General features: G+C 32.7%; 1 protein-coding gene and 1 long non-coding RNA gene across 7 annotated transcripts; one reads left to right on the forward strand and one right to left on the reverse strand.

The window, feature by feature from the left end:
* Positions 1-30407: 30407 nt before the first annotated feature.
* On the forward strand, positions 30408-106577 carry LOC129801212 (homeotic protein distal-less). 5 transcript variants are annotated; one of them, XM_055846038.1, is made up of 8 exons: positions 30416-31777; positions 36605-36780; positions 48987-49165; positions 95926-96067; positions 100178-100279; positions 100628-100808; positions 104281-104315; positions 105137-106577. In XM_055846038.1, the coding sequence occupies exons 1-7, from the start codon at positions 31680-31682 to the stop codon at positions 104309-104311; spliced, it is 909 nt and encodes a 302-aa protein (XP_055702013.1). In that variant the 5' UTR covers positions 30416-31679; the 3' UTR covers positions 104312-104315; positions 105137-106577. The 5 variants fall into 5 exon arrangements, with proteins under 5 accessions (XP_055702014.1, XP_055702013.1, XP_055702015.1 ...); XM_055846040.1 differs by having other exon boundaries at positions 95926-96055; XM_055846039.1 differs by lacking the exon at positions 104281-104315 and having other exon boundaries at positions 30408-31777.
* Positions 106578-134048: 27471 nt separating this feature from the next.
* On the reverse strand, positions 134049-136793 carry LOC129801213 (uncharacterized). Of its 2 annotated transcripts, none has more exons than XR_008751676.1 (2): positions 136500-136793; positions 134049-135459 (listed from the first exon to the last, which is right to left on the reverse strand). It is a non-coding gene; the product is annotated as an uncharacterized LOC129801213 (long non-coding RNA). The 2 variants fall into 2 exon arrangements; XR_008751675.1 differs by lacking the exon at positions 136500-136793 and adding an exon at positions 135860-136345.
* Between the last annotated feature and the right edge of the window lie 7386 nt (positions 136794-144179).

The raw sequence follows: 144179 nt of genomic DNA on the forward strand, positions 1-144179 counted from the left end.
CCCCGTGTGTTCCTAAGGTTATTATTATTACTATTAATCGTATCGGGATATAGGGTAGAGTAAGTACTTTTCGCCACCTTAAGGTTTGACACCCTTATAATCCTTACACTTTTTGTCGAAATAAAATGAAATTTTGTGTACAAGTGCTTTGAAGCATTGTCTATCTATTGAACTAGGAGACTTTCCGGGAACATTTGAGTATCTGGTTCAAAAAGTACATTTCCTGCAACAATGCATGTTTCAGTACTTTTCGCCACCTTGTAAACACTTTTTCGCCACTTTGTGAGCACTTTTTTGCTACTTGTTTTCAATTGAATTTTAAGAAACAGCAGCTTTCGAGAACTTTTCGAGCTTTTCGATATTAGACAATTATTGGAGTATTTCGAATGATTTTTTGCACATTTTTTATTTGCGACAAAAATTAATTGAAAATTACGCCTGTTTACTTGGAAAAATGAGTGGCGAAAAGTACTTACACAACCGAAAAAAGTAAGCCCTATTTCACCACATCCGTATTTCTTTATTTTTTGGAAAACATTATTAAAAAATGATATTAGAACAAAGCTTAGTTAATAACGGAATGACTTTCAGTGAAAAAATATCGAATACTGTACTAAAAAAACATAAAATTATGCAAAACAATTTCTCTGAGCGTTGACAGGTTTATTAAGAACTCTATATTTTTTTGGTCACTGATCACCTTGTCGACAATTTCTTTAATTAACTTGCAAATAATCTAGTCAGTGGAGCATCTGATATGGTTTTTTGATTCATTTGGCTAGAGGTCACGAAATAACACTCATTTCATAGTTCTACGAACTCATAATTTTCTTTAAATGTGATTTTAATTTAGGTGGCGAAAAAGGGCTTACTGGCGAAAAAGTACTGACTCTGCCCTATTTGTTACAAATCAGTCATGTTGCATGTGAAAATGTTTTTTTTTTCTAGAGACATTCAGATCTTTGCAGCGGGCGGGACGCAGGACTTAAACTCACAACTGTGAGTTAAACCGGGGATCTATCCGCCCAAAAGCCAATGGTCTTGCCTATTGCGCCAAGAGATCCCCTGAGAAGGCCTACTGAGAAGGTGACCTCGTGGAGAAAACACTCATTCTTCCAGCTTTTACAGTGGACCATCTGGTCCCTGGGTGGAGGAGAAGTCCGGCTTCTAAAGTTGACTCTGGGCCCACATAAGAGGAAGAAACAGAGCACCCTGGTGTTAAGGGATGTTCCCAGGAGGAAAAGGGGGATAATTTAAGAGAAGATAGTGTAGATAACAGAAAATGTTTTTTTTTTTAAATTGCATGGAAGTCGCTGACAGAAAAATGTAATGGTTACAACTGTAGAAACTTACGTTTCACTGACGCAAATATTACCTCGAAAAATTACGTATGATTTACAAAAAAAGCTTCGAAAAATTGATGTTATCTTTTTGGTCAGTCCCGATGTAATTTCAGGTAATAATTTCGTAATATTGAGGTAAGTTTAAACTTTAGTAAAATTTTGCTACTCGGGTAGGCTCTCTTCTGAGTTAGACTTTCTGAACGCGAATTATTTTTTTTTAGGTAGGATTGTACTTATTAATCCTTTATTCTTTTAAATAAAGAACTTTATGTGTTTTTTAAAAAGTCCCTTAAATATTCAATCGTAATATTTCTAATGAATTGAAAGGAATTTGAACATGGGACACAAGAACCACACCGCAGTGTCCTATCAGTTAACCCATATTACATGTCCATCGTTTAATAGCACAACAGTATTTGGGTTCTTTGGTATTGTTTTTCTTTATAATCTTCTGGATGGTTATGAATTTTTAAAATAAAGAAGCTTGAAATTGTAAAAAAAATCTTATTAATTTTCGCCATCAATTGGCCCAAGAGTGTGGTCCGATTTGCTTTCGGGAGCCCCTTTGGTGAGTCCATTGACCGTAAATAATGCTATTTTGGTGTATGTTCCAGGTGATTAGCGCCAAAAAATCACATGTAAAGCTAGCAACTGGATGAGAAATCACATTAAGGCTAAAAATGGTAAATGATAGTGAAAAAGAAATTATTGTATTTGTCTGGCGGTTTCTTTGATACTAATTTTTGATATTTCCTTCTGCCATATACTCACCCAAGAAGCATAATTAATTACATGAAATCCACCCAAATGTCGGCCACAAGAAAAAGAAGAGACCATTACATTGTGGGGAGGATTGGAGGTGAAATATATACATATGTGTATATATTTACAAAAAAAAAAAATGTGAAGCAGAGCCCAGCATCCATAAATCTGTGATTAATATTTGTGCTGAAGAGAAGAGATAAATCATTCAGTTGAGTGAATTTCCAAACCGCACAAATCTTCACTGGAAATTTGTTTAGATCATTTCCGGAGCATGAAAGTGTTAAGTGGTGCTTGATTTCTTGGAGCCGTTCCGCGACGGATCATCGTGGTGCCTGAAGGATTTCACGGATTTTTGGCAGATTTTCTCATACTAGTGACTTTTAGCACTTGGGGAGCAGCATATAACAAAGAGTGGCACGACGTGAAAATAACATACCTATGGGAGTTCGATGACAAATCAATGACTTGGAGAAAATGCAACGGTGATGACCGTCAAATTGTGTGAGAGTTGGCTCTTATCCAGCATGGGCAGGCGTCTGAATGGCACCTCAGCTCAACACTCTTGACCCAGCAGCTGATAGACAGACAAAGATTGGGACCACTTTGCTCCTGGAAAATGCTCAGCACTGACCATATTTTCCACGCCCGTTTTTTTGCTTAGTCACACAACTCATAATCGTGGTGTGGGAATTCACCAATCTTTTGTCCTCAAGCATCTTAACTTTTGCACTTTTCACCTCTGGCCATCGTGGATTAATTGCCTTCGCTTTCAACGGAATCAACCTTTGGGGTAAAGTGTTTGCACAAATAATAAATTTGAATTTTGAATCTGATCGTTAACAATCAAAACCGCTATTGGTATTAAACCTACAAAAGAATATCCAACACCATTAATTCTCTGCCAAGAGTGGACAAGTGTTACCATCTGCACCTTCCAGAATCACGATAAAGAGCCGCTCTTAGAACACAATTGAAAGTGAAACAAGTGTAGCCTCTCGAGGTGGTTTATCTCTTCCATGTCATTTCCAGGGGCAAGATGTATATAATTTGCGTCCACGGCCTCACCGTGAAGATCAGTGGCCAAAGAGCCCAATTGTGGTGAAGTCATCGGCGTCTCTCGATCTTGTCGATAGGAAAATCCCAATTTTCCCACTCTCAAATCTCTCGATCTGCCCTGGCTCTCAAATGGGCCCCTATGGCTACCCGGGAGTCTTTCCCTCGATTCAAGAAGACCTTTTCCTGTTGATAGCCTCTTTTTATTAATGGATGGTATATAAGGTGTGTATGCTTTTTTCTCCTTCTGCTCAGAGTGTCATTAGTAACAATGACTTAGTACTCTTGGGCTCATTTTTTGATGAGTGCTGCTGCTTCTGCCAAAGAGAAGAGTCTCTGAAGAAGGAAGATCCATCAAAAGGCGGAGTATACATGTGTTGGGGATAGTGAGAGAGCATTGAGGTACAACTAAAGGTGGAGTACAGTAAATATACATTTTTTTTCTACCACTATATTAATACATCACTGTCTTTTTCAGCTGAAACGTCCACTACTGATAGAGTTCCCATGGAATTTGTCTGTTCTTGTTGCCTTTTTATTTTTTATGATTTAGCAACTTACCCAATCTCTTGTACCTCGTGTAAAACATTCCAGCAACTCGGTCGAATTTATCCCATGAGTTGCCCTGGGCTGGGAGGGTCGAGGTGTAGGTGAAAAAAAAATAAGAATGGTTTTTGTTTGTTTTTGTGAACACTTTTCAAATTAGTTCCAGGTTTTTGGCTCCCGGATTTATATACTTGTAATAGTTTTCATTGTAATAAACTATAATAGCCATAATTTGATTACATTCATTTTATCTTATAATCCCCCAATATGTTCAACCAGGAGTTTATGCCTGGCCACCTTTTTGCCACTTTCAGGCTTTGAAAATAAGATTCTGGAAAAAGATGTTTTTTTGTGAAGAATATTGAGATATCATCCCAATTTAAATTTATTTATAGAACATTAAACTTATCAAGTAGCAGTCATATTGCAGCTAATTCCAGAATAATCAGTCTTTTGGGGATAAATAGACAAGATAAAGACCTTTCATAAAAATGTCAATTCCTTCCTATTGTTTTCTTTTTCGATTGTCTTAAATTTCAACTAAAATTAGTGAATTATTAAAACATACCTTCATATCCGTTAACCCTTTAAGGACGATTGGAACACCGGTGTCCCATAAAGAAAATCATTTTTCTGACTACCTAAAGTTATTTTTCTCTTATGTCTGTACATAATTGTAAAGTAGAAGGTTGAAGGAATCTAGAATATTTTTTGCAAGTCTCTAGCTATTTGCTATATAGTAAATATTTAAACTCAAAAATGACGAATTTTTAAATTCTCAAATTCATAATTGATTTTATTTATTTTTTATACTTCCAATTTTTTTAAGCAAAACCCTTTCGGCAATAAAAACTAGAATACTCATACATTATATTTTTCATTAAAGCGAAAAATATTATTCACTGGTATTGTCAGAAGAATTACCTAAATTTTTGGACTATTTTTGTCCCTATCGTTCATAGAAGCACAAAATACACCGAATCAGACTCTGTATGACTATCCAAGGTTAGATGTAAGACTTATCATTGATTACGTTTCTCAGTTTAATTTTTATTGTTGATTTTCAGTACGTAAAAAGTGTCTCGTCGTTAAAGGGTTAAAAAGATTTTGAATTATTTTTTTTTTGAAATTCGGAATCGGTCACAAGTTTAGAGAGGCTAAACGGTAGGAGCTATCGACTAACAGTGTGACAAAAATAGTCAGTATTTTGATAAAATGGTCAGTTCAAAGTTTGAAATGGTCGGTAATATAGCAAATTTGAGCAGTAAAATTTAATTTAATTAAGAAAAACTCATTTTGAGCAGTAAATAAAATAATGCAAATAAATCTAAAACAATATTAATAAAATATATTATATCTACAAAAATATAAGAGTCTAATTTATAGAATTATCATCGGACATGGCATTAAGAAGAGCAAATTAAAACAATCATTTTTCGTTTCGTAAAGCATGCATGACAATTGTACTGTTTTGGAAAGTTTTTAATAAAATATGTTTTTCAAACAAACTAGAGGTATTTCGCTTTATATTTATGGTTTTAAAAAATATGTATACGGAGTATTCACAGCTGGAACTTGCAGAAGAAAATTGATAATCGAAAACCGTTTTCGAAAATTTTTAATTACGTTAGGTGCCTCAGGTGATATCCTGCTCAAATTTCGGAGTGTTAACATTTTGATAGCTTCCAGTTTGTTATGAACTTCTGAATAAAGGAATTGAGCTCATAATATTCCAGCTTTAATCTAATTTCTTTTATAATTACTGAGAAAGTCTTTTAAAAGCTTCACAGTCTTACCATTCACAAAAGTAGAGTTGGAAAAACTCGAAGATCTATTTGCAAAATCAAAAAAGAGACATTCTTACTTCTTGATAATTCCGCAAGGTGACTGAAGTACATTGTGTTCCAATTTCGAAGTTCTCAACTGTCAAAATGTTCACTTCACTTTGACTGCTGACGTTGACTGCTTCTTGTCCTATTATTTTATTACTCATTAATAACTGAATGACTCTTTTACGAGCTTTTTAGTATGATGCTTCATAAAATTTTCCCCACCTTGTGCGAAAATTTAGTATGAAAATTCGTAATTGAATTTGACTGCTTCGAACGTCAACGACTTTTTGTACAAATAGAGTTCCATTTACCTTCTATCTAAGATATTAGGGTAAGAGCTCATAATTTTGGACAGTATCTTATTTTGGACACTTTGATTATAAAATTGGACTCTATAAATAAATTGGTTAAAATTATGGATTTTTATTCCAATATTTGATGAAAAATGAATTCTATCTAAATATTTGCTCTTTTTGGAAGATTTTAACACTAAATACGTTAAATTTTGAATATGATTTGAGTTGAAATTGCTTTGTTGAAAATTCAGTGTGAGCAATTGCTTACGAGAAATATGACAGAACTTTGTGTTTACTTCAGTCTTATTTAGCTGTGGTGAAGTACTAACAATGTTTCTTCGCTTTTTTTGAGTGATATTATTGAATATTCATTGAACATTGTATTGATTTACGTTAACAATAATTTGTACATTTGACCTGAAGTGATATTTGCCTTGCGAATTAGATTTTTCGTGTGAAAAATAGAAAATTTCCTAAGACATTCACCAGTGAGGTGCTACTCCTTATTTTGGACAGGTGTTTTTCTTTCGAAATTTTGTGAAGTTTTACCTTTTGTGATGACTAGGTTTTGTAATTGTCTGGAGAAACAAAGGAGCATCATCTCTACGAAAGACATGTAGTGAGAAAAGCCTTGAAAGGCTTCCGGAAAGGTCAAGGAATGCGCTAATCCGCACGTTCTTGGAGTACCGAAGTCAACTCACTTTAATTAATGATATGGAAAGTTTCCGGGCTTCTTGTGACATTCTACGGTTCCCTTACATGAACAGGAAGAGGACTTGGTAAGATTGGTTCTTGAAATGGAGAACAATGGGCATCCTGTTGAGGCGGATTAGCTGTCCAAAAATACAGCTAAGTTGTCTAAATTGACAACCAAGTTGTCCAAAATAAGAGTCAAATTCACCTCTACATATCAATTTATTTTTAAACGTATTAAGACTAATTTGAGTAAAAACAAAGAAATAAACCCTTGCCAAGTTTCTAAACAACCCTTCTGAAAAGTGAGTAATAAAAAAGTCAATTAGTATTAAAAATATCGCACTCCAAACTTGGAACATCGATGCTTATAAATAAATTGTCCAAAATTATGAGCCTTTACCCTATTGGAGAAACAAATTCTACCTGTGTTTGCACTCAGTTATGGTGTTTCATATATTTTCTTATCTTTGAACGAATTCTTTTTGAATATTCGATATTCAGTTTGAATTTTTCGAATATCAACTACATTTTGTGTGAATAAAAAGCGTATTTTTACTCTTTACTCAAAACACTTTTAGAGAATCATACTCTGACGGCTATGGGCTAATACGTTTTCGCTTTTCATTTCAGAAAGTAATAGATTAAGTCCTCTATGCACTGGCAATAATTTTTGACCAAAATTGTTTCCAATGTATAGAGGCACGGATTACTATATTCCTGGATAGTATGTAGAGATTTTCGTGTCTCATAGTAGTGCAAAAAAAACCAAATAAAAGTGCATCCAGATAAAAGATAAAAGATGCGATTTGATGCTGAAAAATGAAAATGTAGGATTTAAGTGACTTTCAGTCTCGAGAATATCAAGAAGTAAGGGTACGACGTCTTTATTTGTACTTTTATTCACTTTTTTTGCACTACTATGGGACACAAAAATGTCTACCTACTATCCAGGAATATAGTAATCCGTGATTGAGGCCATTTTGTAGTAAAAAACGTAAAATAGAATTTTCGGTAAACATACAAATACTGGTCTTATATTATTTCCTTCTTTTTCCAATGGGATTGGACTTATTAGGAAATTTCGTATCCTGCATATTTATTTCTTTTAGAGTAAGGTTTATTAAAAAGTTCTTAGGAATTTTCTTTTTTATTTGCCTATTTTGATTATTTCCTTAAGAAGTTGATTTTGAATTTGAGGTTATGCTTAACATAACCGAAAAAATCTATTTAAATTTTTAAAAGAGACAAATAGAAAGTGTTGATATTTAAACTGAAATTGTGTTTCTTAGTCTCATTTTAATCCAAAGGATTTCCAACTCAAACTCTATAGGATTTTAATTTATTAACAAAATTAGAGAATGACCCTTTTTATCCTTTATTGTTCAAAATTATTTGCTTTTGTCCAAAAGAATAATCATTATCTTACTCATCTTACTGTTCAGAAGTTCAGTGGTTCTTAATTTCCTTATTGCAGGAAATTGTTTTTCGTTGAGCTAACAAAGAACTCACTTTCCGAAATGCATTTCATATAACTTTATTATTCATCCCTCTCATCGTTAAGCAAACACCTGCAAAGCCCAATAAAGTTGCTAAAAAGTTGAAAACTGAGAATAATTTTTTTTAGTGTGAGAAAAATTCCCAGGCATGTTCAGGAAGTGCACAATAAATTAATGAATATTCTCACAGTTCTATGTTTGACCAAAAAGGACAACTGTAGAGATTGATTCCGGATGTTGCAGAAGCTGTTCCAAACAAATTATCTTCAACACTTTCGATTGCATGTATTAATTGATTCGGAAAATATTGCATATTACATTTTATTGTCATTGTATTGAATTGCGTCTAATTGTAGTCCATCACTTAAGATAGTTGCAGGCACATAAAATATTTTATGTATCACTTTTCTGCTAGGGGATCGGCTATGAGTGAGGTAGATTAATTATAACCACGTGTTAAATGACTCGAAATATGTATTATTAATAAATAAAAATTAAAACACCACCCATAAAAGCCAATCCATATGTTCTGAAAAATATTAAAAGGTGTTTTGTTATTTCTTTTATTGCTTTCTTTCAGTCTTTTTGTTTGGGCTGAGGTGGTCAGAGCGAAGAAAGATTATTAAAAGCAGAAAAGGCACAAAAGAAAAAAAAACGACAGAACTTTACGTTTCAACAATCCAACACCAGACATCATTGACGATGGGTAAGAGGGTCAAGTCTCATTTTAATGAAAAGAGAAAAAGGATTTTTCTTTTTCGGACTGTGTTGAAGTGGTTTAGAGAGGCTCGTCGACGAGATAGGCCAATGCTGCTCGAGGAGAAATAATAAAATAATCCCAAAAAAGGGTTTATCTTCTTTCTGTTCAACTTTCATCTTCTGACTGCGCCAAACTTCTTTGGTTTCTCTGGCCCAAGAGAAATCGCCCAGAATCAAATAAGTCATCACGCAAAATTTTTTTGGCGCCACATTTACAATACACAAATTTGCCCTGCTCGCCAAAGCTACAAGTCCTCCTCCCGCGACAGACCGGTGCTCTTTGGGACTAGAGCAGCAGAACTTTTCCAAATACACAATTCTTTGGCAGCCTTTTTTTTTTACTCTGAGCTTCTCTCAAAGTGAAAAATATCAAAAAGTTGCCGACGAGAGATGCCTCATAATTAGACGGTTTTATATGACCCTGAATTTGTGTTGTTGTGCTGTGTAAAACAATATAAATTTAATGTTAAAACAATCGGTGTACCCCAAAAGAAAGAGGCTGGAGAGACAAATGAACACGTCCAATTTATTTGGGAGTCTTCACAGGAAAAGCAAAGATTTGTGTGAGGGCGACTAAATGAGATACCTGAAGCACAGGCGAGCGATTTGTATTTGATTTAGAAGACAGGGACACTGCACTAAATACTGTGACCTTCAAGTAACCTTGCCGTGATTACGTGAGAAAAAACATTTTAGTAATAATTTTTGTAAGTTCCTATTAGAAAAGAGAAAACTAACTTATTTTTCTTTTTGAATTTAATAAACCTAAATTTAAATCAGGAAAATTTCATGAAATCAAAATCCATATAGGGTCGAAGAAACATTTGTTCGACAGGGAACACCTCTTGGAAATTTCCTCAAAATATTGAAATTTAATTAATGTAATTTAATAAAATGCAGGTAATATGACGTTTTTTCAAGTATACCTTTTGCTATAGGGCTGAGTGTTTAAATTTCGTATCTCAAATGATACAGAATTGGGTGTCAATAGGTTCTAACACGAGATCTTAAAGTGCCAATATCTTTTCCGTATGATAATCCCACTATATCCTGCTTAAAATTAAACTAAACTGGATTTGTTGTGATGTACGAAAGAGTACGAAAAAGTCGCATAGAGATAATGTAAAATGTTTGACATTCTTCTGATCTAAAAGTTTTTTCACACTAGGAGCAATTAAAAAGATTCTATATCAATATAAAAAAAATACATTTTTTTTTCCAAGATATGGGATGTTATTTCCAATTTTAAAACAATTAGAATGAAGCTCGCACTGTTGATTTTTTTGTTGCTAAAAAACACAATGAAGTGATCAGCATAGTATTGTCATTATTTTAACATATCTTCCCCTGCAGTGGAAAAATGCTACACGTAAACCCTAATTAAGACCACCTGTAAACGTTATCTTACACTATCTCCTATTGGTAACTTACGTTGGAGCCATAAGAATACTATTTATGTAAATTATTTTTATATTTCTCCAAGGAGTCTTCCTTAGCAGAAGTGTTTTCTATTTAAACTTGAGATTATAAATGAACTGATATGCAGGGAGTATGAATATGTAATAAAACATGAAGTGACAATTTTATCACAGAAGTTACTGCTGAGTATAAGCACAATAATTATAATTATTTTGTAATAAATGTGTTGCTCACATGAATTATAGCCTCAATGTAAAAATTTGTTACAGTAGAGTCTCTCAAATCTGAATCTCTCAAATTCGAACGACGTTTGGATTCAAAATGTCAATTGTGAGGTTATGTTAGAAAGTTCGTATCTTGATGAATGAAAATCATATTTATGTGCTTCTTCCTGAATGTTTACATACATTATGATCGTATGAAATGAAAAAGAAGTATGTTATCACTAAGACTTGCGAGAAAGTACGGGAATTTGATTCAAAGTACAATTTAATCTCACACAAATTTCGTTAGTTTTGAAAAAATCGTTCGAATTTGGGAGGTGAGAAATGTCAAAAATACCCCCCGAGCGTTCGAATTTAAGAGACTCTACTGTATATTCAGAGTCTATGTTCTATATTCTTTTTGTACGTTTTTTTGATCTCTAATAAGAATATAGGGTAAATTAAGCTAATTCAAAACCTGCTACAAATGGAAATTTTTCGCTACTCCAAATGGAAACGTCATTGTTTTCACGATAAATACAGTGCTAAATTATTATATTTATATATTTTCTATACCACAGTTTCATTATTTAGTTAATTTTGCTCCAAATAAAGCAAAAATTAAATCTTTAATTTAATTAAATTAAATTAATTAATTCTCAGAAAAATTAAAAGTGTACCTTTTCACCATCGAATTTTTCATCGATCGACCATGTTTTCCAATGAAAAACACAATAAGGTGACAGTTTATTTATTTTGTTTAAAATTTATGTCACATTTCTGGCCAATTTTGGATAAATTAAGTGCTAATCTTTATTGTAAACGGTACGTGAAGTTTTCAAATGAAATAATTACCTATTTCGTGAACAAAAAGAGTTTCTCTGAAGTGTCTGCAAATGCTTCAATAGGAAACCCCGGAAATATGATTTTTTTGGAGAGATTTTTTTTTAATTGTTTTAGATGGGAAAGGTGAAAAGACCGGGAATAAGAACCCTGCACTCTTTCCGTACAGAAGTAGATCTTGAAAAATTCGAAAATCTATTTGAAGTTCCAAAAAAGAGACTTTCTTACTTCTTAATACTTTCGCAAGGTGGCGGAAGTTACACCCTGTTCGAATTTCGAAGTGCTCAAGTGTCAAAATGTGTAGAAGAATTTAATCACTCCATAATTACTGAGTAACTCTTTTGCCAGCTTTTTAGTGTGATATTTGATAAATTTTCTCCAACTTGTTCGAAAATTTACTATGAAAATTCGAAATTGAATTTGAATTATTCGAACTTCAACGACTTTTTGTGCAAATAGAGTTCTATTTACCTTTCATCCAAGACACTATTGGAGAATCAAAATCTACTTGTGATCGGGCTCACTCAGAAGCAACTCAGCAAGGTTTTGGAAGCCTTTCTTCGCGGTTTCACTTACACTGTTTGTCTCCAATTAGAAACTTTCCTTGTCTCCATTTGGATTAATATGTTTCCAATAGAAGCATTTTACGCTCGCGTGTTTTTCTTGTATTTAAGAAGTTTTCAAATTATATATCTAAAGCATTTTCACTAAACAGTTACATTCTAGAAGAGTCAAGGAGTAAATTTATGTAATTCTCTTCAGAAAAAATATGAACTTAATGTATTGAATCTTCTGTCAAAGTTAAAGCGTCTGGAAATGGTTTTGAATTAGGACATTTACTCCATAATCTATTATTTTTTTTTAATAAAGTTTACTCATTGGGTAATATTTTACTTTCAGAATTTTACTGTAATGTTTACGTATACATAGATAGGGGTGGCAAAGCGTTGCAGCTTTCCGGAATTCTGGAACTCGTGATATAGATCTCTTAGTAAATTATTTTTTTGCAGTTTTTTGGTTCATATCACTTTACGGCGGATTTTAACTACGGATTGTGTTTGGTATCAGATTTTATTTTCTGGGACTTAACGTCTTTTTTTCCACTAAATCCATATTTTGGAGGAGTAACGAAATAAATAAAAATGAAAAAATTTGTTCACATATCCATAAATAAGTAATAAAAATCTAAAGAAAATGAACTTTAAAGTGTTTATCTGTGTACAAAGTTCGTATAACATGAGTAGTGTGTTAAGCCATAAAAGACCACAGTATATCAGGTGATATTCTACATACTATTCTTGAATTTATAATGAGGTGAGATTGCAAAGAAATGAATTATGAATTAGGAAGCATTTGGAGGTCAATTCTGAGAAAAGTGCTAATGAAAGGGAGCCACAAGCAGCAAGTTTTCCTTCTCTTTGGTGGAATCGTTTTTGAGAATAAAGGGGATATTTTTTGCAATCATGAGTGAACCACCTAAAGAACTGAGAAGGATGGAGAGAGGGGTGCCTGAGATGGGTCTTCCTCCCGATCGAGAATGATGTTACATCAGAATAGAGGAGTAGCTACTTCATGTTCTTTTGTGGTTGCTCCGCGGCCTAAGGCTGTCTACACACTATGAGCATTTTTTAAAAAAATTCTTTAAAAAATAACCCTAAAAAGGTTTTTAAAAACAATCGGCTCTACACTAGTGAAAATTTTTGTAAAAAAATGGATTTTTTACAGAAATTTGCCTAGTATGTAAGCAATTTTGTAAAAAAAACCGACCCATTCTTATTTTTTAAAATTTTTTTTAAAGAATTTTTTTAAAAAATGCTCATATGTGTAGACAGCTTAAGGCTAAAAGTGGGATCTTTTATTCAAATTTCTCCTGAAAACCTCATGATGCCCTCGGCTGATTGACTAGCAGACTCCTCTCTTGGCGGCTTGAAGGTCAATCGAGGCTCCGTAGCTCTCCTCCAAGGGGCCCTCCCGGCTCCTTCATACACAAATCTACATATCAGCCCTCCGCCCCACGGAATCACTCTTTTTTCCTCATTGGTACTCGTTTCTATACTTTGACCGGTGTTGAACAAGAGTTTCTTTCCGCCGATCGCGTGTTGTCTAGCTTTGGGCCTCAACCACCGACTTGTCTTTTTTGTTCTCTCCTCACTTCACCATTATCTTGTTTTATCGTCCACTATGGCCAAAATATACAAGGTAGACTCACTCACAAGAGCTGTAACATCGTAAAGTCAAGGGGATGCTCGCTAAGAAAATCAATTTTACATTAAGAAAGTCTAAAGTGAGTGAAATATCTTTTCCACCTCTTGTAAGGTAAAGTTCCCTCGAGTCGACCGGTTCCTCGACTCGACCGGTGGTCAATATTTTTATGTTTTAATGCTGTATTTCTATAAAATTGTCACTGATTCATTTATTTATGAAATAATTGACCTATTAATGTTAGATCATACACCAAATTATAAATAAATTGAATAAATAACTCTACCGGTCGAATAGAGGAACCGGTCGACTTGAGGGCACTTTACCTTAATTTCTCTTTTTTTTTTTTAGATCTTTCGGGTTAAAACTAATTTAAACCGATTCATTGATGATTTTAAATTGTACTTACAATTGTGTTGAAGTGGTACAATTGAATTTCGACAAATATTAATTTATTAAAAAACCTGATCTTTAATTCTTTATAACCATTTGAAAAAAGTTTATTTGAAATTCTAATAAGGGGTTCAAGATCTTTTTATATCGGTATCTAGACTCATTTATTAGATTTGAATCTTTACAGATACAGACTTGAAGTCAAAATTTTTAATTTAATTCAACTTATTCTACTCATTGCATTTGAAAGTCTCCTTAGAAACAAATTTTTATCGATACTGGTTTATTTCTGTTTATTTTGATTACTAAAACCAGTAGGGGAGAGTACTCTTCCTTCGAACGTTAATCCCTTCGAATAATATGAATTTTCTTTTACTTTTCCTAAAGGTGTCTACACATTGGGAGCAATTTTCGTCAAAAATTGCGTTTTTGACAGAAATTTGACGTTTCCCCCTAAAACGCTGCAGGAAATTTCCTTCAAAAAGCAATTTTTGACAAAAATTGCTTCCAATGTGTAGAGGCCATAAGAGACTTATACATAATTATCAAAAATTTATAATAAACTAACTAAGATTTAATAGAAATATGTAAGTTTCTTAGGAAAAATAAAAGAATATTCACATTATTCAAAGGCATGCACGTTCGAAGGGAGAGTACTTTCCCGTAGACCTTATTCACTAAGGCTGGATTAAAATAAGCATGGCTAATGTGAAGACTGAATTCAAGCTGCACGGATCGCTGTTACGAAAATACCAGGATTATCACGTGAACAACGGCCGAAGATGAAGCCCTGAATCGTGTGCATAAAAACTATGAGTAAGTCATTATCAATAAGTTCATTTTGCTTTAAGCCAAACATGGATACTACAGGATGTCATCCTAGGGCCGTACAAGAATCTTTCTTCTGGATTAAACAAGTTGAGACTGGAGTCTTCAAAAGCAACTCCGTCAACATCTACAAAGAAGTTGTTCGATGGAGAACTGCAACTCTTGAGGTGTAGATTCTTCTTTCTATCTGGATAAGTCAACCTTCATAACGTTCATAACCTTCATAACAGATAACAACATTATTTTCATCTGAAATCCGTTCAATGCTTTTGAATGCCTACAAAGTTCTGTCTAAGGGCCTAAACAAACTTGCGCTTGAGCCGAGACGAGGATAAGTGGAAAACTGATGGGAATGTAATCTAATCATTATTTTCATTATAATTACATTAAACCGTTTCTCGGATTAGGCCGTAGATGTGTCCAGAACATTAAGACTGTTTTGATCCCGACTTGAGCATTAAGAGTAAACTTCAAAGACGTTGTTGACATTGACTAAGGGAAAGTACCCATGCTTTGCACGGTCCTAAGCTTTAAAATGACTAAATTTTTCCTATGTTTTTCAATAAATATGACTTATCGTCTTTTAAAAACTAGGGGAAAGTGTCCTGTTTTTAGAATATATTGCGGAGTCATATTTATGCAGGAACATAGGAAAAATTTAGACAATTTAAAGCTTGGCACCGTGCAAAGTATGGGCACTTTCCCCTATATCTGAGAATCCGGAACTGACGTAGATCCCTTACTTATTCCAAGTCCAGCAATTTGCAGTAGCGATTGATTAAGTGAGAAAGTAGGGACCTTAGTTGTAAGAAGCTTTTCCTTTCTACTTTTCGATTTTTAAGATTTTTTTTATTAAATAAATACATCTGGATATACATCAACATTTAAATTTTTTTACCCACAGATTGTATGCAAGTAGCCCTCAGAGGTATTGAAGAACTTTTTTTTTGTGTGTCTCTCCTCTTTGTCTTCACTTCTTCTCGATATTCCCTCAACTCTGTTACTTCTTTCAAATGTCGATGGGCAAAGAGTGCTTGCATTTACGAAGGTGACCTGCCACATTGCCATCAATGTAACATTTTTCTTGTGTGTCTTCTTCAATTGCAATATCAAGTGGACAGTTGGAGGAAGAACCCGGTGGAAGAAAAAAATCAACGACAGACTGAAAGAGCCAAGTCACGAAGATATCCAAGTGCATCCCTCTCCTGAGATGCCAAAATCGATAAAAAGAAATCAGTGAGAATTTCACTGTGAGAAAATTTCATTTTACCCTCCACCAGCCCACCTTTAAGTCTTCCGCCACCATCCCCTGAACCAGGGCAGTTCTGGGTGTGCGATAATGAAGCAAGAAGAGATTCCAGGCCCCGAAAAAACAGCCGCCCCCTCCTTCTTTAAGGTTTACCCAGAAGAAAAACGACAACGCGCGTATTTCATCAGATCCCAGTGCGAAAAGGCGAAGAGTAATTAAAAGACGAGAGATTCTTATTAACTCCCATGTGAGTCCGCAGCCAAAAATGGAATATCATGAACTTGAATGTTGGTTGAGGTAAAAGAGGCTGATTTTGAAAACAAATAAGAAGATTTAAGCACTCATCTTCGCGCGGGCTGAACGTCAATATTTCTCCTTTTATTGCCCCATCTCGCGTGTTATTGCACTTGGCGGATGAGAACAGTACTGAAATCACTGCATTCAACCTCGAATAAGTCTAAAATAGAGTGATCTTCGCATCTGAGAATTATTCAAAAATAAATGCTAAGTCTCTCTAAAACGTTAATTTACAATTTAAAAATTTAAATTTTAATATTTAATACAAAAGTCATAATTTTCCATAAAATATCTCAAAAAGAATTCTCCGTAATATCTCTCGTGCAACTCTTGAGGAAAATTGTCCGCAGTGGAAAAAGGCACGAATATTCCTGGCATGAAATATGACTTCCGATGTCCGAATTTCCACGGTTATGTTGCCTGCCCCAAAGTCCAAAAGAGGAAAATGCCGGAGTCAGTCGGTTTGTTTAAGGTGGAAAAGCTCCCATATATCTCAGGGAGGTAAAGGAGCGGCTGAGGGTAGGAGTGAGTATTGTTGTTTGTGGTATCAGCAGAGGCAACATTCATATTCACTCTTTGCATGACTATCGTCCATCTAGAGAACTACTTTTATATGTGTGGCAATGTTTGAAATGTACAACACGTTCTCCAAGATACCATCGTCACCATCATTCGTGGCTCGATCCGTCACTTTTACAACCGTGTGGCCGTAATTACGTAACACCGGCGACTTATTGTAAAATTTTTGGCAAAGGAAAGGACCTCAGTCAAATGAATAAATACTACAGTCACGTGAAATATCAAATATTAGGAATTAGTTTTTGTCGTATCTGCTAATCGATTCTAAATAGTATCGATATCTAACCATGTATCTCACAGTCAACTTCCTCAAAAATATTAGGATGACAAGACATTAAATTTTTATTAAAAAAAAATTATTCAAGCACAATAGAAATTTTCCAATTTGAAATAGATCTGTTGGAAAGTTGTCATTCTGAGACAGTCTATATATAGTGTGAAATGGAACTGTCAAAATATACTTCGTAGCAGAAGATATTGTAATTTTTAGAATTAAGCAAAAAAAAATTGAAACAAATATATACATGCAAAGAATTACTTAATATAACAACACTACGATACAGTTTATAATTATTTAAAATACTGAACGCAATAAGAGGTTAAAATTTTATGTAAATGAGATTTTATTGAGCCATCTTTTGTATTAGATACAATTACAAGATGTTTACAGAGTAATGACCTCTACACACTAAAGAAATTTATGTCCATATTTAAGCAAATTACCTAAGCCTGTCTAGGAAAACCTCTTCAATATGAACATAAATTTCTCTAGTCTGTAGAGGCCATAAGTATTCCAAATCCTTGATTTGTTTCAATATCGATAATCATTAGCATTTTCAACCTCTTATTCCTATTCGGATCGTGGCGGGCCCATGACATCCAGGTTAACAGACCACGCTTGTCCATTCTTCGCTACTTCGGGAAGAGGTTCGCGGACAATCCAAAGGCGCTTGAAGTCAAGATCCTGAATTTGATTAGGCCATCTTGTCATAGGTCTACCCCGAAGCCCGAAGTCGACGCATCCTCACAATGGCTTGCATAGCTTTTCTGGGGAATCTTTTCTTTTTCAACATTAATTATAATTACATTATTAGGTAATTTGAGTTATAGTAATGAAAAATAAGGAAGATGTATTAAACAGGATAACATGTGCTTATTATTTTAAATAAGAAGAAAAAAGATGTATTTTTTGTGATTAAAACCGGATGTGTTAATTGATTTACTACTAAACGGTCGGAGGTTTCATATTTGATCCTACAAAAGAAGATTTTTTGCAATTTCATGGAGTTTCCTATATAGAGAAATCGCATGGTTTCTTGTAGGGTAGAGTCAGCCCTTTTGGCCATGTAAGCACCTTTGGCCACCTAAAGTAAAATCACATTGTAAGGCAATTATGAGTATTTAGAACAGGAAAATGGGTCTTATTTCGTGACCTCTAATCTAACGAATCAAAAAACCATATTTGATTTTGTATCGACTTGATTAATTCCAAGTTATTGAAAGAAATTCTCGACAAGGTAAACAATCACTAAAAAAACATGGGATTCTTATAAGAAACTTGTTAATGTTAAGAGAAATTGTTTTGCATTATTTCATATTTTTGATGAAAATATTTGATGTTATTCAATGAAAGTCCATTTCTTAATTAACTAAATTTTATTGTGATATCTTCCTTAACAAGATTTTCTAACAAATTGAATGAAAATCGGATGTGGCTAAAAGAGCTTACTTTTTTCGGCTGTGTAAGTACTTTGGCCATTCATTTTCCTGTACATTTTACACGTGGCGCACCTCGCGGATTTCAGTAAAAACAATCGTGATTTTTGACTGCATTTTACATCAAATAGAAAATGTGCAAAAAGTCGTTTAAAATACTCTAATAATCACATAAAATTGGTGTTAAATAAGAATAGGACTTGTACTGTGTATTTGTGAAAGTTTTCGAAAGCTATTTCTTCTGTTATTTTATTAAAATTCTATTGGAAACATGTGGACAAAAGTGCTTACACACAATGCCCAAAAGTGCTCACAAAGTGGCCAAAAGTACTGAAACATGCATTGTTGCATAAAATGCATTTTTCACTAAAATATCCAAAAAAATTGGGAATTCTCTTGAATTATTAGGAAGAAACGGCTTTAAGGTATCTTTGTACAAAATTTCATTTTATTTAAATAAAGAATTTAAAAATTACAAGCACATGAAACCTTAAAGTGTCCAAAAGTGGTGGAGTAAGTACTTTTAGACACTTTAACTATAATTTTCAAAAATGTATTTTCAATTATTTGGCGTGTCTTCTCGTGTGTTTTATCGCAAACTTCTCAGATTGAACAACTATAACACCCCTAATTTTTTATTAGGGGTGTAGAATTTTTATATTCGTTTGATTAAAGGATTAAGTGTTGAAAAACCATTGATAACTAGTTGATTTGATGATATGATTTGATAAGGTTATGTAATAAACATTTAAAACTATTTTTACAGGAAAATTTATTTTCAGATTTTATGTAAAAAGTGGGCAAGGGTCATAATTCCGATAGTCAAAATCTTGAAATCCAAAATCCCAAACGCCAAAATTCCGAATTCTTAATAGAGTCATATGTACTCCCATGATTGCACCTGCGTTTGCTGGAGCAAACGGAAAATGTTCTGTATTTTTGGAAATTATTCACGCATTATCCTCCATATAATTTGAATCCTTCCAGGATTTTGATCATTCGGGATTTTGTCTTTCGGGATTTTGACCCTTCGAGATTTTGGCGTTCGGGATTTTGGCTGCCACCGCTATTAAGGTCTGTAGGCGCTACCGAGCGTCCCCGTCAAGTAATACGTCTGAATAGGCTCTAGGGCGGGTTGGACCTATATTTAGTCCTAAGCTAGTCCTAACCTATCCAAAGAAATTTTTAGTGATGAACGTTGTTAACTTCGTAAACGAGGTCGATCCAAAATTTAATGAAGGCCTTATACCCACACATAAAATGTTTAGGAGTGAGGTTCTCAAAACATTTAATTTCATTCAATTTACAAAACTCTTGTTTTGTAAATGTGTTTTCAAAATTGCCTGAGAGGGTGAGAGAGATGACAAGGCCTAGGTTTAATTCACTTCTATTAAAATATTAAAAAGATGTTTACAAAATAAAAGTTATTGTGAGCTGGGCAATAGTTTCCGTAAAGTTTAGATCAACTCCGTATGTTATAGTGGTTCAGGAACACTTTTTCTTAAAGGAAGCAAGTATTCATCTGCGTGATCCTGCCACATACTTGGAAGGTATGTGAAAAGAACGGTAAATTTTTGGTACATAAATTTATATAGGCCGGATATTAGAATTTACTATCCATAGGATAGTAAATTCTATAGAACGTATATTCTACACTTTTTGACCGTCCGATCTATTATCGCATTTGCTGAGTGATTTGTTTTTGACTATCTGGCTATTAAAACGTTATATGGAGGATGGTAAATTTCACCATTCTAGTTTTCTCATTGTATGATGGTTTGCGATTATTTTGGGATTGAACGAAAATTATTCTGGCTTCTTCCAAGATTTAGTGCAAACCAAAACTGTGTTAAGTGGGTAAAAATATCAGTTGGATGATCACTATAAGATACTGAAACTAGAAATTCAGAGTTGTAACCTAAGATGAGACGTCATAAGGTAGTTCAATTTCAACTTAAAAGTGTCAGCATTTAAATATTTGTTAAATCATTGCGACTACCTGTAAAATAATGAAAACCTAAGGAAGTTGACGTATCAGTTTCAACTAAGTTATTGTGAAATTTGATACTTTTCAAATAAAGTATTCAATAAGATTTGCTACAATAAAATTAGAGGTCTTCAGCGAAGAATACAAATTAGATTTTAAAGTTTTCTATTAAAATTTTAAAGATTTTTTTTTAAATTTAATTTTAAAGAAATAAAAATGTTCCACTAATTGAGCAGTTGAGCTATGTGATATTGCCCTACTCTCCCCTATTGATTTTTTTTGGATTCTAGCAAAGACATAAACTGATCAGCGGTGAAACGTAAACACTAAAAAATATAGGCTGTAAATAAGTAATAATTCTTAATAATTTAAGTGAAAATAATAACATAGTAATTGTTAATAAATGACACACGCTGGGTTTTTTTTGTGGAAAAATGTGGGAAATTGCAAGACCTTAACTTAGGGATATCCTTTAAACCTGAGTAACAAGCTTTTCCTAGATTGGTGAGATATTTTAAAAATTCTTCACATGTTTGTAAAAAGGGAAAATCATTTATTAGCAAAAGTTGAAAATCAAATAACATATTATTGTCTTATTTTCTATTGTAAGTAATAAATTTGCCATTTTAATTGATAGCAATTGATGTAACAACTTGGTACGATTTTTTAATATAAAGCTGAGTAAATTTTACAAAATTAAAAAAATAAATCGTAGACAATTCACTTAACTCTGGCAAAATTATTGTAAAATTACAGTGAATAGTTCTTAAAAGGACAAAACCTTGTGAGTTTATTGTATTGTTTGAAGCAAAAAAAGAGGCCAATGTTTTGGAAAAAGATTTCTGATTTTCCTGTCAAGAGTTAGGAGAAGAGAAAGACAAGGGTGATCCAGGAACCTCCTGTGGGTCTTTCAAGATGAGGACTACCGTGACCATTGAGAGCCACACGGTGATTTTTAATTAGCAGAGAGATCTTGGCGGTCTGTTCTGTTCAATTTGATAGAAGTTTTGTCTTAACACTCCTGCGGTCTCTAGAGGGGCAAAGTGCCGCTTCTCCGCGGGGCGCCCAATAAATGTGAATGAGCCGGCTGAACTGATGATATGATACGCTTTCAACTCCATCCGGTGAAGAAGTCTCTCTGATTTATTAGATTCAATATTTCCATCTTTTTTGCCTCTTGGAATACATTTTTTTTTCAATTCTCCGCAATGGGACCTGCTAGTGGATTTCCGAGGTATTCCTATGGAGATTTCTTTTCCTCTCTCACTCTTTCATTCAAATATTTATTGAGATTTTTAGGAAGTTGTCAGCCACCAATATTCCCATAATTATTGTAATTACTATTTTGGCTCATTCACATTTTTACTATTCATCCACTTTTCTCATTCATTCACTAAAGATGATTTCTGTTGTGGTGTCTCGAAGATGAGTTTCTCACCAGTTAATCATATTTTTGTCAGTTTACATTTGAGTTAAAACATCGCAGTTGAATTTGAATATCTACCTTTGCTGACAGATACATCAATTATGCCACTGCACACTTACCACTTAAAGTGTCTTACGATACTCACGGTTACACTGTAATTTTTCTGAATGTAAATATTTCAAAAAAGAGGCTAACAATTGTTTATGAATAAGAAGATTATTTTTAAACTTATAAATCTCTAGCTATTCCAAATTTTGAGATAACATGTTTATACTCAAAATGCTTAAAATCCTTAAATTGTCCGGCAGATCGGATGATTGGCGCCAATAAATCGCTCTGATCGACTAATTGGCTGTCACAGTGAACCGTGAGTGGCACACCTATACACCCCTGCCTGATTCCGATTAAGATCTTTATATTAAAAAGCTCAACGTCATTGAGCTTTATAATTTAAAATCCTGAAAACTTCCATTTAGCTAAGCTTAGTATGAAAATGTTAAACTTTTTTAAGTTATCTCTAATTTAGAAGCTATTCGTGGAGATCTTTTAAAATTTTTGATATTGTAAATTTTGAGGTGAAAACGACGTAGGGTAAGGGCTCATAATTTGGTTCAGTCTGCTTATAAGCATCGATGTTCCAAGTTTGAAGTGCGATATTTTCAATACTTAATAGACTTTTTTTGTTACTCTCTTTTCAGAAGGGTTGTTTAGAAACTTGGCAAGCTATTTATCGTCTTATTTTTATTAAAATTAGTTTTAATACGTTTAAAAATTAATTGATAAGTAGAGGTGAATTTGACTCGAATTTTGGACAACTTGGTTATTAATTTGGACAACTTGGCTGTAAATATGGACAGCTAATCCGCCTCAACAGGATGCCCATTGTTCTTCATTTCATTAACCAATCTTACCAAGTCCTCTTCCTGTTCATATAAGGGAGACGTAGAATGTCACAAGAAGCCCGGAAACTTTCCATATCATTCATTAAAGTGAGTTGACTTCGATACTCCAAGTACGTGCGGATTCGCTCATTCCCTGACCTTTCCGGGAGCCTTTCAGGGCATTTCTCGCTACATCTCTTTCGTAGAGATGATACTCCTTTGTTTCTCCAGGCATTTTTCCAACCTAGTCATCACAAAAGCTAAAACTTCACGAAATTTCGTGAGAAAAACACTTGTCCAAAATAAGGAGTATCACCTCACTGGTAAATGTCTTAAAAAATTTCCCATTTTTTACATGAAAAATCTAATTCACAAGGCAAATCTCACTTCAGGTCAAATTTACAAATCACAACTAACATGAATCAACAAAATATTTAATGAATATTCAATAATATCACTCAAAAAAGCGAAGAAACATTGTTAGTACTTCACCACAGCTAAATAAGACTGAAGTAAACACGAAGTTCTGTCATATTTCACGTAAGCAATTGCTCACACTGAATTTTCAACAAAGCAATTTAACTCAAATCATATTCAAAATTTAACGTATTTAGTGTTAAAATCTTCCAAAAAGAACAAATATTTAGATATAATTCATTATTCATCAAATATTGGAATAAAAATCCATCATTTTAATCAATTTATTTTTACTGTCCAATTTTATCCTCAAAGTGTCCAAAATAAGAAACTGGTCAAAATTATGAGCCTTTCCCCTATAAGACGTATAAGACGATAAAAGTCTTTCATTAAAATACTGCGAATATGTATTAATTTTTGCAGAATTTTCTTCGATCAATAATAAAAAAAAATGCAATTCACAAAAAAAATCCTATAATTGACTTTATTGAGAGCTGATTAAGCGTATTAGCGCCTTATTCAATCCACTTGAGCACCTCAATATTTAATGACGTGTAAACACGGGGTCTCATGCAATCCGATGGAGGGCAATTTGTCCACCCGCGTGCCTTTTCTTGGCACAGCCGGCTCCCGGTTGAAAGGTTAGTGGCGGAGGCCAGTGATTGAATAAATACGTGGAATTTGACCAAAATTGAGATAATTCAGGACAATTACACCCAGAACATTGACCCAATCCGGGGATGATGAGGTTTTTGGGAAACAGTTAGTAATGCTCTCGGTGGAATTGAATGCCTCTATTGCGTTTTCAGTTCCGGATATTACCATCAATTTTCGTTAATGTTTTAAACCGCCGTGGCTTAATTATGAATTTTCATACTTAGGTACTCTCCATCAGGTGTCTATTTCCTCCAACAAACCGCCAAGAGATTCATTTCTGCTGGGATCCAAGAGGAAATTGAACCACATTGCTCCAGTAGGGTTATTAATAAAAGGCAACATTAAAATTTTTGGGAAAGTTTTATTAAAGGTCTAAACTAACAATTTTCATACTGTAATATTTACGGGAGAGTTCTTGGTAATTTTGAAATTGATGTAAGCTGTAAAAGTATAATAAAAATACTTTCGTGAATTAATGTAGCCCTAGAATCAATAAATTGTTTTTTTTTTGTTGAACAGTTTTATTTAAGAAAAAGTTAGTGTGACATTTTAAGTGCGATAATGATAGGAGATGGATCTAAATAAATATTTAAGTCTATAAGTTTAATTTTGTGATATTGATATGGGTATGGAAATTGGTCTGTCCACGTGTAATTTTAAGTTTTTTTCAATCAAATATTAAAATCGTCACAGATCGCGGGTCATGTTGATTGCTTTGAAGTTTTGATTAAGTGATTTAAAGTAGCTGGATACCTATTATCAAAGGAATGTTAGAAAATTTACACGTGTCTCTAGCAACATGAAAATTAAGACATCAAAGAATTTTTAAATATTGATTGCTCTGTGTTTAGATGGAAATATCAGATGAACATTAAATTAGTGTCATGTTCTGAATCATCGATTTCTACTTTAATCTACTTATCTTATATTTTGGTCAAAGTTTTAATTTTAATAAAATAATACTATAAAGAGTTGTAAAATAAAGAAATCGAATATGTTAAGAAATTGCAATTTATTTTAATTTAACACAAAATTAAATGGATCCTTAAGTTTTCTTTTCACATTTTCCTTAATATAAAATTGTTTTTTTTTTAAGTTACAAATGACTGATTTATAAATTCAGTAAATTTGTACTTATTTAGGATTATTTTCATGTAATCATGAATACAAGTATTTAATTATCCAAAATGTCTAGAATATGACAACTAGGGGAGAATGAGGCAGTTTCAAATACGTTGTATGACTCTTCAAAATTCAAAACAAAATCTATAACACTAACTACAATTATTAAACCTGGATATTATCCATAAAAGTTTGGCAAAAGTTCTTAATATAACAATTCAGCTTTTAACCCTAATATCCTAGACATACTTACGACTTAAGTCGAGAGAAGCCTTAACGTATTTATAATCGAAATAATAATAAGATTACATTCACTTCAGTTTCTGACAAATCTCTCTCACGGTTTAAGCCAAGAAACAGTTTGGTTAGTCGGAAACTGATGGAAATTTAGTCAAATCATTATTTTGATCATTTTGATTATAATTACGTAAAGCCGTCTCTCGTCTTAAGTTGTAAGTGTGTCTACGGCATAACTCACTATCTTTTATTTTTAATCTCTCTTGACATTCAGTAACTTACAAGGGGAGGAACCCAACTGTCTCCCGCGGATCGGGACGAAACTTGGCATGTAAGTAGGGTCCATATAGAAAGTTAACCAGCCACTGGCTTTTTACTGTGCGGCCATTAGAAGTAGTCATTGTGACCATTCATAGTCATGAATTTCTTATATATTATGAAAGATTCTTTTAACATTTGTTGCTATTTTTCTTTGACCTGAAAAAACGTTTTAATGATGTTAAAGCTTGGTTTGTGAGTTACTGATGAACGTCAGAACCCTTTCATGCGATACACCTTCATGGTAATGTCATAGGTCATCCGAGTAAACATTATACTTTTTCAAGGAAAATAATATTTTTAATATCAGCGAATTTTTCTTTCAGATTGTTTAAAAATAGGGAATGGGAGAAATTTCTTATTCTTCTGTTCCTTCTTTTCCTCTTTAAATTTTACTGCTGCCGGATTTCTTTTACTTTCTTTTTCTTTTCGTCTTCATTTTTTTTATTACAAAAATGTTTGTTTTTTATTCATATGTCTGCCATTTTTTATTCGATTTTGATGAGTAAGTAGTCGTTAGGAAGGTCCCAATGAGCTTTATAACATACCCAAAAATCATAAAAATCGGAAAATTACAACTGTTAAAATTTCAAGATCAAAACTTTCAAAGCGATTTTAGCGCTACTAGAGGAATTTTGACGATGTTTAAATATTCTACAAAATTATAGAGCGGATCGAGACGTTTCATTTTCATATAAATATTAATGTTTATGTTTGGTCAAGTAGTTTTGCAGTTATAGACAGAAAACCAAATGCAACTGGAAGATCATATCTTCTGTCCTAAATCACCTAAAGTAGCATATCGTGAAATTCTTTTCTTTCTAATAAAGTAGTATCCCGTTAATTAAATAAAAATATAACTGCAATAATCTTGCGTAATTTCCATTAATATTCAAGGAAGTCTAATATCTATATATTTGCATTGTTCGAATAAATAAAAGATAGAGTAGGAGAATACAATAGTTCATATTCAATTTTTTGCAAGATTGGAAGATCTTTCGCAGATCCCTAATGATATCATAGGGTCAGGTCAGGATGACAAATTTCTTGCTTTTCCATTTTGCCGAAGACCACTATCTTCTATCTCCAAGGGAAATGCAGTTTTCCAACAATTTCCAAACTCGATATCTCGCATGAAGGAATTTGTAACGCAAAATAGGTATCAAAATTGTCTTATATTTTTTTAAATAAATTGTGTTCTTCCTGAAATTGTGGAAAAATTTTAAATTACATGTTGATGATAATGATTACTTATGATAAAAAAAATCCAATATTTTTATATTGTATAGAAAATGTGTATTTTTGAAAATTTCAGACTAACTATTATTGTTTTTTTTTAAAATATTTTCCAAACATTTCAAAGTAGAATTTTAAAAAGTAAATTAAAACTCATATAGACAAAACTAACCACATAATTTTAATGTAATTCGCTGTTAATGTAGTCAAACGTTAATTCAGCCGAAGAAGTATTTTTTACCTTGAAAATTTGATAGTTGTAATTTTCCGATTTTTATGATTTTTGGGTATGTTATAAAGCTCATTGGGACCTTCTTAACGACTACTTACTCATCAAAATCGAATAAAAAATGGCAGACATATGAATAAAAAACAAACATTTTTGTAATAAAAAAAATTGAAGACGAAAAAGTATGCAATGTGGATCTTACCAGAAAGAAAAAGAAATCCGGCAGCAGTAAAATTTAAAGAGGAAAAGAAGGAACAGAAGAATAAGAAATTTCTCCCATTCGCTATTTTTAAACAATCTGAAAGAAAAATTCGCTGATATTAAAAATATTATTTTCCTTGAAAAAGTATAATGTTTACTCGGATGACCTATGACATTACCATGAAGGTGTATCGCATGAAAGGGTTCTGACGTTCATCAGTAACTCCCAAACCAAGCTTTAACATCATTAAAACGCATTTTCAGGTCAAAGAAAAATAGCAACAAATGTTAAAAGAATCTTTCATAATATATAAGAAATTCATGACTATGAATGGTCACAATGACTACTTCTAATGGCCGCACAGTAAAAAGCCAGTGGCTGGTTAACTTTCTATATGGACCCTACTTACATGCCAAGTTTCGTCCCGATCCGCGCGAGACAGTTGGGTTCCTCCCCTTGTTAGTAAAAAGTTGTTTTAGTTATTTTTGAAATTTAAAAACGCAGATTTATATTATTTGTGAACACCTTAAAATATAGTAAAAACCATATTTTTAAAATTAATAATAATAATTGTTAGGATTCACTTTTTGAAGTTATGGAGTTTCCAGTAGAATCGTTGAAATATTTTTTTCGAAGAAGAGTCTAACTTATTTTTTTCGAGCATAATTTGATTTAATTGTGCTAAGATTTTTAGTTTTTAGATTTGTTTTTTTATTCATACACACGAGCCCAATGTGCCCCATACCACTGAGAACCCACAACCCACCCTTACCCTGGCGCTGGTAATCAAGCTACGCCCGCCGCCGTCTTCACAGACTAAAATTTTAGATATTTTTTTTGAAAGAGCTAGAAATATTTTTTTCTTTCATTGTAAAAAATCATATAATAAATAAATAAATGACATAATAAATAAATTGAAGAAATAATAAAATGATTCTTAGTAGAAACATAGATCAAACGGTTTAGCTTATTTCCCGAAGGTCTTGAATTTTTAAACGAGAAATTGTAGTGATTTCTCAAAATTTGATCAACTGCCTTTTAAATAATCCTACACCGAGAAAAATTTGGATGGTATTTTCTACAAATCGTGTCTTTAAATTCTACTGCCTCAAAAGATAGTAGAAAATACCATCCTTCATAGAAACTTTCCTTTAGGATCTACCATCTTGACATTTTAAAATTTACTATCCTATGGAAAGTAAATTCTAATACCCGGATGGTAAAACCTAATATCCCCGGATATTAGATTTTACTGGCAGGATAGTAAATTTTACTAGCCGGATATTAGAATGAAAAATGTCGGAAAACAATAGGTTCTACAATTTTTGACAGTCCGATTTAATATCGCGTTTGCTGGGTGACTTTTTTACTATCCCGCCATTAGAATTTTGTATGGAAGATGGTAAATTTTAGCATCCTAGTTTTTCTCGGTGTACTCAGGAATTTTTATGGAATTTTGAATTTGAAGTTAAATGTATATACAGTAGAACCTCGCTATGGGGCATCGCTCTATAGTCCATAATTTATCGACCGTTGATTTCAAAACACTGATTTTAAGCTAGGTTATGATTTTTAGTACGCGACATGCAATGTTGTCATAATTATTTTAATATTTTTGGCAAACTTTATTGAGTAGTTGTGATAATTGTGATCCATAATGAAGAGAGCGAGGACAAGTACTACTATCGCAAAGAAAGTGGAAGTCGTCGAGCAATTTCAATACTAAAAGTCGTTGATAATTTTAAAAAATGACATGGACTATAGTGCGACCCAAGTGTCAAATCTGGAACCAAGTATGGCCTATAGCGAGGCTCTACTGTAACAGAATTCAAAAATTTCGGATTTGTGTCGACGGCTCCGTTTCGTATATTTTTAAGTCGTATAAAGATATTGTGACTGCGAAAATTTGCGAACTTCTGTTCAATATAAACTGCATTTGTTAATAGAAATATTTTTACTTCTTGAGATAAAATTGTAAAATAGACTGAAATTTAACATTTAAACAATTGCCTGATGATTGTCTTTAAATTTTTGATTAAATTCTTTAAATTCATTTGTCTTAAATTATAAATAATTTGTTTTTTATACATTCCTAATAAATATTGTGATTTTTATTATAGTTTATTTTTTAGTTAAATATCCAAAATTTAGTGTCCATGAAGTTATTAACGATAAATGGTTTTCCATTTTATAAAAACAAGTTGTATAATTATTTGTTCAGTTGTTCTATGTATTAATTTGTATTGACCCCCAGGTTTACTTGTAAAATTCCATTCAGAAATTTGGGACTTTTCCAACCCACGTGGTAAATAGGCAGATTTTAAAATTTAAACAGATTCTAATAAGAAAATCAAACTAATTAGTGTTTACACCTGTCTTAAAATAGTTTGTAAACAGTTTATGAAATCCTAGATTTTATATCATTCCGAAATTATTCTTAAATCATGACATTAATATTTTCGTTTTTTTTAAGTTTCACTAATTGCAAATTAGTCACAAAAAAATGAGTAAAAAACAACTATTGCATTTTGTAATCCTTTCTTTTTTAAGACAAGAACACTTTCTGGTGGAAAAACGTGCACTCATCAGATCAGAAAGTGGGAAAATATCACTGGAAAAGGTGAGAAACTGACACTGACTATTGCTTAATTCAACTAAAAATCGCAAGATTTGCAATGGCTGCGGTGTCTTGGTGTTACTTGTGACGGAAATCGTGGCGAATGGATTTTCCCGGATGACCTCGCTTGACACAACTCACGACTCTATCGTGTCTGCTTGATTTTCCACGAATGCATCAGGTATAGTTGATGCATCTGGAGAGTCATTCATGAACAGCCAAATAGGGTGGGATTTTCTTTCGGAGACGCCCATCTACACGCAGTGGCGTAGATGAAATTCCGGAAGATATTTTTATTGAAATTTATTCATTATAAAATTGAAGGGATTACTTCCGGAAATTTTCCGAAAAGTCTTACTTAGTGAAAATTTATTCCGGAAAATTTTTATTTTGTAAAATTATGTTTTTCATATATTTTCTGCGTTAAATCTCCGTCTTTGGATGAGAAACACACACGAGAATAGTAGCTTCCCGCCTTGTTGTTGGCTATCAACCAATGGGATTGAAGAATGGGTGGTACTCTAGCCCTGCTCAGTGCCACAACAATCCAGATGGAAAGGACTGTGGTGTGTGGACTGATCACCGTCACTAGTCTTTCACGCACTTTGTTCGTGGTTGGTCGCGCAACGTATTACTGGGTCTCAGTGATAATTTGGCGTTGTAGGTGCACAATTTAAACCTTATATGCTCCCTACACATATAATATTACACAGAGAGACTCCACAATTGTATAGAATTAAAATCTTAACTCGTTCAAATCGGTCCGATTATATGATTATGGGTGAAGATATGTAATTTGGACAGTTTTTGCGACAATTAGTGACAATTGTAGTGCGTTCACATAAGTCCTCTCTCATTTTTCGTGTGGTTCTTTTATCAATTTTTTCTCTTTCACTCTTTCGGACAAATTGATCCTTTGTGTACATTTTTTTTACCGGAACGGGCACTACCGAAATTTTTGAATTTCTCGCACCCTCTTTCGACATTCCGGAATAATTGTGTAACACACTTTCGCTGTTTTGTGCAACTCTATTGCTGCATTATCAGTGATTTTTTTTCGGAAAATTTTTTGAACCGAATCCGAAAATTCCGCCGGATCCGGTCGACGTACACGCGGTGTTCCAAAAGTGTTTGTGCATCATCATCCACACAACAACTCTTATTTTTTTGGATAAAGTGACAGGAGATTAAGTTTGAAGTGAGACATTTGGTTCCGGAGTACCTGTGATTCATCAACTCCCAACGAGTTTCAGTTATTTATGATCTGCAATTAATTAAAATTTAATGACTGCCGAGTGACACTGAATCAATTTGCTGATGTGATCATAAATAGGCACTCAAGTGGCCAAGAATTTGCAGCGGTGTTGCACAATTGGTTGCCGTCGGTGAGATACAGCACCGGTGCTCAAGTCAGCTTCAGTGAAGTGCTATTCTTTTGGGCTCAAAGCCTCCGAAAAAAAATGCCACGTGATTGAGAAATTAAAACAAGTGTCCGGGCAACGAGACAGATATCTAAAACCTGATAATTGAATACTAACGCTCCAGACAGTCCAAAGTGTGTTGCCCTGTTAAACATTCAACCCTCAAGTGATTTTGTGATTTGAAAGTGTCTAACCCCCTGGAGGGTTCAGCTATCAGGATTTCCAACTGCAGCAGAGGCCCCCGTGGTGCCAGGCCTAAGGCTGTAGGTGGTGGTTTCCAAAGTGGTTCGACGTTTTTGTGTAACGACGGCGTCCGCGTACTTGTGAAAAGTGGCCTCTATAGGCGCCAACACGCTCAATTTCACAGACCTGGGGAGCCCTTACGAGGGCCCCCCGAGCACCCCGCAGTCGGGTATGGACGCGCCGGATGCCCCGCACACCCCCAAGTACATAGATGGGGGTGCGGCGACGGCGCCAGGAAAGTCGGCATTTGTCGAACTACAACAACACGGGTTAGTGTCGGTTTTCAGTGATCACTATAATTAAGAGTATTTACGGTTACGACTGCGTAGTAGATTACGAGTCTGTACAAAACTTTAGGATTAGTCGTAAGACGGCTTAGTATAACCATAATCGAAAATGATAAACTAGTAGTTTTTTGCTAATTCTCTGGTTTGTGTAGGCCTTCCTAAGTATAGACTTTTTGGACCATAATTCAGTTTGTGATTTTATTATGTGAAGATTCTATTTGCATAGTTCACCCTCTAAGATCTTTTTAAAAAATACCAGCTACGCCTTATTACAAATTTTAGTTTAATTACAAGAGTCAATTCGTGATTTCATACAGAACAATTCAAAATCTAAAAATCACATTTTCTCGATGGAACTGGTATAAGATCATACTTGACTACGTTATTCGGAGCTGGAGTTAATAGAGACTTATTTCGGAAAACTGCATATCCGTACCGGTAATGTAAGATACAGGATACAATTACTGCAATTGTTTCTATATTTAGAGTAAACGAAAACCATTCTCGATTAAATGATTAGACAAGAAAGGGTTTTGATAAGGTCCAGTATAATAATTATACACAGTGAGATGAACCAAACGTATAATTAATTCAATTAGTTGGTGGCTTAACGCCAAGTGTGTGAATTCTATAGGAAAATTAAGTTTACATTCAGAAAACTCCGGCTTGTTGGTTTTTCAAAACAAGAATAGGTAGTATTTCCAGTGATTAATCTGTCAGCTTTCGAATATTTATCTTTTTAGTAAAAGTCATCTATTTGTCATGTGCTCTCAAAAAGTAAACATAAATTTGAAATAAATATGATTTAGGGAGTTTAAGGGAACTAAAGGACTATAAAGTTACCTACCAGGGCTAATATTCATTATTTATAATGTACAAATTATTTGATAATTATTTTTAACAAATCACTTCAAAAAATCCGGAATTGTTTTAGGCACTACAAATGAATCATGTTTTAATTAACTGTTAATTTAATTAATTGTTTCATTAACTGTTAAAAGCAATAATCGAGCCTTAAAATTTCTTCAAAATAATTTTGAAATAAATTAGCAATATTTAATGACCACATAAATTTACCTCACATTGATAATTTCTAAAGACGTGCGCATTGCTGCAAGTGTTTTTACTCACATATAAGTAATTTGCGCCAAAAATAATTTTTTTGAGGGAAATTTCCAGTATTACTAAAGGAGAAAATATCAAAATTCCGTCTAATGGTTTCTACACACCTAGAAGCAATTTTCGTCAAAAAGTGCCATTTTAAAAGATTTTAAAGAAATTGCTACTAATGTGTAGATGCCTTAATGGTTGAATATTTTTCCAGACAATATTTTGAAAAAAAAAAAAAAAAACAAACATACTGCTGAAAAATCAAAATTTAAAAATCAATATTTTCAGATCCGTTTTTAAAAGAGTTTTATTTTCTATGTCTAGCTCCATTATTGTACTAATCTATGTATAGAGACATGAATCAGAATTATTATTATTATACACTGATCAATTCTTATTTTTATTGCTTTTCTTTAAGAATTATTCAAAAGTATTTATCTAAATTTTACTAAAGGATTTTTGAGCAGTATAAGAAATAAATTTAGTTTTCGGTCAGTAGAAAATAAATTTTGTTACGTAGACAATTTAAAATCTTAAAATTAGAAAAATCATCATCTAAGTTTAATTAATGGAAATCTAAAATGAATTTTACTTTATTAACAAACATCTTAGTTTGTAATTGTACATCTTAGATGAATTTTAGTAACTGATCAAATTTCTTTTGTTTACTATTCATATTTTATTTTTAAATAAAGCAATTTACTTTTTTCTCAGTATCTTTGTATACATTCAATACCGTACTAGTGTAAAACATTCTGATCTCCTCATTCAATATTTTTGATCATTGCACCTATTTTACCATTTTTAAAACTATTAAATCACTTACGGCCTCTGCATACTGGGAGCCCTCATTGTAAAAAAGTGTTTCATTTAAAGAAAATTTACCCTATCATTGTAGGCTGACCAAATTAAAAAAAGAAGCATTTTTTGACGAAAATTGCTTCTAATATCTAGAGACCATTAGGGAGCAGTAGGGCATCTTTGAAATAGGGTTTTTTACTCATATTTTTGAATGAAACTGAGCGTTATCATTTTGTATTTTAGCTTCAAAATTGGTATGTGGAGCTAAATTATGCCACGGTAAAGTCCAGGTTCTATTAAAAAAAATAGAAGATAAAAGTCCTATTCAAAGGTACCTCAGGTACCACTACTTAACAAAAGATATACACAGGCTCGAGAGGTCTATTATTATTTTTTTATTTGCTTTTAAAGATCATCTCATTAACTTTATGAATAAATTTAATCTTAACTACTTTAGTTTATAATTATTGTTTTTCTATGAAAAGATTTTCAATAGACCAAGGGCTAGATGTTGCACTAGAAGTGAAGCTAGTGAAGTGTTCACTTGAATTTTACTTTGATAAATTATGATATCTTTCTCCAATCAAATAAAGAAAATATCCCATTTTCGGGCATACCTTCTAAAAGATATTTTTCGGATATAATATACAGTACGATTCCATTAGTGTCAAGCTTTAAAAATATAAAACACTATTGAAGAAATATGAACAATTCTAGGATAACTGTCTATTGGTGAAACTGCAAAACCAGAGACAGCTTTTAACGATTGAACTAGTAAAGACAACGACTAAAATCTTGGAAAATTATAGAAATAGTGGCATCAAATTCGTTGATAGTATTGGAGTCGTACTGTAATATAATATACCATTTTAAAATTTTCAATTTCCCATTTCAATAAATCAAAAATTTCAAAAAAATACATACATATTTTTATTGCAGTTATTTTTTTTGTAAAGTTTTCCGCATTTTATTTCAAAGATCATAAAAAGTTGATACTGTAAAATAATTTTATCTTTGAATATGTGTCAGGCTCTAGATTTTAAATTTAAAGGTTTTAAGCTTTACCTTGTATCTCAAAATCGGGCGGTATATTATCTAATGTTATAATATGTGACTATAGATGTCCACAGAGTATTGTTTAACACGATAAAATTTAATGATTAAATAAGCTTATTAAGTATGGAGTTCAATTTTAATTGTACGTTACTTTTCTTCGGAGGAGATCAAACTATAAGCCTTAGGGTGAAGTGGTACAAGTTGGACAATGCAATGGTACAATTTGGACAGGGCTTTTTGTCTTGATAAATTTAGTACGTCATTTTTATTTGTATATTTTTAATGCTTTAGTTTTATAATTTGGTTCCTCGTGTTTAAAAACAAATTTTGTACTGTATTTATCAAGAAACAAGCCATGTCCAACTTGTACGGGCGAATTGTCCAACTTGTAACACTATGTCCAACTTATATCACTTTACCCTATACCTTACATGCTTTTATATTCAGGAAGAGGAACATAGATAATACAATTAAATTTCATTAGTGCTAGGTCAACTTGAGTTTTAGTGCATTTAAATCTAGTTTTTTATCTCTATTATGATCACTACACATTTGGTAAATAAATTCTCGTTAAAATGTTCAATTTTGACGAAAATTTCTTAGAAAAAGAAACATATGTGCAGTAAAAAAAATGACTTTAGCAAAAAATAATTTGTTCAGCAAAAACAAATAAAATTTGATCAGTAATCAAAATTTTGTCTGTGTAAAAATACAAAATTTTACAAAGTTTCTTAAAGTTGTTCCTTAAAAATTTCATTGTTTTTAAGGCTTTAAATTGAGTACTGAATTTGACTTTCTACTGACCGAATTTATTTTTTTACTACTCGTTGATGCAGTATCTTTTATAAAGCCTTCATTTTAGAGATCCTGAGATTGTAATCTTAAACTGGAAAGTGATATCACCAAATATATCTTTTTATGATTATTATTTAGTAGCTCCAGAGTGTTTGCCTTTTGCTACCTACAAAATAAATACCTCTTACAAATATTTGTTTTACACTTCAGCTGTACTTGGTCTCTGGAGTGGACCGTAAAAGTGGCGAAAGAGTGTTTTCTTATATTGAAAGTATCAATTTTCCATCACAAATTTGTTGTAAAACAGCTCTTATCGGGGTAATACTTAATTTACGAGCGATTCTCACAATGCATGTCTCTTGTTCAATTCATATTTTCAATCGCTGAAATCTCATTTTTCTTTATCAGATGCCTCGTAGCCTTCGATCAAAAAAAGTTGGAAGCTGTTCAGTGATTTTGTGTTGAGATAAATTCGAGAGACAGTTGATGTTGTGAGAGAGAAAATCAACCTCATGTTACCATACAATTTGTCCATTGAAGGTTCCGAGGGTGATGCAACTGACTGCACGATTAAATGCGATATGATTGATTTAGAGAGTAAACAAAGTTGCGAATTTTCAATTGAGCCAACAAACTCTCTGTGACACGATAAAATTTATTGACATTCCACATTTGTGTTGGAAAATATTATTTGTGCCATGAAAGGGAAAAGTGCACCGCGATGGAATTGTAATTTCAAAAAAAAAAATGTTCGGCGTCCTGAAACGCACCGTATTGAAGCCACATTGCAAAAATAGTTTAGTAAAAAGTTTCAATTCTGACTTGGGCATTCTTTTTGGGCGAGACATGCATAACATGGGTGGTTTTTATTAGATGCACCATCGTTTGGTTGTTGTATGCAAATGACAGGACTTTTCATTGAACATGTTTTGCAGCATGAGTTATGTTGTTGGCCTCTGGGGAGGTATATGTTATATCTACACAATTCTCTCGGCCGACGGTTCCAACTCTTAAAGTTTACAAAACTGTTGTACTTCTCTTTTGCAGGTACGGTGCCATTCGGGGTGGTTACCAACACTTTGGAGCTCAGGGTGGTCAAGACTCCGGCTTCCCAAGTCCACGTAGTGCTTTAGGATATCCATTTCCGCCAATGCATCAAAATTCCTATTCTGGCTACCATCTCGGCAGTTATGCACCGCCCTGCGCCAGTCCACCCAAAGACGGTAAGAACTCATTAGCATGGTAGTTTGCAAGTGATGTGAATAAATCACTACGCCTCAGAGAATGGATGTAACTAAGAAATTAAAGCAAAAAAAGCTCACAAATGAGGAAAACATACATTCTTAGGTCTTTTTTGGACTGCAATTAATCACATTGCATGCATCACTTATCACTTGACACTATGACGCTCTCCATGGTCAAGAATTTTAGCAAATATCATCAGCATAATTTTGTACTAATTCACTCAAATTGGATTAGCCGGAAATTTGGTTTAACAACGAAAAGAAAATTCCCAAATATTTGCAGAATAAATTTATTATTAAGTAGATTTTCGTAATGCAGCATAAATTTGTACTGATGAGCAATATTTTGTATGAGGAAAGTTCTGGAAAATGGAGTAGGATAAAATGAGGTAATTTGGAACCATGTACAATTTGAGACATTTCAGATTTTCTCATTGTTCTAGATGAGCAAAGAGAAAACACAGACTGCGAAATAGAAGAAAAAAACGATTAAGAAGAAAAGGAAAAAGAAAAAGAAAATCTCAAATGTTCCAAATTGTAAATGGTTCCAAATTACTTAATTTTTCCCTATGCAATTTTTAGTGGAATAAACATACCTTTTCATGATGATTCTGTCTGTCAGATTAGATGGCCCATAAGAAAATGTTTTCTTTTTATCATACATCATAATGTTGCTTTTTTTATCTATGGGGTTGCAAAGCGTTCCATTCTTTGCGAAATACTCGTACTCGTGACTTCTACGCTATAGGGAAAATTGGGTCAGTAGTAAACACAGGGTAGTTGTAAACACAGATAGTTGTATTTACACTACTTGGATTTATGTCGACTATTTATACATGGAACAAGATCTCTATAGTATCTATAAATTCATAAAGGTTTTGTCCTTTAAAATTTATTATATGTAATTAAAAACACCGCATTGTTTATCACTATCTTATGTTTACTACTGTCTTAGAATCCCTACCTTCCTTACACAACCGATTGAAACCGATTCATAAAGCACTAAAAAGATTTCCAAAAATATTTTAGGAATAATTTAATTGATATTCGGACAAAAGTTCGAATCTTTAGGACCTTTTTAATCTTTAACATTGAAAAACCGCCATTCAAATGTATTTTCGCATATGGACGAAATATCCGTTTGAGTGGGCACAACCTCTAAAATATATCCAAAAAATGAAAAACAACGCAGTTTTATTCATAATCACTAGATCGGGTATTCATTAAGTACAGAATCATACAATTTGAATAAAAATGCTTTTAATATCACGATTTTCTAGGTTTAAAGGCGTCTACACATTGGGAGCTATTTTTGTCAAAAATTGCGTTTTTGACAGAAATTTGACGTTTCCCCCTACAACGCTGCAGGGAATTTCCTTCAAAAAAGCAATTTTTTACAAAAATTGCTCCCAATGTGTAGAGGCCATAAGAAACATATTTCAAATATATCTATGTCTCCTGAAAACTTTTTAAAATATTAATCTACATTCTGGTTTATGGAAGCGACGCTATGTTAAGATTATTCTGGTAAAACTCAGATTAATCCGAAAAAGTTTGAGCTAATTTATCTAGAAGAGCTAATTGTAATTAGCAAGAATTTGGCTTTTTTGTTCATCTTCCTTTTCCTCTAGCCTAGCAATATTACTATCAAGTGTAACATTGCAAATGATATAGATTAAGTTTTGACAAAATTTGACAATGATTTTTCTGTAATAAAATTCATATCTTAACAATTAAAAAAAATATACTAATGAATTAGATTGTTAAGTTATAAAGAAATATACAGCAATAATCGTATGGTAATTTTACATCTTGATCACACAAAGCAAATTAACCCTTTCAGGTTGAATATTTATGTTATAACTCCATAAGGAAATTATTTACTCTATTCTACTTTTAATAAATCTAACTTCTTATTTGGCCGTAAAAATATGTCATAAAATAATGAAAATAATAAGAAAAAATACTTAACCTGATCCTGATCCTGAGAGCTTTAACATCCTCAAAGTTGAACGACTTAATTAATTTTGGTACTCAATTAAAATATACCTACACTAACGGCCAAAACATTAAATACACCCTTCGTAAGCTTAAATACACGTGATTTGGACCGGAAAAACGCTGTAATATCCAGTTCTATTGATTGAAATAGTTTCATATATAAACCTAAGAACAGTTTTAAACAAGATTTGAGAAAATACATGAGCTACAAAGTTTATAATTTGAGGATCAGTCAAAAATTAGCTTTTTGGAAAAAAATGCAAAAGTAGCCCCACATTCTAAAACTGATCTAATTTTTTAATAATCATTTAATATAAGCTAAATACTATTAGTAAATATTATTAAGAGTCAGAAAAACTGAAAATAATACCGAGGGAATATTTTTGGTACAGATTGTGGTCGGTTTCCGGTGTGATGTGTTCTGAAAGGGGTTTCTTCTTTGAATATTGAAATTTTCAGCCCAAATTCTACTTTTTCATATATTTTTTTATTATTTTTCAAATTACTATTTATTATTGTTGCAATTTCATTTCTTTTACTTCATTATTTTATTTAAAAAACATGAATAAAATCATCAAATTTAGTTTTCCTCGAAGAATTTTCCTTTAGCTTTGATAAGCGCCTCACAAAATCGGGGCATCCTGTTGATCAATTTCTCCAAAATGTTAGAAGGAACTTTGCCGACATATCCTGAAGTGTTTCCACCAAGATTGGAACTGATGTCGGCGCCTAATCTTGAACCTTGTGGTCGAGAAAATCCAAGAGAATTGCAATGAGGCTACAATCGGGTGACTGGCGTGGCTAATGCATTCGGTTTATTAGGCGTGGGTTTTTTTTTCAATAGGATAACGATCACAAGCATTCCTCAAAGCTTTGTAGAGGTAACCTTCTTGAGAAAGAGAAACGCAGGGTCCTAAACTACATGCATTAGCCACCCCAATCACCCAATTGTAACCACATCGAAATTTTCTGGAATTTTCTAGACCAGATGGTTCGAGAGAAGGCGCCGACATCAGTTCCAATCTTGGTGAAAACACTTCAGGATATGTGGGCAAAGTTCCTTCTAACATTTTGGAGAAATTGATCAACATGATGCCCCGAATTTGTGAGGCGCTTATCAAAGTTAAAGGAGGATTCTTCGAGGAAAACTAAATTTGATGATTTTATTCATGTTTTTTAAATAAAATAATGAAGTAAAAGAAATGAAATTGCAACAATAATAAATAGTAATTTGAAAAATAATAAAAAAATATATGAAAAAGTAGAATTTGGGCTGAAAATTTCAATATTCAAAGAAGAAACCCCTTTCAGAACACATCACACCGGAAACCGACCACAATCTGTACCAAAAATATTCCCTCGGTATTATTTTCAGTTTTTCTGACTCTTAATAATATTTACTAATAGTATTTAGCTTATATTAAGTGATTATTAAAAGATTAGATCAGTTTTAGAATGTGGGGCTACTTTTGCATTTTTTCCAAAAAGCTAATTTTTGACTGATCCTCAAATTATAAACTTTGTAGCTCATGTATTTTCTCAAATCTTGTTTAAAACTGTTCTTAGGTTTATATATGAAACTATTTCAGTCAATAGAACTGGATATTACAGCGTTTTCCCGGTCCAAATCATGTGTATTTAAGCTTACGAAGGGTGTATTTAATGTTTTGGCCGTTAGTGTATATATAAAAATTAAAAATAATTTACCTTTAATTGCTACTAATATTCATTTGCAAGTATAGGGGTATGTGGGGCTATATTGGAAACGTTATTTTTCGCATGTTTCTAAAGAAAGCATGGCTTTAACGTAATGTAATTTACATATACAAAATAGTTGTGAATCTAAATGAAGATAATGCTAAGTTCAGAGTCTTACATAAATATGCGAAAAATAGCCTGTTCAGTGTTGCTTCACTTTCCCCAATTTTAAATTTTTGGTTCTTTTTTTTTTGATTGAAAAACGATTTTAGTCCACAAAAACAATTTGACATAGACTTAAATAACACAAACATGTTGTTTAATTAATAATTATATTAATGAATACTGTAATGAATATTATTGCAAGTGGTTATAAACTAATTTTTGTGGGCCAAGTTTAGCTGTTTATCACGAAATAAATCAAAATCTTATGAGGTATAAGTAACGGAATTAAAATAATGTTAAACTTTTTTAATAAATAATATAAGTACTGAGAAAATAATGTCTTTTATCGTCAGAAATATAAAACTTTTAATTTCCTGAAGAAAAACATTTAAATAGTCTATTTTGATAGTTTTAAAAAATATTTTATTTATAATTCTAAAGAAAATAAAGGTTTGACTACACCCATTGGTTCACATTCACATTGAAATAATTTGTAACGTTATACAAGAATATATTTTAACTAAAAAATTGTAATTTGTTATAAATGTAATTCTTTTTCTAAACTTCTGCTTTACACAATTTTTCTATACCAGTTTTTTACATCTTATATGAACATAATATTGCTAAAAATAAAAAATGCATTTACTAAAATTACTCTATTTTGTAAGATTACAGTGATAAACGTCTTAAAGCTTTGCGGAAGTACCAACTTTAATTTACTGTCTACGTAATCTTTTTTCAATACTAACCACGGAAAAGATTTTTTTTTTACTAATAGGAAGTGTTTCGCCCGTTTTTTTCTATTAAAAATTACTTTAAGGATTAATAAAGAAAAGGTAGCACATGGAAGAGTAACTTCTCACCAATAAAACTCTTTAATGACGAGTGGGACACCGGTGTCCTATTCGTCCTTAAATAGTTTCCTTTGAAATAGTTTCTTTCCCCTATTTTTGATATAATTTAACACCACAAACTAATTGTGTTGCTCTGTATCATATCGTGATATGACTCAAAGTTCTCTGCATAGGAACCACTTATTAATTTGAAATTAAGCTTTCAACGGAAATTTTAATAAGCAACTTATTTGTAAATAAATAAGCTTTCCGTGCATAGGTTTTCTGATTTATTAGCGAATTAATAATTTAGCTAATTTCTGTGCATAGTACCCTCAGTTCGATTTAGAGTTTGTAGAAAAAAGAGCCCTATTTTAAAGGCCCCCAATTCAAAACTACCCCATTTACCTCTATAGATATGTTTTGAAGTAATATCTATTTAAGCCAGGAGACTTCCCGAGAATTTTTGTACATCTCATTAAAAAATGTATTTTCCTTAATTATGCTAGTTGTAGTATTTTTCGCCATTTGTTAGTGAGTTTTAATTAAATATAAGATGTAATAACTCATTAGAATAAAGCATAATATACATGTTGTTACAATTATTCATAAATGCCTTTGTTTTAAGTGGCGAAAGTACTTACACGGAAAAAAGAGCTTTTTCTACTCTAAATGATTAACTCCTTAAATTTGACTCATTAAGCCACAAATTATAAAAAAAAAAGAAATTAGACGCTGTGTGAGATTACAAAAGTTCTAGTTAAACGAATATATAAACCTGTACCTAATTGTGTATATTTACTATAAAATGGGGTGGCAAAGAATCTGAGGCTTTGTGAGCAGCTCGAACTCTCCAAAAAATAGCTTTCTCTTATATAATACATTTGCAATTTTTTTATGCATATAAGTTTAATGTTGATTTATAAATAAATCATCATAAACCATCTTGAAGTTAAAAAATGTTGAAGAAAAATAGGCCTTTAAGGGTGGTTGACCTTTGATCTTGTAAAGCGTATGGCTCGTTCGACAATTGTTATCCCAGTCGACGGTCAAACCCACCAAACCTAATCTATGACATTGCTATGTCACACCCAACGATCCAACCTATCATTTCTAGGCGGGTGCTGAAGGTTGCTGAGGATTTTATTCGAGTCAATCCTCTCTGTCTTAATATACCAAAGTGATTTTGTTTATCGGTTTCATTTTAATTGTTGTTTTTTGGCCAGTGAAAAGCGTCTCGTGCTTAATGGGTTAAGACAACGCGTGAATGAGCGCCTAGATCGCCAGAGGTTTTATTTTAGAACCCTCTGCGTTCCTTCTAACGATCTGTTTCCATCTTCTACGATACCCCACCCAAACTTCTCTACGATACCCCACCCAAAGGGGTAACTGACAGACTAACACTAGGAATGCTCTTTAACCCTTTAAGGACAATTGGAACACCGGTGTCCCATATGGAAAATACCCAAGAAGCAATTTTTTCTTAATATAGTCTTGTAGGATTCCTTAAGTAAGACACTATAGAACCAAAAATCTTTTTATTTGCTTATAACGCTCTTGGTTCCATCACTGAGATTACTATAAGTACAGTGGCGCACTCTTAAGGATCTTAAGAGCTTCTATAGGAATTTCAAAAGAAAATTCTCACTTTAAGTCTTTTAAAAGTGCACTAAAAGACTTGTTTAATACTTGGTTCTATAAGACAGCTATTTTGCTTCTTGGGTAATTTTTCTTGACTACATAAAGTTATTTTTTCTTATGTTTATACGTAATTGCAAAGTAGAAGGTTGAAGGAATCTAGGATATTTTTTGCAATGCTCCACCTATTTGCTATATGATAAATATTTAAGCTCAAAAACGACGAATTTTTAAATTCCCACATTGAAAATTAATTTTAATTTTTTATACTTCCAGTTTTTTATAATATTTTTCGTTAGAGTGAAAATTATCAATCATTGGTATCGTCAGAAAAATTATTTAAATTTTTGGGCTATTTTGTCCCTATCGTTAATAGAGACAAAAAATACACCAAATCAGACTCTGTTTGCTTTTCGAAGGTTAGATGTCAGACGTTTTACAAGTTTTGTTTATCGGTTTCCTTTTTATTTCTGATTTTCGGTTAGCGAAAACTGTCTCGTCGTTAAAGGGTTAACCCTGTAAAGACGAATGGGACACCAGTGTCTCAAATATAAAAAGCTAATTTGAAGTCTAATTAGAGGACATAATAACTTTCTATAATATTTCTTTTTGTTTTTGGGACATCGATATCCCACTCGTCTTTAAAGGGTTAAGAGAATTCGGCCCCGCTCCGACAGACATCTGTGATGTCAATTCAAATACCAACGGTGGGGGGTTGGATGGAGGGTTAACCGTTGGAAACCCTTAGAAAAAAAAAGAGGGTACGATTAACTTTTTTTCCTCATAATTTTAACACTTTAGGTGTAAAAATATTTTTTAATGTTAAATGTTTAATGTTTTATCAACATTTTTTAATGTTAATTTTACACCTTTTTAAGGGTAAAATTAACATGAAAAAGGGTAATTTTAACCCCCAATACACCTAAAAAGGGTAATATTTACACCGATTTCAGATCAATACTGCAGGGTAAAATTAACATTTCCGGAATGTTATTTTAACTTTTTCGGATTTCTCTCAGTGAAGAAGCTGGTGCTAACATATTTGTGCAATTTTACAACAATAATCGTTATAAAAAGCAAACCAATGATTAACGTTGTAATCTTTTTTTCACTATGCTTTAAGTTTCGAACTTGAATTGTTAGACGGATAAACGCGTATTTCTTATAAAAAAAGTGTATAAAACTTTACCCTAATTCATCTTCTTGTTCAAAGTGTGATAACAATCTCGCGATATTTAATGGAGAAATTTGCTATATTATTTTCTACGGAAGACCTTGCCACATATTTATCACGGAAATATGCCCACAAGAGCAGAGGAAGAGCAAAAGCGCGAGACAGTGAACAGGAGAATTGGCTTTGCCAGGTCTGGTGGGCAATTTTTGCTAATAGAATAAGTAGTTTGATGGGCCTGCGATTGCTATCTCTGATAAACTGCGTGACTTATTGAACACTAAACTAACCTATAAAATACACTTTGGATTTTTTTTTCACCTAACCATACCATATGAAAATACAAATTTTCCGTGAATAATTTTTCTTATGCTGTTCAACACGCCAAAAATTCATAAAGCTTTGCAATGTGGAGCACCTTCTGTTTCTCTCCTAGTGTCTGAGCAGTAAATTGAGCGCAAAAGTATGATGGACAGGATTATTCAATATAGACATTTTGATTGAATCAAATTATATCGCGATATTAAAAGGAAAATTTGCATAAAGTTATTTGAAATCTGTTTAGCAGTAGCAAAACACCTTTCCCCAAATTAACACGAATCGAATCCAAACGAAACATATGTTGCACAAATAAATTGCGTGCAAGAGTCAATAACAAATTCAACTATTTTTACACTAATTTGATTTTAAGCTCTAAAATTTAATTTCAAACTACACCACAGACATTTTGCTATTTAATTCAATTTATTTTGAATGGGTGGGTGGCTATCATTTTACCCATTTTACCCCTTTTATGCTCCGTAGAACCCCTTTTCGTGGCCTCATGTGTATTCTTAAAGTCTATTATTTGATTTTGAGAAAGGCCCACAAATCACTCGCAACTGAGACTCTGTATTATTATTAAATTCCACTTACAAGTATTAGTACTATCAGTGGTACGATAATGATATCGTTTGCAATGCAAAGTGACGGGAGTAAAGTGACTGCTATTAATGAGTGTGCAGAAGAAGGAGTGATAAAAAGTGATGGAAGATTGACCACAATATTAGAGAGAAGATATATTGCTGAGAGTAAGAAAAGCAATAAAACACGCGACAAAAGTTAACAATTGACTAATTAATGCGATTAAATTACAATTCTTTTTGCTTGATTCACTTGCTGCATTCATTCATTCACTCAAAACGACCACCGATCACATTTAATTACTTAAACAGTTCATTCACGTAAGCATTTAGTTTTATATATTTTATTATATATTGTGGTTAATTTTATTGTACACCTTGTGCAATCTTTTTCTCTCCTCTATACTCTTCAATTTCAATTGATGTCTGTGAAGTTTCTTTAGCTTAGATCTGGGAAATTACTCAATTTTTCATAAGTTTTGATAAATACATTATTCATATGACGTGATGTTATTTCCGAATTAATAAAGAATAGACGGATTTCCTTTGAAGTGTAGAAAAGAATTAGAAAATCAGACAATAGGAACTTGGAAGCTTTTATTTATTTGTTGATATTTACTTAAATAGACGCTAAAGTAGAATGTCTACCTACACGGTACAAAAAATTAGGAAAAGTTTCCGTATTGGAAAATAGTAGCTGATATTTTATATTATTTCAATTTAATTCAGAACAAGGATTTGCCACTGTCAACTGGAAGAGATTAAAGACTTGTGATTTTTATATGTAAAAAAAACTTTGTGCAGAAAGGGTAATTAAAGTCCGGAAATGTATGAAGCAGTTAAACAAGCAACAGTGTCATCAGAAGTCAGATGAGAAGTGGTTTGGTGTGAGGAGCAGTTTACGGTTTTAAGATTGGAGAACCCTATTCAGTGGGGCATGCTGGGTAGATGAAATAGACAGATGGATCCTTGGCTTAATAGCTAATTCGTCAAGGAAAATAATTACAACAATTAGCAGGTTAATGGAAAATTACTACTAGCTTGACCGATATTATGGGAGGAATGGGCAGTTCGGTCCACTAATTATGAACTGGATTTTGAAAATGTATTAAAAAAAATGACAAACATATTTAAGAATTAAAAAATTATCCAATAAGTTACAGTTGACTTAAGGCCTCTACACATTAGAGAAATTTATGTCCATATTGAAGAGTTTTTCCTACACAAGTGTAGGGAGTTTCCTTCAATATGGACATAAACTTTTCTAGTGTCTAGAGGCCATTAGGGAGTTAAAAAAATTGAAACAATAATTCTGTAATTTAATTGATCTTACCGTAGGGAAAATGATTTAAATGATTTCACCTGAATGACAGCATGTGTCAAAGTTTCGGGGTAATTTTGTACAAAATTGGGGCAGTTTATAGATTAGATTTCAGTTCATTTCACGTATTTTAGATCAATAGATCTTTTTTTAAGGCTATACTTAAAGTAAGTCAGTAATACAAATTTGTTATATAAAACTTGAAGTACTAGAATGCAAACTAGAACTGAGATAGTTACAATAAAATTAATTAATTCTGATAATTTTATTATACCAATGGAAAGTCATTTATAGTGTTAAACTAATTTTAATAAAATTAATTAATTCTGATAATTTTATTATACCAATGGAAAGTCATTTATAGTGTTAAACTAATTTTGTATACATTAAAAGATCATTTTATTGCTTTAGAACTTGTCCTTTTTAGTATAACAGTATTTTTAAAATTATTTTTAATTCCGAGAAATTATTACTAAAATTAAATCTACAATTTATAACGATTCAAAAAAGACCAAAAAGAACATTTTTGTTTATTTATTATTTTAATTGAGTTTTTGGGTAATCTATTTTTTTTTTAAATTTCGATCTTTATAAATAAGAACAGCTAGGATAAAGTGTTGGACAATTCGCCGGTATAATTTGGATATGGCTTTTTTCTTGATAAATACAGTACAAAATTTGTTTTTAAGCACAAGAAGCCAAATTATGAAAATAAAGCATTAAAAATATACAAATAAAAATGAAGTACTAAATTTATCAAGAAAAAAAGCACTGTCCAACTTGTACCATTGTCCAACTTGTACCACTTTACCCTAGTATAAATTTTTTAATAAACATTTTTACTTGTTTTTATTGTAAATTTATTGGACATAGAAAATTTTTCTTTGAGTGTGAAACTGCACCCTTTACAAAAAAAATAAAGCAAAATTATCAGAACCATCTTGGAAATTTATGCAACATAAGATGGCTTATTAAAATTAGGAAACCTTTAACAAATTGTTACAACTATGGTATTTCTATTAATAAGTACTATTATTCAGAAAAGGGGAAATATAAGACATCCAAAAGGTTTTATTTTGGTGCAGATTTATATGATTGCTTTCTGATAAATCATTGTTTTTATATTTCTTTTCTTTCAAGAGCACCTGCTCAAAAGCATTAATTTTATTGATAAATTGAAATTAAATCAATTGGAGAACTTAAACGAGAAACTTGACGAAATTAATGACTTTTGTGTACATGAGACTTAGATATTGCTTTAAGTAACATAAAAGTTTTATTCCATTCCTTTTAAAGAGATAAGAGATAATTGAAGCTGTCCCTTAGTTAAACTGCCCTACTCTTCGGTATAGAATTATTCTCGTGGAGAGACCATTTTATTAGCTGAGATTCTTTATTTATTTATTTATATATTGAAATAAGCATGAGGATGAGGATGTTGATCATCTGCTCGATATAATAAACAGTGGAAAAAAATCTCATGAACTCCTGCAGACCTATATCCCTTATTTTTTTATAGGTATATGTTTGGCCTATGTACGGTACACAAGCAAATGAATTTTCTGGAGAATGTTGTGATATATAAAACAAAAAAATGAATTTAAAATAAATCATTTTCTTTTTAAAGAATAATGTCTCAGTCAGAAAACGGAAAAGACATCAAATTGGCGCAAAAATTGGTTTGGTGCCGCATTTTTTTGAATATTTTTTCCACGTGTAAAAAAGCAATGAAGGCGTAAAAAAGCAATGGCAATGTAGAAAAGTCCAGTCTGTTCGCTGTGATTAGGGAAACTTTACTTGAATCACTACAATGATACTTTAGCACAGGTTTTATTTCAACATCTTCCATGTATCTTGTATTGAAATTTATATTTTAAGATTTGTCTTTTTAAGATTTTCTTTTTTCCGAGCAATCTTTTCTAACGCTTTTATGAGATAATTTCATTGATAATTTTACATCTTGTTTTTTATTTAATATATTCATATGCTAAAGCTTAAAGTCTTTCGTAAGCAAATTCCAAGAAAACATTAATTGCAATGTATAGGTATACTTGTAGCTTGTATCTCCCGATTGGCATGTTTTCCCAACTTATTTCAATGGGTGAAAACAATCTTATTGAATTTGTAGAATAGACAAATAGTGGTTGATTGAATATTTGAAACAGAAAAAAAAGAGTGAATACTTTCCCCTGGGATTTTGCTATTATTTCCCTGTCAGACAAAATTGATAATTGACCACGGAGCATATGTGTTGAATTTGGCGGGGTTTCTGTTACTTAAAGGGGTTCACTAGGGCGATATTAGTCGCTATATAGAAAAATCAACCCTAATTGGAGTGTTTTATTGTAATTTGATCACTATTGAATGGTGATGTATGGAGTAATTGAAGAAGTGGAAGCGTGCGTCATATATACAATATTTAAGATCTCAATCTCTTTCTTGTCCTCTCATTGCAGATAAATGTGAAGATTCTGGATTACGGGTAAATGGAAAGGGGAAGAAGATGCGGAAGCCACGGACAATATACAGTTCACTGCAGTTGCAACAGTTGAATCGACGATTTCAGCGAACACAGTATTTAGCATTGCCCGAAAGAGCGGAATTGGCCGCAAGTTTGGGATTAACGCAGACACAGGTATTGTGGTCTTATAATATGTCTTTCTCAAAACCCCTCATGACAAATCACTATCGACATAATAGTGGCCCCAACTGGCAGATAAATTGAGGAAGTGGTTCTTTCCCAAGCAAAACATAACATGACATCTTGAAGTTTTCATTTTACTGCAACTTACCCCAGCCACATGCACCTTGTAAACCCTCAGACCGCGACTCTAATCAATACGGGAATTGTGAAGGGGTGGGGTGGGTTGGTAGGGGGCTCTGCATGATAGGCAGACAGAGAAAAGCCCCCTTTAAACTGTGTGTTTTATTAAAGAACCTGAGCGAAATATAGTGCCTACGAACCGGATAAATTGGTTGTGTATAAAGTTCTATCAGTCTCTAAAAGTGTTACAATTCAATTATTTATCGAGTTTGTTGTCGCGGGATTCGTTTCGAAAGTTTCCTTCCGAATGAGATACTGACTCAATAGAAAATTTATACACTTGTGGTTATCCACTTTTTCTCCTGGTTTATTACCTATTTTTCTAAGGGAGGATAATTAATGGAATGTGGTGTACATATTACTATAGGGCCCGCTGCCTTATTCAGATCGAAGTTATTTCGATGACATCTTGACGGTTTCATTTAAAATATAGTTTATTATAGTGAAGACAAATTAATCTTTGAAGTTTTTGTTTAATAATTAGCCTACAAGTATACGTAAAAACAAAGAATTCTCTACTAATGTCTTTAACCAATTTTATTTTAAAATTTTTATTGATTGGATACAATTATCCGAATAAAAAAGTGAGCACTGTACTTGAACTCCAGAATACTTCGATTTTGAGTTGTACTTCTATTATTATCATTATTATTATTATTAATCGTATCAAGATATTTCCTACAAAATCATATTTGTACTTCGTATTAAAAACCTGCTAAGTCCATTCTTGAACGATTAGGAGCGCCTTTACGTAACGGGAATGCTTCTTCCATGCCCTCAGAGGTTTTGGGCAAAGGCTGTGTACTTTATTACGTTTTATCGGTTTTATCACATGTGAGAATGTTTTCTTTTAGGTCTAGACATTCAGTTTCTTGCATCGGGCGGGAATCGAACTCACAACTGCGAAAGTGAAGTTATAAATCTTACTGCCCAAAAACTGACACTTCGAAAAACATAGAAAAAATATTACAGTAGAGTTCCTCAAATTTGAACATTTGGGGGGTGTAAATGACATTTCTTACTCCTCAAATTTCAACGATATTTTCAAAAACGTAACGGAATTCATGTGAAATGCACTTTCCCAAAATTAAGAAAGATGACTTTAGGGAATATGTCAATGTAATTATGTTGAGGAAGTTAATATAATACGACAATATTGAGGAAACAACAGAGAAAAGTAGTTCTAATTCAGACTCCACGCAAGACTTTCTTCACAGAACCTCAAATTTGACATTTTGAACTCAACCGTCGTTCAAATTTGAGGAGTTCAAAGAGTTCAAATTTGAGGAACTCCACTGTATTACTATTCGTTTCGACTGCATGTATCAAAATGTATCTGTTTTTGCTTTGTTGCGAGAAAAATCTAACCAACAAGGCTCATTTCATTATGATTCCGTTTATAATCACTGAGTATTTTAACAGCTTCCTACACTGAAGAATATTTCGTAAAATTGTTTGTAAATTTTTGTGAATTCCTTCTATAAGAACTTACTAAATAAATTAAATCGTATAACCCACTAAAAAGTTCGTAAAAGTTTGTATTTTTCACAAACTTCGTTCGAACATCATCACTTCATGAGCATTTTCTATTCTTTTACAAACATTTGGTCGTACATTTAGATGTGATTCTATCATTATCACACCTATTTTATTTGTCTAGCAAATATTTTATTGTGTGCTTACGAACATTCACGAACAAATGATTGTTGAGGTACAAAAAATGCTTGTCAAGTGATCATCATACGATCAAAGTTTGTGAAAAAAGTACAAACTTTTACAAACTTGTTTGTGGGTTATTTCGAATATTAACGACTATTTGTGCAAATAGAAATAAATCAATTTATAACCAAGACACTTTAGATCTGAATAGAAAGATTTTGGTTAACTTTGGAAAACCGAAGTTTCTTATTGCATAGAAAATCTCGCGATTTAGGTTTCAAAAATTTCCTAAAAACTATTACAAATATTTTGTATTTAAAATGTGTTTATATTTTGTATTTGATTTTTTCATGATTTCAGTTATTTTCTATTTGTAGTTTGGTTACTTAAATTTTAACTTCTTATAAAAATCTCTAATTTGTGTAAAAAAGTATTATCGCTAAGATAATAATTTAGACACGAGAAAGTTGATATTTTTCCTCTTGTCACATCTTTTAAATAAAGTATTAAGATAATAATAATCACAGGGCAATTTTCGCTCATTGCCCTTTTATTAAATTATTCATCAAACAGAATCAAACAAAGCATGAGGAAAATAAACATTGAGTAAAATCCCAATGTCGTTTTATGGCAGAAGTGTATGGCCGCTATTTAAATAAATAAATAAATAAGCAGTAGATGAATATATTATATAAAATTTATAAGTAAAATAAATAAATAAGTAAATGCGCTAAATACAAATGTAATTATTTTAGTTCAAGATTGATAAATTGTAGTTGAAATTTGTACACTACCTTTACTACTTTTGAAATACTAAAATCATGCAGTATTTCGGGAAACTCCAGTATTTCAAATACCCTTTTTTTTAAGGAACTTCTAATCCTAAATGATTCACGGTTTTACGATAAGTATTTTTGAACAAAAATTTCGGATCGAAATAGAATTAAAACAGTAATAAGGCGCTGTAGCTTTACGGAGTGGTTGAACTCATGAGATAAGCGGTCTTGAGACAGAAGCTTAGCCTAGCTCAGTTCCCAAAAGTATTAAAATCTTAAATAGCGAGAAATTTTAATACTTTTTGAAAATTTAATAGGTCATTTATCATTAATAATCCAATCCTAAGGTAGAGTTTTCCAAAAAACCGTGATTGATCAGAAATTAGAGCAGTTAAGCCATATGGCTAAGCCTTAGGTCTAAAGTCCGTAATAGACAAGATGAAACACTTATTGAATTCTCCACAAAAAATGGTCAATTATTGGGAAATTAATGTTTTAATACAAGTTGTTATTCATATTTTAGCAAGTTCAAAGCATTGGAAGTTTAGTAATAAATTTATGTGAGGCTACTCATTAAACAAGCCAGGGGCCCATCAAGCCTAATAAAAAGTGAAGCTATTTTTCACTTTTCCTTGTAAAAATTTTGCAGATATTGTAGCACGACTTAAACAAATTTGCTCCTAGTTCTTGTATTATTTCGGCGAACATTATAAAATATGTATTTTTAGGTAGCTTTTATTGCATAATTTCGAAATATATCAGACTGATAATACAATTCTTTTTAGGAAAAAACTTGCCAATAGTCTTCAGTGTCTCTATGCGAAAAAGTATGGAAAAATGAAATGTCGAGAGGCCCCTGAAACAAGCGAAGCTATTTAGACTATATGAAAAAAAATCAAATTTTCATTGATGTTATCGTGATTTTACTGCCTTCCTAAAATTAATTAACTAAAACATTAAGTTCAGTGAATAGGTATTTATTTTATATAGTTTTATGGTAATGGATTCCGACTCTAATGATCTTAGAGTTTTTTTTTTACTTAGTCGTACGATTATTTAAATGTACTTGAAAGCTTAGGCTGTGGTGTACCATTTTCTAAATTTTACCTACCTTGAAATTTCTCAAAACTATTTGTACTTTAAAAAATGCACCCCGGTAGGACAAAGTTTAAAAAAAAACTTTCCAGTCATTCCTTGACTAACTTCTTCTTAAATAATGAAAATGTCTTGGGTTGAGTTTATAAAATTGAAAAGATTGAAAGTCAAAATTAATACCGTGTGTCCCCTTTACTTGTGAAATTTCACAAAATACAATTTTGAGAAAAATGTTTTAGAATTAGAATAGGAGTAAGAGAGTGGAGAGAAAAAAGAGTCTCGAAGGGCTTCTATCTCATTCATTGGCGTCAAACATTGCGTGTCTGACCGTTGATATCTGTCCATCCATAGCATTGAATTCCACATTGTTAGTTTCATATTCATTTTTACATTTTTCAAACACAAAATTCACCATCAACTTCCACTCTGCACATGTTGGTGTTTCTTCAATATTTAATAACGGCTAGTCGCGCACTTTTTGCGCTACTCACTCTACTCATGCTATAAATATGACAAGCATGAGTTCGCCTTCTTGTACTCCAACAATGGACGTCTTTGCCTTCAGGAGCTGCGCCCTCTCGAGCTCCCCGAACACGATGTCGTGGACTTGGGAGCAGCAGATGAAGAAGGAGTTAATGTGATTAATTAACTTTTCAAGGCACTGGCTGGAGACCAAAAGTGTTAATGTAAATTGATATGAACTTGATCTCTTAATGAAATTTCTATTTCTATTCTCTTATTCGCTCATTCTACTATTTCTCTTCCAATTTTTCAATGGATATAAACTGAGAGCTGGCCTTCCATTAAAAATGTCCTTTCATTTGATACACTGTTAGAAAGTCAGTTGGATTCTCAACGCCCCTGGACGGCCATAACTCACGATGAAAAAGAAGACAAAATTATGAAAAACTTAGGGGAAACTGGGGATTCATCGAACATGGGGTAGCATCGAAAACTGATTTTTATTTCTAAACTATTTGGACTACACTAAGAAAAAAAGAGGCTTCGATTAACTTTTTTTCGTCATAACTTTAACACTTTTCGGGTATAAAAATATATCAACATTTTTTAATGTTAATTTCACACCTTTTGTGGGTAAAATCAACATGAAAAGAGGGTAACTTTAACCCATAATACACCTAAAAAGGGTAATATTTACACCGATTTCGGATCAATACTGCAGGGTAAAATTAACATTTCCGGAATGTTATTTTGACTTTTTAGAATTTCTCTCAGTGTATGAGGACCATTAGTGGACAAGCATCCCTATAGTATCTATGAATTCATACAGATCTCGTCCTCTGAAGTCTAATATCTAATTAAAAAATTACAAAGAATTAAATATCATAAATTAGAAAAATATATTAAATATTGAGCCTAATTTAAGAACATATTTTCTTGAATTAAAGCATTTATTTTCTTTTTAATTCATTTGTAAATTTTACTAATTTTTGAAATATTTTCCAAACATTTCTAGTTTTCATTATAAGGGGATCATCATCTTATCGTATCTTAGAGGGACTATCACCTTCTTGTAACTTGCCATAACCAAAATCATTAATTATTAAAAAACACATTATTTCTTATTAATTAAATATCATAACTTTTGCATGATATGACCATTGAAAACTTGAAAAATGTTCAAATTCATCAATTGCCTTTTAAATTACATAGCTTCAAAATACAACTGGTTGACATGATGTTGAATTATTTGCCCATTTTGAGTAACTTTTTCAGACAACAAACTTTTATCGCATAAAAAATGAATAACTTTTGGAAAACAATTTTTTTATATGAAATAAAATGAATTTTTTTTCGAAATACATAAATAAAATCTGCGGATTACAGGGAATTCATCTTCAAAAACAAAAAATTTAAAAAGTGTTTTTTCTATAATTTTTTCTATCTGGTTTCCCGAACATGCAGAGGCAACGAACTTTTGGCACGTACTGTACGTTTTATTCAATATTAGGTGAGATTCTTAACAATCTCACCTACTATAATCCTAACAAAATTTCATGTCGTCCGATTGACCTCAAACTTGGCCAAAATGTGTTTCAGCACTTCCTGATCACGAATATATATGTGGCTAATTTACGTTCCCGGCCGGCCGCTCTTTGGAGCTTAATAGCTCCTAAACTAAAAAAGATATCGACTTGCGGTTTTCGGCAAAGGTTATATATCGGGTGAAAATTGCAACTTGGTGCATTGACCCCCCACCCCCCACCCCTCCTTCCGCCATTTTGAAGACCCCCCTTTTTTTGTTTTCTCAATAGCTCCGCCCCTATGGCATCGAGCGGGCTCAAATTTTAGTATGTTATAGCTGGGCCTTAGAGCTTTCCATCAATACCAAACTTAAGGTCCCCCGACCCCCCTGACCCGAGCTATAAGGGTCCAAAAAAAATTTCTTAAAATGGCCATTACTCCGGCTCTAATTATCAGAATTTAAAAAGTGAGGGCTTTTTGGAAAGCTCTCGTGAAATGCCACTTCCCCTTCTAACATCGCAAGTTCATAAAACCACCGCTAGGGGCGCTATTATTAAAAAGAAAATTTTAAAATCTTATAAGTTAAATAACTCAAAAATTCCATTGTGCATCGGGCTGAAATTTTAGTATGTTGTAGCCGTTGATTATACCTATCAAACAAAAAAAACCTTAAGTCGATCTAAAACCCCTGACCCGAGCTATAAGGGGTCAAAGTTCGAACATTAACCGGCCTCTATCTCCGGTTCTAACTAACATAGCGACCTAAATTTTACCTTTTTGGTTTCGTCTCGATGAGCACTTTCAGATGGAAGATCAAAAAGTCACCACAGGTGGCGCTGTGATAGCGTCAAAATTCATCGAAATTCAAAGTCACTTTTCTCAAAAACGGCATTGTGCAAGTTAATGAAATTTTAGTATGTTGTAGTCCAGTCTAGGACGTTTCCAAAATGGTGCGTATGTGCGCTGTGGTTAAAACAGAACCGGAGATATGAGGGGTCAAAGTTCACGAAATTCAAAAAATCATATCTCCGGTTCTGTGTGACCGATTTTGATGAATGAGGGCTTAAACGAAAGATCTCACCAAATGTTACAACTTTCTAGAATATTTGAACATCGTGGGACCAACACCAGGGGCGCCACAGTCGAAAAACCAATTTCAATATCACATAACCTCAATTATCTCGACTGTCGCTGAACCGATCTTGATAATTACTTCGACATAATTGTAGAGCATATTTGTCTCTACATTTTGTCCATACATCATTTTCCACTCAGACTACGCTATCACTCAGATTTTGCCGTTTAAGTGTGAAAAAATTGATTTTTCCCATAATAACGCTTTGAAATCACTCAGATGCAAATTTGACTGCCTCTACTCCACCAAGACACTTAAAATATGGTTTTAAATGGAAAATCCCACAAAATACAACAATTCTTTGATATAGTTGAAGTTCAACAAATGACTACTTGGGGAACTCTGGATGAAAAAACGAGTTAAGAAACAAAAAACCTCGCTTATCTTGGCTTCTGAGTAATCGATGAGATCATGTTCTATGGGAAAATTATAGAGTACATTCTGGTCTACATTTCACCCATATATCACTTTTCTGCCAGTTCATCCCAATCCTTGATATTTTGGTTTAAATACAAAATTTGCATTTGGTTTAAATACAAAAATACTCTAAATCGAATTTGCATGCACTCCGAGTTAGCTCACGTTAAGAATCTCACCTACATAAGCCGGTTAGGATTATCTGTCCCTTTTTAAGACAAATTTATATATGCCATTGGATAGTGGATAATATGTTCACAGTTGCTCATTTTAAATTACTTAATCTTCTGATTAAATTTATTTCTTACGAATTAAATTTATTGAAAAAAGAATCTTCCACATCTGGCAAAAAAACTTATTTTAATTGAGTATATTAAAATTTTGGTTCGTAAAAAATTATTTCATTATTTTTTGAAGTTTTAAATGAAATGATCAAATTTATTTAGGGTAGAATCACATTGACAGTAAAATGCTCGCCGTAGCCTCACCGTATTTCGTTAATTTACGCATTTTCATTGCAATTCTTACTCTAATTCTCCATTACCGTATCACCTTATCTCATACTCGGTGGCACTAGGTAAAAATAATATAAGAAAATTGAAGATTTGAAACGAAAATTCGATAAATTATGAGCAAAAAACAGTGAGAAAAATTAATCGTACAGTTTTTTTGCTCACCGTTTATCGAATTTTCGTTTGATTTCTTCAATTTTCTTATACTATTTTCACCTAGTGCCACTGAGTATGAGATAAGGTAATACGGTAATTGAAAATTTGCGTAAGAATTGCAATGAAAATGCGTAAATTAGCGAAATACAGTGAGCATTTTACTTTCAATGTGATTCTGCCCTTAATGTGAAAAAAATAATAATTTACTTTTCAGTAATACTGATGTCACTTGAAAATTAAAAGTTGATGGTTGTACAAAATTTATTTGGTGGCTTTTTCAAAGCAAGGAGTCTAATTAATTTGACATTTTGAATGAAGCAATTTGAACTAATAAATTGTTATATTCCTTTAGGTGTCCCGCAACCTTCGTTTTCTAACAGTGCACTTCACCCTCCAAAGGTAAATGTGCACTGAGTCATTAAATAAGAGAGCGTGGTCAGAGGGAATCACTCTGGTCGTAAATTCTCCACTGACAATTGTTTAATACTGAAATGATTTACTTACCATTTGATGTTACTATTCAGTCTATTGCTCTATCCAGGCGTAATGTTGTATATTTTCCGAAGAAAGTGGAATACTTACGAAATTCTTTAGCAAAATCGTCACTTTGGATTTCAAGACTTGATTCTCAGAGACTTTAGAGATCGCATTGATGACAGAACAGCTATAAAACCGGTCAATTAATCAACCTTTATATTGTGCTCAATGTTCAAATTCGACCCAATAAATAAAATACAAATTAACTTGATATTTATTTAGTGGGGCTCATTCAAGAAGAGGGACACTGTTAAGTTTTTTTTTCTAACATTTTTGTGTTACAAGACAGTGAAGAATTGTTATGGGAACAAATGTATGTTGAGAGCTAATTTATTAGTGGTGGGCGTGCTTCTTAATTCAATTATTTTTAATGGTCCTAGAATTGATGGTCCATCATTTGTTGCATCAAGTTGAAGACAAAAAGTGTTTTCATTTTAGCAAAATGATTTAATGAAGCTAGCAATCAGAGAATTTCTCATGAATTTTGAGATATTATGATGAATTTCCTGATAGATTTTATTCGAAAAGGAAAACCCCTTAATGTGTCGATGAGGTTTTTCACATGCAGTGGAGGGTAAAAGTTGAATGGGAGACGTTGTATTATGTGGCAATATGAGTGTTGTGAAAAGTCAACTAATTAACAATTTAACCCTACACCAATTAGGGCTAATAACAGACCGACGGGTTCATCGAAGGGAGAATAAATCCAAAACTGCGATGCAATCAGTAAATATGAGACACCCGCGTTATTTTCTCTAGCATATTCGATATGGATGAGCTTCACGATTTATTTATCTCGTTCACAAATTGGCTAGTTGATATGCAAAATAATAGGAGGAATTTGATCATTCAATATACTACCCTTCTATACAGCGATTTCCACCCAGAAAATAACATACCACATGGTGAAATAATTCAATTTGAGGTAAAAATTGAAACTGTATTGATCCAGCGAAAAATTTGGGATTTTAGCTCTTTAATTGAATTGTGTGTGACATTCAAAACATTTCGCAAAAAATAACGCAAGAAAAAGGTGATTTTTCCATTATTATAAATTATTACATAAACTGAGAGAAATCCGAAAAAGTTAAAATAACATTCCGGAAATGTTTATTTTACCCTGCAGTATTGATCGGAAATCGGTGTAAATATTATGCTTTTTAGGTGTATTAGGGGTTTAAGTTAACCTTTTTTATGTTAATTTAACACTTAAAAAAGTGTTAAATTGATATTAAGAAATGTTGATATATTTTTACACCTAAAAAGTGTTAAAATTATGAGGAAAGATAGTTAATCGCACCCCCATTTTTTCTCAGTGTAAGATTATTTTTTCTTACGTAAAAGTTTCTATTTTGGTAACAAAACGTTACAGGACATGTTTTGACAGAAAATGCTTAAGAAATGGTGTAGGGGGAGCTGGGTTAGTAGAGTTATCATGGGGTAGTTGTAAACTGTGTGATTATCTCAATTGGAAATTAGAATTTAGAGCATGAGACCTATATGAATTCATAGATACTTTAAGTACTATAAGAATCCTTGCCCACGGTAGAAATGGTTGTCATATGTCCAAGAAGCGTAGACAATAAAATTAGTGTTCATAATTACCCCATGCTTACGACTGTCCCAGTTTTTAATAATACGACTAGACAATAATATTTTAATGAAATTTTTTACTGAATCTTTCAAAGTTTTCACTAAAAGAACTGTTTAAATCGTTAAAACTAATTGAATTTAAATGAATTTTAAAATACAGATAGTTTAACCCTTTAAGGAAGAGAAGGTCAAAAATCGAGGGTCAGAAAAATCATTTTTTCTAACATTTTAGAGCAAAAAAATACAGCATTAAAAGGCCGTAGGAAAAATTTCATTTTTGGGTCACGGGTGACCCAATTGTCCTTAAAGGGTTAATTTCGCAATCGTAAACCCTTCAAATATTTTAAGCAGTATATCTTAAGTTAATTGAATAATTCAATTATCTCTCTAGATTCTTTTTTAAACTTTATTTACATTTATATAAATTTTTGTATATTGACGTACAGTAGAGTCTCTCAATTTCTAACGCTTATGGGAAGTATAAATGGCACAAGAAGTATAAATTCGAGTGATATTTTCAAAATATAAGAAAAGTTGTGTAAGATTAAATTGCACTTTAATCCTTTAAGGACGATTGGGTCACCGGTGAACCAAAAATAAAATTTTGTCTTATAGCCATCTAAAGTCTTCATTTGCTATAAAGAGTCGGAAAAAATAATTTTCTCTGACCCCCAATTTTCGACACTTTCGACCTTAAAATGTTAAATCAACTGCCCGTACTTTCTCACATATTCCTCAATAATTCTTAATATGATTTTTTTTAAACATAACCCAACGTTTTTCATTTTGAATTCAACAGTCGTGTTTAGAATTTGAGGGATTAAGATTTGAGCGACTTCAGGGACTCCACTGTGAATTCAGTCTACAAATCGTAATGATCAACAATTATTATCAGAAAGAAATTCTTTAAGAATAAAGAATATCATTTTTTGAAAATCTTATTTTTAAAACAATGTACCCTCTAGTTGTTGGACGTTTCAAAAATCAGATACTATATAGGTTTCCCAAATCGGTCAGTGGTATTATGACACCTACTCCAATATGAAAGCACGTCAGAAACATTAGGAGTGGCCATAAAATGTTAAAGAACATATTTTACGGTGGACAAGATTTCGAATTGGGTTATTTGAAATCCAAAGACTGAATTTCTCTTGTAAGCTGATTGGTTAAATTAGTTCTTGAATTAAGGATTTCTGGAAAACTAAAATTTGAAATTTTGAGAGAATTTTATTTATACAAAAAATATAATTTTTGACATATTTTACACCACGTTTCGTCTTGTAGAATAAGTTATGTGATTAAGTAAACATAAAATCATTCGTTCGAGAACTAGTTCAACTCATCAGCTACCAGGAAATATTTAGTTTTTAGATTTCAGATGAACCAATCTGAACAGGTGGACAGAACTTGTCCACCGAAAATATTGTTTTTTTTTTCAAAACAAAATCGCCAAAAATGAGGTCCCAATGACTGACTTTTAAAAATAATTTAAAGAAATTTACAGAAAATATAGTTTAAAACAATTAGAAAAAATATTGTTTTTTCAGTTTTCTTGATCCACATAACCCCTTAATACACTCTGAGAAATTTACATATGTTCACTATAATATTAAGTGAGCACATTCGTATTTCGCGGGGTGTCTATTTGAAATATATCTTCAACAATCTTTTCCCAAATAAATTTCACTCTTATGCTTGTAATTCTAAAGTTCTGACATTGCTATTCGTAACCTTTCACTATCATTTTGTATAAACAAACAAGATAATTTCTCTCAGTAATAAAAAAAATTGTAATGATAGCCCATTAATTCTAATGAAAAAATCCACAAGTATTACCATAAATCTAGCACATTATCCACCCTCGCGAGTGTCGACCATAAAAGACGCCAAATGGCTACAGAATTGCAATGCTCGATGAAAGTAACCCGCAAAGAGGTATGATGTGTTGCTGCAACGACAACACTTAATAAATAATTCATTACCTTTTTTTTATTCTATCTCTCACTCACTCACTAAATATTAATTGCGAAAGTTCCCATTGATGAACCCATTCCCGCGCACGCTCGATTCATTCAATGAATTTATCTCTTTTTCATTTTTCTCTCGCCGTTAATATCCAACGATGGTTGAAGATGAATTTGTGCAGATAAATAACACAAGGAGGTAATCATTAAGATTTTTCGTTAATTTCAATTTCCCCGACCAGCATGATACCCTGACTCAAAGTGATGTGATTTGACTCGGACTTGAAAAATTCCACTCAACACCTCGGATCCCTGATCATCCGGTGGACCCTACTGAGGCGATTCTTTCAACCTTTCATCTCATGGGGTTGCCATATCTCAGAAAAATCAGAAAACCTTCTTTCCGCCACTCCTTTACCAATTTAAATTTGAATGTCGAATTGAGTCTTGGTTTAGTTCTTTTTTTTTCGGGTCTCATTGCCACCTTTTCTCAGCCTATTTCTACTGTCAGTAATAATTAATAATAATTATTTCCAATAAAAAAAGTATTTCGTTCATGCCTTATTAGGCCGAAAGGGTTAAGGCAAAAAAAAAGACGTCTAAAGAAGATCATCCGTGAAGATCGTCGAATGGGTGAGAATACAGTGCTCAAGAAAAAGTATCGTCAATCTATTACAAATTATCAATTTATAATCGCGTGTTATTCATAACAACACAATACCGGGGCAGAGTCCATATACAGACTATTCCATGGCAAAGCAGTGAGAGACACTTGAAGACACTGAAAGCTTCCTCTTCATTCTTACTCAGGCAGCGTCAAGAGATAGCCCACAAAGAACTAATGACCATGACAAATGAACGCTACCACGGCTACTGTTTGCCATTGAAGGAATCGTGGCTTGGCCAGCGGCTGCCCAGAAAACAGCAGGAATCTGCGCAATCTGCCTCTCTTCTATGCCCCATGTCTTTTTTTTTGTGCCCTCTCACTCTTCCCAATACAATAAATCTCAATAATTGCTACACTTCTCCCACTTCCTCAAAAAGCCACCAACCAATTGTTCAACAGCGCGAGATTGCATCAAAAAATCTCTGAAGGACCAAACATCGAATCTTGACAAATGATGTTACGCTTTAATAGAAATTTGATTAGCTTTTTGTTGTACTGTCCACTAGGTTTTTGTAGGAAGTCATGGTGATCAGATGGACATTCCATCATCTACAGATTTCGCTTGTCAATTTTCTTATTAGGAACTTTTAGGGATTATATAAATCTGTCGTCATTTTTTGCATACTATAACCATTCTTGAAAATCCTTTGCAATACTTAAAAAGTGTCTTGATTAATTGGAGAATTATTTATTTGACAAATTGTGCGAAAATTATAAACAAGACAATGTGAATTTTCTTTAAATTGTTCAAAGTTGTTCATTTAAACAATTAAAAGCTTAAAAATTCAAAATCTAGAACAGCTACCAGCACCATTCGAGAGAAAATGCAGTGCCTTTACGCGGTTATAGGGTAATTGTGCCAAATTCCGGCCAGCTTGCAATTTCGGCCACCTTTTTTGTTCCTCGAATTTCCATGAACTTTTAGATTTTACGTACTCTAGAATGCAAAAGAATAACAAAAAATGTAGCTTCGACAAACGATATGACGTGAAAAAGATATTTGAATAATTCCCGAAGGGCAAGGAACTATGAGAATGAAGGTGGCCGAAATAGGGCACCAAAGCTATGTCTATATTTTTATTCATTTTAAAATGTATTAAGTGTAAGACGAAAAGCCACAATAAGCGTAAAATCCCTCGGCTGTGGCTTACCCATAAAGCTTATACCTCATCGGTATATCCCTCACGAGCATATGCGTGCATTTGAGGCGAGGCATTTGCCCTCTGCTCCGGCCAGTCAGTATTCGACGAGAGCCACGGCAAAGAGGTAGTGCCTGGGGTCGATTCCTCAGATGTCGCTAAACCTAAGCCTCGGTTCTCAAGTCGGTTAACAATTCAGAATGTGGGATAATTCAAGCCCATTTCCATAAAGTGAAGTGAAAATCGAGTGGAAAGTGAAGAAAATTGTACAGTGGAAAAACGAGTGTTGGAGTTCCGAGAAGCAACGGGATCTGAGGCGCTTTGGGACTCCGAGAATTAGAGAAAACCTGGGAAATTTCGCATGAAAAAGCAGATAACCGCAAGTAGGATGATAATAATCGCGAATAAAAATGATTATAATCGCGATTTTTCATGAATTCTGTCGAAAATTCAAGTAAATTTTTATGTGTGAATGAATGAATGCTGTGGGCCCACAAGAATGAATGAGATGCACTGAGTGAGAAGAAAAATCAATAAAGTGATTTAAATAAAGGAAAGAAATGGCATTTTCAAGTGAAATATTAGAATTTTACAGATATCGTGGAAAACCGCGCACGATATATCGCGCCGATTATTTTTATCCGTGAAGTGTACGAGAATCCATCTCAGATTGTCAGAAAATGTCACTTGCGAGTTCCGGTGTGAAAAAACAGCGTGTTTACAAAGTCATTTTTGAGAAAATCCCTTTTTCTAAGGAAAATTCAATAGTTTGAGTGCTCATTAATATCACAGGGGGTAAAGGTCTGAAATAGGAAATGGCTTGCAAAGAATTCTTGCTAATTTGTGCAGTATTTTTTCAGAAAATGCCCCCTCGAAGATCAGCTACAACTGCAAGCATCTTGGCTGAGCTGCAGAGGCTCAGAGAGGAGAATGAGAAGCTTTGGAGGGAGCTCAGATCCGCTAGAGATCGCTCTTCAACACGAGAAGATGATCAGGGACGCTCCAGAAGAACATGGAAAATAGCAGGAGCCGATGCAAAGGAGTCGATTCCCAAGTTTTATCCGTGAGATGATTCAGCCAAGACAGCTGCTTATTGGATAGATACGGTGGAAAATCTCATGAGTGCTCACAATTGGGAGCAGCAACAAGCCCTCTATTATGCGCAGACCCGACTCAGGGGCGCTGCGCAAGATTGGTAATAATTGAGTGTTGCAAAATAGTGGACTATTACGCATAGTATCGTGAAGAGGAAGATAGAACGAAGTTAATCTCGGTTCTGTTCTAATTGGCTTTCTATATTTGCTTTTGTCTTATAGGTATGATGCCAGGCGACTTTCTCTCACCACATGGGAAGCTTTTAAGGCTGAATTCCTCAAGGCATTTCCGGACACACGGGATTGGGCCACAGTTCACCTCGAGATGCTAAAGAGGACCCGCAAAAGTTCTGAAAGCATTGAGGATTATGTGTATGCTCTGCAGGTGAAAGGTGAATCAATCGGAATGGCAGAAAAAGAAATAATTAAGATTGCGGTGTCTGGCCTTTCTGATCCGGCGGTGCGAAGTTCGCTAATTTCGACCAGATGCACCACAATTGCAGACTTTATACATGAAGTGCGAAATGTAGAAGGTGTCCTAAACCACGAAAAGCTTCGGAAAATGTGTACAAATCAGAGTGAGAAGCAAAAGAAGGATGACTACCGCAAGACTAAGAGAGTCCGGCGATTCTCCCCGTATGCCAGGGAAAAGAGAGAGACTGAGAAAAAGCACGGAAGAGAAGACAAAAAGTCAAACACTTCCACTCCAAAAGCAGGAAGTTCCAATGGGAAAAAGGCTCTAATATGCTACAAATGCAAGAAGGAAGGGCATATTGCCAGAAAATGCCCAGAAAAAGAAACTGCAAGGTCGGATTTTCAGTCAAGAGCGATTGTGCGGGTAATCGCTCTTAAAAACGTCTTTGCAAAACCCGCTACACTGAATGGTATGCAGCTCTCATGCTTCTTTGATCTGGGATCTGACTGCTCTACCATCACTGAATCTTGCGCACAGAAGCTGAAACTCAGCACCTATTCCACTGACGAAGTATTGAGAGGTTTTGGTGGTGGCCATTGCACAACAAAGAAGATGGCCATTGAAACAGTGGAAATAGATGGGTTTAAAGGTGAGCTGAAGTTGTACTTGGTTCCAGATAGTGTTCAAAATACAGATCTGCTGATCGGAAGAGATTTTGTTGACTCTTCAGGGATTGAGGTCATCAGCTCCAAGGACAGTTGCCTGTTTCGGGAAGTCACAACCAAAAACATATCCAAGGTGTCTCCAGTGATGATAAATGAATCTGACATCCAAGTTCACGAAGATGTGTCTTCTGAGCAACGTAACCAGCTGACTTTGTTGATAAACAAGTACAAGGATTGTTTCGCGAAAAATCTGAGCGAGATTGGGTGCACAAAATTGGACAAGATGAATATCGAACTGATCTCATCAAAGCTGATTCAGCATAAACCCCGTCGTCTTTCCTGTGGCCAGCAGGAGAAATTGGACGTGCTTATCGACGAGCTTCTCAAAGCAGGAATTATTGTGCCATCACGCTCCCAATATGCCAGTCCCATAGTTTTGACAAAGAAACCCAATGGAGATCTGCGCATGTGTGTTGATTTTCGGGATATCAATGAAATTACCCGGCGTGATCTTTTCCCGATGCCACTTCTCGAAAATAAACTGAACGATCTTTGTGGCAAGAAGATTTTCACTGTGCTTGATCTGTTCTCGGGGTATTATCAAGTGGAAGTAGAGGAGTCATCGCAGCCTTACACTGCATTCATCACACCCACAGGGCATTATGAGTTCTTGAGGATGCCCTTTGGACTTACAAATGCCCCAGCTGTTTTCCTCAGATTGATGGCAAAAGTAACAGAGGGTTTGGACCGTAAAAAAGTGATTGTTTTCATGGACGACGTTCTGATTGCTACAGAAACCATTGAAGAGAATCTACAAATGCTGGAAGAATTTCTAGTTCGATTGAGACAGGCGGATTTAACACTTAATCCAGAGAAATGCCAATTTTTTCAGACATCTGTTAATTATCTGGGCCATCGAATTGATCGAGATGGTGCACACCCAGGGGATATTAAGATTTTAGCCATAAAAGATTTCCCAAAACCAAATGGACCTGATGAAGTGAGACGTTTCCTCGGATTGGCTGGATTTTTCCGCAAGTTCGTGAAGGATTTCTCCATTATTACAAAGCCGCTGAATATTCTTCTGAAGAAGAATGCGGGTGACTTTTTATGGGGAGAAGATCAGCAACGCGCATTCGAAAAGGTGAAAATAGCTCTGACAAGCGAGCCAGTGCTTGCCCTGTACGACCCTGAGTCTCAACACGAAGTATGGACAGATGCGTGTAAAACAGGACTTAGTGGAATCTTGGTGCAAATATCAAAGGATGAAAAGAGGAGAGCGGTTGCCTATTTTAGTAGATCAACAACACCGGCTGAGACCAATTATAGTAGTTATGAGTTGGAAACGTTGGCTGTGCTTGCCAGTCTCGAACGATTTCAATATTACCTACTCAACAAGTCATTCACAGTTGTCACAGATTGTCAATCCCTTGCAGCCACTAAGAAGAAAGCAGAACTCAATGCACGAGTTGCACGATGGTGGATGAGGTTGCAGATATTCGACTTCAATGTCCGACACCGGGCTGCCAAATGGCTACGAGCACCTGATGCTCTAAGCCGTGCACCAGTTGAAAAACCCAATGGAGAACAATCAGTAGAAATTGGAGTTTTTCGGGTAGGAGTGGACATGGAAAGCTGGATATCGACTCTTCAAAACCAAGATGAAAAGCTAAAAGAAATTATTGATGTGATCAGTGACAGTCAATCTAAACATCCCGAAAGAAATCATTGGCTTAAGGAATATTCATTCTCTGACGGCAGACTTTACAAAAATGATGTGACTGGTTTTAAATTCGTCGTTCCCAAAGGTTGTCGGTATCATGTACTTCGAGGTGCTCATGATGATATGGGTCACCCAGGGTTTGAGAGAACGGTGGAAAACTTAAAGAAGCATTTCTTTTTCCCTGGCTTGAGGAACATAGTCAAAAAGTATGTGACCACCTGCGTACCCTGCTTATATAATGCCAGGGGATTGGACGAGACCCGTTACGAACTACACACCGTTGAGAGAGTAGCTGTGCCATTTCATACAGTGCATGTCGACCATTGTGGCCCATTCGTGAAGAGCAAAGCCGGCAACTCATATATTATTGGAGTGATTGACGCATTCACAAAATTCGTTATCCTGAAACCGATAAGAAATCCGACTGCAGCCAGCGTCATCAAGATTTTGGACGAGATCTCAAATTATTTTGGTATGCCTACTCATCTGGTGTCAGATCGTGGATCGGCTTTCACAGCCAAGGAGTTTGAAAAATACTGCAAAGACCACGTTATCAAACATTCGCTGACTGCAGTGTCAACTCCCAGGGGAAATGGCCAAATAGAACGCTGTTTCCGAACAGTTAAAACAGCATTAGCAGCAATGACTGCTGATGTTCAGGAAAGTGACTGGGATCGTCATGTCAAAGCAGTTGCCTGGTCACTGAACTCTCTAAAGAATAGTGTCACAAAGATGTCCCCACAGGAGTTGCTGTTCGGCTACCAGCCCAGAAATGTGATTGGCAATAAGCTCCTGAACTGCTTGCAGGTTGATCCAAAACCAAATATTTTAACGCCAGAACAGCTCAGTTCACTCAGAAAGGAGGCAAAGGAGCGGATGCAAAATCATTATGCACGAGTCGCCCAAATTCACAATCGGGGTCATAAGTCTCCTAGGAAGTACCAAGAGGGTGATATTGTGCTGATCCGTGCTGAACCTCCGGCGACTGGACAGTCGCGAAAGTTGCTTCCGAGATTCAAGGGGCCATATATGGTTTCGAAGGTGCTGGAAGGTGATCGTTATGAAGTCAGAGACACAGACAGTACCCAGATTACCCAAATACCGTATGTTTCCGTGCAAGCGGCAGATAGGATGAAGTTGTGGCCCAAACTTCATGATTTTGATTTGGGAGCAGATGATTTCGAATAAGAAAATTTACATGAAGTTTATGTGAAAAATTTGAAGTAATGAAGTAACATGATTGCAGAAATAAACTCATTGTAACAACGAAAGACATTCATTTATTGAACTAAATAAATGATGTATTATTGCACCATGACTAATACAAATTGCAAGTATAATTTCAGATGCAGTCTGGAGGGCCATGTTCTTCATCATGGTAGCGAATGAAGAATGAGGCCAATTAGGGCCGTGGACTTATGGTCATGAGAGGACTGCATAGCTGATGGTGCAAGTTAAAGACGTCCAACGGAAGCGCTATAATCAGGCTCTCAACTACAACAGCCTGTTAGTGTGAATTCGACATAGAATTCACGGTCTACGCCAATCACAGTGATATGGTGAGCGTCACGAGAATTTAGTTCGTGTCTCTCATGTACTATCATGCGAAAGATTGGTGTAGATGGCTCCACCTAGATCTTAACCGATCTCGGCAATAGGTGGCCGCATTGGTGGTATGTTGCATTGCGCAATGTCTCCCAATGGAATGTCTTTCGGTTCAATCCTATTCCCCTGTATTCTTTAACACCGAGACGGTGATTCATCAGGATTGGCCGAATTGTAAGACGAAAAGCCACAATAAGCGTAAAATCCCTCGGCTGTGGCTTACCCATAAAGCTTATACCTCATCGGTATATCCCTCACGAGCATATGCGTGCATTTGAGGCGAGGCATTTGCCCTCTGCTCCGGCCAGTCAGTATTCGACGAGAGCCACGGCAAAGAGGTAGTGCCTGGGGTCGATTCCTCAGATGTCGCTAAACCTAAGCCTCGGTTCTCAAGTCGGTTAACATAAGAATGGTTTTAGAGTAAACAAAGACGGTAAAAAAGAAAGAATAAAAAAAAATCAATTTGTATTTAAAATATTACATTTCAAACTTGAGACTTTGCGCTTGCATGCAACTATGCCGAAATTTGGCATATTTACCCTAGATTTTTTTAAAATTAATATTTAAAAAGAAACCTGCAATTTAATTTCTCTAATAAATATTATATATCTTGCTTTATTTTAATTAGTTAAATATCATAAATTTTTGTCATTACAATATAATCTAAGCTTGTGATAATTCTTTTCATTTCGTGATTATTTTTGTGAAAATAAAAAAAGTAAATAATTTAATTTAAATTTAATTGATGAAATTAATTTATGTAAAAAGATATAGGGCTAGCTCAGGAAATCACCGTTGCCAAATATCAAAAGTACAAAGTGTTTTGGCGGGAAAAATACTTATAAATGATAGAAAACAATTATAATTTTTTTTCTTATTGAAAATTCTTAGAAGTCAAATAACTCAATTTTGTAGAAAAAAATGTTTTTAAAGGCAAAAAATAAATGAATTATAGGACCGCTGTAACTAGGACTCCATTTGAGCCCATTATACATCCTCAATCTGCAATATTTCTTTATTCCAGACCGGTTTTCGGATCAATTTTATTGAATAGGATAAGAGGAATTGAGTTTAATTGATCTTTGAATAGGGTAACATCAGTTGCTCACATTCAAAGAGACTTAGAAAATGATTTGTTTTATAAAACTATTTTATGTTCAATTTCTTTAAAAGACCGTTTTTTCGGTTATTTCCTAGTAGCATTCTCTTTGCAATACAACCCGAAAAAGGGTAATTTTAACCCCTAATACATCTAAAAAGCCTAATATTTACACCGATTTCGGATCAATACTGCAGGGTAAAATAAACATTTCCGGAATGTTAATTTAGTTTTTTCGGATTTCTCTCAGTCAGTGCTCTGACCCAAAATAAAAAGTCATACGTTTGGGGAAAAATTCGGGATTAAAGATGTTTTTAAGACATATCGTTTTCTTATCTTACCATCGTGGGTGGACCTCCGTATTACCACTGAAGATGGAGGATAGTATGTACATAAGATATTTACAAACAGAACATTTTTACTTTACATCGTATCTTCCTAGTGATTTTCTTCCAAACGTACGACTTTTTTTGGGACAAGAATTTTTCTCAAACATACGACTTATTTTGGGACTGAGGTAGTATTAAATTATACTTACTTACTAAATTATTAAACTCAAGCCTAAGGGGGCTCTAAAGGGATGTATAGTTTGAGGCCTCTATCTATCATAGTTTCCGAGAAAGTCGACTTTAATTTTTTTCATATTTTTGTTCAAATTGAACCAAATAAATATTAGTACCAAATAAATAAAAATCCCTTCAAGTTTTTCCACAAACCGAATTTGCAATGTAAGAATCGCACCTTTATAAGCTGATCTAGGCTTATCACTGGCTTTTATTTTATACAATATATTGGCATATATTATGGATTACCTATAACGTGTCCTCAGCAAAAGATTCAAAGGGCCTTAATAGACTCAGACGTCAGGCTGACCCTCAAGAATATTTCGCCTGTAAAATTTGGCAGTAAAGGATTATCACAAACTATCATATGTTGAGGACTTAGGATCATTGATTAAAAGTCATTTTCATAAATTTATTTAACCTAATAGGGGGAAGTGGGGCTATATTGAGATGTGGGGCTAAATTGATATACGATTTTTTCGCATATTTCTAAAGGCAGCTGGTCCTTGCAATTGTCTTATTTAGATTCACAATTGTTTTGTCTATATAAATTATATTACGTTAAGGCCCAGTTTCCTTTAGAAATATGAGAAAAAATCGAATATCAATGTAACCCCACAGCTCAATATAGCCCCACTTCCCCCTACTTTACTGCTAAATATTACAAGCTAAATATTCTCGAGTATCAGCCTAAATCTTGGGCCCAAAGTCACTATCAATCACCATTTAGCCTTTCTAAGTCTTCTTGTAAAATTAACAAATTAATTTTATAAGACTTATCTCATTGATTAAAATCTATAGATCACTTTTGTGCCACACTATAATTGTAATTTTATATTGGCCTTTTATGAAATTTATAAAGCTCTTTCTGCCAAGCAGAGATACATATGTAGAAGTTTCATTGAAATTCTCAGTATTTGAAAATGAACTTTTCAAAGTATTGATGGAGTGCTGAAAGACAAAACGGAGATGAAGATATAACACTGGTGAATCATCGAGAAGGCTAATTCTTGCGAAATTCATCACTATTCCATTTTTCCAACTGGAATATATGCAAATAGAATGCAGTTTCGCCACTATGAGCGGCAAGGAGGGATACCATTGGAGAAAAATCCTACGCTTTTTTTTTCGTCTCGAGACCCCAAGAATATTTTTCTTCTTGTGTGTAAATCATGAGCCACATATTATGAATATTTATGCAACTCGATGGATTTTTATTAATTTTGCCAAACGGGAACAGGAGAGGAGTGAGCAGATCCGCTCATTATGCAATGTGGTGAGTGCATTTTCTGTACAAAAGTCACCACTATCACTGCCCAAGCAGACTCTAAAAATTGAGAATCAGCGAGATAAAAAAGAAGGGAATCATAAAAGGAGTTTTTACGGACGGAGTCTTGAGGTAACAAGAACAAAAAACATAAAGAACAATGAAGAGTTAAAATTATGACTAAAGAGTGTGTTAAAAAAGGAGAGAGGCGCCTCTTATTTCTACTCCTTTTTCCTTCTTTTGCGAACCTTCCCTCCTTCTGTCTTGTCTTGGAGCTTCACTTTTGGCCCCTTTAGTCTTCCTTTCGACTGAGAATATGGGAAGGTGTTTGATGAAAAAGCACATTTGATTGCGGATTTTTGCAAGAAATCCCACAAAACACGACTTCTTCACTCATATTCCGGCGAGGAGTGGTTCTCAAGACACTCAGAAATATATTTACCAGGAGATTTACACCTAACAGGTTTTATAATGAACATCAGTTTGAACGTAGTGTATTGCTACTTGGTATCTGTTTATGTCACTATTATTAGATTGGGGGGCTTTCAATGGGCCCTACTCCACGCCACACACTAATAATGGAAGTACAACAGGGCCAAATCCTTTTTAAGACAACAGAAATTTTCCCAAGTTAATAGTTGCACCGAGCATAACTGAACATTTCAATTTTTTAGCATTTTAAATCTTTTTTAACAACAGAAGTAAAAACCAAGTGAATCTAGGTAAAAAGATCTTTTATCTAGGGAAAAGTGTAGAGGAAACTGTGGTAGTATCGTATAGTTTCAGAAATTCAATTTGTTTTCCCATGAACACTCTTTATTTTAGGAAAATAATGCAAAGCAAGGGGCGTATAATATGCTCGAATTGGTGTGCTGAGTACGACAAAAAAGGACAATAGGGTAAAGGCTCATAATTTGGTCCAGTCTGCTTATAAGCATCGATGTTCCAAATTTGAAGTGCGATATTTTCAATACTAATTGACTTTTTTGTTACTCTCTTTTCAGAAGGGTTGTTTAGAAACTTGGCAAGCTATTTATCATCTTATTTTTACTAAAATTAGTTTTAATATGTTTAAAAATCAATTGTTATTTAGAGATGAATTTGACTCTTATTTTGGACAACTTGTTTATTAATTTGTCCAACTTGTCTGTAAATTTGGACAGCTAATCCGCCTCAATAGGATGCCCATTGTTCTTCATTTGATGAACCAATCTTACCAAGTCCTCTTCCTGTTCATGTAAGGGAAACGTAGAATGTCACAAAAACCCGAAAATTTTCCATATCATTCATTAAAGTGAGTTGACTTCGATACTCCAAGTATGTGCGGATGCGCTCATTCCCTGGCCTTTCCGGGAGCCTTTCAAGGCATTTCTCACTGAATCTCTTTCGTAGAGATGATGCTCCTTTGTTTCTCTAGGCATTTGTCCAATTTATTCATCACAAAAGCTAAAACTTCACGAAATTTCGTGAGAAAAACACCTGTCCAAAATAAGAGCCATCACCTCACTGGTGAATGTCTTAGAAAATTTCCCATTTTTCACACGAAAAATCTAATTCACAAGGCAAATCTTACATCAGGTCAAATGTACAAATCACCATTAACGCGAATCAACACAATATTCATTGATATTCAATAATATCACTCAAAAACAGCGAAGAAACATTGTTAGTCCCTCACCACAGCTAAATGAGACTGAAGTAAACACGAAGTTCTATCATATTTCTTGTAAGCAATTGCTTACACTGAATTTTCAACAAAGCAATTTTTACTCAAATCATATTCAAAATTTAACGTATTTAGTGTTAAAATCTTCCAAAAAGAACAAATATTCAGATAGAATTCATTATTCATCAAATATTGGAATAAAAATCCATAATTTTAATCAATTTATTTTTAGTGTCCAATTTTATCCTCAAAGTATCCAAAATAAGAAACTGGACAAAATGATGAGAATTTCCCCTATCTCTAGACATTTGTTTTATTTTTCTTCTCAATCCCCTCCTTTCTCGCGAAAACCATCTTTTGTTTGGGTTTTCTTAAAATTGGCCCAAGTTTTTTTTCTATAATTTTTGAATATGTTTTGGAGGCAAATGGGCGAACATTTCGTCTACACATATTTATAACTACAAAGTTCGTCATTCGGTAGGGTTAATCAATTTCTCTGAGGACTCAATTTTCAACCGATTTGCTTAAAGTTAGATTTTTTCGAAAGGTTTTGAAATTTTCAATCCGGCTAAATCGGCCCTAACTTGTATTGACTCGGCTAACCCTTGATGGTAAAAAAATGATTTTTCTGACTTGTCAGAGGGAAATAAAAATTTAGATAAAAACTAAAATTGACTAAATTAAAAGATTTTTTTGTAATTTTGAAAAAAGACTAATATTATCAGGATCTTTATGTAAGATGTAACATGTAGAGCTAGACTCTAAAATCTTTAAATTAATCTCAGTGTTTGGAACTGCCCATTTTCAAATCTACCCCAAATTCCCCTATATATCTCAACTATAGCTTTGTGGAGTATTTTGGAGGTTCTTGTCTCGTATCACCTTCTTCTCTTTCTCACTGTTCGGCACAAAAAATGAAATGTGGGAGTGCACCTGAATTCCTAAATAGACAATTTATTAATACACACACTGTAGCAGATAGTTTGTATTGATAAAGTTGCATCTATTATTTACAAGATTTTTTTCTCTCTCATCCAACAATAGAAGGTATGAATGTAAAGTGAATTGAAGGCCATGTAAAACTCATTGTTTCCCATTTGGAAGCACAGAGTCAGAGAAAAAAAAGTGTTGTTGAAAAAGTTGCAAATATCTTTTCCTCCCAATTTCAATCTCATTTGCTTATTAGAACCTCCAACAAAATGCGTTATTTTAGGCAAAATAAAACAGAAAAATTTTATTGCATCTCAAGAGAACCACCTCGTAAGACGTCGAGCAACGACAGGAATCGGGACTTGGAGATCAAAAGAAAGAAAAGGGGGTTGGACACCATCCGAAATTCTAACATTTTTTTTTACCTCCTTATATTTTATAAAATTTCTGCATTACATTCTGTAGGCGCTTTATCTCTCCGTTTTCTCTTTCCTTTTGGGCTACTCTTTTATTTTTGAGTGTAACTTGTGGACATGAGGGTGGCAGCTACTGTCATCGAGTTGCACTGATGTGACTATACTCATTCTAGTAGAATTTCTTGTGATGATTAAGACAGATTTGTGTAATGTTTTTATTAGACAAAAGCAGTTGATTTTTCAACCAAGTCAAAATTAATTCTTTTTACTTTTTTAGTGAAATCAATGTCTTGACCTTTTTCTGATGCTTTTTCTGCTTTGCGTTTTCCTACAACGACGTGACGTTTCGGAGAGGTTTTCCTCCTTCTTAAGGTCTATATATCACATTAGAGAAAAAGTATCAGGTTATATCATGGTATATTTTACCTAAACATTTTATCGACCGAAAAGAAAAGAGTTCTTTTCTGAGTTTGTATTTTTTGCATAACTAGATAGATAAAAGAGGTAGCTTATTGAATTTGCTGATTTTCTACTTATAAACAGATCTTTAATCCAGGACATTATCAATTATCTTGTACACTACACCACACCATTTTCTCTAACTTCTTATAAATATAACTGATTTTATTTCTTAATTGAAAATCTTAAGAGTGCGTGATCCAGTTTTTATGTGTAAGAATAAAGATCCTAGATTTAACTATTTAGAGTCGATGGTTATATAAAATGAAGATACTCGTAAAAAGAAAAATAGATGTGTGCAGATAAATTAAATTCAAATTTCAGTTTACGTCAGATACTGATGTATTTTGAGATATCGAACCCAAAAAGATTGTTTGGTTTCCCCGAAAATGCGAATGAGCATTAAAATCATCAAAGCAAAATTTATTTCAATTAAAAAAAATTTAATTAAAACCAATAATATTTAATTACAGTTAAGATAATAAAATCTATAAAGGTCTCTACACATTGCAAATTATTTTCATCAAAAATTGCATTTTTGGCAGAATTTTGATGTTTCTACCTACAGCACAGCACTGCAGGCAATTTCTTTCAAATGAGCAATTTTTGCCGAAAATCGGTCTCAAAGTCTAGAGACCTTAACTCTTAAAAAGAATGAAGCTGGATAAAATGTATATTTATAGTCAATATTTTCTTAATAGTGATCAGTGAGAGTGAAATAAAAAATCACATTCGATCATTGAAATAGAAAATTTGTTTAATAAAATATTAATTTCGGTCAATTAAAATTAATTTTTAATCGATATTTTGTTAGTAGAATGAAAATTTTCATACTTTCTTTGCAAGACATATTGACTTTAAGTTTAACGTATCGACTTTAAGACATATTGGTTTTAACGTAATGTAATTTAGATAGGCAAAACAATTGTGGATCTAAATTAAATTATAATAAAGTCAGGATTTCCTTAGAAATACGCGAAAAAGTCGTATATCAATGTAGCCTCAGAGTTGAAAGTTTATATTTTATATTTTATTTATTGAAATTTAAATGATGATTAAATATAAGTACTGCTCTAGATTTTTTTTTAATAATAATAATTTATTTCTCTTTTATCATCTGCGACTGCCGCTGACTTCACAACATTATAAACATATTATAAACATAAAGAGATCTTATTTGTTTTTTATTAACTAACTAAATTTGACAATTTTTCTATTGACGTGAAATATTTTTATAAAAGAAAAAAAAAAACAAAACAAAATGCTCCAGAAAGACAGTTTCTTATATTATTTATTTTAATATATAGTGTTTAAAAATACTAAAAGATTCAATACAATCGTGTAATAATTTGGGTAATATATGCAACTTAATGTTTTGACATTAATATCACATTAGTATAAAATACTAAAATAATTATGGCTCATGAGCATGTCTATACCCTAAAATAAATATCTTAATAAAGGGTTTAAAATCAATAATTTTGCCTTGAAATCTATCTTAAAAAATGATGAAACTGAAATCTTAAAATGAATGATTTTAATTTCAACGGGTTCATTTGAGAATCGTATAGATTAGGAATGATTTTATCCTTATCACATGTGTTTCTTTCATCGTCTCACAACACACGATGTTACTCAGAGTATTAATGCACTCAGCGCTCGCACGAGACGCGAAAAAATAAACAAATTAATAAAATATTAAAAATAAATTTCTTGGAAATGTTAGTCTTATCAATATCAATATCAATATTAATTTTATGTGAGAAAACTGACTTGTAAATCAGGGAATAGCAATACATGATTAATTAAAAATTGCTTCAAAAACCATTGCCTCATTTTTTTTTCGCGTAGCATCCCAAGAAAAAGGGTATTCTCTTCGTCTCGATTCTTGTAGATCTTTTTACCTCCCCAGTTCTGCGTCTTTTTCCTCCTGGCTCAAGCACAACTTGTATGAGTAAAAATAAAACTCATATTTTTTTTTGCTCCATGCTGTTTTGGAATGTTGTCCGAAAGAGAACTTTCCACGCCCTCGAGCTCTCTCGTACACGAATTGCATCTGTTTGGCGCGTTTTGATTATAGTAATAAGACCAATAATAAAATAACAATAATAATAATCATTATTGCGTAGTTAGGATTATTAGCATCACCAGTAACCGGCAATTTAAGGACTTCTTCACCAAGCCCATTTTTTTCTTCACCGTTTGAGGCGAAGACAACAGGAAAACACCACGCGTTTGGCCTTGTTAAAACGAAAGAAGAATCAATTAGTGAAATTGCAATTGAAATGGAAGACGGTTAAGAGGAATTAGTTGAAGTTCAAGAAAAGGCATTTTGATAAAATTTCATTGATTTTAGTTGGTTTTTCTTAAGTAATTTAAGTAGACGTCTTCTGATTTTGCATTTCCTAGTTACACTCAGAAAAATATCGTATAAGGTAGATAGTTAGAATAGTGTGATGTGGATTAAGGTTTATCTGAAATCTCTTCAATTAGAACACATTAACCATTGTACATTGCAAAATTATATCAAATAAAAATAAATATAAACAAAATCCAAGCAAAATTATCATAGAGCAAATTTTGCAAAGTCGGGCACTTAAGTTCAATTTCAAATGTCTTTTTAGGGCAAATAGATTTCCTTTTTCATAAATAATTGAAACAGGTTTGAAAACAGATCATTCTCAAAAGTCGACCAGAAACTTAAAAAGAAGGACCAGAGCTCTTGGAAAGTCGGACAAAGGAAACTTGCTGTTTAATACTTACATGCTGGGTGATAATGCTTTCCATCGTATTTTTCTTTATTTCTGGGTAACATTTGAGGAAGCTCAAGTTCAAATAATTCCCTTAAAGTCCAAGGCAAAGTTCTGTGAAAACAATTGTACTTCTGCAATAAGATGATACTTTTCAACCTCTTTCTATACTCAAACTTTTAGGTCTATTTCCACTTGTTTTCAAAGTATTACAGGTGCTGCTATTTGTCTTTAATTAAGTCTTTAGTAATTAAGGATCATTTGAACACAAATCTCGTAAATACGGTGAACTAACGAAATGAATTCAAAATTATTAAATTCGATTATGTGTTCAAATAAGTTTTTTTTTAAAGTTTAGTGTGCATAGTGCATAATATCACTTTTCAATCAGCTTCGTCATTTGTAATTGTTTTTGAAAAATATGTTGTACCTGTTTGTATAATCTACACTACATGTAATTTTACGCATATAGTCGTACTTTGGTCTACAGAATAAATAAAAGAGATTTTTCAATTTTTTTTTGAGACGTTTCTTAGGTATCTTAGAATAGAATATCTACTTCACTAGGGCCTGAACTAATTGTTTGGTTTTCTATCTGAGTTAATCACTCTCCATCAGATAGTTAAGCTCGGTCATAACCCGGTAATGAACAGGTTCATAACCGATAAACAATTTTTATCAGAAATCCAATTATATTAATCGTAAGGCATTTAGGGCAATGTTTTGAGTGATTTTTAGATCAGTTCAATTAGGTTGCGAACCGATAATGAATCAGTTATGAACCGATAAGTAATTTTTGTCCGAAAATCAATTCTATTATTCTTAAAAATATTTTTGGTGAAATTTTGTGTGATTTATGAACTGGTTCAAATTTGTTGAGAATTGGTAAACGGTAATTGATGCGACAGTATTTTCAAGGTATAGCGTATCAGCTACAAGTTCGAGCACTTTGCAAAGCTTGCGATGCATGGTCGTCCCTTTTTCTGCTTCCATGTGGGGTTTGGAAAAATATTTGGATATCGAATTTTAGAAGGTTAAACCACTTACACCGTACTGTAGATTAAACCACTTTGGAGGCCTTATTCCTCAACCGATTTTCCTGAATTAGGATTTTTATGAAGGACCTTGAAATTTCCAATCCGGGAGCAATGGTTTTTGTTTTAATCGTCAATGAATCAGAAAATACCTGTAAATGATTTACCTTTCTCGAGTTTACTTTATATATGTCCGTATAATTGTTAGTCATGCCAAAATATTTTAAAATGAGCAATTTTCTTTTTCGAAATGTATTTTTTTTATTTTTCGAATTAATATAATCTGAAGTAAACCAGTAGATGCACACAAAAATCTATACGAAAAGATAATTAACGGTGAGATCTTTCTCGTGAGTTCGAGCATTCTGGAAAGCTTGGAGGTTTTGTCATCTCTTTACTGCTCGAACTTCACTTTTATTTATAAATGCCATTTCACTGGCTTTCCACTTAATCTGAATCTATTGAAGTTTTGCAACAAAACTTATATGATACAGATTTTAAAATTTTAAAATTAGAAATTAAGAAATAATAATTAATTTTTGGAACATTACTAAAATAACTTCTTATTTAGGATTTCGAGATATTCCGGAAGTAGGCAAAAATTCCGGTCAGTATATATCTAACTCTATTGACAAAAATTTGATTTTTAGAGATGATAATGGTTGTTTCCTTAAAAAGAAAAATCATGTCTTTTAACGTAACTTAATTTTTTTTCATTGAGTGTTTAAGAATTGAGATAGCAAACGTTTTATTGGAAAATTCTGTCATGTCCCTTATTAGTCTCTCCGTGACGTCCCTCAAGAGAAATTTCTCTGAGTGCAAAAGCCGTGTGCAATTGTGTGGCAATTGGAAATCCACTGGCAAGTTGCAAATAGCATCACTTGAGATCAAGATTTATGGGATGAAAGACGGTAGAGGGACAGAGAGTGAAAGAAGGTGCACACGAAAGAGGTAAATGCAAGGGGCGAGAGTTGTTAACAAGCAACCAATGTAAATACTTGCAGACAACTTATTCAATTGCATTTTGCGAATTCAGTCATTGAATTACACCAACTTTACACGAAACACCACACGTTTGAGAAACCAATTTAAGGAATGGGTTTATTCTCTAATTTATGGCAATGGGCATACGATTGAGCTTGGTGTTAAAGGCGAGAGGGTTGAAGTTGGCATCCCGGGCAGGTTCTTCATGCATTTTTCAGGCCATTTGAAGCGCCTCGGCTACGTCCAAATGCCTTAATCTAATATTTCAATCGAGGGCCGCGGGAACCAAGTAGGACGATACAAGAATTAGAGTCTACAAATTTTAATTTTTTTACGACTCTTGCTGAAAAACTTTCCAAATTTAATAACAATAACGTATATCTCTTTTTTACACGTGGGATGAAGCAATAAAGTGTTATTTACAAGTGTTTAGTGCAAGCCTTCCTAATGTTATGGATGAATCTCATATGGTAATAAAAGGGTGTAGAAAATCCATAAATTAGGAAACATTTCAAGCGAAAAGGCCAAGACATTTTCTGTGTGGAAGTGCAAAAGGGATCGTAAAAATTGTCTCCGAATATTCCGTTCAATTGAGTGATTTCGACTCAAATAAAAATCAACAGTTGAAAACTCAAAAAAAAACATCCAACAAAGAACAATGCCAATGGTAAATGCTAAAGCGGAGGAAGATGTCACTATGAAAAAAATCCACAATCTTTTTTTTTCTCCCACTTCCAATCTTTCTCCCTCGAAACAACAAATAAAAAAAAAACAAATTGTTATTAAAAAAAACCCTGAAGAATAGACAAAAAATTATTTTACTTTGGGGACAATTATTTCGGATTCTAAATCGGATAATTCATTTTTACCCGAAGCACTAAACTGTGACAGTATTTTTATATTATTTAATAATTTGTCTAGGTGAACACGGTGAGAGAAGAGACTGCCGGTACAATAAAAAAATAACATTCACAGATTTCAATACAATGTGGATGGTAGAGATTGTAAAAAAGACTTTGGATACACATAATTGTTTCCCCCGTGAATAAAAAGAAGAGGATAAGGGGAAAATTCGAGGTGAATTCTCATAGCATGCAAAGTTGTATCCGGTGTAGTGGAAAACAGTCATTTTGGGCTACACCTTCGAAAATCATACATATTTACAAAGAGGTCGGACCGATTGGAAATTCGAACAGTACGCAACTACGCACCTTCGGTCAGTTATATCTCAAATTTCCCACCAAATTAGTTAAACCAATAAATATGATCAAGAAAGCCTGTCTTGAGAGGTTAATCAACTAGAGATTCATTGTCTTAAAATTTGAAGTCTTCATAAGCATAACGTACGTTTGTTTAGAATCCATTAAAAACAAGCATCTAGGGAAAAAGAAACGTCTATTGGACAGGGAACTGTTTTTCGCAGTCTCGTTAACATTGCAATTTATTTTAGAAATCTAATAATATGGCGTGCTTATACAGAGAGGTGTTCAAACTTCATATTCCAAATTGAATTGAAGTTGCAATATCATTCTTAAGATGGTACTGACATACGACTGTTTAAATTTTCTGTTTTCGACTCTACTGATACGCATATCATCGTTACAAAAGTTAGAAAACATGATGATAAGTTAGTTTATTAGGTTAGAAGACGCAATGATGGTTGATGCAAACAACTATAGGGTAAGTGTATCAAATTTCGGTCAGTTTGCAATTCCGGTCACATTTTTTGTTCCTTAAATTTCTTTGAATTTTTAGTTTTTGGATACTCTAGAGATTATACAATGCAAAAAAATTACAAAAAAATATCGCTTCAACGAGCAAGATGATCTGAAAAAGACATTGGAAGAATTCCGAAAGGGCAGGGAACTATGAGAATGAAGGTGGCCGGAATAGGCCACCAATGCTATGCCTACATTTTTATTCATTTTAAAATGTATTAAAAATGATTTTAGAGAGCATAGAGACGATAAATTGTTAACAAGTTTCCAAGCAACACTCATTATAAAAAAGCAACAAAAAATTCAATTTGTATGAAAAATATTACATTTCAAACTTGAGACTTTTGTGCTTGCATGCAACTATGCCGAAATTTGGCACACTTACCCTATGTTAATACTAAAGTTTAATTTACTAAAGTCTTCTAAAGTGCTAAAGATCTAAAGTTTAACCATGTAGTTTAAATAAAGTAAAATTCACCTTAAACCTTCGAAGTCTTAAAAAATGTAGAGACCCTGCTGCTCAGGAATTTGAAGACAATAAGTAATGAGGTTCAAACTTTTCTCTAAATTACGTGTACGTTAGTTAAAACGAATGCTAATCCCTGGTATAGTAATACAGCCTTTAGTCCTAAAGTTTAACCATATTACTTTCCTTCTCTAATTTATTAACAGACAAGTTCTAAGCTTCTTATTTGGATTTCGAGACATTCGGGAACTGAACTAACCCAACAGTGTGATTTGGGTAACTGAATATTTCTATAGCAATATTCTTATTATTTTTATGAATGCAATTGAATTTTTACGTAAATCGACATTCGTTGAGACGGTTGGATGTAACGGTTGTCGTAAAGAACTAAAATTATTTACACTCTCTCTACCAATCTTGGATTAACAAGAAACAAAAACCATAACTAGTGGAAAAAGTACAAACTTTTACGAACTTTGTTTTTAAGGTGTATACGATTTACGATCATTTTGTAAATCCCTCAAGGGGAATTCACAAACATTTACAAGCAATTGTATGAAATGTAAAAAAAATGTTTTTTTTCTGTGTAGCTTGAGTTTTTCCAGTATAAGGTGCTCTAAGGTAATCTGTTTAGTAGGAACAAGGGACTGTCATGATCAAATCGACAAAACCAAAAAGGTGTCTGATGATGCAATTGAATGTTCAGTTTAAATAACGAAAGGTCGATCTGACAATTTGCAAAACCCGGAAAACAACAGTTTGAAGAAAGGACCAAGGCTATAGCTTTGTGGAAGGGTTGAAAGACATTACGATAACCAAAGTTGACCTACTTTTACTGCAATGAAATGTGATTAGTCTACGTAGGAATAGATCAGTACTAGACTAAATGATTAGAATAGATGGACTCTCAAAGTGGCCAAAGAAATAACTGATAGTAGGGCAGCGAACGTGACAATGATTGATAACGGCTTGTGATTTTTTAAGATTAAATACCAGGTCATTACTGAGGAATGGCAGGGTCTCCTGTTAAAGACCTGGGAACACAAATTCAGATACAGTTACCATAAAAACGTAGATATAGAGTGGTTAAGCGATCTTTGATTAATGGAACCAAGTGTTGAACTTTGAGTTACAATAAGTAATAGTGATATACGGAGCATATTTGATTACAATAGTTGAAGAGTACCCATGATGGAACCTTTAGGGGGGACCGGGGCGGCATTAGACAGCAAATGACATTTTTCGTTCCCTACATTTTACGAAAAACATGATTGTATCAGATTGATAAATATTTAAGTGAAGAAAGAAGGAATTACTTACTCTAAATAATTAGTGGTATGCTTAATATTCTTTTTAAAGAAAACTATAAAACCTTATTGTCTAATTTTATCCCTGATTAATTCTGCCTCGATGTCCCTTATCTTTAATTTTCTTTTTTAAAGTTTATCAATACTCTTGCATTAGAGGATATTTGTGATCAAACAATGCCTTGATTGCAAAATAATCAACCGAAGACTTAGGTTTCTGAGCAAGTATGTACTTTGAAGCTTTTAGAAGACTTTCTCAGTAATTATAAAAGAAATTAAAATAAAGCAGGAATATTATAAGCTCAATTCCTTTATTTAAAAGTTCATAACAAACTGGAAGCTATCAAAATGTCAACACTCTGAAATTTGAGCAGGATATCACCTGAGACACCTAGCGTAATTAAAGAATTATAAAAGTCTTATGGTTTTCGAAAACGGTTTTCGATTATCTTTTTTTCTTCTACAAGTTCCAGCTGTGAATACTCAGTATACATAATTTTGAAACCATGAATATAAAACGAAATACCTCTAGTTTGTTTAAAAACATATTTTATGTGTGTCTAGGGCATAACCCAGCGAGCACAGTTAGCTGAAAAGGACAGTGTTTTATACATATTTTTGCTGAGTAGATCAGCAAAAATATGCCGATCGGGCAGAAGTTCTCGAACAAAAAGTGCTAACCAAATATAAGGAAATGGCACTGTTTCGCGAATGCCATTTTGAGGTTGGCAGAATTTAGATGAAAAAACATTTTGTTTTTAAGTGAATTGAAATCGGTTAGCATTTGGTGCTCGCTAGGAATTTATGGGAGACACCTACCTGTTACACTGCGAGCATTTAACACAATTCCTTCTTCTAAACGGAACTCTATTACAGACAACGTGAAGTTATATTATGATAAATAATTCCATTAAGTGCTGTAAAATTGTGCAATACACCTGTTAGAGGGCGGTGCACCTTAGTGAGTAGATTTGTGACATCACAGTAGCTTAATGATTTCAACTACAATTTTCTCGATGATTACCCTTTTAAGCATACATAGAGATGTTTTTGTGTATATCTCATGCACATAAATGTGCATTTGTAAGTGTTCGAGATGTGAATAAGAAGCGATTGCATTTATTTGTGGTTTGATGCTGAGTTTTTGAAAATACCTGAAATACCAAGGGACTCATTCAGTTGTGCCGATCCGTGGCGATCGGTGGCAAAACACACATGAGAAGATGTGCCGGAGACTCGGTGGACGTGACAAGAGGCTCAAGACGCGATGCAGGAGTTGAACCAAGAGCTTGCAAATGCTGGACCGGCGGATTGGATCATGAGGAGAGGTCCGATCGCCTTGTCACTCACTCGCGGCGGTTGTGTGGATCGAATAAAAATGCGAGGGGGCCCTCGTGCAACCTTGGGCGCATCTTCTGGATGCCAACTGGTACGGCACTCTCTCGGGCGACTCAAGGGGGAGCATCACAAAATTCCAATAGGGCATAGTTCGGCTGAGATAAAACGCCATGCACATGGTCAACAATTGAACCGCGAGTACGCAATGGTAGAGATTCTCTTGAGCTCAGGTCATCCCCTCCACCCGAGCACCTTGGATCTGAGTTTGCAGTGGTTGTGCAAGAAAAAAAAAGTCTCTGCGGCTCTACATCAAACGAATACAGGATTTCATTGTGATTTTCACGCTTTCGCATTGTCATATACCCATTTTTGTCTCATACACTGATCTCTTTTTCCCTCCCAATGTCACTCAAAAATCAACTCTTGATATTTAAATTTGTGTCCAGCTCGCGGGAAAAGTCGGACAGCAACTCGGCCAGCCCATAAGAGGGTAATTTATTGAAGGGTTTCTCTCTCAGCTGTAATTAATAGTGTGTACCACCTAAAATTTATTATGTCAGAACAAACACATTCACTTACAGTGGGGATTTGTCAGAATATTTCTACCATAAGAGGATGGTTTCCAAGAGACGGAATAGTTGATACCCAAGGGATGAATATTAATAGCTCATGGTGTACCTTCATAAGTTGTTGACCAATAATATGCTAAAAGTAACCCTAATATAATAGAAAACACTTTATTTAATTTAATTATAACTTAAAAAAAGATTTTGAAAATTTTTCTAATTTATAATGAGAATATTTTACCGCTTATAATATTAAGATTAGATTAATAAATCTTTTAATTTGAGCTTTGTAAAATTATTTTATTGCTCGTGCTCAAAGAAGATCGCATAGGGTGGAGTAAGTACTTTTGGCCACTTTAAGGTTTCATGTGCTTGTAATTTTTATTTAAATAAAATGAAATTTTGTACAAAGATACCTTAAAGCCGTTTCTTCCTTATAATCCAAGAGAATTCCCAAAATTTTTTTGGATATTTTAGTTAAAAATTCATTTTATGTAACTATGCATGTTTCAGTACTTTTGGCCACTTTGTAAGAACTTTTGGCCATTGTGTGTAAGCACTTTTGGCCACTTGTTTCCAATAGAATTTTAATAAAATAACAGAAGAAATAGCTCTCGAAAACTCTCAAATACACAGCACAAGTCCTATTCTTATTTAACACCAATTTTATGTGATTATTAGAGTATTTTAAACGACTTTTTGCACATTTTCTATTTGATGTAAAAATCAGTCAAAAGTAAAATGAATGGCCAAAAGTACTTACACAGCCGAAAAAGTAAGCTCTTTTAGCCACATCCTATTTTCATTTAATTTGTTAGAAAATCTTATTAAGGATGATATCACAATAAAATTTAGTTAATCAAGAAATGGACATTCATTGAATAACATCAAATATTTTCATCAAAAATATGAAATAATGCAAAACAATTTCTCTTAACATTAACAAGTTTCTTAAGAATCCCATGTTTTTTTAAGTGATTGTTTATCTTGTGGTTTCAATAACTTAGAATTAATCAAGTTGATACAAAATCAAATATAGTTTTTTGATTCGTTAGATTAGAGGTCACGAAATAAGTCCCATTTTTCTGTTCTAAATAAACTTATAATTGCTTTACAATGTGATTTTACTTTAGGTGGCCAAAAGTGGTTACATGGCCAAAAGGGCTGACCCTACCCTACTTGTCTTATAGATTACAATCTCTAGTTAAGTATATTTTTTTGACGTTTCGTCAGTTTTCTTAAAATAATGTGACAGTAGTTCGTCATATTGGTTCTTCATTGCCACTCGTTGGCACCTCCAGTGCCAAACGATTGGCTAGTCGTTTGGTTCTGGAGATTGGTCTCCAACGCTAAGACGGCGGTGGACGCTAACCCCATCTTAAACCACTTATAACTTCTTTGTCTCTCAAAAGAACTTTTCTCAATTGTACTAATTTTATTAATAATAAAAAATGTTAAAACATAATACATAGACCAAACCGGTATTAGATTTCAACTATTTCTAGTATTTCCAGTTTTCGTTAATTCACAGATTTTTTTAAAATATTAATTTGTTAATTTAAACACTGCACCTCCTAATGATATACACATATTAATAAATTATTGAGATAAAGCCCTTTCTCAAAGCATTTTGCTCATGAAATTCTGTCTGAGAAATAACTGTTGAGTTGTGGTGTACCAATTTCTTTTACAACTTTCTACCTTTTGCACACGCTGCTGTGAGACTTATTCTGAGAACTAAGTTTAAATTCTAAATCCTTAAGAGAAAAAAGAGAAAAGACTAATTACTTCATACCATCTGACATTGAATATTTATCACATAACTCCAATTTATCAGTGAAATATTTGGGAAATTGACATGTGATCACATTTTTTTCCCGCCGAACATCATGCTTAAAGTGTTTCCCGTGATGCTAAATAAATAATAAAGTCATGAGAGACTTGGCCTAAGTGTCTCGTAGCAGGACACAACGGGTTGATGTATATATTTCCATGTAGAAAGAAAAATCGGAGTAATTACTTCACTCGTCTCTCTTTTCTCTTAATTGTATGTCATTATAAAAGTGTTGCTATTGGATAATAGAAACTTTTGTCATATTTCTTCACCTCAGAGTGGCTATTATGAAAATTTATTGGATTCGTGTCGATGTGGATTTAAAAGCGTGTAAAAATCAATTTATATCGATAATCACTATTACAATATTTCTTTTAAATTATTGTAATTACCCGAGAAATACTTTTGTAACGATTATCATCGACACTACTTTTTTTATTTGCCACGCTTCATATGTGGACTAAAGAAATTTGCATTATAATACTGTTTTGATGCTTCGAATTTGATTAATGGGATGGGGGGGTGGGAGGTAAAATACTAATTTAATGTGATTGCTTAATTGCGTCTATCTATAATACCATCTAAATATTTATTGACACGATCTTTTGTAAACCGTCTCTCACAATCTGAGATTTTGATTATTGTTTGTTTTATGAGTATTTTTGTTTGTTTTATAAATCAAAAGCACTTGTAGCATTTATTAATTCTATTGCATATACTTTTTCAAAGCTTCGTTAGAACAGTCATTTATAAAAACAGTTTTGTAACGTATAAATATAAAAACAACGATTTTTTTTTATTTTGACATATCGGACCATTTTAGCAATTTTGTTCATTGTTTAGTTTAAATTTTTTATACGTCAAAATGTTCCTTCAGACGCTCTGATCTTTTGCACCGAGCATGACTCGGACTGATAGGTAGTGACAACCGAGCTAGAGATTGAACTATCCAAGGGCCGAATCATTGTCTCAATTGCAACACGAGACCCTCTATAGGCCTTAGATAAACTGAAACAAAAAAGATGGAAAGGCATCCCAGAATTTCCGAGTACTTGAACTCATAAGAAAGAACTATCCGTGTAACATCGTTTTGCATGCTTTTTGGGTACATACAGCTTTTCTAGCGATTAAATTGATTGATAAATTTAATAAAAAAAACATTCAAACAAATAAAAAGTAAATCAGAGAAAGGTATATGATTTACGGGTATTATCGATGCATTACCGATTAAGTCCAATGTAGTTGGGTTTGAAATTTTAAGATCTTTTTAAAAAATCAAATTTTATGCAAATCGGTTGAAAAATAGGCCCTCTAAAGTGGTTAAACTTTGATGTTCGAAAATTCGATATCGAAATGAATTTTGAACACTGGTGTACAAGGACGAAATTTTCGCCTTGGTGACCTCTAAATCGTATTCGAAAATGAAAAAAAAATCGTAGGTGCTGTTTTCGAAATAAACCTATGTATAAAAATGGTTTTGGAGGGGTAATGTCATAGACACACTTGCGACTTAATCCGAGAGACGACTTAGCAGAAAATGATAGAAATGAAGTTTAACCATTATTTCGAATATAATTACGTTAAGCCGTCTATCGGCTAATCCTCATGTCTGTCAAAGCCCTAAGAGGGGGTTGAGGGAAAAAAGAAAAGAAATACTGTCTTAAATAATGTTAACTTATGGAGGGGTTGTCGAAAACCGGAAGTCGATACCTCTTACCACCGTTTAGCCTCTAGCCATGTCACAAGTTGAAAAAAGTGGATTATATAACTGTTCTGTCTTTGAGTTGGATCAGTAAAATTTACATTACGATTTAATGGTTTAAAAGCCAGACGATTAGATCAAAAATTGCCCTTTCAAAAATATTTTAATGTTTCTCTTAACAATGATAGGGGAAATTTTCTTAAAAAACGGATTTTTTTTAAATGCTTCTAGTGTAGACGGCTTAAAGCAAAATTTGGGATTGCGATCAATGGAGATTTTCGGACAAATTATTTTATGGTTTCGGATAACTCTTTTGAAATTTAATAAAAATCAATTAGGAGAAAGTGGTCTACCTTTGAATGCGGTTGCGGCAGCCTTTGAATGTTTTAATTCTTCTCTTATTTTTTAATGCAAAAATTCTATTTTGTGAACAATAGTTAATACTATTAACTAGTTCCTGTTAACTATTTGCTTCGATTAACAAAATAGAATTTTAGCTTTCGAAAATAAGTGAAAAATTGAAGCATTCAAAGCCAGGGCACTTTCCTCTACATAAATCTTAAAAGTATGCTTTATTAATTGTACAATTACTGAATTTCTACAAGATTATCAAAAATCCTGGTTATCATTTTGGTAAACTATGTTATACAAAGATTATAATTCTGTACTTTATGTTTTCGGAATTCTGTCTTGTTCAGAATTACAAATTTTACCAGATGCTATATTTATTACAACAAAGGTATAATTTTCCGAAAAACGTGAGAAACGATTTTTTGCAATAGTCTTGGCGACCGATTCGTCAATATTGTCATACATTGGACAGATTCATTTAAGGAATATTTGAGAATGTTGAAGTTATCGAAGTCAGAGTGTGTGCGAAACCTGAAAGCCTTTCCCTACATCGACTCATATACGGTTAAGTTAATTTTTTAGTGTTTAGAATAAATCTTATAGAGTCGAGAAAAACTTAACTTTATCACGACTTTCAATGAATTTTCTTTCATTATTGATTTAGTGCCTTAGTAATTGATATAAAGGGTTAACAATGCTAAATAATGCATTTTCAGTGCATAAATATAATGAAATATTGCTGACGGAATGAGAAATAAAAAGTTGTGAATGATTTTATTGTATCAGACAAAAGCTTAAAGTAATTCCTGATCAGTCTTTCATTATTTTTACTGACCAAATTGACTATTTTACTGACAATGAATATTTTTGCCTTATGTTTATTAAATTTCTTACCATCAACACTTTTATTGAGTGCGTTAAATTACAGTTCAAATGTTAGCTAATTGGATAAATGGTAATCTTATAAAAATATAGTTATTTTAAGCATTTAATTTATAAAGATCGTTTCTATTGATCGCGAAAGACCATAAAAAATATTTAGTTATTTTGTATTGAAGAAAATGAGTAAAACTGCATTTAATTAATAAGAAAAATTCTAAAAATTTTTCCAAGAATAATATGATGTTTCATTTAAGAGTGATGTATTTAAAAGACAGTTGCATGCTAAACAATCCGTGGGAAAATCTATTGATCAATTATAAATTCTAATGCTTGTGATTTCTCATTTATAGATTTGTAAAAAAAAGTTATCTCCAATCTCAAGATCTAACATCAATTTATTAGGAAATTTGTCTCATCGGAAAACCCAATTAATGAGTTAGCCTTAGTCGGAAAAGCCGCAAAAACGAAAGAAATATTTGAATTGAAAATAAAAAACGGTTAGATGTTTCCACGTGCATTTTGTTGCATCTCTTAATTGATTTACGATCAATTTTTCCATTCTGTGTCCTTGATAAAGAAAAAAATTCCATTTTTTCGCATTTATTTTTTCTCCATTCCTCTCTATCTCTTTCTCTTTTGAGACTACTTTACCCATTTGGCCATTTGTTGATTGTACTAAGAAGCGATTGTTTCTTATTTTATGCGTTCACTTCCCGCTCCGTTGTTGCAATTTATTACGCAATTTTATTGTTACGCGACTACCAGCAGTGCTTTTTTTCTTCTTATATTTTCCTTTGATACCTTTTTCTTCACACTCCCGCCATCTCGGCAGTGTGCACGGTGACCTGGGCATTAGTATCGATTGTAGTAAAGAAGTTGTTGCTGAGAAGAGACAGCTCTTAGAACAAGAAAGGTGTGCATATTGGTTTGATCTATATAAAGAGAAGGTGTGAGAATGGATGAACAACGTATGAAGAAAAAAATAGGAGGAAAAAAAAAACAGAGAGGAATATTAATTATTAATATATTTCATTGCGTTTGTGCAGCAATTACCTTGACAAAAGAGTAATACAGGTGATGCTGTGCATTTTAATCAGAACCAATTCACGGAAAGACCCCTCACACCGTTTCCCCAGCTTTATCCATGATCTCCTACGAAAAAAAACGTGCGTGCTGAATGTTTTATTGTCAGTGATGAAAATGTTTTACTACGCTGTATTTTTTTTCTTGAGAGCTTCACCACAAAACATTCTGTATCAATCAACAATTTGACTTTTATTGCTTGAGATATTTGAAACACAGGTAAACATAGATTGCTACTAATTTTGCTACAGTTCTTTTCCACGCAAAAGAATTTCCCTGTATTATTTCCGACATCTCAAAGATTATGGTAAAGTCCATTGAAACACTGAGAAAAACAAACCAAAAGTTTGTTGTATAATGAGGTAGTTTGCACCTGCATGCAAAACCAAATTGATTCGAATTTTATTGAAATTAAAGAATGTTGTATATTTTAATTTATAATGAATTCAACATATTTTATTAAGTTTTCTATACAGATAAACTTGCTAGAAAATAAAATATAAAAAATTCTAATCTTAGATTTTTATGTTTTGTTTTTTGTACGATAAAGACATTTAATATGTTTTAACGACTGGCGGTTAAACGATTAAATAAATACTATACTTAGAGGTTGTCGCACTATAATTAAATAATAAAACAGTCAATAAAATAGTCAATATCCTCAATTATCAATCTGCGATAATTCTTTAAGTTTTCAAGTCTCTCTTATAGGCCTTCAAAATTTCATTGGCATAATTTCTGATAAAGTTCTTTGAGTTATTCTTGATTTTAAAATGGATCGTAAGCAGCTCGTTTTGAACTATTAAATACTGGAAATTTTTAAGTTAGTTTTAATAGGAAAAATACCTAGTCTTATCTCATGAAGCACATCCAAATAGACTTAGGGCCTTGACAGACCTGAGGATTAGCCGAGAGACGACTTAGCGTAATTGTATTAGAAATAATAGTCAAAGTGCATTTCCATCATTTTCCACTAAGCCATCTCTCGGCTTAAGTCGTAAGTGTGTCTAAGGCATTAGGCTGATCTTCGAGAATGTTCTAGTATGTAAAATTTAGCAGTAGAGGATTAAGTAAAAAAAAATCTATACAAATGATCTCTAAAATCGATGATCCTAAGCCCTCATTGTCTGACAATTTGGAATAAGTCTTTACTGTCAAATTTTACAAATTAAATATTCTCGAGGATCAGCCTGAGTCTATTGGAACTCAGCCTTGACAGACTTGAGGATTAGCCGAGAGATGGCTTAGCGTAATTTTATTAGAAATAATGTTTAACCTACATTTCCATTAATTTCCGCTAAGTCGTATCTTGATGTAAGTCATAAGTGTGTCAAGGACCTAAGCCTTCCTGATTTTGTGAATATAAATTGCCTAAAAAAGATTGGTTAGATTTTATTGTGAAAGTGATTGAACAGACTTCTGTTCGTTTGGTACGTAATCCCAGGAAATTTTGTGTTTGTGTACAGAGAGCGACAATCAGAACAAGTGATTCCCAACCCAGAAAATTTTACCCAAATAGAGACAGGAAAAATTCCTGCCTCCACCCTGAACTGGGGGCATTTCGCTGTCTAGGTGAATGCTCTACCAACTGAGCTATGGGGCCTTGGCTCTGATTGTCTTTGCCACTGATCTCAACCAATTGCCATGTGCACTTCAACTCGTATTCGACTCACTTTAGATTTTACATATTATTATGATAAAATATAAGATAGGAAATACACAAATTAATCGTCAAAATGAGTTCAATGTAGTGCAAAAGTAATACAATTATATCTGTTACTTTTCTCTGTGTAATAAGCTTAATTAACCGTCAATTTAGAAGGAGAATATTTAACTTTGATACTAAATATTCAATTTTAATCTTTGAGTTGTTCTTATCTCAAAATTGAGGGTTTACGTTTTCCGATTGCAATAACTTCTACAAGGGTATTTATAACCAATATTGGGAGAAGTACATTTAAAATTTAACATGACGAGCTTAATTTAGCGATATTTATTATGTTACAGCTAATAATAATTACGTGGTTTGTCTCATTTTTACAACTCTTTTACCAAATTAATTATGTACTGCATTCATACTAAGTACATCATTAAGAATTAGCTATTCGAAAATTACACAGCAGAATACCGCGATTATTATTGATTATACGAAAATTAATTTACATATTTTCTAAAGGCACTGTGCTCAAATGAGCAGTAAAAAGTCAAATAAGAGCAGTATTTAATTTTGAACTATAAAAAACAATAAAAAATCATCATTTAGGTTTTGGCAAAGAGAAAATAAAGAGTTTTCATTTTGTCTTTAAACATATTAGATGCTAATTAAGTAAATTATACCCAAGAAGAAGATATTATGGTAAAAATATACGCACCACTTCCACATACATACAGGAGGTCCTCGAATTAACAACATCGAAATGAGCAAATAACAAGATAGTAACACATTATCAAAGACTTTTGCTTACTGTTTTGCTTTCCATTAAATAATTCCTGTGAGTATGCTTATACTATGTTGCTAATTGCGAATTTAATTATTTAATTTTAATTTTTTACTTTTTAAATTATTTTTTTGCTGTTAATTTTTTTATTTTCTTGTAAGACGTTAGAGCCCTTCCCCTGATAAGTCAATTACACTACCCAAATTCGTAGAGAGAGGAATATAATAGAATTTATCAATTTTACACAATATTTTCTTCCTGTTTTCGGGTAGAAGCGAGAGAAGAACCTTTTAACTCCTCGTATCTATTGTTAAATGTCTTGCGATATAAAGTAAAACGAGGTAATCTCATAAGGCTCTTGGCTAAATGATGGATGACTGAATCGTTCCTGCTAACTATTATACGGGCTTTAGACTTAAGGCTCAGCCAAATGCTTTAACTGCTGTAATTTTTTATCAATCACGATTTTGTGAAGAAATTTAACTTAGGATTAGATTATCCAAGAAAGATGAATGACCTATTAGTCTCTCAAGGAACAATAAAATTGCTCGCTATTGGAACTGGGATAAACCTCTAGTGTGAAGACCGCTTTAGAGACTGAAAACTAAATATCTAGAATGGCTGCGAAACTGCTTCTTTGACTTTCCCTAAAGATTATCTTAACTGTCTTCAAGTTCCCAACGCTGCTTTGGGAGCATTCCTTAGCTATAGATGAGCCACTAAAACAAACAGATAGGACTTGCTCATAACATTTCCAGAAATTCTTGAACTAGAATAAATTCTCTTTAAAAGTCCAAAGTGAAAACACACCAAATAGCTGCAAATACATATGTTTTGCTCACATGAATTATAGCCCTAAAGCGAAAAATCCTTTTTCTGTGTCAAAATAAATTGAATTCATAAAATTGTCTACCATACTTCTGAAGAAATATATTTTTATAAAATTTTACAACAATAAACTTCTAAAAAAAAATCAATCACTATTTATGCGTTCATTCCCAAATCTGAAAGGAAAAACGATTTACAAAGATTAACTTATGGCCTCTACACACTGGAGAAATTTATGTCCATATTGAAGAGTTTTCCCTACACAGGCGTATGGAATTTGCTTCAATATGGACATAAATTTGCCTAGTGTGCAGAGGTCATTAGTGTAATTGGGACATTAACATGTAAATTTTTCTTCGCGTGAAACATCCAATTACTTAAAAAATATATTAAAATGAGAAAAACGTCAACAATTTGTTATGAATAGCAAAAATATAATAATTAATATGATTGAGAATTTACTCTAAGTCCTTAATTAAGACATTTGTAAGAGTCTTTAATTAAGTATTTTGTAATAAGGATATAAAAAATGCTTCACTAAGTAGTTAATTGAACACCTTTAACAAAGAACTTTTTCTGTACATTAGTTACCCTAATGGCTGTAAAACTTTTTTTTTAATATTTATTTTCTTTCAATTATTATTTAATAAATTACAGTTTATTTTTTTTGTTAAAAAAATTGGCATAAATCAAAAATATTCAAATTGACAAACAAATAATAAACTATTAATTACGATGACTCTTACTTACCTGTCACCTTTAATTCCGGCCATTAAGTATGAAACTTTCAACGTGGTAATTAAATCACAGCCAGGTATTGATCCTTAACACTTAGAATTCTAAACTGCAATTTTGCTGAGTGTAACCTGCCTTCCCATGTTCGTCTCCATCAATGTAGATTTTTATTAATAATTCCTCTCTGGCAATAGATGAAATATTGGTTAATATTTACCAGCGGAGCATATTTTTCGCTTGGTAGGTCTTGCGTAACGCCAACAGATCGGAATGCCATTTGCGTCGGGGGTTCCCATATAAAACAACAAAGTCAATTGATGGAAACGGAGTAGAGATGCTCACCAGACACTGCTCAGAACAATTGTCCACTACTCAAATTGGTGAGAGGAAGTCAAATGACAAACAAAATTAATTTTGCTATACAAAAGACTTGTCTTTCTCCTTGATGCATGACAATTTTTCTTCAGCAAACTTTCTTTCATATTTGTGGGAACGCATGAGGGAAAAGAAGAGTTTTGTAAATCCGCAAGTAGTTCAAATGACCATTAGAATGCTTTTAGTCGACGGGAAAATCCATGAAAATAATTATGATAAATATGTCTTTCTCCCATTTCGAGCTTCTATTCTGCCCAAATGATTGAGATTGATAAGTTCGTAAACTTCCATGGCGTCCGCGAACTGCCCATACTATTTTGCTGAGAGATCTGATGAAAAAAGCCATGGAAAAGCGTGTCCAAGAAGCAAAAAAAAAACAGCAACTCTTTCTCTGTGTTGAATATAAACACATGGCAAGAGATTAATGTGCTGATATCCACATAAGAGTCGCGAATGAGGGACCTTGTAACAATTAATCATTTTCTGCCTCTCAGTGTTGGGTTGATTTTTCTGTCCGAGACAAAATAGTGGCGTTGTTGGGGAACTCACCAGTTGCAGCCCAAGTCACATTTTTTTCTCAGTGATTTCTCAAGACACTTTTCAACGTCTAATATCCCAATCTCTGTTTTTCCTTCTTTCCAGGTGAAAATTTGGTTTCAAAATAGACGGTCCAAGTACAAGAAGATGATGAAGGCGGCCCAAGCACCCGGAGTCGGCAGTGGTTTGCCTCTAGGAGCACCTAATCCAGGCTCTCATAGTCCTCAGCATCAGGGTATGCATCCAGGCAAGTTCTTAAATACTGAACCGCTGTTTAGGAAATTAGCAAAAGATCTTTAAAGCAAGCATTTTGCAGAGCTCTCAGTTCAATAAAACGATCCGATTTTGTTGCTCTCACAAGTCATCCGATGTGGAGCACTTTGTACGATGAGGTGACTTCAATGCATTGCATTTACATTAATGATGTTATGAAATCATCAGAAGGTCTCTTTTTCTTGCACCTTCTAACCTTAGTTGCGGCTAATAGAATCAATTTCTCAATGCTATTAGGTGAGATTTAATTACGTTGTTAAATCTTCCTGAAGAGAAAGTATTTTAATTACAGGAGATTTTTTTGGGGACATGCGTAAACGTTTTTGATTTATTAATTTGCAATTATGTGTAACGAAATAATCAATAATAATAATAATAATAATGCCGACACAACATTTCACAGAAGGACTTGCAAAGGACTAGACCTTCCCGCAAGCGAAATTTTAAAACGTTCATTATAACATTATTTTCTTATACAGGGGCGGGAATACCAGTTCCATGCTCTAAAATGAAGCGTAAAATGAAGCCAGTATACAGTCATGCAACCAGTGTATACAGTTTCTAATTCTTGTGATGACAAAAAAATTCTGGTGACCTAAAGGGAATTCAACTTGAATTTTACTTGAAGTTTACCGAAGACCGGTGATTAATAACATTTACCGATTAACCTCTAGCTCGGGAATAAGGTCTAATTTAGAAAAAATCCGAAAAATATAAATCAATTACGAATACTTGATTGATTTATTACCGATTGAAACCTGTGTATCCTGGTTGGAAATTTCAAGACCTTTCCGAAAATCCAAATTTTAGGCAAATCGGTTGAAATGAACCTTCAAGAGAGCGCTTAAATTTTGACCTTCAAGAAAAAAAAAACAAAATGTCAGTTTTTTCAGTCATGTACAGTACATACAGTAGACTCTCGCTAATTCGGCTCTTTTAAGATCGGGATACTTTTTAATTCGGGCGGCAATTAAATTCGAAAAAAGTTTGTTAACATTTTTCAAGTTCAATTATGATTATCAAATAAGCAAATATGCTCAAATTTGCCATGGTTTGTCTCAGTTTTGATGTGATTTTGCATTATTGAGGGATTTTCATGCAATTTACGATATAATCAGTGTGTAAACTCAATATCTATATGCACATGAATAAAAAATCGTTGCATTTCAAAAAGTTTGTCGCCCGAATTTCTGTCTAATTCGGCTGACATTTCGGTTCCATATGCCCGAATTTGAGAGAGTCTACTGTATGTATGGGCGAAATATTCGATTGGGGTGGTTCAAAAACCTATGAAAAAATTATTGATTAAGCTTAGGACAATTTTGAGAAAAAAATGGTTTTGAAGGGAATGGATTAGGGTTCGGGGAATTTAAAAAAAAAGTGTGATTACGAAGGAATCACACCTAACTTGTATGTTTTTGGGACACTTAAGATTGGAAGTTAATATCTTTTGTCGTTTAACATCCAGAATGGCGACAAGTTGCGAAAAACCAGATTGTAAGTGCTCTTTCTTTTACTTCTAGCAGTAAAATAAATCAATAATCTATTCATTACTGTTTAGGACCAGTTAATACAAATTTGAAAACTTATCAAAGGTGAATTTTACTAGCATATTCAAAAATGAACTGGTTTCGATTATAAAAATTCCGGTGATCACCAGTGAGAGTTTTCTTTACCTCAAGACTAAAACACCTTTTTTTCTAAACATATCTGTCTTTTTATATTAAAATGTATAATATTGTATAGTCCCAACTTGTTGCATTCAACCGGGGCATTAACTAAATGAATATTCTCTTCTATTCTATAATCTTGCCCAGAGCTTTCGGTCCGGATATGGACCTTCTTCAGTGGCCGACTAAGACTATGTTTTTGTGATTTAATCATTTATTGATCACAAGAGTAATCATTAATTATTCACAAGAGATCACAAGAGAATTGCCGTTGAGGAGACAAAGAAAAATTGTTAGTAAAAGCGCCAAACACGTCACTGAAAGAGTCTTTGCAGAAAGAAAATTTAGAAATTATTAAATTGTGAAATATTTAAATCCCATACAAACCTTCCCAACTGATTTTTACTGTTGTGATGTTTTTCCTTAATTCCCACAAAGTGAACGAATCCTCAAGAAATCACAAAGCATAGTCTTAGTCGACCACTGAAGAAGGTCCATGTCCGGACCGAAAGCTCTGGGCAAGTTTAAAAAGGTGTTTTAGTCTTGAGGTTAAAAAAACTCTCACTGGTGATTACCGGAATTTTTATAATCAACTCATCACACCAGTTCCATTACCTATTTCTGAACTGGTCTCGTTTTCGAAACATACCTATTTAATACATATTCGACGGTTCGTTATAAGATTTACAAGCAAAACAGTTATAGACTGTGGTTTGGGGTTTTTTCGTGAGTACCCCTTAATTTCATCTTAATTTTTCTCTGCATCTTCCTACGGATTTTGAACAATCTTGAAAATGCCTTCATCGATTTTTCATTCTTGGCTTTGTTTAAAAAATTCATCAGATGGATAAAATTGTTAATGCACTTATGCTATTTCTTCAAATATTTTTTTTAATCATATGTTTAAGACATTCTGAAAGTATAATACTGAAAAACTAACCTACTAAAATTCGAATATTTGAAAAGGTTTTTTAAGGCCTAATAGTTTTAAGTTGGTAGTTAATTTATCTGACTTCTCAATGCTAAAATGGAAAAGTCGTATAACAATCTAGCCCCACAGCTAGATTGTTCACAGTAGCCCCATCTCCTCCTACATTTTTAGACGATTTATATATCAATTCCAAAACGTACAGTTATAAAAGCTATGGAAACAATTATATGGGGCACAAATATATTATTTTAACCTGTACCCCTTTTAGGTAGAGCATTAAGAATATTTAGAATCGGTCTAAAATATTTTGTGTTTCATGCAATAATTTGAGTTTCAGATTCGAGGCTTAGCCCTTTTAGCCCAGTTCCTGAAGATCTCTGATTTTTTTTTATAATCAGCATGTTTAATGATTTTTCAGAACTTAATAGATAATATACCCTCAATACTTACTTGCATATTAATTCCTAAATTTAAATCTTGCTTGAAAAGAATTTAGAGAAGTTTTTTTTGACGCACTTTTTATTGCAATCTGTCTAGGGGAAACTAGGGCACCACCAAACACGGAGTACCACCAAACACTGCGATTTTTTAATCGGATATTGGATATCAGAGGATAAGACCGATAGGAATTTATAGGCACTATAGGGATGCTTGTCCACTGAAGGAATGGCCGAGATAGTCCAAGTAGTTTAGAAATAAAAATTAGTGTTTGGTGGTACCCCGTGTTTGGTGGTGCCCTAGTTTCCCCTAAGCATCTGATTTTTCTTACAAAGATTTAAAATGACTCTAAAAGATCGAATTCATAGTGATATGCGTTCTAAAAAAATTAAGATTTTAGAAGTTCTGACTACGAACACTTCATATTTTTCCCAAATTTGTTTTAATGAATCTGACCTAATATTTTCAGCAAATGTATGACTTAAGACTATTTATTAAATGATATTGCCATAGATAGGGTGAAAGAAACACCTATTGACACTTTAAGGACCTATTGACACCCTACTCTGTACCATTTGGAATACGAAATTTGAACACTTATCCTTATCGAAAAATGTTGTTTAATGAAAAAACACCATATTACTTACATTTTATTAGATACATTAATTTGGCAAAAGTGTCAATAGGGCTTCCCTGTCGAAGAGGTGTTCATTCGACCCTAAGTTAGATGCATTTGAAAAACAGCAAATATTAGAAAAATGTGAAGTATTCAAAGCCAGAGTGTGTGCGAAGCCTGAAAGTGTTCCCCTACTTCAAATAATTATGTTAATTTTTACATAACACGTTGTATGAATATTTAACGAAAGTAAAATTGCATAAATAGAATACACAATAATGAGTAGGCAATTTGATTAAAATGTATGCAATTAGAGGTCTTTTGCTATCAAAATTCAAGCAACTAGAATTTTTATAGAAAATTCCCGTGACAAATAAATCGGGTTAGAAATTTTAAATGCAGTAATAGGATGTTTAATTTTCATTTCAGCAGGTGGAGGAAACGGTTCAAGTAGCGGCTCACCTCCACATTTCCTACCTCCTGGACACAGTCCAACACCATCGAGTACACCGGTATCTGAGCTTTCACCAGGTACGTCTATCTTTTTAGCGCCATTCTAAGATAGAGAAACTAAGAGAAATAATTCTCGCGGGAACCAAAAGTGGAACGGCAATTTTTTCTACTTTTCGAAATTATACTGAAATTGAGTTCGATTTTGAAAGTCAAATTTGAATTATACAACTTGGGGTGTTTAATTAGTTCAATCGTAGCTCATTATGCTTACCACTTTGATGCGTGAAATTATTAATTACCTTGAGTAATGTAGCATTTGGCCAATTGAATGCCCTGATGCTATACAGAAATTGAAGAGACAAAAATCCGGTCAAATGAACAATATTTTGAATGTTTTTGCTAATGAAAAGTTAAATCCATGTATAGGTCTGAGTCCGCCAGCTCAGGTACCGTGGAAACAGGAACCACCTCATTGGGGCGACCACAAACAGCCCCAAATGACAACACAGCCACCTCATGCACCCCCTCAAGCGATACATGCACCCCAGATGAGTGGTTATGCTCCGCAGTATTGGTATCAGCCAGAAACAAATCCGTCATTACTAACGTAAGTTTCTTTATTAATTCATAATTTGTTGACAAGATCTTAGGTTTACAATCGGTATCATGAGATTTCTTAATCTAGCTTTTTAATATTTTGGAAGAAAGCCCGTGCAGTTTTTGTGCAGTTCAAGACTCTTTTACAAAAGTAATAAGAATTTGATCAACCTAAAAGAAAATAAATACTGTCAGGTCATGCTTGAGTTAAAGTACCAAACCCTTTTATACGATACGTAGAGGAGACACGTTTTGTGCTGACCTATAAATAAATGCAAATCTTTTGCAAAATTAGTAAAGGGGAATGTGAGGCAAAGTGTGACAAGGAAGAAATATTAAAATTCAATCTTTTTTTCTCAAAGATTGTCTTCATGAGGTTCAATAAACGTTCAAAGTTTTAAGGGTTTCATTGTATTCGAGAGATGAATATCGAAGATATGAAATATTGAAATTTTAAACTTTAATTTTTGGTAATGGCTATAGAAAAGAGATATTATTTTTCAATTAATTCATTTCCCAGTAAATGCTTTATGAATAATTTAAATCTTCGAAAAACGAAACTATTGTCCGTTTGAGGATGAAGTTTCTCGTCAGAATTTTAAGTATGAAAAACTATCACTAGAAATAAAATATGTTTGTATTTAGAAATATTTACTTAGTTTTTGCAGTTCAGGTCCTCTTTTCCGTTTATTTTAAATGGCTTCAGCAAATGAAGCAGTATTCAGTAAAAATGATCAGTAAATATAAATTTTATCATGTTAAATAATGCATTTTTAGTGCACGAATATAGTGAGACATTTTTGGGGAAAAAAATAATAAGCTATGGACTATTTTGGCAATTTAGATACTAGATAGAAAAATAAATTTAGATACATATTTTAAGAAATTCATATTACTTTGATAGTGACATTGTACCGTTTATATATCTGTTAATTTTAAAAAGTTTTTAAACCGGTTAATTTGACCGGTTATTAAAGGTTTAGTGTTAAGTCACACATTTCTTAAAAAAAATCAAAGCAGGTCCATTAAAGGGATATGGGAGAAACATAAAGTATTGGAAGCCAAGGTATTTATGAGGCCTGAAAGCTTCCCCTATAAATTTTTAAAATGGTAAAATTAGCATATTTTCGTTCTATTTGAAGAAAATTAGTTTTTGGTAAAAATGTAAAACGTTAATTTTTTTTAAAGAAAATGTTGACTAGAAATTTTTCAGTTGCAGGTCTTCTAAAAGGTCATACTCAACATCCAATTTGTAACATTTTGCCCCAGGTTTCTCTTCTAGACAAAAATTGTAGCACAAGAGATCCTTTTACGAGTGCCAACCGAGCACTTGAATATTTTGGCTTATTAATAAATTAGGTTAGCAAAGAATGATACATCAATTAATTTTTTATTGGTAGGGGGAAGTGTGAACACGAACACCTTTGAATTGAGACACCAGTGAATTGGGAACCTTTTAAATAATGTTTTTCTTTTTCTATTTTTGTTTTAAATTTAAATAAACCTTAGTATTATAAAATTTGATATGGCTCAGCTGCAATTAAAAGAAGGAGAAAAAATCTTTATTTAAAGGTGCCCCACTTTAAACACGTCTTATTGCCCCCTATTAACATCTTTTGGAAGTTTTTTCTTTGTCTACCACCGTCTTAGCGTTGGTTGCGGACCTCTTGAACAAAATTGCGGAAAAGCTCTTGCTCAAATATGCCATATATCCACAGGCTGTTAGATTTTTTACGAATGAATAATGTAAATAAAAATATTGGAGTATATCATACAAACACTCCTGTGACCATATAACATTTTTTTGGAATATTATGAGAAATAATCGTCGATTAATTCAGCAAATGTGCTAACTGCATTTGCTTAGTGTTTGCATTTCTTGCAAACGCCACACAGTGATGCGTCCATATATAGTGTATACAGACACAAAGCAAAAGCAATTAGTTTAGTTGCTGATTCAACCAACCGACGACATGTTTCTTTATTTTACTGAGAGAAATCCAAAAAGTTAAAATAACGTTCGGGAAATGTCAATTTTACCCTGCATTTATTGATCCGAAATCGGTGTAAATATTATGCTTTCTAGGTGTATTATAGGTTGAAGTTACCCTTTTTAATATTAATTTTACACTTATAAAGTTGTAAAATTAACATTAAAAAATGTTGATGTATTTTTACACTTAAAAAGTGTTAAAGTTACGAAGAAAAAAAGTTGATCGCACCCTCGTTTTTTTCTCAGTGAATATCGTTCGCATGATATTACATGATCATAGGTCTAGGTCTAGATAAAATTTTATTTCGGGAGGAAAAGCTTTAAAATTAATATCTATACATTGAGAAAAAAAGGGGGTGCGATTAACTTTTTTTTCCTCATAATTTTAACACTTTATAGGTGTAAAAATATATCAACATTTTTAATGTTAATTTCACACCTTTTTAGGGTATAATTAACATGAAAAAGGGTAACTTTAACCCCTAATACATCTAAAAAGGGTAATATTTACACCGATTTCGGATCAATACTGCAGGGTAAAATACACATTTCCGGAATGTTATTTTAACTTTTTCGGATTTCTCTCAGTGTATTTACTTTACTTTACTGTATTTATTTTATTCGAACGTTCATGCCTTCGAATAATGTGAATTTTCTTTGATTTTCCTAAGATATTTACACATAATTATCACATAATTATTAATAATTGATAATAAACTAACTGTAATTTAATAGAAATGTGTAAGTCTTTTGGAAAAAATTGAAGAAAATTCACATTATTCGAAGGCATGAACGTTCGAAGGGAGAGTACTTTCCCCTATATTTCAAAAGACTGTTAATATCATCAAAGCGAACTTATGCATTTAGACTTGCGCCACTTCAATATCAAATGGGCGATATAAGACAATGAAGATTGTTTGTTTTGAGCTACGATTTCAAGAGCTCGTTTATAACAGTGACTTTACAAATATTCCACTAATTATGAGTCTCATGATACCGGTCTTTGACTCCTTGGACATTGTTGCAATTGTCAAATGTAATATTTTAATTCTGTCAATTTTTTAGTGTACGTTTAAAAGGTACAAAAAAATCAATAGCAATCCCTTATTATATCTATTGACTTACTTGAATATTTCTGGTTTTTCTTTTACAAGATTGGTGCGTAATGCAATTACAAAAAAAAAGAAAAAAAAACAGAGATATCTCAAATGCATTATTACAATGGAGTCTTTTGCAAACAAATAAATAATATGCCTTTATTTAGTTAGATAATATTATAATGCCAAAATTGATAGTAGGTTTAACGCTTCAACACAATTTTTCCTCTACTTTTCTGTTTTCATAACACTTAATGTATATTCAATTAGACATTAATTTAGTTATAAAATAATGTGGGATCACACCTCAAAAGACTCAAAAGACTTTAATTATTTGTTTGTACTGCTGTTTCACAATAGTAATAAAAATTTCTCTGTATCTCTCTTTATAGCTACGAACGATTTATGACAACATACACATAAATAGGTGATTAATAATTTATTACTCATTTTATAACTGAGACGTTAAGAAGACTTTGTGCCCTTCTTAGACAGTAGTGTCAAATGGGAGAGATTTTGCATGCGTAAGACTTCCTCTAAAAGTACTCTGCAAGTTTTTTTTTATTATTATTATTTCAGTTTGTAAGTAAATGCAATTTCATTGCATATTGATGCAAGCCAATTGATCCATGACTAGAGTTATGCTTTCTCGAAATGTTGCATGTTTTAAAATGTTTGACGATGCTATCTGACGAAAAAGTTGATAATTAAAATTTTTAATCGAAGAACTTGTTCGACAGAAACGATCTAAAGTGTTTCATTTTCACGCTTTTAATTCAATAAAAGAGTTTCAACAAAACTGTTTCTATTGCAAAATTTCTACTTAAGTGCAATATTTTGTAAAAAGAAACATATATATTGCTTGATCTACGATATAAAAATTTTGTAATGGATTAAGTAATATTCAATGTTTAATACATAAATGTTTAGTAAATAGTAAATTTCAATGTTTCCGGAAATAAATCAACTTTATAAATCTAATATGACAACATTTTGATTTCACTTATTCCCTTGAGTATAAAAATTTTTTAGAATGCTTGCTGGACTTCAAATCTCTCCCCTTTTTCACTGTTTTATTTTATTGTTTCAATGTCCAAGGATTGATTTTCATGGATCGATTTATTTCTTTTTATTCATTTTTTTTGCATCTTTCTCATTTTTTGCTTTTTCTCATTCACTTCAGGAATTAAGAGTTTGAGGGCGACTTTGAAAAATGTTTTACCATCCATGTTATTTCTTTAATTCCAGAGTATGGCCTGCCGTTTAACACACAACAGTGACATATACAAGCACTTTAGATATTAAAATAATTTTACATAGTGAAAAATGTGAATTGAAAATTTTGAAAATAAAAAAAAGAAACATTATTTTGAAAGAAAAGGACGGAAAAGGATTCCTCTATAAATAATTCTTTTGTTGAATGCTGGACATTATTGTACATTTTTGACCTCTGGCAGTTCCATTGAGAAATAAATGAATTTATTGAGTTATTTAATGGTTTTAATAAAATCATTAAGAGAGCATAAATGAATCGTAATATAAAACAAATAGTGTGTGGATTGGATGAGAAGATAATTTGAGAGCCTAACTTAAATCTCTGATACAATGGCAGATTTATATAGGAAAGAAATTTGTAAAATATTTAAATGGATACAAGCGAGTAATGTCTATTTTTAGTTAGATCTCATTTCCATGTAGATTTTTTTTTCACAATGTATCGAGAAAAAAGTGTGGATTGACAAACTCCGGATTTTAGAACTATTGATATTTTTTTTAGACTAATAACTGAAACTGCTCTGTGCAATATAAAGTGAGAAAATAAAGTAAATAGAAATATTTAAATGAAAATTTTAAAAAATTATCATTTGGGCTACATTGTTTAGTTGATTAAATTGAAAATTTCGAAAAATTGAGGAATGAGAATTAAAAAAAAAGGAAACAGAATTCATGAAAAATCTCTGGCTGTGATAGATATTTCTTAAAACAGATAAAAGAACATTAAAAATTTGAAATATTGTGAGCCAGAAATTTTCATCTTTCTCCTGAAGTTTCAAAAAAGAATGGAGGTGAATTTTGAAATAACAATGATACAAAATGTAACAAATACATTTATAATTTTCCGAGTATTTGTATTTCTTACTGTAATATATTAGCTCTTAAAAAAAACAAACTGAAATTACAATTAATAAGAGCCGGAATGATAGAGTACGCAAAATTTTAAATAATTTCTAAAAAGAACAAAACTAGGATTAAGATATAGAAATTGATTTAATTTTAAATGAAATGAGTGCTAAGCTATTCTTACTATTGATGGAAAAAAAATGAACAAAACAAAAATGCTATATGTAAAATTTTCAAATTTTCTTCAAATTCAAACAACAATTTGTACAAGGGTTCCAAAATTTATTTCTGAGCATTAATAAAAATCTAATTAACAGTATTTTTTTAGAGACAAATTCCAGTCTATCTTTTTCTCGAAAAAAAAAGGATAAAGAAATTAATATGTAAATTGCAATGTGATTCAGTTACATAAACGATATAAAAGTAAGACGATGGGAAAAGTTGAAAAAAAAATGAAACATAAAAAATCTTTTCTGTATAGATTTTAAGGCATATTGTTTGTTTCAGATAGAAGAAAAAATGAATGTAAAAAATGATGAAAAAGGTATTAAATATTATTACTACAAAATTCTTTACTTTCCAAAAATTTTCACAAATTTTAATTCCTACTGATTTTTTTCTAAATTGCTGCAAATGTGATGAATAAGTGCAAAGTTTATGGAATATAAAAAGGTAAGTCTTACAAAATATTGTCACTTTTAACGTTTATACGCCAACGTTAAGAACACGAAAACGGAAGTTAACAGTTTCTTTTTAAAAAGTTAACCCGTTCCTTTTCACCCAATTAGACCACAATAAACGTACAGATGCCTTTTATATAGTACCCTATCCCGACATAATGGTACAATCCCCTCTCGAAACACCCTCGAAATATCCCTCCAAAGTGTGATTCGGAATCGTTTCCTTTTTCCCTGCGAAAGAGTTCTTGGGCACCTCCCGACTTATTATTAATTCATCTCAATACATCTGCTCTTCCGCCTGACAATGGCCAAGATATTCTCCAACAGTTTTCCCGCCACGGATTGAAAGTATTTCATCAATCAGATTGCCACAATTGTGTTGCTGAAAAATGAAAAGGGATTAATCTTACTCTAATTCTCTTTCTGAATAAATGTAAATCATTTTATAAAAGGGATATACATATATATATTATATATATTGCTCAATAAAATATAATAAAAGATTAGGAAAATTAAAACCGAATTCGTATTACCAAGTTTTGAAAAACTACTATTGTATATCATAACAAAACATAAGAAATGAAAAGGGGTGGCAAACTATTCCGACTTTGCAAAGTACTCGAACTTATGATTAGTTGCTATACCGCAAAAATAGGTATGCATAATTTAACTGTATTAATAAAATTTGTTAGAGGTTCAATTAGATCTGATACTCTCCATTGATCGAATTACTAAGGTCCTCGACTTAGTAGTAATTAAAAACGGTTCATAATCGTTTTTAACCAGTTAATAACTAGTTTAAACCGATTTAGATTTGTCAGAAATTCCAAGACCTTTCCAACGACGTGGCACTTGCTGAACTTACTTGATAAATACGCTTTGCAGGGCCCTTATAACTTCTGGCAATGTTATGTTTTTCTTTGAATATTTTGTATAAATCATTTAACAATTTTGTTTATAAAACATATTTGTACACTGAGAAAAAAAGATGGTGCGATTAACTTTTTTTCCTCGTAACTTTAACACTTTTTAGGTGTAAAAATATATCAACATTTCTTAATGTTAATTTTACACCTTTTTAAGGGTAAAATTAACATGAAAAATGGTTAATTTAACACTTAATACACCTAAAAAGGGTAATATTTACACCGATTTCGGATCAAAAATGCAGGGTAAAATTAACATTTCCGGAATGTTATTTTAACTTTTTCGGATTTCTCTCAGTCAGTGTAAGTATACTAAAAAAATTCCCTTTTTATGATTATTTTTAACAGGTTTTGGTCTTTTAAGTAAATCTTAGAACCAAAACGTGATTGAAATATTTATATCTCAATGCATCTGAACACTTAGCAAAATCCGGGAGTGATAATGAATGAGAGATAATCGTGTTTAAATATATGCTTAAGCCTCGAATTTCGAAAAATTAGTTCGAAAAACTAGAAAAACATTAAAAAAATTTTTAAGGTACTTACTAAATATGATAACATATTCGAATTTCGAAGTATATCTAATGTCAACGTGTGCCAGCTATTAGTCTTCACTTTAGGAAAATGTTCCTATTCTTCCTGTTCTAATTATTTTTCTTTTCACAATCATTGACTAAGCAACTTTCCTCATACCTTCTCTTATTTTACAAATCTTCGAGTATTTCTCAAAAATTAAGTTCGAATATTCGATATTCCGTTTATTTTTTAAAACATTGTTTTTGTTCGAATAGAAAGCCATATTTTCTATCCGAGACACTTTTAAATAAGAAAGTTAGGGGAGACCGGGGAGGTTTGGGACAAGGGTAGTGTGGGACAAGGTGATTTTTCAATTAATTTTTGAAATAAATGGGATTTAACCATTACTGTATAGTAGGCAATATTAAGATGTATCTTGACTAAAAGAATGGATATTCTCAGTTTTATTGTTTTAATTCTATGAAAATTTTTTTAAAAATTGATAAAAATCGTATATTTTGACGTCTCAGTTTTTTCTTTGTATTTTATATCAGCGATATATAATCAAAACTTTTTCATCTCATTAGGTAGCAGTGTAATCTGGGAACATATTTTTATAAAAGTTTCAGAGATTATACGCTCTTGTTTTTTACATAAAGGTTTTCAATACCAAAACTACACGTGGGGATGTTTGGGACACCTGAAAGGCGATGAATGGGACGTTGATTTTCGACAAGATTGTAGGTGGCGTGCAATTTTTTATTGTCAAAATGGAAAGTAATGCCCAGTTTCTACTGAAAATCACCCTCTTGGGAAAACTGCACCAGTGGAGCAGATGTCTCTAAATACAGAGACAATTAAACCATCAATGTCTTGGGAATCAATAATTTCTTCTCCAGAGGATATTCGACTTTTGTCCAATCTCGATAAAAACTATTTTTTTCGAAAATTTCTCTAATAATATTACTCTACAATTCTCACAAATTCTCCAGAAAAGGCAAGGCGAGAGCTAATTCAGAGAAATAATGAGAAAACAGGTACAATGCTGTTGTCGTAAAATCACACAGGAATCCGTCAATAAGTTCAAAACTAAGAGTTTCAGGAGATCTACTCGCCTGAGGAATTTGATAATCATGATTGCAATATTTAGAATAAATAAAGAAAAGAAAGGTAGATGGAAATTAAAAAGAAAATACTTTAAATAATTGATTGACAATAAATGACTTAAATAAATAAATAAATTGATTGACAATAAATGACTTAAATAAATAAATAAATTGATTGACAATAAATGAATTTGTACAGTAAAATTGATATTAATTTCTAAGTATAAAATATAAGATGAAACATTTTTATTTCTATTAGAAATATTTTTAATCTTGTATTTAAAATTAATTAACGTGTTCCAGTAATGCAAATTATTCGAGAAAAAACGCGTCCCAAATATCCCCTTTTGCGTCCCATACTGCCCCACATCGGGGAGGTTTGGGACAAAACGTCAAGTAAAATGTTTTATCTTCTCCAAGAAAACTCAGTTGTTTTCCAAGTTCTATCGAGTACTTTTTATAAAGTCAATAGCCATAAGTATCCTATATACCGCATAAAATTGTAATACACTATCGTGTTTTTTTGGAATAGTGTCTCAAAGTCAAAACATGAAAAAGTGTCCCAAACATCCCCGGTCTCCCCTATAACCAAACTACAACTGTGGTCAAGTGGAATGAGTTACCATCTTTTCAAACTACGTCATATTAATTAGTAGGGGAAAGCGCGCTACCTTCGGACGACTTATACCTCGCACGAATTATGGATTTAGCCCATTACAATAAAATATTTTGATAGCTGGTCCAATGCCTCAAATTTTCAGAAAAAAGCTATTGGTAAAACCCTTAAGGAACGTAGAGAAAAAATTGAATTGTCCGAAGCTTGAGTTGTCCAAAAGTAGCGCACTTTCCCCTAGTTATGTTATTATAATATGATTTTATGATTTAATTGTGAACCTTATGGTTCACTAGGGGGAAATGGAACACCTTTGAATTGTGTTACCTTTAATATATGACTTTTTTCTATTTTTAAACGAAACTGAGCCTTATTATAATGTAATTTAGGTTCACAATTGGATGATCTAGCTAAATGATGCCATGATAAAATTTTCCACTTAAAAATATCATAAGAATGCCTTATTTTAAAGGTACACTACTTCCTTCTACTACTGCAACCTTACTAATGGGTTAACTTTCCTATCTTAATTTTTCAAAAATCAAACTTATCATGTGATAAGCTGGCAAATTCTCGGCAACTTTTTTCTGTCCTCTTGACAAAAAAAGGGCTTCGTGATAATGATGATCTTGGCATGAATATGGATGTTTTAGGATGCAGTAGAAGAATAAATTGTTGAAATACACAAGGGAACAATCTCGCGAGTCATGTTTACTTGTAACAAGAGCGGTAGCAAGTTCTAGGGTGAACAATCAGAGAGAGAGAAGGATGGCAAAAAAAAGCCAGAGAAGAAATGACAAAAATTTCGGAATGCCATCTTAAAGAGACCGCCACATCGCTGAGACAATAGGTCGTCGGCAATTTCATCAACAGCGTACCACTTCGAGGGGCATCTGAGACATTTGGCTTCCACAGGGACATACAATGTTTTGGTTAATTTCTCCCAACTACAAACCACATTATCAGCTTCTTTTCCTGGAACACTTTTCTGTGGGAAATTGGCAGATCATTGCGTGATGCTATCTGGAACACGGAAGTGCAGAAAATTGGCTGTTTTTGGTGATCTTCAATTTTTCTTTCTGTTTTTTTTTTGTTAATATGAAATGATCTTGCGGTTGTGGGCACCCTGTTATCCCCAGCAAATTCTTCATGAACGAATATCTTGTGGTGGTGTTTTTATTCTGGGCATGGTTTGATTGTCCAATGTGGGATTTTGCACATTTATCACAGAGGTCTTCCACCTTCGAAGATTCCACCACAGCAGTTCAAATCAATCTCTCTCTGCTGGAAAAACTATCTTGCCACTCTACTTTATGGCCTGAGAAAAGAACGCTTCTATTGCCACCAATTTCACCGATGATCTCAATAACTTTCAGTGTGTCATTTGATGCGAACTGAGAGCATTTTCGGATTATAAACTCGCATAGATTGGGTTGATCTGGATGTTTCAAGTTAGGATTCAAATAGATTCAGGCTGATATTCGAGAATATTCATCCTGAAAAATTTTGCTGTAAAGGATTAGCTTAAATAAAGTTATGCAAAGGATCAATGATCCTAATTCCTCATCGTATGACAGTTTGGGATAAAACTCTATACTGCTACACGGGGTCCCAGACTCTGTGTGTGCTAATCTAACCAGTAGGGGAGACTGGGGCAAAAAATCACAAAACGGACATTTTTATTTTTTTTACAAACTACTCGAACGCCCCAGAAATTTCTAATTAGCGCAGTTCTATAGGAAATTTACCGCTCTACAACTTTGTGAAAATATTTTTCCTCTATTTTTTAAGGAAATACATTTATCGAGCCGTTTTATAAAACGTAATTTTGTGAGCATTCTCAAAAATTCTGTGAAAAATAGTATCAGGCATGGGATGTTATCACATTTTGATTCGGTTTGTTACGGGATTCCGTAAATTAAAAAAAAAATCCTAGATAACATATTTTTTTAGGAAATTTATTCCTCTACACTTTTGTAAAACATCGTTTTCTCTATCTGAACGATAAAAATGCTTTTCAAGGAATTTAAAAAAAATCACATAAAAGACTGCAAATCGTTTGACCAATGCAAATAACAAGCGGCGACACATGGCATTGACGTTTTTTTGCCGTGAGACATCATAAATTTTTTCAGTTTTTCTTACTTTCTGCTTCATACCTTTTGTTACTTTTTAACCCAAGTGGTCGTTCTTAACAAAAAGATTTATTGAGAGAAGAATCTTTGTAAAATTCTAAAATAGATAGCGGCTTCGTATTCAAAGAATCCAAGTTATTTAAGAAATAATCATCAGTGAATAAATTTTGAATAATAAGTAGGTAATAATTGATATATTCTTTAAGGAAAATATTTCAAAAATAGGGCTAAAAATTTTGATATTTTTTGTTTTCTAAATTCCTTGTTCGAATTCTAAGAAACATACAACATCGAAGAAGGTCTATGGAAGCTATAAAATTAAGCCGCTATCTTATTTATCTTGGAAGATATTGAATTTTGAAATTTTCGATTTGTGACTTTTTGCCCCAGTCTTCCCTACGCTATTACCTTTACGAGCGAGACATACCTTACGTGACTTATATTGCAAAAATATATACGACTTAAATAGAAATTTGTCGGTCAAGCTTTTACAGAGAAAGAGTCAAAAAAACAAGTTCGGGTTGGAGACAATGAACATAAATAATGGTAGCTTAAGACTATAAGGACTAGTACTAGTTCTTTTCGTTTGTTCTGTTCGGGGTGGATGAACAACTTTTCGCGCGAAAGAAAAGTGAGTCTCATGTCATAGGTCTAAATTTAAAACGACTTTATCGATAGTTAAAATAAGTTCAAAATTTACACAAAGGTGCATATAAATAGTAAAATATTGTTATTCCCAAGTTTTGTCTAATTTTATTTTTTAACTTATTATTACTAATTTATTGGGATAATTAAATGTTTGTTTAATCACTCAATGGGTCAAGTCGTGGAGCACTCGCTCTATGATGCAAGTGTCCCGGGTTCGAATCCCCTATAGGTCATCAGGAATTTTTCTAGCGTTAAAGGTGTTCGGATTGCATCCAGTGAACTTCACTGCACTTGAGTAAACGGGCATGGGACTGACAACCTCATCCTGTACAAGAAAAAAAATGAATGTCTAGAAATCCGCTTGCTCCTTCCCATTGTACCTTCATGGAATGTTGTGCTTTAAGTATACCCATCTAAAAAAAAATTCAAACCAAAATCACTGTTTGATCTTTTCTTATAATAATATAATGGTTAAAACATAATCCATTTGTTATTAAATGTTAAGACAAATAATGTAATTCATTATATTGTGGGAGATTATGAAAGATCTGAGTGCAAGGCCTTAGTTGAATCTTTTGGATACTAACGGTTGGTAACTTTTCAAACACCTTGATCAGTCCATTGTTTGATATCCATTTGGCTACGGAGACTAGTAATGTTTTGTTAAGGCGGGCTCCTGAGAGGGTCCTCAATGGCTAATCCTACTTGTGTACAAAACTAATGCACATTCAGTGAAAACATGGCATAATATTCAATAAGGCCTTTTTATTTCCCTCTCACCGTGTCGATAAATGCGCTCTAAATCCATTGTTGCAACTGAAACCCATCCCAGAAAATCAGCATGAGGTTCTCCATCTCCCAGATGATTGTGTTGTTCACTTGTCGACCCAAATAAAAATTGATATTTATGGGAAATGATTCCATAAAAACCACAAGGAAGATGGGAATAGTGATGCTCAAGGAAGAAGAAAAGAGATCCATCTGCTGGGAATGCAATTCTTCATCCGTCTTAATTAATTTGGTGGGCCTCTATTTGCTTCCATCAGAGGTCAAATGTTTTCTCCGGGGTCAAACAAATTGTTGGGCATGTTATCAAATTAGCAGACACATTGTCGTGGTCGTCACAATCAGAGGATGGGTCAAAAATACCTCCAAAAAGGCTTTTCGTATGAAATTTGCCATAAATCGTTATATTGATTTATCAATTGAATTATTCAATTGCATAAAAACTTTTGCTGAGTTTTGAGCAAAGTGTCAAAGAATTAATGTTTAGGCACACCCTGTTCTCGCGAGACGAAGAGGAAAAAAATTCTCAGATCCCCCATTTAAGCATGTGAGATGTAATTGAAGCATCAAAAGCATTTATTCATTTTAATTCTGTTAATTTAGAGGACCTCTGCGTTTGGGCACATTTATTGTGAAATGGATCACAATCAATTTCCTCGTAACGTGACAAATTCAAGCTTGTCTGCGAGAGAATGGATGAAAACACTTTAAAACATTATCAATTAAGGGGTAAACACACTGTCCGTTAAAGAAAGGAAGGACTATTGTAAGCCGAGACACATATGCAATATTTCCTAAAAAACATATCCTAAAAAATAGAAAAATATGCTACTTGATAAAAAATATAATTCAACAACTTATATTTTGTGCTCTTTTTTAATTCAATGCTAGACAAATAAATATTAAGAACGCTGCAATATCTATAAATACAAAAAGAAAGAGTCTAAAGCAATACGGTGTGTGTCTCAGATCAATGGCATTTTTTTTTCGTTCAATTTTCGACCTTTTCGACTAAACATAACTAAACATAATCTCATTAAATATTTAAATATATAAAACATATTGAGAAATTCAATTTTAGTTTTTTGGATGGACAAAGCTTGTGGAAAGCTATCCTAGATAGCTAGAATTTATCTTCTATTTCTCACATTTAATTTTGTTTTATTTTGTGATACTACGTCTCGAAAAATAAATAGGGCTTCGACCAATATGAATTATCCTGAAATATTTTGTTTTACTAATTTTATATGAAGAAATTTTACGGAAAACAGAAGAATGAAAACAAGCCAAAAATTCATTCACACTGACTATTTTTTAAAACTATATTTTAAGTATTTATATAAAAAACTACGCACAAGCGTGTTAAACATTTAAAACAAAGTACACTAAAATAATAATTTTTTAATATAATTTCGCTTACACTTTCAAAAAACAAAATCTTCATCTGATTGGTGATTAATTGCTGAATTTCGAATATTATGTTTTTTCTAAATTACTGTTGGTTTTTTGAACAACAAGGTTTTTTTCAAAATTATTTCGTTTATTCGTTTAAGAAAAAAAAACAATAAACAATAAATAAAAGCAAATATTTTATAAAACCTGTTTTTTTCTATCATTTGTCAAAAACAAGATGTGAGCTCTAAAAAAAACTCTCCTATCAAAATTAAAGCGGGTTTTAATTTTTTGTATTTGAAAAAAAAATTGATTAAAATAAAATCTGAAGACCCTTAAAATATTTTCTACTTGCAATCCAAATTAAGCATTTATCAGCCTCTCAATGACATAGTTTGAGTCACAATTTCCTTCTGTATGATGAACCCCTTCTCGATGATCGTGTCCCGGTTTTGCTGCACGAGGGATTCTTTGTTTGAATGACGATTGAGTATTTTATATTCATTTGAGAGGTGTGGCCGGTGCTTTTTTAAGATTTCCGGGACTTCTCTTGTTACACGACAGCGCAATTCTGAAGAAACACACTCGCAACGTTTGTCCCGCCAAGTAATACAATTCCACACGAAAGATTTTGCCACGAAGAAAAGAAATAGGCTACATCAATGGAAAGGTGTTTTATCGGGCATTTTTTTTATAAATCAACCAATGCTCATATGGTTTTTTTTTGAGTGTTTGTCAGATGGTCTGATGGTCATGTCTTCAGCTGAGAGGAACTCTCTGAAAATTAACAATTTTCCATGCTTATCCAATGAAGATGACCGTGAACAAAGAATCTCATCACTTTTAGTTGATGAAAGTGTTGCTCTTGAAGAGTTTTTTTTTTGGTTATTCCGGGGAAGTAAATTAGGGTCACTAAACCTAATACTCGTAGAGTTTTGATCACATAAAGAGAAAAGTAAATTATTGGTTTAGTATTTCAACGCGTGCCAAACATCAGATGGTTGCAAATTTTTGAATTACATCTTCACGAAGCAACTGCTCAAACAACTTTTAGGGCGACAAAAGTTATGGGTGGAATCATGAGGACCCTCAATCACTATAATTAGAGCCATTCTTTTTTTCTATACTCTTTTGCTACGGTATCGTCACCAAAAAGACTACAATGAACGCTAATTCATTGTAGTGACACATTTTCTTGGCTCAAATGTAAAAGCAAATGTAAGAGGAAGGCATTCAAGGGGTAATACGGAAGAAGGACTAAATGACGAAATTAATGAGTTTTTGAGAAATTCTGATAAAGTATTCGACCTTGGAAATTAGCGGCATTAACATCAGAAGCTATAAACAAAATCTCACACCTAACAGAATCTGACTAGAAACTAAAAAAGAATTTTACGATTCTGAATTTATGAAACATATGCTACTGCAGAATTCTATTTCTATGATGATTCAAGATACAATTAAATCATCCAATCCTCTCTAGAGTGGAAATAGGAAAAATACCTGCCTCTACCGCCTCTACCCAGGATTGATCTGGAGCCCTCTCGTAATCTGGAATATCCCGACAGAATTTTCCCATTTTCACTCCGGAGAATATTGATTCAAATTCGTCAGGAAATCATTGAAAATGGTTTAGGAAAAAAATCAATTTTTGTAAGTTAATAAATATCTAATAATTTTATTTAATATTATTTATTTTATTTTATTTATTTAATAATAATAATAATAGTTATAATAATTTATTCAATTTGTATTTGTATTGTATTGTATTGTATTGTATTTATTCTTCATTTTGATTTCATTTAACTTCCCCGTAGAGTGGAGTCATCACTTGTGGACGTTATAGGGGAGCGCCTATAATAGTACACTAAGTAATATACAACATTTCAAGATAATTTTCTGAGTTTTAGAAATAATCTCTGAAGACAATACATAAAAAAGTGTCTCAAACCTGACGGCTCTGCCCTACCCTTAAGGTGTCTACGAGCAATTAAAAGAAAATGTTTTTTCAAATAAAATTTCCACTATCATTTTAAGCAGAAATTTATTTTTTTTTTTAAAAAAGGCTATTTCTGGCGAAAATTTCTTCGAGTGTGTAGACGCCATTATGAATAGCTTACAGAAAACTCAAATTTTTACTCGAAATAGATTTCGATAAATTATTTTAAGATGTGATTACCGATTTTGTGAGTTTTCGAAATCTATTTAAAATAACAATGAAGATTAGGAGAAAGTGGTCTGCCTTTGAACGAAAAATGATGTTCAAAATTTGAGATTTTTTTCAGAGTAAAGTACAACATGAGTTTTACTTTTCACTACACCAAAATATTCTCTTGTTCATTAAGCTTCTATGCTTACCCTATTCAGGACTCGCAAGTCCTCAGTTTTTCCTGGTAAGGAACTTAAAAATGTTATGTCGATATATTCAAAGGCAGCCTGCATGGTCTGCCTTTGAATGTGTTTGGGCAGCCTTTGAATCTTAATTTTTCACTGAGAATATTAGGGCTGTAACATTAAACGGCCCATAATTGATTAGCATGAACCCTAATGCACTCAATAAAACCACCACTGTAGTCAAAAGTCATTATACAACAACATTTTTTACATTTTTCTTAAGCACTGTTTTTCACTTGAAAATTTGTAATAAAACGCCATTGAAGTTGACAATTGTCAGTTTGAAACACCTCGGCCGGAGCAAGATAGCATTTTATAAGTATTTGTATGACATTCGTCAGACCAAAGTAGGAGTTCTATTCTGCTCCCGGACAGGAAGCTGTCAGATGTTTCAATGCATGGAAAGAGAGGATTCAAAGGCACACAACATTAAGATTCAAAGGCTGGCGCAGAGCAATATTTGCAAACTTTTATCACTCACAAAATTTGTCTCATCTGAATCAAAATGTATTTGGAGAAATACCATCCAAGAATAACCTTCTATGACTCACAATAGAAGATTTGTTCGAAAAATTATTTTAATTATGAAAAAACACATGAATTGTGGAACATCAAAATTACAGTTTAGAGCTCAGTTTCGTTTTTTTGCCCTAGCACCTAGAAAATAAGAGATAGGCTCTGCATTTTTTGATGACTTGTGAGGATTATGAATAGCTATCTAATAGTTAATAGAAAAAAATTTATGCTTTAAAGAAAAGTGAAAAAATTACAATATTCAAAGGCTGCCGCATTCAAAGGCAGACCACTTTCCCCTACTATTAACTGTCTATATAGGGGTATATCCATAAGTGATGATTCCACCCGACCTTACTGTACGTTCGTCGCCGTATCAGCGTTGATGATCACCCTCCCTAGCCAAACGGCAGACATAACGATATTTTTAATCACCTTAACGTAGTATTTTTCATTTTTCTAATGATGTTTTATAAACTGAAAAATTAGATACTCTTTTCAATGTGAAAAGTTTACTTGAAGTCTTTAAATCGAGCATTTAAAGTCAAAATAAATAAAAAGTCGACCAAAAGTCAAAATAACGAATTGATAAGAGCATCAAAACTACTCCCGCGATTGTCCCTGTATTTGCTAAATGCAAAAGGAAATTTTTTTGTATTTTGAGAAATTATTCGACACATTATCCTATGGAACTTTCAAGATTTTGACCATTCTGGATTTTGTAGACTGAGATTTTAGCATACAAAATTTCGGTTGCCACCGAAAACAATTTTGGATCTAAAGCTTATGGCTAGATGCAGTTTGTTTAAAATATGTAAAAAAAATAGTGTTAAATGCATATCCACCTCTTTCTTATATTAGGGGAAAGTACTTTCCCTTCGAACTTTCATGCCTTCGAATGATGTAAATTTTCCTTTATTTTCCTAACAAACTTACAAATTTTTATTAAATATTAGCACGCTTATTATTTATTATTGATAATTACGTAATAATTTTGTGTAATGCCCAACGCACAATTACTTTTGTTAGTAAACATGTTGTCAAATTTTTCTATGAGAGTGAGCAAGATGACTAGATCTCGGTTTCATTCACTCTCATAGAAAAGTCAAAAACATGTTTACAAAACAAAAGTTATTGTGCGCTGGTCATAAGTCTCTTAGGAAAAATAAAAGAAAATTCACATTATTCGAAGGCATGAACGTTCGAAGGGAGAGTACTTTCCCCTAGTAATTATTAATTGATACAAAACTTACTATTTATGATTTAAGAATTCTATTTAAGGCGTTTAACGACAATTTCGAACTTTCAACGAACATGATCAAGATTAAAAATTTTATTCTCACCAAAAATAAATATTTATTGAGCTTGATGAATTCGAATAAGTTTTTTTGCAGATCAATTAAATAATCTTCATGTCTATAATAATGTTTTACAACTTTTATTTTAATATGTATAAATTGTATGTTTCGCTTAATTTGTACAACAATTGTTCGCTTTTTGTGTAATTGAGTTTTTTGCCTTTTTTTGTTAATAAATTTGATAAATTAAGGATCTCACAATTAATTTATGGAAAAACAATAAAAATGCTATAAAACTGTTTTTTCTGCAGAACTTGCCACCCTTTGGCATTTTAATTACATTTTTTTTTCGAGTAACCACGAAAAATTGAAGAAGTCGATCCAGCACAAATCAGAAATTAATCCATTGAGAAGTACCTTTTTTGTGTCCAACTTTTATGAATGGCAAAGAATCAGTGTTTTCCACTGGAAGTTCCACAAAAAAATCAGGTAACATTAATTGAGAATTATGTGTTTAAAGCACCGTAACCCCTTGAATCAATCAATCAACAGGAGCAACTGCTGAGAATCAAAGAGATTCTAATTTCCAATTTTCAGCTACTGCCTCACCATGAGAAGGTCGAGGTGAAAAAGATAAAAGTAAGATTTTTGAAAAATGATGTATTCTTTTGGGTGTTGAAAGCGATCGAGGGGCACCTCATATGGAGGCTTCATTAAACCACTTTTTCATCGCAATATCGCATCTTATGATGCGTAGTGTGAAAGAATGTAACGAAAGAAGAAGATAATATATTAAAATAGGGAAGTTAATAAAAATTATTACACAATAGTGCCAAGTTCTAATTAAAAGAGCTACGGAGGAGGCAAACATAAATGGTGTTGAGTGGTTTTTAGTCTCACTCTCTCACAAGAATTCATTGAGACATTTTCTCCATGGATGAAGAGTCCAGCATTTAAGAGTCATAAATTAACTTTCCGAGTCGTCGTCACTTGCAGAACACCACATAAACCCAGTGAATGCCGTGATTGACTCAAATTGAACTTAATTCACTCTTCCTTTTGGAATTGTTTAACCAACTTAACTTACTTATCGCTCACCCAGTCATATGGTGGCTCATGGATTTCTTTCTTTCTTAGTCTCAACCGAAAAAAATTCTGCATCTCTCTTTTATTTTTTTTTGGGGGTTCCTAATGAAAATTTACATTGCGAGACATCATTTATTTTAATTAAATCACACTTGTGAAATATACTTCTGGCACATTGTGAATGATGTTGGCACTTTCACAAACGAAATCTGAAACGGGGAGCAATTCTAAATGATGGCAATTAACCAAAAGTGGATGAACTGTATGGAAAATAAATTGAATTAGATCAGTTTCTACTGGATTTTTTAGGGAATGTGAGGGTTCACCATGAGAAATTTAAGTGTAATTTAAATTCTTTATTCTTAACAAATTTTAAACAATACAGTTTAAATATTTTTAATTTATTCATCAAAAGTCTTTAAAAAAAATCTGCTTAATTGATGATTTTGAGTATTTATAAAGAAAATAAAGCGTCAGTTAGAGGGATGACAAATTCTAAAACTTACTTTTCAAGTATATTGGGCCGCGATTCCAAATTACGGTACGTCTATAATATTAAATTGTTTGCTCTCATGTGTAAGATTACAGCGTCAATCCTCAACCTATCGTCAGCATCTATACACCTTCTCAAAATACATTCCATTTTGCAATCATCCACATCCAATCGTAATCTGTAAATTAATTTATTCTTCCTGCTTCGTACATAGGACATTCGAAAAATATGATCTAAGTCTTCCACAATACCACAGTTACCGCACAAAAGAGTTTCCAAGTTGTTTATCGAACAATTTTTGATAATATTAGACAATTATTTTTACTGATAAACATGAATATTCCACTGCAATGATCCAGAGCATTTTTTTAAACTAAAATAAATTATGCAAATATTTTCATGGTATATAAAATTTAAAATGTAATTGTGTAAGAATTTATTATTCAGTTTTGCATGTCAATTTATATTAGTCTTTTCAATACTTTAAATATTAATATGCATTGGTCAATTATCCTAGAATATAACGGAATAAAGATATATACAATGAAAAATATGTATGAATATGAATTTGCGTTTTAGATGTTTGCAAAAAAAAAATACTAAGACCATACGATATTAATTACTTACAAAGGGATGGCAAAGCATACCAACTTTACGGAATGCTCGAACTCGTCACTTACACGCTATCTCCAAAGTACTTTCGCATGATTTACTGTTTACCGGTTCATAACCGATTTATTGAACAGACTGAATCAGTCAAAAAACCGCTCAAAATAGCTTATGAGTAATATAAGGTAAAGTACCCTGTAGTCGGCCGGTTTCTCAACTCGGCCAGTGTGACTATTTATTCAATTTACTTAGATTTGTTATAATATGGTCTTACCGATTTAACATTATAAGGTGTATTATATTATATATAACGTAAATCAGTGAAAATTTCATAGAAATTGACTATAAAACTTTAAAAAATTGGTTAAATAATTCAACTGGCCGAGTTGAGGAACCGGCCGACTAGAGGGTACTTTACCTTAAATTAATCTTCTGAAATAATATTTATCGGTTATGAATCGTTTCATGTCTGATTGAAACCGGTTCAGTCTTGTCACAAAGTTAAAGACCTTTCCAACAAGCCAAACATAACCCCATTCGGTTCATAAATGCTCTTTTAGACCCAATCGAGCAATCCTAAAAAACATGGCTTTGGGTGAAAAAGGAAGGGATAGGTTAAAAATGAAGTGTATGCTTACTGTCCTTGTGTCGATTTATTCGGGGGTGCCCCCAAAGGTTCTAAATCGTTATCTCTAATCGTTTGGGCTCCAGAGCTGCTGACAGCCGGACGGGCGAACAAACAGCGTGACGTGAAATTACTCGAAATTTCAGATTTACAAAATTCAACTAAACTATGCCCCCTTAGGGGAATGGAATGAGTCGAAATATATATAACTCAAAATTAGGGGATTTATACTGCTTTCTCTGTGGACTTCGGGCATTAAAAATATAATGGAAAAGCGATCGAGACTTTGCAAGCTGCTCGAACTCCCTAGAATGGGCTGTGTTTTATATTTTTTTCCTAAATTTTTTGGGTGCATATAAGATTATTGCTGATTTAAATTTGTTTCAAATCATCATAAAACCATATTTAAGTTGAAAATTCTTCAAGAAATGGGTATTTTAGGAAGTTATTCACATTTTAAATAATTAATTGATCAAATCTGATGAAAATTAGGCTCTCTAGAGTGGTTCAGCTTTGACCTTGAATAGTTCAAGAGGGCGATTTAGCAAGTTTTTTAAAGGTAATTTAAAGGTTTTATAATATTTATATGATTTTTCTTGTCACTTTCAGTTTACTTTTTTTTAATTGAATGAACAATTTTAAATATTGCATAGGGGAGACTGGGGCAAAACTTGTCAAAACGCATATTTAATTTTTTCACAAGCTTTGTCGAAGATAATTTTTCTGTATCTTAACGAGAAATGTGCTTAAATTTAGCTAATCAGTATTCATATTTTCTGTAAGCCAAATATTCCAAAAATAGGGCTCAAAATATCATTGTTTTTTATTTTACATAATTCTTCCTCGAATCCGTTGAAACTTTGTAAGTTTAAGAAGGTTCATGAAGGCTATCTATAATAAAAATTTCAAACCTCAGTCTGTTTTATTTTAGAAAACAGTGAATATTGAAATTTTCGTTTTGACAAATTTTGACCCAGTCTCCCCTACTACTTTATGTTAATTCGAATCAAAATTTTCTGGCCAAATTTAGTATTTTTCGGATCTTTTATTATTTTAACCGAATTCATGTATTGAATTCACGTATAATTAAATATTTGAGTGTATTAAATTTTCATATTATTTTATATACATATTTAATGATTTTCTATTTATCAATATTTATTTATATACAAATGCACGTTTTTACTCTTTTATTTAACAAAATTAATTTTTAAGCATTCTTTTTACGAAAATAAAAAATAATTGCTATAAGATATTTTAATCCTCATCGCGTCTTCTCATTGGCTAAAAGTATATTAAAATCTAGTGCTAGCCAATAAGAGATCGCAATGGAACAATAATAAAATTTAGGGAAAATATTTATTTAAGTACACATTGAAAATATTTTAGCTTAAAATTATTTTACATATACAGTTATAATGTTTTACTTATCATTTTTTTTACTTATCAAAATTTAGTATAACATGCTCAAAAAGAAACAGAACATAATTTTTTTACGAGCTCCCAGAAGATTTAGAAATTTATATTGTATAAATATTTTTTAAAATTAATTTCTTTTAACTCGAGGATAAATGCGCTTTTCGATTCTCTATTTACTGAAAATTGATTTTCTAGGAGTTTATGAAAGTATTGAAGGGCATGGGATAATTTGTGCAATTTTCAATGATTATTTATTGTAGTCTCTCGTAAATAAACGAACTGGCCTAGTTGATATTATTTCGATAGAAAATAATATCAACAACTTTCTTCTTGACCACTTCACTTTATCAAGTCGTTTTTTCTTTATTCAAGTCCTTTTATAAAGGGCAATTGCTGCAAGACAAGAGTAATTTAACCTGAATTCAGGGAAGGCTGAAAATATTGAACCAGGCCTAATGAAGTACTAGGAATCCACCTATTGCAGATTTTCGCTACTTTTTACTCTGTGGAATTGTAATTAATTTTATATCGTGTGGTCTACAGGTAAACTCTTTGGAAAATCTTAGAAAAACAACAGATTTTATAAAATTAATATTTCCTGTAGACGGAAAATATTTAAATTTTTTTGTCAAACTAAACTAAGCTTACAAGGGGAGGAACCCAACTGTCTCCCGCGGATCGGGACGAAACTTGGCATGTAAGTAGGGTCCATATAGAAAGTTAACCAGCCACTGGCTTTTTACTGTGCGGCCATTAGAAGTAGTCATTGTGACCATTCATAGTCATGAATTTCTTATATATGAAAGATTCTTTTAACATTGGTTGCTGTTTTTCTTTGACCTGAAAATGCGTTTTAATGATGTTAAAGCTTGGTTTGTGAGTTACTGATGAACGTCAGAACCCTTTCATGCGATACACCTTCATGGTAATGTCATAGGTCATCCGAGTAAACATTATACTTTTTCAAGGAAAATAATATTTTTAATATCAGCGAATTTTTCTTTCTGGATTATTTAAAAATGGCGAATGGGAGAAATTTCTTATACTTCTGTTCCTTCTTTTCCTCTTTAAATTTTACTGCTGCCGGATTTCTTTTTCTTTCTTTTTCTTTTCGTCTTCATTTTTTTATTACAAAAATGTTTGTTTTTTATTCATATGTCTGCCATTTTTTATTCGATTTTGATAAGTAAGTAGTCGTTAGAAAGGTCCCAATAAGCTTTATAACATACCCAAAAATCATAAAAATAGGAAAATTACAACTGTCAAAATTTCAAGGTCAAAACTTTCAAAGCGATTTTAGCGGTACTAGAGGAGGTTTGACGATGTTTAAATATTCTACAAAATTATAGAGCGGATCGAGACGTTTCATTTTCATATAAATATTATTGTTTATGTTTGGTCAAGTAGTTTTGCAGTTATAGACAGAAAACCAAATGCAACTGGAAGAACATATCTTCTGTCCTAAATCACCTAAAGTAGCGTATCGTAAAATTCTTTTCTTTCTAATAAAGTAGTATCCAGTTAATTGAATAAAAATATAACTGCAATAATCTTGCGTAATTTCCATTAATATTCAAGGAAGTCTATAATATCTATATATTTGCATTGTTCGAATAAATAAAAGATACAGTAGGAGAATACAATAGTTCATATTCAATTTTTTGCAAGCTTGGAAGATCTTTCGCAGATCCCTAATGATACCATAGGGTCAGGTCAAGATGACAAATTTCTTGCTTTTCCATTTTGCCGAAGACCACTATATACAGTGAGTGTCAATAGTTTGTTGCCTAATGGATGTTTGAGAAATCAAGTGAAAAAAATTATAGAAAAAAATACTTTTCCAAATTTTTCTTTTTGCAGATGAGTTCCTTGTAATCCGTAGATAAAATTTATAGTTTTCAAAAAAAATAATTAATTTTATTTCATATCAAAAATAATTGTTTTCCAAAAGTTGGTCATTTTTGAAAAATCAAAAGTTTGTTGCCTCATTAAAAAAACTAATTCAAAATGGTGAAAACGTGCAACCAACTTTATGTAAACCGGTTACATTTTGAGCTTATGTCATTTGATAGGCAAATGGTGGATTTGTACATTTTTAAGGCTGTCAATGTTAAATATATAGGTGTAAGAGTGATGGATGATAAATAACAAGAAATAATCAGTTTTTTGATAATTCATAATTTAGGTTATAATGGCAAAATTACAAAAAGTTGAAAGGTGGGATATTGTCCAGAGATACTGCTGGAAGGAATCGGCGTCACTTAATTGCCAAATTTTATGGAAATTCATGAAAAGTTATACATAAAATGGTCCAATATTATAGTTATGAGGCACGAGTACATCTGAAAAACGCTACTGGTAGACCCAGGGTTTCGACCCAGAAAGTCGATAACCACATTCTAGGTATCTCTGATAGTAACCCCATGATGTTTGCTTCAAAAATTCAGAGTCGGCTGGTTACAGAAGGCATACAGGCTTCAAAACAAACCGCAATTTAATGAAAGTGGTAAGAATAATTACTTGGTTTGCAGGTTTCCATTGGTAAACAAAACCAATCTGGTTAAAAGGTTGTAAATTCACTTGGAGCATGCTAAAAACGTAAAAATACAATCTTTTACGCAGTTTGGTTTTGCTTACCAATGAAATCTTGCGAGCCAAGTACCTATTCTTATATTTTCTTTCATTTTGAGTTTGATTTTCGAAGCATTTGAAGCCTGTATGCCTTCTGTAACCAGCCGACTTTGAAATTTTGAAGCAAACATCATGGGGTTACTATCAGAGATACCTAGAATGTGGTTATCGACTTTCTGAGTCGAAACCCTGGGTCTACCAGTAGCGTTTTTCAGATGTACTCGTGCCTTATAACTATAATATTTGACCATTTTATGTATAACTTTTCATGAATTTCCATAAAATTTGGTAATTAAGCGACGCCGATTCCTTCCAGCAGTATCTCTGGACAATATCATACCTTTCAACTTTTTGTAATTTGCCATTATAACCTAAATTATGAATTATCAAAAAACTGATTATTTCTTGTTATTTATCATCACTCTTACACCTATATATTTAACATTGACAGCCTTAAAAATGTACAAATCCACCATTTGCCTATCAAATGACATAAGCTCAAAATGTAACCGGTTTACATAAAGTTGGTTGCACGTTTTCACCATTTTGAATTAGTTTTTTTAATGAGGCAACAAACTTTTGATTTTTCAAAAATGACCAACTTTTGGAAAACAATTATTTTTGATATGAAATAAAATTAATTATTTTTTTTGAAAACTATAAATTTTATCTACGGATTACAAGGAACTCATCTGCAAAAAGAAAAATTTGGAAAAGTATTTTTTTCTATCATTTTTTTCACTTGATTTCTCAAACATCCATTAGGCAACAAACTATTGACACTCACTGTATCTTCTATCTCCAAGGGAAATGCAGTTTTCCAACAATTTCCAAACTCGATATCTCGCATGAAGGAATTTTTAACGCAAAATAGGTATCAAAATTTTCTTATATTTTTTTTTTAAATAAATTGTGTTCTTCCTGAAATTGTACAAAAATGTTAAATTACATGTTGATGATAATGATTACTTATGATAAAAAATCCAATATTTTTATATTGTATAGAAAATGTGTATTTTTGAAAATTTCAGACTAACTATTATTGTTTTTTTTAATATTTTCCAAACATTCCAAAGTAGAATTTTAAAAAGTAAATTAAGACTCATATAGACAAAACTAACCACATAATTTTAATGTAATTCGCTGTTAATGTAGTCAAACGTTAATTCAGCCGAAGAAGTATATTTTACCTTGAAAATGTAACAGTTGTAATTTTCCGATTTTTATGATTTTTGGGTATGTTATAGAGCTCATTGGGACCTTTCTAACGACTACTTACTTATCAAAATCGAATAAAAAATGGCAGGCATATGAATAAAAAACAAATATTTTTGTAATAAAAAAAATTGAAGACGAAAAAGTATGCAATGTGGATCTTACCAGAAAGTAAAAGAAATCCGGCAGCAGTAAAATTTAAAGAGGAAAAAAGGAACAGAAGTATAAGAAATTTCTCCCATTCGCCATTTTTAAATAATCCAGAAAGAAAAATTCACTGATATTAAAAATATTATTTTCCTTGAAAAAGTATAATGTTTACTCGGATGACCTATGACATTACCATGAAGGTGTATCGCATGAAAGGGTTCTGACGTTCATCAGTAACTCACAAACCAAGCTTTAACATCATTAAAACGCATTTTCAGGTCAAAGAAAAATAGCAACCAATGTAAAAAGAATCTTTCATATATAAGAAATTCATGACTATGAATGGTCACAATGACTACTTCTAATGGCCGCACAGTAAAAAGCCAGTGGCTGGTTAACTTTCTATATGGACCCTACTTACATGCCAAGTTTCGTCCCGATCCGCGGGAGACAGTTGGGTTCCTCCCCTTGTTAGATATCTTTATTTCAGCACATTTAAAATTTTGAAATCTTCGGATTGTTACATTTTACCCCTGTTGCAATTTTTGAACGTTTTTATATTATTGTTTAATAATGTTTGCGCACTACTGACTGTTTTTTAACTCCCATTTATCAGTTTCAACTGTACCGGATGAAATATATTAAAATAAATCTTTAAACGTTAAATTTTTAATCGGCATTTAACAGATTATGGTGGCTTTAAAGGTGTCAAAATTAATCAAAACTTTTAGGTGAAATGTAACAAAATCACAATAACAAAGCCTTAATGGAAATGTCGTACATCTTTAAGATTTCTGCTTGTTTTAAAGCTGGTCAGCAGGGCTAGCTAAAAAATTTTGTGACGGGATTGGATTAAATAATGCATTTCTCTCTTCTTCTGAGATAAGGAAAGTTTAAACATATATTTTAAATATTAAGAGTCAAAATTAAAGACTTCCAATCTGTTTCCAATTTTTCTTTCTTTTTTATTTTTAGGAGGCTCGTTTGAGCAGCTTATTAAAGGAAATCTAAAAAAAATTATATATTGTATTTTTCAGCTTTGTTCTTGTAAAGTTGTTATATTTCCATATAAATGCTTTAAAAAAAACTTGATACTTTAAAAAATCTTTAAAATTAAAGACCTATTTCAAAGTATACGAATTATCCTTAAAAGGTCATGTTACATTTATTTAAATAATCAAAAAATAATCCGCCGCGTCTCAAAGAAGGCTCTCCCCTATGTATATTTTCAACTTAATAAACGTTAATGTAAGCATTAATTACGGTCCAAGATATCTAGCCTGGATTGTTTGACTCTTGAAGCTTACATCTTTAAGCTTTCTTTGTCTGAGTATTGATATGATATTAAATTAAATTAAATATATTTCTTTTTTTATTAATAATTTTTTGAATCCCTTGAGAAATATTTACAGAAGGACACGATACACTCAGAAAACAGCTCTGTGGAAACAGCTCTTAATTTAGCTCTTGATACAAGAACGGGCATTTGTGTGTTGAGCTTAAAGACTATTTTACTTGAAGGAAAGCATTTATTTTAAAACATGCTTTGGTTCAAGAACGTACAGTCTTTGGATTTTCATAGATGGCAAAAATGGTCTCTGGAGGAATTTTAAGTACTAAGCAGTTCTTGGAGCAAAACATAACGTATTTTGATTCTAGTGTCAGATTTTTTCTGCTGTATCGCAACAATATTGACGTACACTACAATTAAAAAAAGCAATAGAATTTCACGTTTTCTTTATTTCCCTACCACCGTATACACTTCTTAATTTATAATATTTCACTTTCAGTATATTTTTCCTAAAATCTGAACGAAATAGATCAATTTTGGACTAAATCAAAACTCACATTTGGAAAGATATTTCTCCGTCCGACTATCGCTGAGCGAGATGCCCGACATGTTTACAATTTTTTTTTCATCCGAACCACCTCACAAAAAACTTTTAATTTTTCACTATTATAAGTTTTCTTAATAAAAAAAACACATTTTCACAACACTCCAGACACTTGAGCGAGCTCGTGGGGCACAATATTTTATTTTTCAGGAAAAAAAAATTTCCTATTTTTCGAGCATTAACTCACCAAATATCCACATAATTCTTATCGGCACTGTATTTTTTTGCACCACAAGACACTTCACTACTTGTAGAGGCTTCTCCCCACAATTTTCACTATAGTTTTATTGAGAAAACTCGCGAAAACAATCACAACTTTGCGAATTAATTGCACTGTGAATTATTTTGTCTGTCATTTGACAGCACTGGAAGTCACTGAAAATTTTCTCTAGAGAGACGGTACTCTCTCTCTCTTGCTCAAGACACGGCAGCTCTTAGTTGATCTGTTTTAGAAAACAGCTCTTGATTCTAAGCACGACATGTTTAGGTTGATTCGGCTCTTAAAATATTCTTACAGACAAGAGCTGGATTTTTGCAAGTCCCATACAAAGTTAGAACTGCCGTTTTCTGAGTGTACGAAATAATAAAAGAGCAGCCCAATTGAATGATCATCCCAATAGGAATCTGATATAGCATTTTTGTCTGACGAAACGATGAAGGGACTCTCACCCCTTGGCTTAAGGCAATGTGCCTATGAGGGATATTAACCCTCAAAAGAGCCAATCATCGTGTGCTATTTATAGGCACATTGGTATATAGTTCAGCCCCTGACATATGCCTTAACCATGTGTCGGATTAACCCCTTGGATTGAAAAGGGTTTCTACAGAAGCACCATATACAGGGGGTACAAAATCCCCATTGTTGGCTTCTCTGAGCAGGGTTGCACTTTTTGAATGGATTCAATTTAGGATCCCTCCGTGTGACCTTAAGGGACGATGATTACCTAAATGCTTGTCACGGAATAAGTAGCTCTAAGCGATTTAAAAGTCTTCAGGAAATAAAGCAATTGGGTTTGACCCTTTCGAATAGGGGGTACTTAAAGCTGCCCTAAGTTCCATTTTTTTTGGTAGGTTATCCAAAAAGCTCTTACCGCCAAAGTTGTTCGGCTTTAATATTCAAAATGGCGACTGTAGCGGGCGTGGCAAATTGCAGGGAGAGAAAGTGTAAGTCGGCATGTTCCATTCCACTCTTTTGCCTTCCACGTTCATTCATATATAGCACACCGGCACATAACGTATAGCACTGAAGAAGTTGAAGAAGTTTTGGGTTGTCGGAGTTTTGTGGCTGTGTTAGCCAACTACATGGATAGAAATATGTTGAAGTTTTATTTGTCGCCAGACTCGGCATTTGTTCACTGAACTCAGCATAAAGAAAAGACCCTGAAGGGGGTGGTAACTTGGGGGTAGTGGATAATTGGGTGCTTTCTCCGTACCGAGAAATGCTTTCAAATGGTGATTTTGTGCGGTTGAATGGGTAGCTCAGAATTCATTCACCCGCACCAACTCTTTCCACTACGAAAAGAAAAAAAATCAAAAGAAAAAGAAAATCTCATCCCCCTGAACCGCAGGATTTCGCGCTTAATAAAGTGACGGTGGCAGCGAAAAAATACCAATTAAAATCTCAATGCATGATATGGGGGATGGTAATCGATTGTGATACAATTGAAAGGCCCATTTGCATAATTTGCTTTGTTTCCGCAGATATTCACACGAAATACATTCATAGAATCATTCCTACAATTCTCAACATTCTTCACTAATAGCCACCTTTCGTTTCATTTGCAATTTATTCACTCGCACCGTGTTTTTCTTTTCACCAGGATTTCGCGGAAGGGGTGTTTTGATAAATAACAATTGCAAAATAACTGTAATATCCCTACATTTATGGGAATATTTATAGGAATTTGCAGTTATGGCAAATAAACTATTATTTATGCTATTTTCAGATATTCTTAATAGAACAAGATGAACTTAGCCTACGGCGTTATCACATTTCCACATTAAAATTTTAATGTGATTCACAATAATTGTCGCTTGTGAGCATCCAAATATGTTATTTGTGTCTTTGAATCACTTAATATTTGGGTTTTTTCTATTTATTGATAAAGAAGTGAACTTGGTCTGCAAAAATAAGTTTAAATTTACCTAAAGCATAAATATTTTTCACATTAAAAAATTAAAGAGAAAATCGCATTCATTTTTCGCATTAATGCTATAAATCACTTTATATAAGATTTTGCGGGTCAAGTCTACCTTTTTATCAACAAATAGATTAAATGTTGAATATAAAATGATTCAAACACACAAATTACACATTTGTACTCTCACCAGCGACAATTAATGTGAATCATATTAAAATCTTAATGTGCAAGTGTGATAACACAGTAATTCTGTGAAGTTAAGGTAAAAAATATATATTTCACTCAGTTCGTATTCATGTCACATCAAAATTTGTAAAAAAAAAACATTTTTGGTCAGTGAATTAGCAAATTTGGTAAGTGAAAAATTAAAATGATTCGCTACGGCACACCTTTTAGATCAGTAAAATTTCATTAAATCAAAATTCTCACTTTCATTCTCAAACATTTTGTGTATGTCTATTCCATTCTTTCGAACTTTAAATTCGGTTGAGCTCAATTTAATTTGTTATGATGTTTAAAAGAAGAAGAAGAGCGTGAAAGAGTGGGATAGAGTAATGCAATAGTTTTAAGAAAGAAAGGGATGAGTGTTTCGGCTTCACGAAATTTTCCTGATCTAAAAGGTGTTTCGGAGCCATAAATTTTTCATTTTCCATTTATAAAATTTCACTACTTAGCAAGTTTCAGTCCTTACTGATCATTTTTACCAAAGTAGGGTAAGGCTTTCAGGCGTTGCACACACTTTGGCTTTGAACACTTTATATTTCTGAGTATTTTGTAAAACGATTTCATATATACACTTGAATAATTCTCGATCAACTTTTATTGTAAATTCCGGATAATTTTTGGAGCTCGGAAATTATAAAAATATCTCAATAATCACTTTTTCTCACATTAAATTTTTATTTGGAATTTTTGGGTGTGAAATTTAACAGATGAAAACTTCTTTAAAAACTTATCATCCAGGATCTGATATGTTCTTTTCAATCATTCTAATATCTAAAACACTTTTATATTTAGAACACCTTAAATTTTATTAAAATTGCTCATCAAACTTTTATAAAGTTCTCGTATAATTTCGTTCATGATGTGATGGTCTACCATTTTTGGAGTTTCACAAGAGTTTTAGGGAGTTTAACAATTTCCTATAAAAAATAAGCCAAGGTAAATTAGTTTTGAAAGTTATTTTCATTATTATAAGATTATATGTATTTTTAAATTGTTATATTAATGTATAGATCCAAAGAATACAAATTTGAGGACAGATAGTTCTATTGTTCTAATTTTAAATAATTTTAAAGTTTGAAGCAAGAGAGAGGATAAGCCTCAATGCTACCCAGAGTCATTTTAACTACGTGAGTATAACGCTTTTATAACCTAATTAGTATACTACAGTAAAATTTTGCTAGTAGAAAAAAATTGAGAAGAAAGTTCAGTAGTAACAAAAACGCAGAGAAATGAGGCACTGAAATTATCATGTAGGTTTTGCTAAAGGGAAAATAAAGAGTATTATAGAAAAATAAAGTGTTACAAATAAATTATGTTCATCTGCAACCATTTTTTTATGTTGGTATAGGGTAAAGGCTCATAAATTTGGACAGTCTGCTTATAAGCATCGAAGTTCCAAGTTTGAAGTACGATATTTTCAATACTAATTGACTTTTTTTTGTTACTCTATTTTCAGAAGGTTGTTTAGAAACTTGGTAAGAGTTTATTGTCCTTGTTTTAACTAAAATTATTCTTAACACGTTTAAAAACAAATTGATATGTGGAGGTGAATTTGACTCGATATTTGGACAACTTGGTTATTAATTTGGACAACTTGGCTGTAAATTTGGACAGCTAATCTGCCTCAACAGGATGCCCATTGTTCTTCATTTCATGACCCAATTTCACCAAGTCCTCTTCCTGGTCATGTAAGGGAAACGTACACTCAAAAAAATCCACGGTTAAATGGGTATGTAAAACAGGGTTTGTCTATCAAACTGATGTCAAACCCTGTTTCAACCTAAACGTGGCAAGGTTTGACGTACAAGTATTTTTTAAACCCTGTTTCAACCAAACCCTGAAAAGGTAGGAAGTCAAATCCTGTTATGGATATTGATTAACCTTGCCGTCAGTAAACCTTGGCAGGAATGAAGACCAATCCTCGTCACGATTATATTTTAAACCCTGTTTTCGTCAAACCCTGGCAAGAGTAAACCATAATCCTTGTCAGGGGTATATTTTAAAACCTTTTTCTCGGTAAACCTTGGCAAGAATGAAGACCAATCCTCGCCATGTTTATACCTTAAACCCTGTTTCGTCAAACCCTGGAAGGAGTATTGCTTAACCCGTAACACGGGTTACACTTAATCCTTGTTTCCATCAACCCCTGGCAAGCGGAAAAACAACCCTTGTCATGAGTTTATTCAAATCTCGCCTCTTTCAACCCCTGGATGACTATTTTTAACCCTTGTTAAGATTAAAATCAAATTTACTTGGAAAATAATTAAATAAAACTAGAAATTCTTATTATAATATTTTGCATCACTAAGGAAATAAAAAGTAACGGCTAGAATAAAAAGTTTATATTTTAGTCGTTATTTTCTTATTTTCTCAGTGAAGAAAAATATTATAAAAGGAATTTCTAAGCCTTATTTAATTGTTTTACATGTAAATTTGACTCAAATTCTAACAAAGATTGAAAAATAATCTCCAAGAAGTTTACTTAAGTGAGATTTGAATTTCTCATATACATACATCAGTGTAGAAGTATAAAAAAAATATAATTAGGTTAAGTAAACATTTAGAATTTATTACAATAAAATAGTACTTGTTTCTCTAACAATATATCATTATAATTCCTTATTTTACTATTAAATAATTATAATTTAACACAAATATAAGAATTTATAACTCCTAGTTATTTCATTACTTTAAACTTTATTATATTATTATTTTTTAAGGTATCGTAAAAATATCTGTTATTTAAAGCTTTTTTAAACAATATTGGCAAAAACTAGGGAGTAAATTTTACAACAGCATGAGAAAAGTTATTTTCAAAATAATTAAGCAAAAACTTAGGAAAATCCATCAAGAAAAATTGACAGTATTTGTTTACCTATATATTCTTTTTCAATATTTAATCTTATCTCAATGAAAAATAAATAAATATATCTAGATTACCTTAACAGCTTTATGGCGTCTACACACTAGTAGAATTTTTTTTTAAATGCCTTTTTTAAAAAATTCTGACGTTTCTACCTACAAGGATATGGGAAATTTGCTTTAAAAAGGCATTTTTAAAAAAAATTCTACTAGTGTGTATACGCCAGCATGGCGTATACACCCTAGTAGAAATTTTTTGTAGTATTGGAACTTTAAAAAAAAATATATACATATTCTTTGATAACAAAGTACAACATGTGAAGAATATTTTCTCATCTCAAAGCTTCAAGCCAGCGAGAAACTTTAGGATAGAGCCTTTATAAATTTATTTAAAGCCAATTGAGAAGAATCAACTGTAAAAGCTCTTTTTAAAATCTCAATTTGTGAGATTCATATGCAAAATTTTTCGAAAACTAATGCATCAATTTCATCGAAAATTTGCATACTTCTAGAGTTGATTGTTTAAAACTTAAACAAGGATTTGTTTTTTTTCCTTGGTCATACCTTATTTTGCACGGCGAAATGTAGTGTACAATACGCCATTTTTTCTTGTAAACAAATTTCATGTTTTTAAACTTTCGTTGAAATATAACTTTTACTCAACTGCTAATAGCAAATATTTAGTTTTCTGATTTCAGAGAAAATTTATGTGAGTTATGTCTCCGAAAATCATTTTAAAATATCAGCCTCTTAAAATTTGTAAATGAAAGTTTTAGAAAATATTGTTCTAATGTTGTACTTTTATGTTTCAGAGTTGGATTTGAAGAAATATTCTTTATTATATTTAAAAAAATTAAAGAGGGCATATTTTTTGGTTTCTGAAACCTACGTAATTCCTTAAATTAATCAATCCTGCTTCAGCCTGCACCACTTCAAAGGATGTGTAAGCAGGACGGTGGCAATTATTTTATTTTGCACTTTCCACTGCTCCCTGGCGTGTTTCTGCTCTCTGCTCTTGAAATTTTAGGTAGAATTTCCATGTTTCAGTATGATCCTCTCGTTCGAACTTCTGCAAATCTGGAGTTCCGACATCTAAGAAAAAATGGTAACATAAACTAAAATTACAAAATTTATCTTAACCGTTTAGACATGTAGATAGATAGATAGATAGTTGTTTATTCATTAGCAATAAATGAGACTAAATCCCGTGGAAAATAGAAAACGTGTAAAACGGTTAACTCGAGATTAAAAAAAGAAGTTAAAACATAATCTTGACACAGTTTAAAATTCAAAAGTCTTTAGAATATTTTGTGGTGAACAGCATTTCACAGTTTTTTCACTAAAATCACGAGAAATTTTATCGATTTTTTTTTAGAAAATAAAGATAAAGATAAGAAAATAATAATTTTTAAAATTTCGTGAAAATCCCGTTAAAAATACAGAAAACGCCGCACTTTAACTTTGGATGCGCACACTTTGCACCAATACTAACCGTGGCAAGGATGAAAATCAACCCTTGAGAGATTAAAACACTTAAGGTTAACTCAAGGTTAAAACAGGGGTAAAATCCTAATCTTGACACGGTTTAAAATTTAGGCGTACGGAAAATCCTCAGTGAACAGCATTTTCACGCTTTTTCCACTAACACCTTCAAGAATTTCACTGATATTTTTTATGAAAATTAATTTCTCACTGTTTATTTAGGCATTGATGGTGGAAAATTTGGACAAATTCTGTGAAAACTTGAGGAAACGCCGCACAATGGCTTTAGACGCGCACACATTGCACCAATACTAACCGTGGCAAGGATGAAAATCAACCCTTGAGAGATTAAAACACGGTTAACTCAAGGTTAAAACAGGGGTAAAATCCTAATCTTGACAGGGTTTAAAATTTAGGTGTGCGGATAATCCTCAGTGAACAGAATTTTCACGCTTTTTCCACTGAAATCTTCAAGAATTTCACCGAGATTTTTTTAGAAAATATATTGCTCACCATTTATTTACACATTTACGGAAAAATTGGCCCTAAATTCAGTGAAAATCTCATGAAAAAAAGAGAAAACTCCGCACTTTGATTCTTGACGCGCACGTTTGGTTACAAACTTGAAAAGAAAATTAAACACCACTTACCACAGATCTTTTCACAATTTACTCTTCTTCTATGTCGCTGATATGTCCCTGGGTGGTCACTGGGGGCTCATATTGAGCCCCAATCCCCGAAATGTCAACGCGAATGCCTCCATTCTTTGAGGCACACTGAACACTAAACACCATTTTTCTCTTACTGATTCCACTTGACAAGTTTACACGAGAAACCCTTAAATGCATTAAGAATCTCGCCATGATAGAAATTTAAAACCATTCAAACCTTGCGCAAGATTTAAACCGATGTGCTAAGGTTAATAGTGAAATCCTTCACTAAAAAAAGGAGTTAAAATTTGCTGAAACAGGGTTAACTCATGTTTACAGTTTAAAACCTTTTTAAAATTAAACCGTGACTAACCCTGTTTATAGTCGATTTTAAACCTTGCCTCAAATAAGCTCTTTTTTGAGTGTAGAATGTCACAAGAAGCCCGGAAACTTTCCATATCATTCATTAAAGTGAGTTAACTTCGGTACTCCAAGTACGTGTGGATTTACTCATTCCCTGGCCTTTCCGAGAGCCTTTCAAGGCATTTCTCGCTACATCTCTTTCGTAGAGATGATGCTCCTTTGTTTCTCCAGGCATTTGTCCAACCTAGTCATCACAAAAGCTAAAACTTCACGAAATTTTGTGAGAAAAAGACCTGTCCAAAATAAGGAGTATCACCTCACTGGTGAATGTCTTAAAAAATTTCCTATTGTTCACACGAAAAAGGTAATTCACAAGGCAAATCTCACTTTAGGTCAAATGTACAAATCACCATTAATGTGAATCAACACAATATTCAATGAATATTCAATAATATCACTCAAAAAAAGCAAAGAGACATTGTTAGTACTTCACCACAGCTAAATAAGACTGAAATAAACACGAAGTTTTGTCATATTTCTCGTAAGCAATTGCTCACACTGAATTTTCAACAGAGTAATTTCAACTCAAATCATTTTCAAAATTTAACGTATTTAGTGTTAAAATCTTCCAAAAGGAACAAGTATTTAGATAGAATTCATAATTCATCAAATATTGGAATAAAAATCCATAATTTTAATCAATTTATTTTTAGTGTCCAATTTTATCCTCAAAGTGTCCAAAATAAGTAACTGGACAAAATTATGAGCCCTTACCCTAATTTAGCAGTAATTCCTTAATTTTGAGTTGTGTATTTGTCGACTCCTTACCGCCCAAGGGACTGTATGTTGGTAGAATTTTGGAAATCTAAAGTTTCCGAGTTTTTAACATCAGAGTGTTTGTCTGTCTGTGCATCTTTGTGTCTGGCCAATACCACACCTAGGACCCAATCGGGGAACCCCTTCATAAATTGGCCCTGTGACCATTAACACACCCCTCATTTTTCCTCCATCCCTTCCCTTCTCTTCCAAAACTATGTTTTTTGAGATTGTTCGAAAACGCGTCGTGCGATTTTTTTCATTTTTGGATGTGTTTTAAAGTTACAAGGCTAAAGGTTAAAAAGACTCTAAGAATCGCATTTATCAACCGGATGGTATAAATGATTGAGTTTGTTGAAAAGGTCTCGGAATTTGTTGACAAGCCTTTACCAATAACTAATTTTTATCCAAAATTCAATTATATTGCTCCCTAGCTATTATTCAGACGATGTTTTCAGTTGTTTATAAATCAGTTCAAAGCGCCTGTTAACCGGTAAACTTGAGAAGAAATTCCCCAGTGTGGGAAAACTCTGCGAAATCCTTGAACTCATGAACATTACTCTTTTCATCATAAATTGGACCAATAAAGAACTATTATAATGTAGGCAAATGATGCGAAAGTAGGGAAGACTGGGGCAAAATTTGTCAAAACGAAAATTTCAATATTCACTATTTTCTAAAATAAAAGAGACTAAAGTTTGAAATTTTTATTATAGATAGCCTTCATGAACCTTCTTAAACTTACAAAGTTTCAAGGGATTCGAGGAAGGATTATGTAAAATAAAAAATAATGAAATTTTGAGCCCTATTTTTGGAATATTTGGCTTACAGAAAATATCAATACTGATTAGCTAAAATTTAAGGACATTTCTCGTTTAAAGATATAGAGAAAAATGATCTTCGACAAAGTTGTAGAGGAATAAATTTCCTATAAAAATATGTCTATTTGATATTTTTAACGTTTGCGAGAGTAAAACGTCGCAAATTATCCGAAGGCTGACAAAATTTGCCCCAGCAATTTTGAGGATCTCCACAAAATCGACTTTTAGAAAATGATTCGAAAATCGCAGTTCTTTCGAGATAGAGGAAAATAGTCTTCTGCAATGTTGTAGAGCAGTAAATTTCCTATAAGAATATGCTTATTATAAAACGTTTAAGTTTTCTCAGAGCTCGTTGCAGAATTAAATATGCGTTTTGACAAGTTTTACCCCAGTCTCCCCTATTAGGTGAGATTTTTGAGGTATTATTATCACCTTAGTCATGAATTCGAACACTTTGAACAGCCTAAGACGTTTTGCCACCCTTTTCTTTGTTTATGTGAAACAAAAATAATTTTCAAAGTTTATAAAGACTTTAATCAATATGGAGTATCATAAATTAGCTTAGGAGAAAGCGCGCTACCTTAGGAAGACTACTCATTTTTTTTTTCAATATATTCTAATGCAATTGACACATTTAATATTATCTAGTATAATAGCTAATCTAATGCCTCAAATTTTCAGAAAAAAGCCATGGATCAAATCCATCAAGAACTTAAAAAAAACGAGATCTTGGAAGTTTGATACTACTGGTAAAAATAAAAGGATTAAATTGATCCAAATTTGATCCTTTTGCAAAGAATGGATCGAATTTCAAACTTTGAATGCACATTTATCGTAAGAGAACATGTTAATTTGATCTATCCTTTGCAAAAGGATCAAATTTGGATTAATTTAATTATTTTATTTTTACCAGTGGAGTCGTCCAACATAAACTTATGAAATTGAAATAGGAGAGGGTGGGACAATTTCAGGCAATTTTCAGGCAGATTTTTGACAATTTTTAGGAACTAATAAATTAATGTATCGTTGCTTTAAAAATACTCATGCTATACAAGAATGGATGATTTAAGTGACAAGTAAGTAGTGACAGTTGATGAACCAAGGGAAGATTTGGGAAATGTACAAAATAATTTCAAATAGCAAATATCTAAGATTACCAAAGTGGACTTAAATTAGCTTAAATGTACATAGTTGATAAACGTTTGATATTTAAGTCTTACTTCAGTAGCTTGAGGTTGCCCTACCTTTTCTCCTCTTGTCTAATTTAAGATTTTTTTTCTAAAATGAGCTGTTTCCAAGAATACAATGTAATGCAGTGTCACAAATCATCTTCATGATTCTCAAGCATTAAAAATCCCTTTGCATGTTCACACTTTAATATTTTATCGGTATATTATCAACAACAAAGACAAGTCATTATGAAGAACTCAGGCATTTGTTTCAGTCTGATGGAGTGCTAATGACACCCTTCCTGAGCTTATCAATCGGGATTTTCATTGGAATGAGTATTTGATGTTGTGGGCGGAGGAAGAAAATTCTTCACATATTCCGCAATTAAAAGATTGGAATTTGCATATAAGGAAGATTCTTCTTCTCAAATGAGCTTCCCAGAATCCCAATAAGTAGCTTTTTCTGTGTAATTGCATTCTTGATAGCGATCTGTGCATAAGATGGAGACGCCTGGTGGATGGATTTTTCGCAACACTGCAAGTAAACCGGCATTTCCTTGGTGATGCAAAACAGAACTGAAGCACAAGGAAGACCCTCAAACTCAATAATCAATTGCAAAATGACTGTAATGAGATGTGGATGGTTTGTAAAGAAAGTACCCTCCCCGAAAATGAAGTTTTGCGGAAAAATGCGAAAGGAATGGTAAAAAAAGGTAATAAAATGCATATGACTGAACTAAGGCAGTACGAAAAAAAAACAGTAACTAAATAATAATATTGGAGGATAAAAAAAAGAGAAAGAGAGGGAGAGATAAGTAAAAAAAAACTTCATGTGCAGCATGTTTCAAGCAACATGCCAAGTTGTGTATTAAATTTCCATTGAAATGTGCCAAGATTATATGTTTTTCTTAAGTTGAAAATATGGTGAGCAGTGAATACAACAACAACATACAGAAAAAAAGCCTCCATTCGTGCACTCAATTATATTTCTATGCAAATGTGCGAAACTGCATTCGCACATAAGTACTATGTGTACGTCTTTTCTGTTCTTGGGTTGGTCGCGAAGACTCTGTAATTTTACCTCTGGCTCGGGGACATAGTATGAGTCGACTTTGTGCTCAATCACAGCCCCGCAAGACCATGTTGGGTAGATAGAAATCGTATACAACTCTTTGCTGTTCTGCTCTCCTCAACCTCCACATCCCATTTGCCTTCTTTATGCCAAGCCAAGGCGCAAAAAAGCACCATTTTTCCCTTTGAACCTCGCCCGTGCAGACTTTTCTTGCATCTCCTTTTTTACCCAACCAATAGCTCTTCAGTCATCCAATCAGCGATCATGCCTTTTTTCCGATCACCCCGTATATATGGAGAATATCACATTTTGCTCCAATTATTGCTAATAATACGATACAACTCACCATCGAATGGGGAAGATTATATAGGAATTTTCTCTCTATCGATGTGGCCTTTAACACAATCACGGAGCTCCTTTTTGGATTCTCTTTTTTAATATACTTAAAAAGGTACAGTAAAATTTAACAAAACGAGGACTTATAAACTTATATTTATTTTTTATTCACTAAAAGCCACCTACAGAAACCATGAGGCATGAAATCTCAAATAACACAAAAAATAGAAAATAATGCCCAGCGCACAATAACTTTTGTTTGTAAACATGTTTTCAAAATTGCCTGTGAGAGCGAGCGAGATAACTAGATATAGGTTTCATTCACTCTCATTGAAATCTTGAAAATATTTTTACAAAACAAATGTTATTGTGCGCTGGGCATAATAAAAAGGATAATATAAGTGAAGCTTATCATATACAAATAGGATAAATCAAGAACTGTATCCGGTTTTATGTTTACTTTACATACCGTCATACGTCATTTTGACCATTGACGTACATGTTTCATTTGACGTTTATTCGGTTTCAGCGGTTCTTGTACGCCTCTGCTATATACATATATACTTAATTCAACATCATCTTTAACCTCTTATCCCTATTGCAGTCGCGAGCCCATAACATCCAGTTTAACAGCCCACGCCTGTCGAGTCGATCCTCTGCCATTTCAAGAAGATGTTCGGGTTGGATATTCGATTCGACGACTAGAGGTTTAGCCCAGTTCCCGAGGATCTCAAAACCTTAAATAGCAACCGATTTTATTGATTTTTCAAAATCCAATAGGTAATTTGGTCTCCGTAATCCAATTGTACGTCAAAATTTTCCAAAAAATTTTGACTGATAAGATATTAGAGAAGATAAGCCACATAGCTAAGCCTTTGGTCTGAAGCCCATATAAGGCGCTTTAAGGCAAGATCCTGAATTTGATTTAGCCACCATTTGATTATTTTTTTTTTTTTAAATTTAGCAAGGGGTAGTAAAGTAAGCGAATAAATCGTGTTATTCTAACATCAGTTATTCTAATCGGCTGATTAACGGTAATAAATTTCCATATTCGGCCGACCGCGCCAATCAGTATCCATGATCGGTAGATCTGTGTCAATTAGCCGATTCTGTATAAATGTAGCTCGCACTCCGAAAAAGGCATACTTTAAATTTCTCGAATATAAGCTTAAATATTTCAAAACTCGTCACATTAGGTATAATATTTTTGCTGTTGTGTACAGAATATTACTTTATAAGAATGACACCTTCTTAAAAAATATTTTTTGAGTTTCGAAGATTTAAAATTGAGAAAATCTCCAGGAAAAAAAACAACTTAAGGCGAAACTGGATTGGACGATTACACAAACTTCTTCATCAATTAATGAAAAAAACGGGTTTCAAACAAATATTGAACGGTAAGATATTTTCTCCACTTTTTTGAGTATTTGAGATTTTTATCGCTTCAAATTCTTAAGAATACTTAAGTTGAGCAATTAAGCAATATTTTCAAAAAATTTGATTGAAAAATATTTAAAAATTTGCTTTTGGATATAATTTTCAGAAAACCTAAATCTTATGTTAAATAATGATATATTTATCAGAAATTAAAAAACAGAAATTTTCTATTAGCACGTGAGAATTACTGCTTGTGCTTCAACTAGGGACTTTCGGAAAAATCGAATTATTTTTTTAATTTATTTATTATTTATTTTAATTAAATAAATAACTTTATTTTTTGATTTATTAAAATAAATAAATCCTTCTCACATTCATTTTTTCTGAAATCGTATCCATGGATTTCAAAATTATTCGGATTATTCGCTAGTAGCCCAACTCCTAATAAATTAACTAGAATTTCCAAAGACTCATTTTCGTAAAGTTATATTCTAATTAGCTTTTTGAATTTTAGGAAAATATTCATAGCTTATTATAGCTATTAGTAAAATACAAGAAATTCGATTTAATATTTTTAATAATTTATAAAATTTTTGAAGCAAACTTTTTTTTAAACTTTTAGAAAAATATGTTTCCAGATTACATTGCTAGCGAATGACACAAGAAATTTTGTTTATATATAGCTGAAATAAAATACATCAAATATGAGACATCAAATATAACTATTATTATCAATTTAAAAAAAAGTGTTCATAGAATTTACACCGTTATCCATTCTTTTAGTCAATATACATCTTAATGTTCTCAACGATGGAGCAGTGGTTAAATCCCATTTATTTTAATAATTAATGAAAAAATCGCCTCGTCCAACATTAACCCTATAAAATATACTATTTTATAAATTGAACAATTCCACACTATACTGTGCCATTATGCATTATAATTTTACATATTATAAGGATATTTTCAACGAAATAAAAAATAAATATAATGATTAGAAAAATCACTGTAAGTGCGATCAAATATCTTTCTTTTTATACTCTTTGGCTTTGAAATTTATGGAATGGTGGAATATTAGTTTTTATATTGTAATTATAGAAATCATCAGGATCTATTTATTTTGATAAATTGAATAAGATTCTTTAAAATATATTTTCTAACCTTGTTCAAAAATGTATGATTTCAAAATTGATAGAAAGGGTGGGGTGTAATTTGGGTAAGTTAGTTTGATAGAGAATGTTGACTTGTCGGGGGGTCACCGAAAACCGGAAGTCAAAATCTCTTACCGTTTAAGCAGTCAGGATGGAAAGAAATTGAAATAAAAACTCGATTGTGAAAACTGCTCGCTCTTGGAGTTCGACCAGTTAAAATACATGATAAACTATGGTTAATCCGCAACTACGAATAAATTTTCTGGGATTTCCTATAGAGCCTCAGGGAATTGTTCGTGTCGGTCATCTCAATAACTTTAATAGTACAAACAAGAACAACACAATAATTGAATATTCATACAAAAGTGTGCGTTAACTCAACAGAATAAATTAATTCCTTTTTTGTGCATCTATTGGCTTGAATCGAAAACAGAAAAGAGGCGGAATTTTCACTGAAAAAAAGAAAGAAAAAAAAGAGAAGAACTTCGCAAGATTTCATCTCCTAAGAAAAAATATATGTTTTTGCTCACTTTTTTTCCTTCTCAAAATAAAAGACTCTTCCCTCTCAATCTCCC

This window comes from Phlebotomus papatasi, chromosome 2 (assembly GCF_024763615.1).
Source record: "Phlebotomus papatasi isolate M1 chromosome 2, Ppap_2.1, whole genome shotgun sequence".
Lineage (NCBI taxonomy): Eukaryota > Metazoa > Arthropoda > Insecta > Diptera > Psychodidae > Phlebotomus > Phlebotomus papatasi.

What these genes read in the sequence shown, in the direction of transcription:
- LOC129801212 (XM_055846038.1), top strand. Translation starts at nt 31,680, where the DNA reads ATGGACGCGCCGGATGCCCCGCACACCCCCAAGTACATAGATGGGGGT. An exon ending in GTCGAACTACAACAACACGG is followed by an intron (nt 31,778 to 36,604) that starts GTTAGTGTCGGT and finishes TCTCTTTTGCAG; the next exon opens with GTACGGTGCCATTCGGGGTG. An exon ending in ACAAATCCGTCATTACTAAC is followed by an intron (nt 100,809 to 104,280) that starts GTAAGTTTCTTT and finishes CTCTCTTTATAG; the next exon opens with CTACGAACGATTTATGACAA.